This window comes from Sander lucioperca, chromosome 6 (genome assembly GCF_008315115.2).
Source record: "Sander lucioperca isolate FBNREF2018 chromosome 6, SLUC_FBN_1.2, whole genome shotgun sequence".
NCBI classification, from domain to species: domain Eukaryota; kingdom Metazoa; phylum Chordata; class Actinopteri; order Perciformes; family Percidae; genus Sander; species Sander lucioperca.
This window is the reverse complement of record NC_050178.1, coordinates 3,404,502-3,508,705: the sequence shown is the minus strand read 5'-3', so window position 1 is coordinate 3,508,705 and position 104,204 is coordinate 3,404,502. Positions and strand designations below refer to the sequence as shown.

The window sequence follows — 104,204 nt, the reverse complement described above, 5'->3', positions numbered from 1 at the left end:
ATTGAAAAGCACTTACTCTCTGGTCCAATAAAGGCCTTTCCAGAGCAGAGAGGTGGGCAAGGCAGGGTCTAATGGAGGTGACCCCTAGTGGGGTTGTGAATGCAATAATGGCTGGATACCAAGAAAAGTGTACAGGCTTCAGTTAACAGTGCTGACAGAATCAGAACAATAGTTTAAATAGGATGAACAGGTTGAAATGATACCCACAGCCATCTGACTTCGAGGCTTGTAGACATCCAGCCAAACAGCAGGGACACTGAGCCAAACTGGTGATGTAACAACTACTGTCTAAGAAAGTCCTGAAACCCACCACGGAGCTGTAGTTCTCCCTCACATCGGCATCTAACCCCTCATTTTCTTCCTCAACAGTTTCCAGTCAAACAAACAGATATGTGTGACAAGCAGTGGTCAGTCATAATGGGATTCAATCTGTAGCCTAAAGCACAGTGGATGCTGATGGAGGATTCCTTCTCCTACATCAGTGGCATACTCTAAAAAAGAGAAGTAATAGTCAGAATCATGAGATACCAAGACAATGACTACGACAATGAGTCACTTTGTGACTGGACTGTGATCTATGCCATGACTACCGTAATGTAGACAAAAACCACCATCAACACACACAACTGAGAATAAGTCATTGAAACTCATACAGTGTCGACTCAAGCGAGTCCAGAGGTGTAATTTATTAATAGAAAACAGCTGTAACAATAAGTCAATCTGTCAATTAAATGCCAAACATTCCCTGGTTGCAGCTTCTTCAATGTGAGGATTTGATGTTTTCTGTCACATATGACAGTACAGGATTATATTTAAGGTTTCGACTGTTGGTTGAGTAAAACAAGCAACCTGAATACATGACCTTGGGCTGTGGGAATTTATAACAGGCATTTTCACTATTTTGAGTCATTTCCTAGATCAAACATAAAACAAATGCTGAGTAATTAGCCTACTAATAAAAATAATCATTAGTTCCAGCCCTTATTGAAAATTGGACTCTATCAATATGAATTTAGTAATGTGTAGTAACGCTTGTGATTAAACATAGCCCTTTTTTATTTATTTTTACAGCACAAGTAAGACACTGACTTCTATCTGAGCCCATTAACTTGTTTACTATTCTGAGCTGTTATATGTACACAATATTATGCATTTGTGGCTTTCTGGCTAACAGTGAAACACCACACAATAAAAAATATATCCAAATACACTAAATTACTAAAGAGTGAGCGAAGGAGGCATAGTCGATAACAAGTGGTGAACACAACTGCTGAATGTTGAAGTGAATGTGGAAGTGCCTTACTGTAGGATTCAGTTCCTCTAAAATGGTTGTTAAAACTGGCTGCAAGACTGAGTATAATGAATAGAAGGGAAAACCCCAACATCTCTCTTGAAATACAGAAAAGATAATACAGTAAAGTCGTGGGAATTTAAAAAATCATTGGTTTATTAGGACAAAATGCATGTTTTGTGCCGCGTTTGCTTGAATGACAGGTGTCTGAATGTGTCTCTCACATTCAGCTGTGGTGGTCGCTGCTTTTCCCGTCCCAGGTTTACCTTGGCTCTTCCTCCTTCTCTAATTTTGCAATTTCTGGCTCCAATGACAATAACTGAGATCAATGGGTGATGTGAAAGGCTACCATGTTCACACTAAGAAAAAACTCTGTTGGAGTCATAATGAATGTGAAAAGACATTTGGCATAAAGTCATAACATTTTAAGGCTTTTCTGTAGGGGCTTCTTGGTTCTGGAATGGCCTGCCAGAGGCCATTAGACAGTCTATTGATGCTTTTAGACTCACTTTTATTCTCTGGCTTTTTTGTTTTACCCATTTTTGTCCGATTCCCTGGGTTTAGATTGTGTTTAAACTTGCTTCTATTTTTAGTCTTGTTTTATTTCCACAACATCTATGCACATGTCTTTACGCTTGTATACAGTATGTCTGTCTTTCTGAAGCACTTTGGTGCAATACTTGTTTGCATTTTAAAGTTCTATACAAATGAAATAAACTTAAAACTTGATATTAGTTGGGTAAAACCAGTCTTGGGCAGCTGACTGCATGCTTTACTGACCCAAGCCCAGTAACAAATCCCAAAAAGATGTAGGAGAAATCAAGGAAACCACTGTAGCTGTGGGTTACCAAATGTCTCTCCAAAAAGCAGGATACATAATAAGGACATCAGGATAGGGGAGTTATAAAAATACCATGGAGGGATATTATGTTTCTCAAGATTCACTTTAAACTTATGAACAAGTCTGAAACAAGTGTATTTTCTACAACAGCCTGACCCTTCCTGTTACTTTTAAACCCAATAAAGATAAATAATAATTAATAAATAAGAGCAGGTTGGCCACATAGTCATCTAAATTTAACATACTGCTGCAGCTGCAGATGTCTGATTTGTAGGCGTCAACCTTACATACCAAGAAGAGCAAGTACGGGCAAGTGACCAAAAAGTAGCTGTTAATTTATGGTTCTGATTACAGACTGTGGGTCTGAGTGACACGTTCAAATCCGTTGGTAAACAGCTGACCGTTGTTGCACCAAAATCTTAACGTGCTGATATCATATTTGCTTGTTTAAATGCCATGTATTCACATACCGATACAGTTAACATTCGGTTAACGTTACAACTACTCTCGAGTGTCTGGCTGCGTGGCTATGACCTCCGGTTACCTCCTTCAGCTGATCCAGCTCCTGTCGGACCGTCTCGTACTCTGTCTCCAACTCATCAAATCGCTGCTTGAGCTGCTGTTTCTCCTCCAGCACCGCCAGACCATACTCAGCCGCCTGGATTTTCTCATGGGTGGTCTCACGGAGCTCCCTGGTAAGACGCTCGACCTCGACTCGAAGCCACTGCGGGCCGGCCTCTGTCACCAGTACCGCTTCGGGATATTCCTGCTCCTCCATAGACATCTTGGTGAGCCGCCGACTCCCAACTGTAACGGGACCCAACCCTGGCTAGCAGGAGCAGTGCAGAAAACCACCAAGACCAAAAATCACTGCCGTCTTTGTTTGAACCGCATAGTTGGGACTTAAACGGCATTAAGCTCCCTTTGCCTTTTCCCGCCGCAAACTTCAATGATGCTGAACCTAGACGATACTTTTGTCATTCTCGAGGAGTTTCTTCCACCTCTTCATAAAGCGGACAGAGGAAACTTCAGTTGAGATCATAGATTGGAAAAAGCTACTCCTGCACCACATTCAAATCGGTATGAGTGGGAAGGGAAATGTAGTTTTGAATGTGATGTCAGTATCTCAACGACTACGTACTGCAGCTGCTTATTGACTTCAATTACCAGAATGCATTGCGTGGGCTTGTACGTGATGCATTAACTTACTGAAGATTTCAATACAACACTGCCATCTAGAGACTTTATAATAAAACTACATCTAAACCATAGACTATTAACAGTTTATGATCTAAACCCACGAGACAAAGTCCATGTTATTTATTAAAGGCACATATAAACTGCACACGGATAAACTGATTAATTGTGTAGTAGGCTAGTCTATGAAATGTCAGGAAAATGCCCGTCAAAACTACCAGAGCCTAGATGTCTCTTTTTGTCTTTTTGAACCCAATAAATATTCCATTTAAAATGTATATAAATGCATAAAAGCAAGCTGGAACCATAGGCGGACCAAATAGGTAGCATTTTTGCTTAACTACATGCACACTATTTAAAAAACACATATTAATGTGTTTATTTTCTTTGTTTACATCAGTAATGTCTGTACAATGTTTACTAGCATAACTGATGCAATGCCAAAGAAAAATGTTTTTCATCTAGATGTCAATCTCTTTCATTACGTAAATAGGCTACGTGACTGAACAATTGTCGTTTAGCCTCGAACCACCCTGTACTTCAAGACAGACTGTAACAGCATTACAACATAACGTTACAAAACATATTCATACAAATGTGAAAGTAAAACCTTCTCACCTAGGACTTTCCTTCTGTCTGTGCACAATACTTGGCAGAGTAGTTTGACCGGCTTCAGGAAGTTGTCACCTTAGTGTTTGATTATTCTGTTGTTGCTACACCTGCTTGGAGAATTCACCTGCAGCTGAACATAAATTGTGTGTATACCTGTGTTCCTGGGTCTCAGGGTTTTTCACCATGTGGTAATGTTAATCCATTCAACCTATATAGGCATATATGACTATATAGCCTACTATACTATATATATATATTTCTGTCTCTAGCAATAGACCACTTTGTGTTGATCTGTCTCTACCAAGAAATCATGATAATGTTTCTTTTTCAGGAATATGGAAGTGGACTTTTACCAACACTGTATGTAGCCTACATTATAGGGGTGGCATACAACAAATTTATTTAGAAGATATTTCTTAATTTTAATCTATGCTTCTGAACATTTCAGACAAATATTACCATTTTTATTCGATCTGCTTTGGCCTGGGATGTGGAACAGCACTCTATAGGCCCTTTTGTTGTAAGTAGACATAAAGTATAATTTAAGTTCTTAAATGCTACATAATTTAGATCAGGGTTTCTCAAAGTCCGGCCAGTGGTCAATGCCACTTTTTAAAGCTCCACACAGATAGCGTTTGCTGCAATATAATATAATGGCTGTTTTATATTAACGACCGTAAGGGGCCGCAGTGTGGTTACACCATGGGTTATATATATATGTCAGTGGTTACACTCGGTTACACTTCCTCTGAGACAACAGCGTTCTGTATGCCCTGATTTCAGACTGACAGGCTGGAGGTTGAAGGGACGGGTTTGAGAGAGGAGAGGCAGATAGGGAGGGGGGTTATTTTGTGTGGTGTTTAAAATGTTCTAAATAAATAACAAAATGTTAATAGGATAAATAGGTTTTGTCTTATTTTTTTGTTATTACAAAGAGAAAGTAGGCTACCTAAAAAGGTATCAAATTATTGGTTTTGATACTGGTACAAAAGTTGACCAGGAAACCTGATTATGTTATTGCAAGATGCAGACCTTTGAGTAATACGTTTGAGAACCCCTGATTTAGATTTTATTTGTACAATGTATGTACATTTCTAATAATGTAATTTATCAACAAACCTGCCTATTTTAGTTTGGTATATTTCAACTTTATAATTGTCATTGTTTAACAATTTTTGTGTTGCATTTCCAGCACTCATGATTCCATCAGTTCTTGGTGTGTTTTTCACCATAGCGTTTGAGGTTATGGGCATTATATCTGGTAAGCTGAACTTTAGTTAAAAAAACACATTACTTATTCTTGTCATTTATTACCAGAAGGTGATCTTTTGAAACGATTCCATAATTCCAAATGTTGGACAACAATGACAATACCAATGCTAATTTTTTTTTATGTTTCCTGTCAGATCTGCCAGCCCATACTAGGAGATGTAAAGGCCCTCCCTATGTCAGAAGAGGTACAGCAATTTATTGTTAATTTACAAAATATTAATAATAACAATGAATATGTATCCATCACTAACAAATGTGTTCAAAAGAGTTTTAATTATTTGGTTCATTATTATCTAATGGCCTGTAGCTGATTAATAGTGTTATAGTAATTTAAAAAAAAATGTGAATTATCAATAATTACCCAATGGAGTGAGTAATAATATTGCTGGCAATTTCCATCGATACATACTATATGATAAAACAATGGCATCTACTTGTAATTAGGAATCACATTCAGACCTGTTCTTTATAAAAACTAACATTACCTTTTAACTCTCTTTAGATGTTTACTGGGGATTTGGTTTTGCACTTTTCGTGGCCATCCTGAACCTAAACTCATATCATGGTAAAGCTCCATGACTTTACTTTACTTAGTATGGCAAAATATTATTTCTGTGGTTACATGTTGTGATTTATTCCAGCCTACACACTGTCTTATGGATGTGGAATCATAGTGTTTGCTATTCGAGGAGCAAAACGAAAATACAGCTCTCTAAAGTAGGTGGTCTTACAAAAGCTGATTGAATTTTTATACATTGTTTTGATAGATTGACAGCCTTTCTAGCTTTATCACATAATTCAGTGTCTTTAAATGTCTTTGAAAGTTGAAGTGATGGTAATTGTATGATCTTTTGAACAGGATACTGAGAAAGAGAAAGCGCCAACCGTGGTAGAAGGAGTTTACAACCATTTGGTCAAAGAACAGAGTTCAGTTTGATTAAATTAACTTTGGACTCAGAGATGGCGAATTCTACCAGGAAGTCATGCACGTCTCCACAGAAACAGTTTTATGATTAGATCTTTTAAGGTCAAAATATTTATTAGCTATCTCAGGGATGTACGGTAAAGAAGTAATAATGTCTGAAACAAGTTATGCAGATATGTGCTAAGAATTGTGTTATATTGTGTATGTTGTCATTAATCATGGCTTTGTATCTTTTACTTAAAATTGTTAAAAAAAGAACAATCTAGACACGTCGATAAAGAGCAACTATAGGCTGATATCAAACTATAGGCTGATATAAAAAAATTCCATTTTTAAGTAAAATCATTGAAAAAACTTTTTTTTGTCACTAAACAATAGTCGACCACACCACAGCACTGAGACGGCTCTTGTTAAAGTCTGACGTCCACTTAAACACAGATAGTGGCAAAACTACAGTCTTAGTATTACTTGAGCTCAGTGCTGCATTTGTCACTGTCGACCATGACATATTACCAGACCGATTGGAAAACTGGGTTGGCCTTTCAGGCTTAGTACTAAAGTGGTTTGAATCCTATTTAAAGAATACGGACTACTTTGTGTCTATAGGTAATTATGCACCTGAGGATACAAATATGACGTGTGGAGTTCCCCAAGGTTCCATTCTGGGGCTTCTTCTGCTAATATCTACATGCTTCTACTGGCTCAGGTTATGGAAAACAACAAAATAAGTTATCATAGTTATGTGGACGACGCACAAATTTATATAACCTTGTCACCTGGGGACTATAGTCCAATACAAAAACTGCCTAAGTGCATTGAACAAATTAACGACTGGATGTGCCAGAACTTCCTTAAATTAAAAATTAAATAAAAAAACTGAGGTGGTTGTTTTTGGAGCAAAAGAGGAACAATTGGAAGTCAGCGCTCAGCTTCAAACGACAATGTTAAAAACAACAGACAAAGCCAGAAATCTTGGTGTAGTCATGGACTCAGACCTGAATTTGAACAGCCACATTAAAGCAGCCATATTATGCTCATTTTCAGGTTCATAATTGTATTTTAAGGTTGTATCAGAATAGGTTTACATGGTTTAATTTTCAAAAAACACCATATGTTTGTTGTACTGCAGTGCTCTCTCTCACTGCTGCAGATCCTCTTTTCACCTGGTCTCTGTTTTAGCTACAGAGTGAGACCTCTTTTCTTCTTCTTCTTCTGTACTATCTTTGATTGCACTGCACATGCCCAGTAGCTCAGATGTAGATCATGTCAGCTAGCTAGCTCCATAGACAGTAAAAGAAAGGCTGTTTCTACAACTTTGGTCAGTTACAAGGCAGGATTAGCTGGGAGACTTCTAAATGAGGGCGCACATGTAAGTAGTTCTTTGTAGATTATGGTGAACTTGTGTGTGTTGTAGCAGTGCTTTGCTACTGAGAACGAGGTAGCATGCTAGCGTTAGCATGCTAGCGTTAGCATTAGCGTTAGCATGCTAACGCTACGAGCTAATGGTTGCGGTTAGCCTGCTTGTTTCGGCTTGTGACGTCACAAGCCGTGCCGATTTTGAACAGCTCACCCAGAGACTGAAGGCAGGACACATTCAGAAACCGTATCTCACTCTAAACAGCATGGATGGATTTTTTTCAAAGTTTGTATGTGTGTGGAAGCACCAGATACACAACATAACACCCCAAATCCCAGAAAAAGTGATTTTTTCATAATATGGGCACTTTAAGACAATAACAAAGTCTGCCTATTATCACCTCAAGAATATATCAAGGGTTAAAGGACTTATGTGTCAGCAGGATCTGGAAAAACGTGTCCATGCTTTTATCTTTAGTAGACTTGACTATTGTAACAGTGTCTTTACAGGTCTCTCGTCAAAACTAAACAGGGGGAAGCAGCGTTCAGTTTTTATGCTCCACATATCTGGAACAAACTCACAGATAACTGCAGGTTCGCAGCAACTCTTAGTTCTTTTAAATCAAGGCTGAAGACCTTTCTTTTTGACGTTGCCTTTCTTTAATTTATTGTACTGCACTGTGAATTTTATTGTTGTATTTTATCTGTTTTTAATTTTGTATTCATTTCTAACTGCTTTTTAATGTTTTATGTAAATCACTTTGAATTGCCCTGTTACTGAAATGTGCTGTATAAATAAAGCTGACTTGACTTGACTTGACTTAGACACTGCTTGAATTAAAAGTTGAAGTACAGGTTCCTGTATACTGCTTGAACTACACACATCAACACACACATCACAAATATACTTACAGGGAAAAAGAAAAAACTATTGTAAACGCTCAAAGTCAAATGCAGCGGGCTTTATTACATGAAAGTCAGGTACATACAAAATTTCAAGTAACAAAGAAAGTGATGTTTCTTGGGTTTACAAGTCAGATGTAACTCTACCTTCATAGTCACAGCTAGCCATATTCTCCATCAGCACTTAAAGGGCCTTCAGCCCTCCACCTTATGTAAAAAAGATAACACTGACCAAATAATGATTATCTCCACACTGCTGATATGGTCCAATTGTAGCAAATGAACATTGAGGTGCATAGGTTGATGGTAACTTTAAAATCAATAACAACAAAATACAGTGCTGAAGAGAAATTATACAACTTTTAAAACCACATGAGTTTTAATTATCTGAAGATGTGATTTGTGGTTCTGAGTGACTGCTCTTAATGACCTACCTACATTTGTTTGATTTTTTTCTCCACTACTTTCTACAAACAACAACTCAATTACCATGTTTCTGACACTACTGTCATGATAAACTACTTTACTACTATGCCCCACCCAAGAGCTACATAAGAACAATATAAAAACATTTCCAGTTGAAATTCATCAACGAGCATTTTAAAAAAACACATGAGAGCATTACTTAGTACTCCTGTTGAACATTTAATAATGAATTGTTTTGTATGGTGAGCATCCATCAACTACAAAGTCAGTTATGGCCACATTTTGAATACTGGACTAAATCTATGACAGTGCTAAGTTTAAGAGTGAGGATATGTGTGTTTGAATTTGTATATCTCTGTTCTTTTCTGTGACGTGATGGATGCATGAAAGAAAGGTAAATGTGGAACTCTACTTCAAAGTGTACAGCACAAAATCACATTACTTCAGTACACACTTAGGGGCATTCACAGTGAAGGAATTTAAAAAGCTGGGTGTCATGTGAATCAAAAACATACTTGACTGTTTATCATCATCTGCAGGGGTGTGATCAGATAGGTGGGTAGGGCAGAGAGAAAGTTACTTGGCGTTGGTAGAGCTGCTGAGCATTTTGCGGACGGCCTGGGTGATGGCTTCACGGTCAATGCCATAGATCTTGAGCAGCTCGTGTGGTTTGCCACTGCGGGGGATGTGGGACACAGCCAGACGATGCAGATTGAAGCCAGACTCATTGACCATTGCTGAGGACACTGCCTCCCCAAGACCACCTGTGGAACAGCAATTCATCACATGAGAGAGATGTAGAAGGAAGACAGATCCTCCTTGAAGGATGGGGGACACCCAATCACCTCAAATGCTTTGGAGCCTCATTGACAGCAAAAAATGAGGCTGTGTATGAGCAGAATTTCATCACATGTACAGTAAATAGAGAGGACAAGAAAATATTACAAACAAGCTTAATCTAAACATCTCCCCTTGACTACTATACAACATATGGTCCAGATGTAAAATGAATACAACCAGACATCACACTGATGCCAATAATCCTTTGTCTAGTTAAGTCCATGCCTTCACCCATCCCCTTTCTCTTAACAGACACAGGGCATGGCTGTCTGTGTTATCTAGGTCACATAGAGCCCCATGGGCACATGTTCAGTTAAGGAAATCTGACAGCACTCTGCCTCTCTGTCGGCTCTCGCACTTACAAAACTGACGCACCGCAATACCAATACATTGCCTGCAATAAGGGCACACACACAGTCAGCCTCCTCTCAGCCAATAAGCAAATGCCACCACATGGCGTCTCTGTCGCTGAACCAATGGAAACATGCTACCACAACACATCCGAGGATACGAACCAATGACAAGGCCTCAGCTGCATAATGCTGACAAACTTGTGGTCATACAATATGCAGAAGCTCCACAGTATGAGAAACTTTCATGGAAACCGACCTTCATAGTAGTGGTCTTCCACAGTGAGGAGTCGTCCCCTGGTGGCACGTGTGTGGTCCATGATGGTTTTGACATCCAGTGGTTTGATTGTGAAGGGGTCAATAACCCTGACAGAGATCCTCTCTGGAAATTTTGTTGAGGGATATGACATATAACGTGATACTGTTAATGACATCGCTGCAACTGAGACATGCAATTCATATAGTGGTTCTAAGGCCAGGGTGTCCTTGTAAATCCTGGTTTTAATCATTAACTGATGATTAATAACACAACAATGCATGTATAAAATAGCACAGTGACAAAGTTAAAATCACAAATGTATCTACTATAGATATAGAAATGTATCCACTGCAAGCAAGCACTATCTTTGTATGCAAAAGCAGTAAAAAAAAAAGAAAAAAAAAGGGTAGAATGCCCGAATGTAATTTATTCAAACAAACAAATATTCTCGGCTAATTCTGATAAACAATGAATTATCGTCAAATATGGTCATACTATATTTGATTAAAAAGCATGTTCATCTGTTGGATATGTCAGATGCGATGTGGTATACAGTATATCGTATCTTCTTATGATCAAAATAAGTATTTCATGTACTGTACCTTTCTTTAAATGTTCAGCTGCAGCCAGGGCCTCATGCAAAGTAACTCCAGCTGCCACCACAGTCACCTGGTCCTCCTTGCTCTGGTACACCACCTGGCAAAGAGAATGGTATTATTTTCTGTTTCAGGTTAAAGTGTTGACAGTGCTGGGTATTTTCATTTTTTAGCGATAGTTTATTTTATTTTCATAATTATCATAACAGCTATGTGAGGACAAAGACAGTCTCACCTTAGCCTGTCCAACATGGAAGTCCTCGCTGCTGTTATAGATCATGGAACTGTCTTGGCGGCTGGTTCGGATGTAGCAAACACCCTTTTTGAAGGGAAACATGACAGTCAGCTCTGGGACATTTTTGATGACAAATAGGCTGTTTTGCCAATAAATAAATGTGCCACAGATACTGTAGGGAAGCAAGAACACTGCATTTAGGTTGTCTGTACCTTTGTGGTTGCAGCCAGTTCCACAGCCTTCTCTGTAGATACACCGTCACAGGGATAGAAAATAGTCGATGTGGGAAGGGCCCTGAACATAGCCACGTCCTCTAGACCCATCACAGAGGGGCCTTCCTCTCCTGCAATATGTACATTTATAGTTGATTTCATATGTCCAACATTCAGTAAGTCCTCAAAAGTTATTAACAGGTCAGGTGAGCTGATGCATGCAGATCCAGAGACATAAAGCCAGGCTTTGCATGCAGTATACCTGCACTAACAGAGGGACACCTGGTTCCCTGTTGACAGCTTCCAGGGCAGACAGGAAGGGAGAAAAAGGGGAGGGTTGAGTACTAGCTGTAAGGCCAAAGGAGGTAAATACAGCAAGGAAAACACAGGATTAGAGGGAAAGTGAGAAATGATTGAAACAAATGTACACTCACAAACACACAGATCATTGTTTTATACATTTACCACCATTAGGGATACAATATGGTCTGATAAAATGGGTGTTGTGAAATGTCTGGCTTCAGTGTGAGGGGAATAAAGGTGTTTTTTGTGAAGGTGTGAGTGAGGTAGGGGTGTGAGAGGGGTTTTGGTGTGCCTGGCTCATCGGCATCAGTTTACTAACCAGTGGACAGGCCGCAGTGGGAGCCACACAGGTTGATGTTGCTTTCTGAGATGGCTGCTATGCGGAGCTGGTCGTAGGCACGGGTAAAAAAGGAAGCAAGAGTGCTAGCAAACACAACGTTCCTCTCACGGGCAGCACATCCCATGGCAACACTGACCTGGGAAATGAATGTATTGCATCTTAGTACCTATACAACAGCACAAGAGATTCCACAGGTCACATGTGCTTGATCCCCAAAAGATCACCCAGAGGGTCAAATATCTGCAGCACAAACCATATTTGAAAGCCTCTTTCAACAGAAGACCATGTTAAGTCGAGAGTCAATGATAAGAGTTTTCTCCAAAGCTCCGGAGCTTATTTTCCCATATGTGTGGAATCAGTGGCATACCTCCTCTTCCAAATAATTTCCTTTGTCCTGTCTCCAAAACTCTCCTCAATCCCACAACTTATTTCCTTGCTTTGTCAAAAGCAACAACTAAGCATCTGTGAAAGTGCAATTGTGTGTAAGATAAATTCTTAGAGATACAATCAAAGAAAGAAAACCACTTATTTAAGGGTATTTAAGCTAGCAGTTGTTTCATCCAAACCTAGAAAAGGATGCCATTAATAATACAATAAAAGTACATTCAAATCAAGTGTTTCATTAATTGTCATTCATTAAGTGTTTAATATTTGAAATGCAATGGGTTTTCATCTCATTTCTAAAAGCCACAGACGTTTTGCCATTCAACATTTCTCATGCATTCAGCCAGATGGTCCCACCCTCTGCGCTGATTAATATTTTACTTCTGACTACACTTGTCATGACTGCTTATCATCACACACGCCTAACCTACGTTGGAGTTGGCTGCTGCTGGACCCATGACAGCACAAAGAATTAATGTCTGATCGCCTCTCTCCAAATTATTAATTTAATCTCAGATGAAATAATGACAGGGGCAGAAGAAGGGGGTGTCAGCAGCAGCCACATCGGTCATAAGAAGGCAAAATGGTTCGGTCTTTGCCTATCCTTACATTATGGATAGACAAGTCATGTATAATTAAATAACACAGGCTCAGACTCACAGATGTGAGCTATAAGGCCCTACTCATATCCAATCAGAGCTAAATAAGAGCAATTTACTCAGCAAAATAATGCTAATAAGCTTTTAAAAAAATAAAAGAGAGAGCATTGGACCAAAAATACCATACACAGAATATAGATGGCTTTGTTAATAAAATAATGGCTATGTTAATAAATATATACGTCTTAAAAAATATCTTTGTGAAGTATTCTTAATTCTGTAGATTCATGAGGGATCATACCATGTTCTGCTGAGCGATGTAGCACTCCACAAAGCGGTTGGGATGCTCATTCTTGAAGATGTCCGAGTAGGTGAGGTTGTTGGTGTCTCCATCAAGGGCCACCACACGTTCATTGTAGCGGCCTAACTTGGCCAACGCCATCCCATACGCCTTCCGTGTGGCAATCTATAAAGATGGGATACCAAACAAATCAATCATTGACAAAGATTGTTGGCTCATCTTCATAAAGAATTTAATAATTCCCCTCTCTGGTTTCATTAACACTGTGTGAACATACTGTTCCTATATGGAGATGACAAACCTTTTCACCAGTCTTGTAGCTGGGTGCGCTCGGCATCCTGATGTTCCTCAGGCTGACCGGTGGGGAGTCCTCGATAGGAGCAGGAGGGTACAGGTGCTTGCTGCTGTTCATGATGCGGCTCTGCAGATCCTTCATAACCATCTCGGCCATGTCTTTGGGCAGAGGTTTGGCATGCCACCCAAGCTTATCCTCTGCAGCTGAAACCACATACATACAGCATCACATTGGTAGATTTAAACACTGTTTGGTGAAAGGGTTACACACTTAGGTTTGTTATGTAATATGCACAAGAGTGAGAGCAATGCATTTGCACATGAGGAGTGGACAGTGAGAGTTACCTGGAATGCCTTTGCCCTTAATGGTTTTAGCAATGATGGCAGTGGGCTGATGACGTGGTTGGCTCAGAGCCTTGCAAAGTTCCTCCACACTGTGTCCATCCACAATGATGGCGTGCCAGCTACACACACACACACACACACACACACACACACACAGACAAATCAAAGCCACACGTTAGGACACAGATGGCATGGACACACGAGGACAGTGTTAACTAAATGCAATAGTTATGGATAGACATCAGATAATGCTACTTGTATTACCACCACCTTCATCATAATCTTACAACACAGCATAAACATTGACACAATCAGCCTCGACTGCAATATGAAATTTCACTTTTACCCGAAAGCTTCACATCGTTTCTGGTATTTCTCTACGTGATGCTGCAGGGGTGCCGAATCACTTTGGCCCAGACGGTTGATGTCCATGATGGCCACCAGGTTGTCAAGCTGGTAGTAGGAGGCGAACGACATGGCCTCCCAAACAGCACCCTCTGACATCTCACCATCCCCCATCAGGCAGAACACACGATAACTGAGTTGGAGAACAGGGGAAGATTATGCGATTGTGTGTGTTTGTGTGTGTGTGTGTGTGTGTGTGTGTGTGTGTGTGTGTGTGTGTGTGTGTGTGTGTGTGTGTGTGTGTGTGTGTGTGTGTGTGTGTCTGTGTGCGTGGTGTACTTTCAGATGAGGGTGGGGCAGTGCAAATCTCACGAAAATGTTCTCTGACACTTTTCGAGTCAGATTGATTATTTTTCCATTATATGACAGTTAGGTGGGTAACCAGCTGTCACATGATAAAAGCTTCCTGAGGCCAGTTAAGGTGTGGCTGCTGAGTTTCACACCTGCCTCTGAAACATGTCTCCCATCAGAATCCCACAGAGTATTTAAACGGTACAAATTATCATGATTATTTTATAATAAAAATTGGTAATATAAGTAAAGTGTGTCATATGGGTCAAATATTATCAGATGGCTCAACATTTTACTCTATATACAGTAGGTGTTTAATTCAATGTTTTTCTTGCCACCATTACAAGGATAAAACAATGAGAAAACATTTATTCAGTTTGTGATTCTGAAATTAAATCAGCTTGGATGGTAAAAAATAAGTGAGATATGGCTGCTGGGCGTGTGATTATCAGAGCAGAAGAATCGTGAGAGCAGAGCATGTAGCGGCAGCACACGCCCACAAAATTGGAAAATCCTTATCACTGAACATTTGAAAGAATTATGATGCAAATTAAGAAAACCTCAAAATGTTTATAACATCAAAACACGATGTTGAGTCAGTGTTCATTTACACAAGGCAAGGGCTTTTTAAATGCATGCAAGAAATCTAAAATGCAAATTAACAAGAAAAACTAAATGCATTTAAAGTAACTAAAATGGTAAAACCAGAGTAATTTCTTTCTTGTGTGTGTGCGTGTGTGCGTGTGTGTGTGTGTGTGTGTGTGTGTGTGTGTGTGTGTGTGTGAGTGTGTGTGCCCACATGTATGAAAGATTACCTAGACTTGTCAAAGTATTTCCCAGTGTAAGCCATTCCACAGGCCACACCAAGACCCTGCCCCAAGGAGCCAGTGGCTACATCCACAATTTGCTGCTTCTGAAATGCACACAACACACACAGACACAGACTTAAAAACAACTGGTACACTGTTTGAGCTCCATTAGATGATTCCTAAGGTGTGGTAAAGTAAGTGGCAGCTTACAGGGGTTGGGTGGCCCTCTAGGGAAGAGTCAACCTGGCACAAACTGAGCAGTTCGCTGTCCTTTAGGAAGCCCGTTTCAACCCACATGGAGTACAGGGCCGGAGCAGCGTGACCCTGTGGATTAAAAAACAATCACAAACATTATCTTTTGTCAAACGACACTGAAGTAATTCAAGAAAAAGAGAAAAAATATGTACAGCATTTAGACACCTGTTCAGATCAGGAAGACTCTCACCTTGGACAGGATGAAGCGGTCACTGTTGAAGTTCCTTGGGTCTTCAGGGCGGTACTTCATGGTGTGGAAGTAAAGCACAGACATGATTTCTGCCACACTGCAGCATGATGTGGGATGTCTGTACGACAAAGGAGACGGTGCTGTTACCCATATGCCAGGCAGCATGCAGAGTTGTGACTATAGATGCAGCCCAGGTAATCAAGTTGTGAAATTATGTGGGTGGGTTTGTTTGGAATTAGTGACTAAACAAAAGCAAAGTGCAGTTAATAGACCAAATAACTGCTTTTATTTTAAAATGTCACAGAGCCTTGGAAAACCCCAAATAGTTGCATGTTGAACCAGTAACTATATTGGAAATTAATTAAATACACTGTATAAAGACCATTTGTGGTGCTAATAGAGCAAAAGACAGACCCCTAGGGACAGCATGCTGTATACTTCATTCAAAGGCCCTCTGACAGATTAGATAGAGAACTAGTTGTAAATGCAATCATACCATCAACATTAGATTGTTTTGCTTATATTAACAATCATTGCAAAGAGCCATTTTATTAAACCAACCAACACTTAATTACCAAGTGCTCCATCCAGTGCTAGTAGTGCAAGTATTTTGGCGCGTTAATATCAATGGCTGGTTATTGGCCTTTTTTCACATATGAAGGTGGACTATTTCACTCAATAATGTACCAATATAACACACGCAAAAGTTATTTGGCATTTAAATAGCTATTAGTCATCGATACTTATGTGGCTCAGATTATTTTGTCAAATATTATTCAGTGTTTCTCTTTGTTCCCATCAGTTAGATAGTGCAGAACTGTGGAGTGGGGAGTTGGGCTCCAACACAATAACGCTCTTGATTCTTCAAATATGCACACAATGTTGGGCTTCACATAGCTGTTCAAACAGTGAGAATTGCAACAGCAATCATTAACATGCGTAGCTATGACATGATATGCACAATTTCAGTTTATCAATAATACTTCCAAAGCCCTTTTCTTGCAGCAACCATGCAATTCTCAAGTATATCTGCAATTTACAATCTACCCAGCATTGCACATGGTAGTCTAATAGGTGAATATTACCTTTTCAATGTCAGAAATGAAATACAATATTCAGTCTGCAAGCAAAGTAAATATAAGATTTTGAAATTTTGAAAAAGACCAAATACATTTCTGTCCTTCTCCAGAATATGGAAATCCAAACATCAAAACTTCAAGTCAGCTGTGAGGTGTCTTACAGTTGTGTATGTTATACTCTTCGCTCAAAATGATAAATTGATGCATTGACATTTCTGCAACATAGTGCATATTTTATTTAGGAAAAATGTTCTATAAAGCAGAATTGTATAGAAATTGTGTAACATAGAAATTGTGGAATGTACATAGAGATATTTTGAAAGAGATTTTGTTTCATTAATTGAATTCATAAGAGATTGAGAGATTCAAATTGTCAAAAGAAGAGAACAAAGGCAGGACATGCTGTTCCTTTGGCCCTTCACTTGCATGTCTGTGTGTGCATCTGTATATGCACGAGTCTAGTTCAGTAGATGTGACTGTTGGTGCTCATCTATGCATGCAAATAAATATTAAGTTTGAATAATGGTTTACACACACATTTTGCATGTTTACATTGCTTTCATAGTATTAAAGCTCATGTCTGAGAGTCAGTGGAGGTAACTCACCCGCTGCCCGCTGCAGTTGTTGCTTTGATGGAGTTGATTCGGAGGCGATTGGCAATGTTCCTCAGCGCCTGCACTGTCTGCTGGTCAGGTTTGTGGTAATCCTCCATGAAAGCAAAATGTCAAGTTCCTCAGCACCAGAAAAGCGGACTAACTACGATCCTCTGTTGAGTTTGTGTGTTCTGAATGTGAGTGTGTGACAGTAAGGGTTGGCAAAGAACAGCACCTGTGTGTGTGTGTCTCTGTGTCTGTGTGTGTGTGTGAGTGTGAGTGTGAGAGAGAGAATGAGAGACTCAGAGAGAAAGAGAGAGAAAATGGAAGAGAAGCTGGATTTATCCTGTCAGGCGTGCAGACACATAGATGCACAAGAACACACTGCACACAGAGACACACACACACACACACACACACACACACACAGACAGGAGGGAAGGCGGGGAAATCCAGTGATGTGAGCTGGGTGTTACTGCTAAAATCAAATAACCCTCATTTCATTGGCTACTGTGTGACTGGGATGGTGGAGGTGTGTCACAGCTAGATGTGCATTAGTGTGTGTGTGTGTGTGTGTGTGTGTGTGTGTGTGTGTGTGTGTAAGGAGGGGCTGAATGGGGAGGAGTAGGGAGGGCATTTCAGGCATCTCAGCCTGATTCACTTTGGCTTTACCGTCGAAACCAATGATTCAGATCTTGATGGTAGGTGTGAATGTGAGCGTGAATGGTGTCAGCCCTGAGATTGAATGGCCTGTCCAGGGTGTGCCCCACCTCTCGCCCATCATCAGCTGGCATTGGCTCCAGCCCCTGTGACCCCCAAGGATATAAGGGGGTATAGCTAATGGGTGGATAGTTGATTATTCTTTGTTATCTACTCACACCAAACACTCCATTTTTATTGCCAAAGCCTATGTTTGAACAGCACCTAATGTGCTTTTGTTAGAAATTTAACAGAAAATAAAAATGATGGCTGTAAGTGACAAATGAAGAATTCGAAAGAAAGAAAACAGGAAAAGACAGAACAAAAGAAAGAATGTGAGAGACATACTTACATTATATTTATATTCACCTTATATGACTAAAATGTACAGTACAGAGCACTTTACACTATAAGAGCTACTGCCATGAAAATGAAATGAAATATTTTTTCCTTTCTCTAAAATCTAGATGACTTATTTACACAATTTGAGTTTGTAATTGTAGGCCTACAAATAGACAGTGACATCATGCAAATACACAGTACACATTTACCCTTTTCTGCAATTTACCACAATAAATGTTCTTTGCTACAAGCTATATTGTGTGAAATTAAATTTTAATACAATCTCAGGTCTTGTTTTTACTCACACTGTAAAATGAGGTTGAACATTTCCGTTCACCATTAAAAACATTTTGAAAAATAAGTGAATATTCTTTTAGCAGTTTGCTGACATGTTGGTGTTTGGTTTGCAGCCTTTGCTCTAATATGCACATGCACAAAATATCTGACAGGGTTATCAGTATGGAGAGAGTTGGCCTGCCATCTAGAGGATAATCTTTGATGCTACATTTGACCTGTTTCTGTTGGTCAGCTGCTGAGTCTAACATGCCATTTGAAGAGAATTAATAAAATTTGACCCACATGAAAACTGGTTACATTGGGGTTTTTTCCAAGGACCTTTTGGTAAAGTTAAAAATGTGTAAAGAACAAACTGTCCATGAATGACTTGTTTATTTAGAAACAAACGGCCAACATTGCATTGCATAATATCACAAAACAAAGCAAACTTTCATTTTTAACATGCTGCTATTAAAGTGCGTGCATGTGTGTGTGTGTGTGTGTGTGTGTGTGTGTGTGTGTGTGTGCAACCCAGTCTCAAAGCAGTTCGTGAAATGTTCACGTAATTTAATCTATTGATTCGTGTACACGGACACGTTTATCTCGTTTTTTTCGTGATGATCAGCATGTTTTTTAAACTAATGTATTTCAATGGGAAGCATCTTTCGTGATCACAGCACGATTCTTTCTGCCAGTCAGGCTACAGCAGAGAAGCTGTATACAGCTTTGCTATTATTGGTATATTTAGCCATATAACAGCTGTTTTAATCAACATTTATTCATGAGATCTTATCATGGTTTATATGTATTTCTTTTAATGTTATTATTTCGGTGTTATTACCAGGGAAGCTGGATTGCTTTGTTGTTTATTGATATTTAAATATATATTTATCTATCAACATTTATTTAGATGCTATCATGGTATTCATGTCTTTATTTAAATAATATTATTTCAGTCTTATTACCAGTGAAATATTACAGTATGCTGTAAGACAGAACACTACAATATGATCTGAACTGGCAGTTTTGTTCCAGTAAGTTATGCACCGTAATAACGTTTAAAAAAATCTGCGGAATACTCTGGAAGTGACGTGGTAATTACCGCTCGGCGGATAGGAAAGATAAAAATACATAGGCCTAATATTCGTAATATTGATGTTTTTGTTTAACGTTGTATTTGAGGATTTAAACAATAAAGATAACAATAATAATACAATACAGTTTCATGTATTTGTCTCATGTACTGTTTGCTTGGCCAGCCGGCGGGCTGGAATGAATGAAATGGAATGAAGCCCATTCACGATAGACAGCAGAAAAACAGCTGAACAAGTCCACCCACCCCGGAAGAACTACAAGTACACTAGCTTTGTAACAGGTTCTGTGGCGCGTCTCTAGTGGAAGTTGTGGTTTTTAAATATATTGGTATATTTCTCATAAGTAGAAGTTGCCAGTGTAGAATTTTGGATATACCCTGGGGGTTTTTGGGATGGGGAACACACTGGTGTCATCAGTTTTTTAAAACCAAATCGTTAAATAGGTGAAAATAGCTTATTACCATATTTGACAGTGCTTACAGTGGGTACATTTTGGTGACTATATCTACATGACAGCTAAGGTCCAGCGCTTTCTATAACAGCTGGTCCTATGTGTGTAGCACCTTCTGTTGCTAAATGACAAGCCTTCAAACATGTACTGGGTTCAAGGTTCAGAGGTCAATATTTCAAAGCAGGAGTAATGTATCCTCTTCAGACTGACATATGTTACTGTCGAGGTTGAGACCTTTCCAACGATGTGTTTGCTATAGTCCTATGACAACGTTTTAATTTGTACATATCATGGAGACCACTTTGCTGGCAATAGCCTCCTTTATTGTCCCCAGAAGGATATTTGCCTTGAGTTCAAATGTTTCACAGATAACACTTGACATATTGTTTTATTATACAACTGACATATACTTACAATAAAAAACAACATAAACAAAGTGATATGTAGCCAGACTGAAGCACATCACACAGCCACAATCTATTGCAGATCTTTCACAAACAGTGACAAGAGCAACCTAAACACAACCCAATATGCATTATATCATGAAGCTATTGCACAACCCCTGCAGCCTCAAGCAACATTATTTAAAGTTTGAATTGAGGTAGGTCCAAATTAAGCCTATAATTTAGAAACTTTTAGTTGGGCACCTGGGTAGCTCACCTGGTAGAGCAGGCGCCCATATATAGAGGTTTACGCAGCGGCTGCTGGTTAAACTCTGACCTGCGGCCCTTTGCTGCATGTCATTCCCCCTCTCTCTCCTTTTTCATGTCTTCAGCTGTCCTCTATAAATAAAGGCTTAAAATGGCCAAAAAAATAATCTTTAAAAAAAAAAGAAATATTTAGTTTACATTGGGGTACCCTATATCCTCTGCCAGAGGATAAGAGCTCATACTTGGCATGGAGAATAAAGATAGATTAGACCATATTTTCTGTGTTTGCCTGGAGAGACTGGTTTCTATTCCTCTCCACAACCTTCATGACAATGGAAGAAGAAAAAGAACAAAGCAAAACAGCTGTTGGGGCTAAAAATAGAAAAAGAAAGAGGGAAAATTAGATGACATGTCAAGGGATGTGACAGCAGTTAAATAAGTGGATGGTGAAAGGCAACAGGTAGGATTTAAAGTGTGACGTCTGTGCTTGGAGGTCTGTGCTTGGAGGCTCGCAAATATTAATGTTAACAGACTAGCTAGCGTTTGCTAACACTGGGAATGTAGCAGCCAAATGGGGGTTTACAGCTAGCTTAGAATATGCAAAACCGAGGTTGCTGAGCTGAAAACTGGTATATATAAGGTAGCATGTACAATAAGTGACAATAATCTGGAAAACATAACTAATGCAATAACTCTGGTTTACCATGGAATCGTGGATAGATTTGCTACCAAACTTGGTGGCTTGCAAATATTCATGTTAACAGACTGGCTCGTGTTTGCTAACTTAATGCAAACCAATGTTGCTGATAGCTACATTTAGATTTTGGTTAAACCCTATGGTACCAATCCCATGCATGACATATGTCAATTTTTATTAAGGTCAAATAACAACTGGTAAATATAAGGTAGCATGCACAATAAATGACAAGAAGAAAAATAAATAAATATGAAAAAAAAAAAAAAATAATATATATATATATATATATATACATTGTACATTTTTAGTTTTTCACAACATTACAAGTCAAAACAAATGCAAATTAGTCAAAGAAGCCATTAGGCTGTATTTCTAAACACTCAACTGTAGTTTTTTTTATATAGGCCTAGTATTTTTCTGTGACAAGGCAAAACAAAGTGCTTAGCATAAAACACAAATTTTTCATTATTGGTATTTTTATTGTATAAATTCTCACGTACAACGTAGACGGGCTCTGGTTGCACTCCCTTAGGCCGGCTGCACACTGGCTGCGTGGCGTGATCGTGTCAGCTGCATGGCGTGTCCGTTTTTTTTTTTTTTGGCTCCCATCTTAACAGGTTAGAGTGTCCGTGTACACGAATCAATAGGTTAAATTACGTGAACATTTCACGAACTGCCGTGAGACTGGGTTGGTGTGTGTGTGTGTGTGTGTGTGTGTGTGTGTGTGTGTGTGTGTGTGTGTGTGTGTGTGTGTGTGTGCGTGTGCGTGCGTGTGTGCGTTTGTGTGTGTGTGTGTGTGTGTGTGTGTGTGTGTGTGTGTGTGCGCGTGTGTGTGTGTGTGTGTGTGTGTGTGTGTGTGTGTGTGTGCTGTTAAGATATCAGTGTGTTTCCAAGCTTTTGAGAGGAAACTGCTCACCATTAGAGTACATTACAGTCCCGAATCTTCCACTGGACAGAAGAGAGGGGTAGTATCAAAATTATTGTACAATGTTGGGGAGCAGTGAGGAAATCCAAATAATATTAGCACATTTAATGAACAAAATACACACTGTTCAATGTCTTTATTTGATTACAGCTGTAATAGAATCAATTAAACAATAGAAATAACAATCAATTAGTAACCAATTGTAATAGAATCAATTAACAATGTAAACAATAGAATCAATTAAACAATACTTGCTTGTGATAAAAATGTAGACACATCAGCTAGACACAATCCTGCAAGTGTCACATGAATATTTGTTGTGTTTCATTACTCCATTTTGAACAGCCTTTCATTACAGGCCAGTTGTATTCCTAACATTAAACACCAGAGGACACTGTCTCCCCATAAATGTAGGGTTATAGCTTCTATAAATGATAGTTCATAGGATAGTTCCATCCACTTTATTAGCCTTTATAAGAATTTTTTTTATAAGAAATAAAAAAAAAACATTAGAATCATAACATATATTCAAACAGAGAGGACTTTTTAAATTAATTAATTATGAATATGAAATTAACAAATACTGAATCAATACTGAGGTAAAACGGCAATGAGAAATGTATTTTAAACCATCACCTAATACAAAGAAACCAAATGTGGATAGATGTAAAGTTTTTGGTAACAGTATGAAATCTAAGTGTCAGCTGAGCTTATATGATGATGACACATGCTCTCTGAGTGTCATTGCTGCAAATCATCATCATCTCCTGCCCCTCATTCATTTTCCTCTGCACCTCTTCAGCCATGTGATCATCTCTGTGGATTCCTGCCCTTTGCTGTGGCTGGGAGGTCACATCCCAGCATCTCCGCTCTCACAGTCATGGTGATGCCATTTCTTGAGTCCCCCCACTGCTCTCCTGGTTCCACCGACATTGTCCTCCTCCCAGTTTCCAGCAACTCCTCTGGGCTCCTGGGTCCTGTCAGAAAAGCTTTTCTTCACAAAGCCCCACAGGTGCCAGCCAATGGAAGCTTGAGAAGAAGGTGCCACGTGATGGTGTGCAGCCAATGTCCGACGCCCACAACTGCACACTTCCTGGAGGGAAAGTACATTCAGAGAGCATGAATGTTTCTATTTTTAAATCTCTCTGGCAGGAAAAGAGAAGCAAAGCAACCAATTTTGAAACAATGCCTTAATATAACACAGAGCATGTGTGTGATTATTCCAACACAATGCAGAGCTCAGGTAAACAAAAATGTACTCAGCTTTGTTGGGCTTGAATGATTAATGGGATTTAAGAAGCAGCACAAATGCATGTATACATATACAGGCTTTACATATGTGCACATGCACTCAGGCTCGCTGACATGTGCACACGTACACACACAAATAAACTCAGTGATATTCTCACAAGATTCTTACCCACACATCCATGAATCTTGGTACATTGCTTTAATGCCAGTTGGTCCTTCAGGCTTGAGCCTCTTCCACTCTGCTCTTATCACTCCATTTCCTTAAATCGCTCTGCAGTCACCATGATGACATAGTGCTTGCCCTTCTATCTGAGAGCTGTCTGTCACCCAAAGGCCCCACCCCCTAACAGTGCATGAGACAAGAGCATAGGACTTATAATTGAATTAGAGAATTAAGTCATACAGCTGTCCGCAGCTGGACTGGGTGATCATCCTGAAAGTAGGGGTCAGGGTTCAGTTGAAGGCACACGTAGAAATAAAAAAATAAGTGAAAAGGACTAAGACATGGCCATGGTATAGAGATGGAATCAGTGAATAAGTGAGGCAATCAAAGCAAAGTGGATAAAGGAACTATTTGAAGATGAGCGATATAAAAATTCAGATGGCGTGCTTCAGATAAGCAGAGAGGGTGCAAGAGAAGAAAAATAAAGGGAGAAAGGAAGCTTCAGAGAGAAGAGTAGAGTGAGCGAGCAGGGGTTAAGGCTGAGCGTGTGTTGTGGGCTCAGCAGTGAAGTTGACGATGCACTGGGAGAACAGTTGTGCTGCAGGGCTTTCAGGCTCCATCACTACTGCTCTCCTTCAAGCAGCTTCACACACACACACACACACACACACACACTCATAAACATGCAAAAGCACTGATTGTTGCATCAGTGCTTTTGCATCAGTGCCTGTTAACCAGGTTTTATATGCTTGGTAAGGCCAGGAAATCCGACATCAAGTCGCACATGCTAATATTCAAACTTGTTTCAAACATCACAAACCTTCACTACCACTGTATGATTGAAAAAAAGGATTTCAGCAAGTGAAGATACAGAAATGCTGAAAGAGAGTGAGATTAAATGAGAACAGCGCTAGAAAGAAAATAGCCGTTTTGCAGCTTATAAGTGAAGCGCTCATTGCAATCTGATTTTAAAAGAGCTGCTGAAAAAGAGTGAGGGAGGGAGAGGGTGAGGCTGAGGGATAAAGCACATACAGTAAAAGCTAAGTGCATTTACGGAGAGATCTAAAAACATAACAGCTGTTTGAGTGAATTGCATGTGTAAACTAAACACGTTGTGCGTTTTTATTGAGTCAACACATCATAATCTCTTTAGAGGTTGGCCAAACACAACATTTACACAGGACTTTCACCACAGCAGAGCTCAGAGCCAAATATCTGCTTTGTAAAGAATTAAAGGCTATTTGTCTGATGTGCACGGATTACAAGACAAGACATCTTCATAGGGATCTTTAGAAAAACAACTGAAAACACTGAAAATAAATTACTGGGATATTAATATTATAATGTGCCTTTATCTAGTATCGTAAAAGCAAAAAAGTCCAAAACTCGTGTCAAATAGTTCAGGTGCAAAGTGATTTGCCATTACCGTATTTGAATAAAGGTTATTTTGGTTGGGAGAGTTTGGTGGCACAGAGAGTTGAGAAGCAGATCAAATCGGAGGTGGGGGTAAACTGCTGTGCTGAGCCAAATGGCATCTGTGGTCCCTGGGGGCCACTGCACCCTCTGTTTGTGTTTTTACTCCATTTCAGTGAAAATGAGCTGCATTGCGCTTTCCTATATTACAGACTGAGTGTGTTTGAATAGAGGTGCAGAGTTTGAACACAATCTCCCAAATACACAAACACACACAGATGCATGCACATTGGCTATTCCAGGTGAACAAACACGGAAACATAAAACTGTTATTTCCACCATCCTCACTACCATATGGCCATCTTTGTAAGGACATCGTCAGTACAGAGGAAACCAGTTCAAGAATAACAGGAGAAAACAGCATGTGAAAAATAGAAGAAAAAGAACATTTCTCAAGAGTGAGGTTCAGATATATTTCCTAATAAAGTGGAAAGTATGTGCCTTTACAAATTGCACCCCATGTCACATGTTTTCATTGTCTAGTCAATATTTGTCACTTCCTGTTTTATTTTGAAACTCACACTTGTCTCGTTTCAGGTTGCTTCACTCTGGTCTTTGTCTGCTTTCCCGCCTGTGTGATCACCTGCCCCGCCCCAATGTGTTTCACCTGTGTTTAATTGTTTCCCCACCTCCCTTAGTATATATACCCCCCCTCTCACTAGCCTTAGTTGCCAGATCGTTTTGTACCTCCGTGACACTGTCTAGCATTCCTTCCTCGTGTTTCTTGTAAGTTAGGACCCTTGAATGTTTTTTTACTCTGCATTTGTCTCTGCCTGTTTTTGGATAATTCTTATTTGACGATTTGGACACTGTTGCTTTAATTGTACTTTGTACAATAAATCTTATGAACTGAGTTACCTGTTGAGTCGTGCATTTGAGTCCATCTGGCTGAGAGTGGCTGGAATCGATCACCTTTTTGTAGACTCAGTTCACAGATCTGCCTGCTGAATTAGACGCTCTGATTGCCCTGTCTGTAAAGATTAATAAACATCTACTTGGGAGAGAGAAGGAGACATCACGGCCCAGTGTCCCGTCTTTCAGGTTCCAGAGGTTCCTTTGTCGCCCAGAGGTTTCCAGCGTTCCTCCACGTCGACATCGCCTCCACCAGCCAGCTCCAACGCAAGGCTCAAGAGCGGTGGAGGAACCCATGCAGCTGGGACGCACTTGGCTGACCCCGGAGGAGCGTTAGTGACATCCTTTCGGGAGTCTATACTGTGCATAGGCTGGACTCTCCTTGCCGCCTGCCCAGTAGAAGCGAGAGCTCACCAGTGAAGGATAGGGCATTGGTGAGCCGAGCCAGCATTGATACATGTCCCTCATGACCTCTTCTTCCCCAAGCAACTCTGTCTTCTCTCTCTGTTTCTTGTTCACAGGTAGTGTTGGTGGATAATTGCGCCTATGCTAACTTAATGGACGCCAGCCTCGCCAGAGAGCTGGGCCTGGATTTGATCCACCTTGCCAAGCAGCTGGAGTAGGGAGGATACAGCATTGGACGTCACGTCAGTATTTAATAAGGCCTAGGATACATTGTTTCCCCCACATAGACAATATGACTTTGCAATTTACTTGGTCCCTGGCACTTTTCCTCCCAAGGGTAGACTATACTACCTCTCCCAGCCTGAGATGCGGGCTATGAAAGACTACGTGGAAGCATCTTTGGCAGCTGGTATAATCCAACCTTCATCCTCCCCAGCAGGCGCAGGGTTCTTCTAGGACAAGGTAAGGACAAGTCCCTGCGCACCTGCATAGACTATCGAGGGTTGATGACTGTTAAAAATCGTTACCCTCGCCCTCTGATATCCTCAGCTTTTAAATTGTTGCCAGGGGCCAAGGTGTTTACTAAATTGGATTTGAGGAATGCTATCACCTAGTCAGGATTAGGGAGGGGGACAAATGGAAAACTGCTATCAACGCTCCAAGTGGCTGCTATGAATATTTGGTGATGTCGTTCGACCTCACCAATGCAGCGGCAGTTTTTTTCCCAAGCCTTTATTAATGGTGTTCTGAGAGAGATGCTTTATGTATTCGTCTTTGTGTATTTGGACGACATTTCGATTTTTTTCCCGAGATCTGCAGACCCACAAACAGCGTGTTCGCCAGATCCTACAATGCCTGCTTGACCACCAACTCTTCATGAAAGCGGAGGAAGTGGGAATTTCATGTCCCCTCCGTCTTCTCCTTGGGATATATGATCGCTGAGAGGGGAGGTGCAGATGGATCCAGAAAATGTCCAGGCGGTGAAGGACTGGCCTATAAAATGTTTTAAATGTAATTCGATTAATGTTGATTCAACTAAAATGACACTTTTGAGGCCACAGTTTCTTGTAAATCAAATATTCTGCTGTCTTCCAGTCTGTGTTGGTGAGGGGGATAATTATGATCACTGCTCCTTTCTGAAGTATATTTCCTGAGGTGTGACTCATTTGCCCACGCTTAAATTACATTATAAGAAAGTGCCAATTCAATGACCCTTGAAGGAATAAAAACAGGTTATTTTGGTTGAACAAACACATTATAATTGAAACTTAAAACCATTTTGTAATGTAAGCATGCGTTAAAAGTCTCCCTTTTGAAAATCAAATTAAATAAAATGTGTTTTTCAATACTGTAGATAAGCAAATGTACACAGTATGATAACCGTCAATTCTCATACCACGGTATACCGTGAAACGGTAAATCGCTGCAACCCTATTTGACAAACACAGCAACACAATTACCAGCAACACACACACACACACACACACAGACACACACCACCTCATCCATATGTGAATAATTCAAGACGATTCTAGAAGAAACCATTATCCTGGGCAGACAGGTAAGTTGATACGATGAGCCACGTCGCTGCCTCCTCGCCCAGTTGTTCTTCACCTCTCCCCAAACACTGTTGCTGTTCACTCACTGACCAGCCTGCAAGGGAAGTAAATTTATGTTTTCTGCTCTTTGTTGTCAGCTGGGACATGTAGGTGACGCTGAGGGCTCGACACTGTTCTACTCTGGCAGGTAGGTCTTTCACAGCATTGACAATAATAGCTCAGTAGTAGTGAACTGTTGTCACTGCTATTTGAGCAAATTGGGTAGTGGTATTGCGGTAATGAAAAGCATTACGTGGAAAAGGAAATACTTCTTGGGTAAATCCATTAATTTAAATGCTTTAACTTTATATAAAGTCTTGCTGAACATTTGCTGTTTCCTAAGTGCTGGTGTTACCAAAGAGGCTTGATACTAACATAAGAAGTGACTGTAAAGAGTTTTTAAAGGGTCTTCTGTGGGTCAAAGCTATCATTTGGTCATTAGTTTTTCATAGGGGTGGGATTAATGTGTAGCTGTGTGACAGATGTACAAGCATCCTCGTGATGCAGTTGCATTTATCAGACTGCCTTTTAACTTACAAATTCACATTTTTTATGGTAGGACAATGTTAACCATATATTGGCATAAGAGGTGATACCTTGAAACAAAACTTACACGACACAATGAATGACATAATTTTACATCAGAAGTTAATGAGTTGGTCTGATAATTTACTTTTTTACAGAGTTACAGATCTTACCAGTAAAGATAGTGACAATGTATCTTATGGGAAGCATTCTCTAAAATGTAGCAATAGATATTTATAGATATTTAGTTTAATCTCTGTTTGACCCTGGAGCAAAAATAAAAAAAAAACAAATGATTTCAGAATCTAAAATACTTTCAAATTCACCCTGTACATCCCTTTAGATAAAATGTATAGATAAAGAGACAGTATTTATTATTAGATCTTAAAATTTCAGAATCTGCTTGCTCACAAAGAACTAATGTGAGAGATGTATGTGTGTGGGGAAATGTAGTTATTTTGAAAAGGGAACAGTTTAAGGAGGGCAACATAGTGTCAGTGGAAAGGACACATTTTCTTTGACTTTGGCAGGAGAGACATAAACATCATTATAGCAAAAATTTGTCTGGCTACCTAGGTTATCTGACATGTCTCATTATATCAATCATATAGATTTGGTACACAGAATGGATGTTTTTTAAAATGGCTATAATACATTTTTTTGTATTATTATAACAGTGTATCAAATGACAATGTAAAATCAAGGTGACAATTTGAAAGGGGTCACTCGTATGAACCTGTACAGGGCTCTATAGTGGGGTTCAGCTCATTTTTTAGCTGTCCGGCTGCAACTTTACTGTTTTAGTTCACTCTCACCGCTCTCACTGCCTCTTTTCCGTCTGCAGCAGGCAGCTGTTTGCAGAGAAAAGGCTCTAAAAACCCACTTTATAGTACCTGCTCAGCATGCACTAATCGACTGACAGACACAGTTAGAGACTAGGTCGTGAACATAGTGGAGCATTTAGCAGGTAAAGGGCCAGATATTTCCCTTAGGTGTTGGTGGAGACCAAAAACAGAGTTAGTACACTTACATTCATCAGGTGGACAGAAACATGACTCTAAATAAATTATAATGTTGTTCCATAACTGCTGGATTTGCAAATGAGTTCGTCATATCAACCTACAAGGTGATGATAAATAGAAAACCTGTTGTGGTTGGGAGCTGAAGGATTACATATTGCTTTGATGAGACATTGTTAATTGCTGAGGCTCCATTCACATACTCTATGACCACCAGAATCTCCTCTGTCATTTTAGAGCAGACATTGCCAAACATGCCTTACTCTTAGAGTCGCTTTTATAGACCCTTTTATATTTACAGCTCTAATAAATTAGATTAGGTTTATGTCAATAGATCACCATTGTTTGATTTTGGAGGTACTGTAGGCCTATGGGGCATTCTCTGAAGATCATGAGAATTTTGAATATGATAACCTATAAGTAGTTATAATTTCATTGATGCTGATTCCACATATCTTCAACAATTTTGTATAATTTCTCAGAAAACAAATTAAATTAATAATAGGGGTGTCTTGATTCTTCAAATTCACGATTAGATTTGACTTTCGATTTTAAGGTCATGATTTGATTCAATTTTCGATTTAAACTTTTTTTTTCCAGCAATGCCATTGCTATTAGAATATGGCGTCTTGAATCGTAGCAACAAAAAGAAGAGCCACAAAAAGGCACAAGGGTACTTTAACAGCTTGAGTTTCTCAGACTTTAGGAACTGCATCTGAATGCACCATGAAGTCCTGTCAATGCCCACATGGTAAGTCAAAATGTTGCCCCACCAGTTACTTCAGGTTTAGTCTCTGACTCTGGTAGTGGCCATGGTGTCTGGAAATGTGCAGCTGCAGCCTTCCGATAAGCTACGTTATGGCGTGTCTTTAGCTGCATACTAATGTTCCCGGTAAATTTCACTGGGTCTTTAGCTGCATGCTAACGTAAGCAGTAAGCTACACTGTGTCTTTAGCAGGCTAACGTTAATAAGTAAGTTACACTGTAGTAAGCTATGCTTTGTGTCTATTAGGTCAGTGTTGTTGTTTTTTCTTCAGTTGGCAAGTAAACAGAGGTGGAGAACAGAAATACTGGGAGAATCGCTGATCCTGCTTTGCTTTGGGGCTGTGCTGATAACTGTATGAGAAAAAATCTATACGTAACAGTCCTACTTTTGATTTTGACGATCGAAATTCATTAAAATGGGTCTGGGAATTTGGAAGCTGCAAGTCTTTTATTTATATAGTGCAAATTTTGTGAAAGATTTGAACATTTAAACAAAAGTCTGAACATCAAGAGTGGTGTTAATGCCCTGCTGGATTTTATTTAGTCTTTTATAGGATTTCAGCCATATTTGGTACCACATTCTATAAGACACTGTTAATGAAGGGTTTACAGGTTGAACTGAAATTATAAATAATTTACAAATACTTTATAGATCAGTTATAGCCCATTAACAAGAACAACTTTTGGGTTGCCAAGATATGAAAATCCCAGAGAATCCATGTATTGACTACTTATGAACACACAACTGCAGATTTGATGATTAAAGCCCTTTATTAATGACCTATTAACATTTATAACCACTGACTTGATGGCTTATCGGAAAGGGGGGAAGCCATGATAAGCAGTTATTACAGCATTCTTTTCAAATAGAAATGGAAAACAGCTGCCTGAATTTTTCACAACTTTGTAAACAAAAATGAGTTCTTATTAATGACTATTATTATAATTTAAAAGCATTAGTAACCATAACGGATTAATTAGCTACTGATCATGAGCCCTTTATAAAGGGAGCCTTATTAGAAAGTGGTATCCAAGTATGTTTGATATTATTGCTTTTCATCTTTACCACAACTGCAGCCTAACAATAACAGGTGCACACTGATTTGGATCCACTCAGTAGTGACCTTCACGTGATTAATGGATGCTGCATGTGACACCCTGTTTGAAATGTGTCACCTTTATTGAAGAGCAGGTAACACTGCGGACATGCCTGTTTGAGGTGATCAGGGTGTTGTGCAGGAGCAGGAGCAGAAGGAGGAGAGCTCGCTCTCTGATGTAGATCGTTTCACTGTTCACTGGCGCCGTGACGATTAACAGGCAGCGGACGAGGATGCTCTGTTGTCTGGTGCGCACACTCCTGTCTCCAGCTCTCCACGATCACCATGGAAGAGCTTAATTAATGCACAGGCTTTATGTGTCCCCCCTGCTCCCGGAGCTGATGAATTTTAAACCGCCGTTTGAGACTGGACGTTTTTCGCCCTCTGAAGCACTGGACCCTTGTTACCGAGCGGAGGGGACCGCGGCTGAATCATAAAGTCTTCAGAAAAGGTACAGCACGGTGCGGTTTCTGCTCCACAAACTGAAGTTAGCCTCTTTAGCATAGCTGCGTTTTCCTGCATTCAGGCAATGATGATGCCTTTTCGTTACTGTCAGAGGACAGTGTCCTGTCGACGCTGTCATGTTTTGTCGATTTAGATGAAGAGATTTGTCGACTTGTCATGAACGATACATTTAAATAGCCTACATTTTGATAGAGCGTGGTCAGGGCTGATAGGCTAGGCTGGTACATTTTCTACAAACTGAGGTGGGCTCTGGTCATGTGGACTGTCCACTATATTAGCCCTGAGTGAGCATCACTGATTGAGGTTTGTTGTAATAACGTCGCCAGCTGTTTCTGCTGAGCAGCGAGGACCAGCTGTGTGTTGCTCAATTTTCACTATGAGCGCCCGGAGTCAGCCTGTCATTTCACATCATTTTTGGGGGGGATTTCACCATATCCTACCTTGGTGGCGTCCAAGGAGAAATAAGAGGACGCTTTATGGTTATTCTGACACGAATCTTTGAATGGAAATGCCATTGTGTCGTTTTAATCACGGGTACACTGTCGACGTTGTCGATGTAGGAGTGAAATTAATATTTCAAAATAAGCGCATTTGGTACGCATTGTTCATATATTGAGCTTGCACTAGCCTCAGCTACATGAAGGCAGCATCCTAGCACAAAAAAGATCTAAAGCTGGCAGCCTGCATTCACCACAAGATGTGCAGTCTTACATCACAGCAACACATATCACATTTTTCTATGCAATATGAAGATGAATTCTTCTTGGAGCATCACTGCAATGTGACCTTTTCTGTTTCTTCCTCTGCGGGGCCTGCTCAGCAGTTCAAGGACTTACACAACTGATGTGACCAAGTGATGCCTGCGAGTGGCAGCTCTGAATTTACAGCTTAGTTTGCATGTGCATTTTGACATCTGCTTTCATATGTTTCCTCCTAGAATATGTTCAGGTTCAGGAAATGTTTAATTGTTTATTAATTAGACTTTTGATGGCACCGTCAAAATCAGGCCAACCTCCTATATAGCTCATATTTGTGAACAGTCCTCAGCTTCAGTTGCACATTTCATTATTTTCACAGTTTGAGGCACACACCAGGATACATTTCACATTTGATGACATAATGGAATTATCTTATTTGCATGTTTGAGGGGAAACATAAATTGCTTCTTTATCCTTGAAGAGACAAGTGCAGTTCAATAAGCTGTCCAAGACTTATTGGCTTTATTTTGCCATCTTTTTGTAGGTGTGTGTGATCATAATATCATGCATGTCTAAGCTGAAGTCAAATGTTCTCACATGGCCTCATTGTAGGCCGGTTTGTGCTCTATAAACCAATATGAATTACCCCTGCACCTTTTTACTTCACTGAACTCCCATTGCCTTTGAGCCCATTTGGAGCACCTACTGTACCCTGTACACTGTTTACCTGCTCAGTGCACCTGAGAAAGGGGCATTTCACCTTTTTTGACAGAGGATAGTATAGAAATGGGGGAGAGAGTTTACACTGGATTGTGGATTGTAACCCTAACCCTTGGACAAAGAAAACGCATTTGATTAAGACAAGGCAAGCTTTATTTATATAGCATGTTTCATACGCATCTTTACATAAAGTTTATGAAGAAAAGAAAGACAAAGAACAGCAAGAGAGAAGAGGATGATAAATAGAAAAATAAGCATAATAAGAATGTTAATAATACTAACAGGAACACTAAGAGAAGACTCATAGATTATTCAGTTACAACGTATAAAATATATATTGCATTATTACCTTATTGATAATATTTATCATCATTGATAATATCTCAGTTATTCAGGAAGCCTTTCAAGCATCTAGGGCCATGAAATCTAAAGGCAGCTTCACCAGATGTTGAACTGACTCAAGAATGATTGAAAATTTCAGAACCAGATGACCTGAGAGGTCTGAGTAGCTTTTAAGCAGGTCTAACATATACAGTGGCCATTTCGATTTGTATAAAGAAGAACCTGAAAGTCTTGTCTAGTGCATTATGCACGCCAATGTAGTGATTAAAGAACAGATTTAATGAGCTATGCTCTCACTTAAAAGCAATATCAATTATTATTTTATTTTTATAAAAAGTGTAAAATAAACTGATGCCATCTCCTCTCACCTTTTTCTCATTCTCAGAGGCAAATTATGCCAGCAGCACCAGAGTCGCTCCCCCTGGTGACGTGCCAGCTCATTGGTCAGATTACTCGGCCCTTCTCTAGCCACCCCGTCTACCCTGGCAGATCCATGCTGCTGGATGCTCCTCACAGAGCCACGCCCGCACCATGAGCGCCAACGGGCCTGCCCCAGACCCAGCCCCAGAGGCCCCTCCCGCCTCAACCCCTGCCCCTGCTGCGGCCCCAGCCCCAGCCCCTGTTGCACCACCCGCACCTCCTGCCCTGCCTGCTCCAGCGTCTACTACCATCCCGGCAGGTGCGTTGGCACAGAAGAAGCGGCAGCAGTATGCCAAAAGCAAGAAACAGGGCAGTAATGCCAACAGCAGGCCACCGAGGGCTCTGTTCTGCCTCAAACTCAACAACCCCATACGCAGGGCCTGCATCAGCCTGGTGGAGTGGAAGTATCCTTTACAGTGGCTTTATGTGTTGTTGGGTGTATGTCTGAAATCCTGTTTCCTCCTGGTTTTAAAACCCGTCCTGAGTGATCCGATCACAAGTGGACAGCTCTAACGCTGTAAACACACCGCCGGCGAAGCACGTTGAAGCGTAGATTCGTGCCCGATCGCATGTCTGGCTGTTCATACCGGTCGCGCATTTCTCCGTGCTGGTCACAAAGCGATCCTCTCTATTCTCTATTGTGAAGTATTTTTAGGAAATTAAACGTGTCATCCACCGTTTTACAGCCGCTCCTTTGACCACTCAGGCTCGCTGGCTGAGCAACAGCAGAAGTTGCAACGTAAGAACATGAATGTCTGTAGTCTAATATCCCACATATTCGTGAATTCAGGTACATTTAATGAAACTAAAAATAAGGTTATTGTTTTCCAGTGTTCCTCGGGGACCTCCGTGCGGCTGCCATTTCCAGGCTACCACGGGGCACAGAGAACTGGGGATAAAAGCATCCAAAACACACAAGTTACTCTCAGTGGTTTCTGTGACATGAGAAATACTTTGAATGAGTATGTAGTTCTGCTTACAGTTGAGTAGGCGGTCCTTCAACATGGCCCAGGACATTCATGTACACACTGCTATAAGATTGTGGTAATATGTGGCCTAAACCACCTCCGCATGTGGGTTAGGGTTAGGGTTCTGAGGGATCGGTTCTCAGCGCGTCCGCAATGCATCCTGGGTGCGTTCCCACCTGTACCTAGAGCGCTGCGATTGTGATTCGATCACTCGGGACAGATTTTAATACCAGATGGGAATGGGGATTGAGTATATATACCAAAGTTCATTAACTGTTCATAGAGCTGAAACTGTTAGTGGATTAATTGATTAGATTAGAAAACTAATTGGCAACTATTTTGATAATCGATTAATCATTTAAGTAGTTTATCAGAAAAAATCACAACATTCTCTGGTTTCATGTGAGAATGTTTCTCTATTTTCATTTTATATCCGTGTAGATTGAATATCTTTGAAGCTGGGAAACTCTCATGGGCATTTTCCACTATTTTCTGATCTTTAATAGACCAAATGATTAATGGATTAGTCAAGAAAATAATTGCCACATTAATTGATAATGAAAATGATCATTAGTTGCAGCCCTACTTGTTCACAGCTCGTGTATGTATACCTTTGTTGGATCTTAGCTGTGGTATTGCCACAATAGGTGATTTAATGTAGTGCTTTTTACTCAGGCTGCATAAAGGCAACAAAAGAAAGAGAAGAAATACCCATTTCTCTTGGTTTAGACATTGCCTTTTGCTTTTTTGCCCCCACAAGTCAGTGTATTATTTATAGCTGTAATAGATGCAACCTGAAGCATGATGTAAAGTGTTTTCAAGAACCATTATATTGTATAGATGATCACACGGCACAGTAGTTGATATATTTTTTGAGTCCCAGTTAAAAAATAAAGTCAAACTGAGGTGCAGAAACATGTTTTTAGCACAAAAGACAGAGTGAAAGTCACTGAATCCTAAAATACTGGCAGGGTATGTAGATAAAGGGACTCAACACTGGCACAACACAGCTGTGTGACAGTCTGGTGTGCTTGTTGCTTAAGCAGATGCTGTCATCACAAAAGCCATCAGATGTTATAAAGGAGATTGCCTATCATGAATCGTAAAGATACATTTCATAATCCACCTTTGTGTGTTTGTCGAAAAAAGGTCAATAGGGATTTACTACCAGTACACTGGGAAATGCAGCTGTGGCTGTATCAGCAATCCCAAATTGTTCTGCATGGACTGCATGCAACAGTGCAATAGTGTTTGTTTCTGAGATTTTGTGATTGGAGAAGAACAACTCAGAAGAGTATGAAGAATTAACTGAATTTAAGATGGGTTTTTTATAAATGATATAAGTAATGGTACAGTCGCTGTGTCATTGTTACTGTAATGTAGAATGCAGTTGGTTGTTTTAGTGAAACAATCTCTAATTCCTGACATTGTTCATCAGTTTAACATTGAATTGTATTTAGTGTAAATTACAGGATATTGTTTTTAGGATGGCAGATGTTTCTTAGTTTTAATAGTTCAGCATTTGAGTAACATTCTGGTAAATCTGCAGATTGAGATTTAGTTTGAGAAAGTAAGTAACAGAAGAGGCAATGATCATCAATCATCAATGTAGTAAAGTGGTTCCCAACCATTTTGACTTTTGACTCTTCAGAACAAAGCTTTGTCCACATTTGACCCCTCTTCACATGTCTATTGGATTACAACCAAGTCAACCAATTGTGATTATATGCTTTCTCTTAATGTATTCTGGTTGGGAACCACTGATGTACAATAAACAATTACACAGCTCAAATAGCAGCTAAGTTATATAACCCAAATAAAACCATACAGAGCATGTGTGGCATTGTTCTGCCATTTAAAACATTGATCATTGAAAAAGCCATTAAAAACTCAGGATCAGGGAGTTATGATGTCTTAAGTAATTGTCATGTCTAAGTTCTGTGAATAGTTTATAAATTAAAGTAGTGCAGAAGTTTTAATGTCACAGCAGGTAAGTCATTTTTATCCATATGATAAATGATGATATGATAATTATTTTGTCTTGCTATGTTGCATCATTGCTCTTCTGTGTTTTCCTTAACTTCTTTCCACAGGCCATTTGATATATTTATATTAATTGCTATTTTTGCCAACTGTATGGCCTTAGCTGTCTATGTTCCCTTCCCTGCAGATGATTCCAACTCCACAAACCATGACCTGGTGAGTAGTCTTTATATGTCTCTATAATCCATTTGGTGCTTGTTGTATCAGTGCTGCTACTTACAGCCAAAGACAGACCTGCCTACACCTGCCTACACAGAGAAACACTTTGACAACTATCCTCATTGGTGCTTTATCATGTCATAGTTTCCCTGTACAGAGGTTTTATTCAGCTTTCTATTTTTAGAATTTATCGTCATTGCACCACTCTGTACACCTTGTGCATTTATGTCTGTGTGATGAATTATGGGTGATGTAGTGTTGTAAGCATTGTTCCACAGCTGATAATGAGTGCACTCTCCAAAAGCCAGACAAACACACAGAATGTGGCCCTTACATGAGCCGAATTTAGCTGTAGTGTTCAATGATTCATGAGCAGCTTATACAGCGAGTCTGCAGACATTTGAATGTTCTTGAAAGCTTTGTCTGAGAGCAGGAACATGTTAGAGAAAGGTTACCAGCCCGCTGTAAAAGACCGACGGGAGTGTTTCTCTGTCTGTTACGCTGCTGAACCCACGGTTCAAGATAAGCTACAGCTTTGGCTAAAAGTGTGTCTGGTCTACTTAAGAGAAGTAAGATGTACTGCTCTCATTTTGACCTCCTGGAGGGTGACCTCAGGGTGTTTGTTTACACAGCGGTGGTGCATCAGGGGAAAGTGGGCCATGTGGGACATTACAAAGTCTGATACAGTATTATGTACAGTGTGTTGTCAGGGTAAGTTTGGGAGGGAAGTTCGAAAGATTATGATTGTCCTAATATTGTCAACTAGAAGAAAATGTCCAAACTTGCATAAGTATGGAACAAGAATCTGGAAAAGTGTTGAGAGTCTGGTTGGACTCTGAAGAAAGCATTGCTGAAACATCTGTGCATTTTGCTCTCCTGTGTGAATACAAATACAGCAGCAATAGCGTTGAAAGGCTATTCTAATAGATGTCAGCATGCAAACTCTTGCTGAACTGGAGTAGTTACACACACGCCAGCTCTCTTTTTGTCTTTAGTTTACGGATGCAACAATCCGACCCGTTGGTTTGGTATCGGCGTCCACACTGACCTTATTAAGTGAATCAGGCACTGGCCAGACGTGATCATTCCACATTAGTCTAAATATAGTTTTCTTTTTGGTCTTTTTATGTGGTGAGCTAGTTTTGATGCATAAAGTCACTCAATAAATGTGTTTTAATATGAAGGCTTTAATGTGGTAGGCCTTTACTGTGAAGCCAGAGGTGTTAGGGAGTTTACTAATTTTATAATAGGGAACAAAGCTATCATATCAGATCAGTACTTGTTATCAGAATCAGTATCAGGAAAGAAAACGTTGCATTGGTGCGTCTCTACTTTGATTGAGTACAGTGTTTATTTCTTCTACCTTTATATATAAAATGTTGCATTGTACCAAATAAATATTTTACTACACAGCATGAATGTGAGGCTTATTAAAAGAAGCTACTTTCAGCTGAACAGCAGCTCCATTGAGCAAAACAGCTCTCAGCGACAGATGCCACTCACTAATGTGTGTCCCAGCCTCAGACTGATGATGATCTGTGTGCCTAGTGATGACAGGTGCTTATTTCATACTGGTAACTTTTTGTATAGCCTCTAAACCTCAGGTATTTTAACAGATTTACAGCACAATCATTATGGAGCCAAACTGCAATGTTAATAATAAGGATAATAAATTTAGAGCGTTGCCAGAATTTAAGTTCATATGTTCAGAGCTTCACCTTCTCATGTGTTCAGATCCCACCTAAGGACAATGAGAAAGTTCTGGGAGCAATTCAGTATTCACTCTTGTTACGACCAAATGGCATCAAATTAAATAACTACACTCGCTAGGAAATAAGCTACATTCTATGTCTCATCTCAGCCTTTATAATACAAACCAAAGCTCTAAGTGTGAACATAGATAGTTTGATATTGATTAATGAGGCCAGGGCATTGCTGTGTAATATGTGTTACTAGACCCTGTATATGTCTCCTCTAAACACAAGTGTCAGATTGGATTTATGGATGCACCCATTAAGAATTAACCAAGATGCTACATTTTGTGTACTGCCTATCATGAGTGAGCAGCATCATTGATGTGGCTTACATGCTTCATGAACAAGATCATTAAGTAGAGATGAGAGGACATGCTAATGATTGGATATCCAATTATGTATCATTTAGTTGCTTCTTTCGAGTGTCAGGACAAAGCTTAAAGGGGTGATAGAATGATTATATAGGGTATTTCACACGCTTCCCTAAGGTCTCCTAATAGGGTATGTAACATTGGTTGGGCTGAAAATTGCTCGAATGCTATTTTATGGGTCCTTTACTACCCTGTGAATATGGCCCTATTTGTAGCCTAACGAGAGCTTTTCTTCCAAATATGGTATGCTCATGAATATTTAGATGAGCTACGCGCTGATTGGTTGACATAGAGATACATTGGAGACGATAGAGCAGGTGACAGGTCTCATATTTCAGACACTGCAATGTTTCGTTACTAAATTCACTTCTGAGACTGTTTTATGTAAGAAATCAACTATATAAAGCTCAAATATGGGCTGTTTTACGAAAATTGCAAATTTGGTAAGATGTGTCGGATTTCAGTAGGTCCACACAGTCTGACGAGACAGCGGCAGCCCCGCTGCGCTCCATACCCAGGAGAAAGTCACCGTTTCTGGGTTACTGGACAACCGGGGCTCGGGCCTCCGCGGAGCTGGCAGCCGGCATAACTATAGTATATTTACAGTTTGAATTTCATCACGCCACTTATTTAACAGCTACCATAAGGTCTTACAAAGCTAATGCTTGTATCCGATTTCAATTTAATGCATTTTTGTGAATAGGAGGGGTTTCGTTAGCTGCTACTGTCCGTTCAATCCTATGGGTAGCTAAAGATCGAGGCAAGCTAGCTAGCGACACTTTCGGCATACCTATAATATATTTACAGTTTGAATTTCGTCACGTCACTTATAGAACAGCTACCCTAAGGTCTTACAAAGGTAACGCTTGTGTCCGATTTCAATTTAATGCATTTTTGTGAATAGGAGGGGTGTGGGTAAAGATCGCGGCTAGCTGCAGGCCCTGGAGCTCCGTCAGGGCCTCAGCATTTGGTAATCCAGTAACCCAGAAACGGTGACTTTGCGCGGGTATGGAGCGCCACAGGCTTCCCTTCATGACGGAGATCCAGCTAGCTCACAGCGAGCCGGGGTCTATGAAGTAGGACACGCCGGGCGGCGAGGCAGCACCGGCCGCTGTCACGTTAGCCTGCTGAGCTCCTGCTGAGCTCCTGCTGAACTGCGACACACAGTCGGACAAAATTTGCAATCAGCCATCAATATTTGTAAAATGGCCCATATTTGACCTCTACATAGTTGATTCTTGCATAAAAAAGTCTCAGAAGTGAATTTAGTAATTAAATAGCGGACCTCTGGAGATCTGCGTGACCTAGCTAGATTCAGAATACTAGCTGACCTCAGGTCAGTGGTGTAGCCTATGCAAATGTTGGGGCATGACAAAGACTAGGAGTTGAGATGCTTACGTAAGGTTTTAGCTTTGTTGAGATTCGCCCATTTTCAGTGGCAGTTTCAAAATGTGAGATTTGCATAGTAAAGGGGTATCAATGGGATTTTGAGCTTCTATGTTTGTCCTATTTACCCAACGAACTGTCGTTATTCAACTATGACAAGGTAAAATTGGTTTTGCATTCTATCACCCCTTTAACTTTTTGAAAATGCACAACTGACTCTTCTGTGGTTTTATGGATTCTTCTTTAACTGCACTATATACATTTTTGCTGATCCTTATACGGATCCTTGTCCATTGCTTGCACAGACTATGGTTTAATTCTGCAGTGTCAACGTTAACTCAGATACCGGAGGGTGAATAATGCAATCTTTCCCTTTTCAGCAGAGGTTGAACAATAGAATACTTTGTAGGGCAGGTGGGCCAGCTTGGCCTTAGTTGTTCTACAGAACTCACGCTGTAGTCACAGGAGGAGCACTAGAGACAAAAGTGCTGAGCTAGTTTTGCTATCGCAGTCAGCAGGTAAGGCTGTAGTGAAGATTGCCATTTTACACTGCTTTGCTCTGCAGCCTCACAGGTGGACTGAGGACTGATATGAAACCTGAAGTGTGGTGCTGAAAGGCCTGATGTGTAAAGTGAGGATCAAATTATGTCACTAGACTGCCGACTTAAGCAGGTTTTTACTCAGTGATACATTCAAAAGTGGTGTAACTTTCAACACGAAGAGACAATGAAACCTTGCAATGCAGACAAGCTGACTTCTAGGATTGTGGATGTGTAGACAGCTCACTTAGTTCATTCTCAATTAACATTAACTCCTGGAAGGTCCAAATACCGAATCTGTTCGTTTGCTTGTGCTACACTGTCTACACATTGCCTAGATGCTGCAGAGCTCCTCTGGGTTAGAACAGAGCAATGCTGCAAAGTCACAGAGGCCTTAATAGCATGAGTCTGCCTGTCTTGTTAGTAAGGCTTGGTTAAATGCAGCAGCTCATTATAAATAGAAAGCAATTTCCTCCTCGGGTGGAACACAGGGCAAAAGATTGGGGTCCTGCTACCACCAGGAGGCACAAGTGAGTAACAGGACGTAGCGAGCACACACGCACGTAAGATAACAACCTCTGTCAGGACCTCACACTCATTCTTCTCCTGCTGAGCTTTCTCCTTAATTGCTTTTCCTTTGTTTAGTCATCTCACTGCAATAGTAAGACACACAACATATCCTGCACTTGACTGCGTCTCCTTCGCACCCAACTTTTCTAGGGGACAGACAAATAGTCTGCAACCCTCCTGCCTTTGCTTTAAGGTCATTTCTGACTTATCTGAGACTCAACACCCCGGGCAGCTCCTGCTGAAGGTAGCTGAGCAAAACAATGACCTTTTCATGGCGAATATAGTTCATACAGCTCATCTTTCATGAGGCAACATGCAGTGAATGGCGTATGGTATCATGTAGTGTTTGCCCGTACCACTGTTATTGCATAACTGGAGCCGCAGCGCTATTTATTTTACTGGGAACAAAAGGACACATGTAAAGGCTGAAATGTCCATGCACAAACCAATACAGAGGTCATTTGAACACCAGCAGATAACTCACAACTTGAATCAGCTTCACATTCGGATGTGAAGCTGAATGAATTAAGGATCATTTGATTCATCTGATGAATCATTTTGCTGAATATTTTTTAAATATGAATTATTGCTATTGACAGAGGGACTAATGAACACACACACACCCATGCCACACATATACCTGGTTTTATTGAATACCTTATTGAATATCTGGATTTTTTTTCTTTTGATGTTGACATTGTGTCGCAATCATCTCAAGTGGTTTACACAGAAAGAGTTGAGGGGGTCGTGCGGAAGGGAGATAGGCATTGTAAACAACTGTCCCCCTTGTTTAAGATGTGAAGCTTGTTTACAGTAATGACAGTTACATGCTTGTCATCTCCCAGTAATGTAATATTCTTGTGTTTTCTACTGTGCCACACAACCGGACAGCACAGCTTTTCTAATACCATCTTTAATTGAGATGGCAGGCTTTATACAAATGTATGAAACATTAATTTCATTACTTGACATTCTTCCTCTTTTCACAAAATGCTTTCAATCGATTTAACAAACAGAAGCCAAGCACAGCTGTTTTGTTGAGTAGTAAAATTACTTTTTTATCAAGAAGTCATCCACAAGAAGAACCACAGTTTTATCCTCAAGTCACGTACCATATGTTTGTTTTCATAGTGCACCATGAAAGTTATTCCTGTGTTTTAAGACATATTCAAAATTGATTTATACAAACCTTTATGGCACCCTCTTTTATTGAAACGTATACTGGCCATAGTTCCTCAACACCATCTGTAGGTGAGCAGGCAGAAGTTCCTCTTACAGGTTCCAATACACTGCAGTTTAACTAATCACACAGATCTATCATCAGTTACCCCCTAAAGCTCACACTGACTGTAAGTTCACTCATGCACAATTTAACACTGACTTCAATGAACTCTCAGGCCTGTTACACAACAAGACAAAAGCAGTGTTGTTTAATATGTTTTGCATTTGCATGCAACTCTGTTATAGGCATGAAATGCACATACTGCGTACTGGAAAATGAGCAACTACCAACAAAGAAAAAGTCATTTGTGATGTAAATACATACCAACAACCGTCACAGTGCCAAACGTTTGACTCACAGCCATTGCCTGTTGACTAATCAAAGTCACCAAGTGCTTTAGTGCGACAACCAGTCACTGAGAGGCATTCGCCAGATTGCAGTGGTTCTTGTCAAAGATTATTAGAGGCACAATACAGTGGTTTCTTTTTTTGAGCTGACATCTGATAATATTGTCAGTGCTTCTATCATATATTCCATCTTGCTTGTTGCTTGTTGTCTTACCTATTTTGGATGCAGATTATAAATGTGTAAAAGTAGACATTCCTCTGCACTAGATATTTCACCCTAATAATTCTGCTCAGGTTCCCCCCTCATTTCTGTGCAATGTACAGTTTGCCTTTGTTATTCTCTTGCATTAAAGTGTCTTGTGTGATTTGCCAGCTTTATAGTCACTCATAGACAAACCAAGGACACAACAGTAGTAGTAGTGCTCTTCAGGCTCTGTGCCGGTAAACAGTTCAAATTGTACATATGTAGACTAGGAAACAAATGAACAAACATGATTTACAAATATTTAGCCAACATGCACCACAATCTTTCAGGTAATCACCCTTAATTTACTATGTCCTGTCTCTGTATTTACAGTTCAACACTCAACCTGCCATTGTAGTTTTTGAAATACTATTACAGTAAGTTCCTGTTTGCTACAGTCCTTGTTTTAATGTAGTAATCGTAGTCTATGGTTCAAGTCTACACTGGGGGAGTTGATGACATGTTTTGCAATATGAGGAGTGCTTCATGTGCCAGTGTTTTGGCTACGTGTGTGACGGATGAAGTAGTTGGCGGTGTGTGTGTGTGTGTGTGTGTGTGTGTGTGTGTGTGTGTAATGGCTGGCACAAGCAGCAACGTCTGGACTGTGGACTCCTATAGAGATGATGGTAGAAGTATGTGTTTAGTCACTTAACACAACTGCTCATTTGTGGCTCACACTAGCTCTGTCCCTGCTTGTTATCTTGAATGTGTATTTCTGCATGTGTGTGTGTGTGTGTGTGTGCGTGCGCGTGCGTGCCTGCATTTGCGTGCGTGTGTGTTTGTGTGTGTGTGTGTGTGTGTGAGAGAGAGAGAGAGAGAGAGAGAGAGAGTAAAGAGGGAGTCAGAGCTGTGTTAGCTTGGTGTGGATACTGTGGGAAGCATAGAGCATGTGCACAGTGTGTGCGTCAAACAGGCCTTCTTAAAGCGGAACGGCAGACCATTTATGAATGAATGAATTTTTTTCTCAAGCTCTGTAAATAACACATATGATTACTTATGAATACGATGCAATGAATAACAAATACGTGTGACAAAATATTCAGTGATTTGTATGCTTTTTTGTGTAGTTTCATGCTTTGTTGTTTTGCCCTTCTAATATGCTCAATATAGTTACATTTTCAGCAATGCAAATGTTATGTAATGGCATTTTTCAGTTAACATATATGCACATTATGACATATTTGGACTTTACATCAAACCCACACAAGACACTTTGTTATCTCTCTCTAACAACAATATTACAGTTGCAACTCTTCAATCTGTTTTTTAAGTGAGTCAAAAGACAAATTACATTTTAATATAAAATATCATATTACCAAAAAGAAGTACTAACAAAGATAAAAACAGTCAATAATAAATAATGAAAAAATACAACATTCATAGGTTGGTAAATTGTATAAATACATAATAAATGTAAAAGTAGAAGCACCAAAACTTAGTCCATTAGTGGAATGATTGTCATGACTTTGTGTGTGCATGCTTGGGAGACTGAAGTTGACAGAGTGAGAGAGATACATTTATTGCAACATGCGAGACATGATAACTGAGGGTGACACCAAATCATAATAGGAAGAGTTGTTAAAGAGACAATGAAGAGAGGTCGCAAACCCAGACAGAGTGGTGGAGACACCGGTACATTTTTCATACCTTCCTAATCATGTCATGCAGATATAAAAAATCCAATACTTTTTAGTGAAAATATTCGACTTATGTGTCCACTGCCTGTTTTAGCTCAAAAGCTACAAAAGAGGAATTTCAATAAAACTGAAAAGCCAAAATTTGGCTTTTGGGATCTCACTTTAATTTCCTGTGTTCAGCCATTGTTTTGGTTTCCATGACAGTTACTTTATGTCATATGTGCTTTTTTTACATGGACACACATCTGCAAGCATGAATATTTGTTCTTACAGATTTACTGTACAGTAATGGTGCACAAACAACTAACACTCCCAGGTACACTTTGCAAATGATGAACCACAAAGAAAGAAAACCAGAGAGGGAAGAAGGGGTGAATCAGAGGTCTTTACGTGTGTGTGTGTGTGTGTGTGTGTGTGTGTGTGTGTGTGTGTGTGTGCATATTTGTGAGAGAGATAGGGGTGTGTGGGCTTGACTGAAATGGGAACACATGAGAATGCTTTATTCCTCGTGAGATGTTGCAGAATTCAGGTTGCACTATTTCCCTTTTTCTCTACAGTAACAGTCACATGCATACACTGACACAATAAAACAACATCTAACCATACAACATCAACAACATCTTGATTCAATGACTACATCGCTGTTCAATCCTGCGTCGATCATGTAACATGTAATGCAAAACAAAGCAATACATCACCGAGCTTATGCAACAAATGTGATGTTTTCTTTCTTTGTGAAGACATTGGTAGTGTGGGTATACTTAAGATGACCTGCACATGTAGTGTATTCCTTGGCATCCTCACACAACTCTTACCTGCCCCCACAGTGCACACACACACACACACACACACACACACACACACACATATATGTACACATTTGTATACTGTGCGAACAAAAACATGGGCCCACCTATACCGAGTGATGAAGAACAGGGCATTAGAACAGATGTGCCGTTATTTGTATTTTGTAATGTAGTTGCTGGATTTCATTTTAAAGCATTCAAGTAGAAACAATACATTTTGTTGCTACTGTTGGTGTTTTATTGTTGGATTCAGTCAGTAGTTCAGTTTTAAGCACAAGAGCACTTGAACAATTAAAGCAATGCAGAGACATGTGGATGAATTTCTGCAAACACATTCTACTATTTCCTAATGAGAACTAGCAGGAAATTCTGAATAAACTGTGATTAAAAAAAAATCTGGTAATGCAACAGGCCTTATTAAAAGGTACACAAGAATGACACAAACCCCATGCATAACACACATTTGAACAGGCACACTCAAACACACTTATTTACTGTGCAAACCTGCATGAGTAGGTGATGAAGAGGGACTTAATGCTGGCTGCGCCCCGGCATGGCTGGTTGGCACTGACTGATCTATACATACAGGGGAAGGAAAGGGAGTTTGTGGGAGATGGCGAGCGCATGGGGGAGGGAGGTGTAGCCGCCCAGGAGAGTGATGTGGGAAGTCCTACAGAATATATGTCCGCTCATTGTGTGCAGGATCAGATCCAAAATTACATTATAATATTTCTATGACACTAAGGAGAGATCTGCTCTCAAACTGTCCCATGTCTGATAGCTGCAGAGTTTACAGTCATGTATTGACTGCTGTGCTGTTTGGGTGTATGCACTGACTGTGTGTGCTTGTCTCTACTGTACTATGTATGGCTTGCTTTGACATTAGTATTATGTCTTGAAGTTTGTTGCGTTTGCTCTGCTTGTAAGCGCTCCGCTCGCACACATATATCAAACATGCATGATGTCACTCTGACTCATGTGACTGTTGGCTCGCCGCCACACGCTCAAATGTGGCTTTCCATACACGCACATGTAATAACACTCAGGTGGTCATGTAATCAGAAATACATAAGATGCACAGAGAATTCATATTAGAGCTGCAACAGTTAGTTTATTAATCGATCAACAGAAATTGAATCTGCGTTCTTGTTTAAAAAATGCAGATTCAATTTCTGTCGAAATTCTCTGGTTCCAGCTTCTCAAATAAATATTTTGGTTTTCTTAATACTCTGCACTGAAAATCATTGGGTTTGGGACTGTGAGATTGCACTAAACAAGACATCACTTTAGGCTTTGAGAACATTGCAATGGGTAAGGGTTGCATTTTTTTATACGATTAACGATTAATTGAATAATTGAGAAAATATTGGAGAGATTAATCGATAATGAATATAATCTTTAGTTGCAGCCCTAACATATATACTGTTTATGTCACGGTTTCTGGCAGATCGTTTCTATTTGAACAGAATCTTATAACAGTACATTATTACATTTATAGTCAAACAGCAACCTTGAACCGTGCAATTATCAGTAAAAAAAGGAAAATAAACCATAATTTTAGACTTTTTAAAAATCATTCTCTCTTTTCCATTTCACTGCCATGAATCGAATATGGAGATATTTTATGGTCACAGGCCTCCTCCAAATGTCTGCAGTACTTAACATAAAACATTGAGATTTATTACAGATCGTCAGTCAGGTTGCCTGCCCTGCGGCTGCCTGGTTGATTTGTACATTTAATTTATTGGTACATTGCAAACTATGAGACCCTATTTTTTTTATCTGTCTCTGAGGTACAAGCAGAGTAAGCAAACATACTGTACTTCAGTATTGTCTGGTTCCTCTTAATGTAATGCACTGCAGTATTTTACAGTTCAATGGCTCAGTGTCTCATGATAAGTTTAAAAATGATAAAGATGAACCTTGACATTAGATTCAGTAAGGTGCAGCATTTATGCAAGTTTCCTTTATACTTTCATATAATTATCTATTTTTGTTGTTGGTGTAGAAATGTACCAAACAGTCCTACATATTCTAAACTGAAGCATGACTTTTTTCTCTCTTTACACTTAAGCTAAGCTAATGGGCTACAGGCTCTAGCTTTATTTTTAGCATACAGACATTAGGGTGGTATTTTCATCTAGTAACTTAGCAAAAAAGCATATTTCACAAATAGTCAAACTATTCCTTTAAATGCTGTATTCTGTAACTGTTTGTCATCCTGATTGTCTATACTGTAATGTTGGTCTATTCTGTACACACAACATCTATTGCATTTCTGGGTCCAGGGACAGAGGGTGTCGAATGCTGTACGGCTATTAAAGCCCCTTGATGCAAATTTGTGATTTGTGATATTGGGCTATATAATAAGAATTGATCCGACTTAATTAGGGGATGGGATATGGCTGGTTTGGGAGCACTAATAAATATTCAAGCATATTGAATGTATTTGAATATATATATATATATATATATATATATATATATATATATATATATATATATATATATATATATATATATTGAATTGAAAATAGTTTAGGGCTGTCATTAGTTTTTGTATTCCTGGTCTCACTTCAGGATGCTGCAGTTTAAAACTGGCTTTTATTTAGATAATAAAAGATAATGTATGAACAATGGTGCTCTAATTGCAAGACAACCTGTTTCATTGTATTTTTATGACTGCATTTCCGCTCTTTATTATTATGCACAAAATGTAATTGGTGATTTGTGTGTAGTCTGGAGGAAGATAGACGGAGCCTCGTGGGCATTGCGCACAGGCCCATCTGAATTCTTAATAGGTTTACATTACCGCTGTCCACATGGCTCTGTCATATGGCGAGTTATGTAGGAGAATGCATGGTTCAGCGTGTTAGCATCCTTTGTCATATGGTGATCTGAGCTCTGTGAGTATGTGAGATGAACATGAACACTCACCCTGTGGCAGAGGAGGGTCTGTACGGATGTGGAGGTCGAGGAGGAACATGTGTTATGCCGTGTTGTATCCTGTTCTGCATGAGTTTGTGCTGTTAGTGTGCAGTTTAGGACATAAACGTGCCGTGTTTATGTGTGTCTGTGTATCCGTGAGTGCATGATGTATCATATATACCTAACAGAATAGTAGCAAGTGAAGTCAACACATAAACTTATCATATGCACATACTGTATGAGAGAAGGGAACATACTACTGTAAGTCTCTTTAAAACACAAATAAACTAAGATGAGTGAGTCAGAGATATTTATGGTCATCCCCAAAGGCCTCCTTCCTCACTCTCCTTCTCTTTCTGTGTCTCTCCCTCGTTCTATTTCTGCTCGCAGTAAAACGTGCTTATGATTGAATAAATTGCCGGTTAATTGAGAGGGAATGCTTATCATTTGCTATTATATTTTACATGCTTTCACGAACCAGGAAGTGGCAATTTGCATACATTTACTGCGCCTTGGAAGGCTAAAACTGTTCTGACAATGTATTACATGCTGCTTTCCGCATCTTTACAATTATTACTCAATTACTGTTGTAGACCACACAGGAGAAAATCTTATATTATGTTTTTTTATTCTAAATTCACATAGAAAATCTGTCCACATCATGGTACTTTTTTGGCAGGCATACAAAGACAAGCGGAATAAGTTTTGTTTATTTGTACTTATTAAAAAATTTTTCTGACGCTATGGTACTAAAGTATGTGGTAATATTTCACTACCTTAAGTACAAATAAACCAACAGATCATCAAAAAGTACCTCTTTTCACAACTCTTATGTACATCTGACATTGACTGTGTACAACAAAAACATCTAAAAAGACCAGTTTGACATTGAAATACAGTACAGTCATAAACATTACAAGCATAACTTTGGATAGGATTTTCTTCTCTATTGTTAAAATACTTTTTACACTATGCTCATTGTTCATAACTGATAGTCAATGAAACATTTGTGTAATATACTGTATGGTTGTTTTTTTGCCTATTATAGTCCGATGCAAAACTTCACAATCACCACCCTAAGGTGTGAGATTTGTATGCGACCTTGGTGGGACTTGAACCCACACCCTTAGTGTTGGTAACTTACAGTAGTGCTCAAACCATCAGGGCCACAAATAACCACTGCAATGATTACAGTGTGTACAATACAATAGTGAGGATGAGACTTGTGATGACATTACTGCTGACCAATGTCAGGCTTGGATTCGACATTCAAGAAGGTTTTTCCCAAGGTGAACCATGAACTATGAAAACATACATTGTGATGTGGACGAGTACTTATGGCCAAATCTAGAAGACTGAATTGATGCAGATTAGTGTAGTGTGTACTACAGAAAACTTTTACAGTATTTACAGAAAACTATTTTCTTTCAGTTCTGTTACAGTGTTTTTTACAGTATTTGATTAGACAAAACCTTACAGTAATGTTGCAATACAGTAAAAGTGTGTTGCATTGATGATTGGGGAAGATATCTTCATTGATCACACTTCTGATTATGGAATAGGAATTATGGGAAGTTTGTTGTTGAATTTGATGGGTAATGTACAGTTATATTTTTGCCAACTGTAAACAGGGAAGAAAAAAGCTCATTTTTATCACTCCAAAGGGTAATTTGGAAACATGTATCTTACATTGTTTGGTCTTGGACTAACTGATTGTAACAATAACTTAACTGAAAGAATTGCACTATGATATGTTTAGGTGACAAATGTACTTGTTGTATTTCACCAGAAACTTAGTGGTTGAAACATTGGTCTTTCAGTGAAAGATGTTCACAAGCCAAATGAAAGGAGAATCAGTTGCTTTGAATGCAAGATTTAATGATTTACAACAGGGGTCTTCAACGTTTTTTTAAGCCAAGGACCCCTTAACTGAGAGAGAGACTGAGCAAGGATCCCTTATGTATAAAATTAAGTTGCATAATAAACTGGGCCAACAATAACGTGTGGGTGGCCTAACGACTTTATATATACCTTTTTTTGCAAAGAATACTAAGCTCTTAAAATAGCCCACTAATTGTTGGTATTATTTTATAAATCATGTTTTAATGTTGAACATACATGTGGCACAGTGAATCCTTGTAAAATGAACAATAATTTGGAAGCCCCCCCTGCATTGACTCTGAGGACCCCCTAAGGGTCCCAGACCCCCTGTTGAAGATCCCCGATTTATAAGTATGATCAGTTGGGAGTCTTGTACTTAGTTTTGAAACACTGCACTCCATACTATTGATAATAGTACTATAGCGAAGCCTCATTTACACCAACAGATTACTGCAGCAGCAGTTTGCTCTTGGTCCATAAATGCCTCTAAAATTGTTTATCTGTCACTTCACTTCCATCTCGTATGAATCGTTCTGTTCTCTCTGCTCCCTGCGGCACGAGCATGCTCTGTCACAGAGGCAGCAGCCATAAGCTTAACTCAACCTTTTACATCAGTAACAAAGAGGCCCATGTCTCCTATTCTGGGCTAAGTGCTTCTCACAATCTGCAGTAAACTGTTGGGAAAACGAGCCCCGCAGCCCACAGTGCTCTTGCATTTATGGTGTCTGCAGAGAACACAGAGCAAAGGATTAAGGACTCCCTCAGGTGGAGGAGGTTATTATGTATATAATAATATTTATGTGTGTGTGTGTGTGTGTGTGTGTGTGTGTGTGGCTTTTAGCATTTGTCTGTATTGGGTATTATAAGAGCCCAATGGTCATCCCATGTGAAAAGTTAAATGACTTTTGTGTTGACCGACAAATATTATGTATACCAGCCTTTGAGCAGAGTTTACGTTGACCTGCCTCATGCATAAAGGATGAAAGGGCCTCTCTCTGGTTTCATATCTCCAGGGAGGTCCCAGGACTGTCCTCAATAAGCTAAGTCACCCTGTGCTGTCTGCACCTTCTGCCTCTCACACATCGCACTGCACTAACATGAATATACCACCTTTATCTAGCTTTGCTCCCAATCGACCTCAACTTGATGGCTTGATGTTCCTGTGTTCCTCTCTGTCTTTGAAACAACCCAGAGAAAGGTGCAATGCTGAGTTACATCACTGATTCCACATACCTTCTAGAAACAGTATTTTTATTCAGTGTTTTTCCCTTTTTTGGGCGAGAGATCTCTGACTGGTTGTTCAGCCTACTGAATCGGTGTTTTCACCCATTTTGTCCTTATTTGTGTTTTTTCCATTTTTTGCTGAGTTGCAAAGCTGACAACGCCTGTGCACAGCCAAAGAACTTTTTACCTACATATCATGTATTATCAATTAATCTTCTAAATTAATAACAAAGGTTTTTGTTTATTTTCGGATTATGAGTACAGACTATTGACTAGTTATTTCCTGTCATGCAGGCTCAGAAGGTCAGTGGTCAGCTGCCCGCCCACTTTATTCTCTGTTGTGTGTTCACAAGCAAAATGTTCAAACAGTCAGATTGGTTTGGTGTGTAATAAACCGTTAACACGACCAGTTTATTGTCTCTATTTAAATTGAGGTTACATGATACTAAATAAAAACACCATTGTCCCTACCTTTCCTTCCTAGATTGAAATGTTCTTTTGCACCTAGCCAAGGTTTCTCATGTTGTGATGGTTCTCATCGTGGTCTGTGAATAAGTTCTGAGACTTGTTGAAAAGTGTGAGATCACTGTGGATCAGTGGGTAAGCAGGTGCACGTATACTGAGAGGTTTATACCTCAACGCAGAGGTCCAGGGTTCGAATCTGCCTTGTGACGATTTACTGCATGTCTTCCCCCTTTCTCACCTAGCTGTCCTGTCAAATTAAAGGCGGGAAAGCCCAAAAGATAATCTTTAAAAAAAGAAATGTGTTCATGCTCTGTGAATGGCATTTGTGTAACAACATGCACCTCATTATTTTGGTTTGGTTTATTAACAACATTCTAATGTATTTATAAAAATATAACATATCATATTTTGTCATGGATATAACAAATAAATTATGCCTTAGATTATGGCATGCAATGTGCAGTGTAATTCTTTTCAATTCACTGTGTTTTTTGTACTACTTTTTGTACTAGTACAGTATGTACTGATACAACAGGTACCTGTTTAACATTACGGGGTACTAGGTAGCAACAATCTGGCATTTGGGAGGAATTTAAAGAGAACTATTAGTATTTGTTACGGTACTGGAACACAAAAAGTAACACTGTAGATTGAAAAGAATTACACTATATGTTGCAGGCCATAGTCTAAAGCATTACCCAATCAGGTCCTGGAATTTTTTTCATCGTTGTCTCTGGTGTTTCCACAAAAATTAGCTTTGTCTTTACTCCGTTGAGCACATTCATCAATACTACAGAGATGGATTGAAATGGTCACATCAGATTCTTTATCCGTTCGTGTCTGTGTGTGCTTCTGTATTTGTGCTTCAGTGTTTGTACCTGCCTGTGTTATCTAGCCAACACGCTCTATTAATGCCATGCTCATGCTTTTTCATGATAATCCATCATATCTTGTTCCTATCAAAAATATATTGTTTTTCTGTGTCTCTGCAGGAAACCGTTGAGTATGCCTTCCTCATCATTTTCACAATTGAGACCTTTCTGAAGATTATTGCTTACGGCTTGGTGATGCACCAGAATGCGTACGTGAGAAACGGTTGGAACATGCTGGATTTCGTCATTGTCGTCATAGGGTAAGTCCTCAAGTTCAGTTATTTCAGTTAACTTTATTTGTATAATGTGTTGGATTAAACCTATTAACTTTGTCCTTTTGCAGACCAGATCATCAGGTTTTATTATTTCAGTTTGGGGTTTGGATTTGCACTTTGATCTCAGTTTGACAGTTGCAGTTTACAGTTTGACAGTTTCTGAGAGAGGCAGTCAGTGTTAAAGTTAAAGTTGCTTAAGCCTCTGTTCCAAGCGGCCAAGTGTGAATAGAGACCCTCATACACCCACAGTATATGACCCAGAAAAGACAGAGAGAATAAATCAGAGCTTTACCACCACTGGCGTGAGTCACCATCTCTCCATACTTCATCTCTTCTCCAACACTCCTCCCATTTTTCTCTGTCCTCTCACTGTCTTTCGCTCACACTCTTCCATACTGTTCTGCTTTTGTCTGTGCAGCTCTTTCTTTTACTTCCCCTTCCATTTTGATCTTGTACGTTAAGCTTTATACTTCCCCACCTCACTCTGCCCTCATTCCTATCTCCTGCACACTCTCCTCGTGTTATCTTCATCCTTATAGCAGCTTCTCTTTTTTCTCCGCTATCTTCCTTCCTCTCTCTCCTCCCTCTTTCTCTCCTCTCATACACACAGTCCAGTGGGTAGCTGGGTCAGATCTCTGTCTGTTTGCAGCATGCAGGGTTGATCTGCCATGCAGTCAAATGCAAAGACGGCTGCTCCTGCTATGGAGAGTGACTGTTGCTGCTAAATCACTGAAATGACCCACCAAAATAATACTGCCAGTATCAATATATAGATAGGTCAATATGGCTCTAAAACGGCTATATAAATTCATGTTGAAAGGTCAAGGTTCAGCCTACTTCACAGCACACTTCAATATGTTTGTGCGTCTTTGTATTTATAGATTATAGCAGGTCACCTTATGGTTCAACAGAGGTTAACAAAAGGTTGTAGACGCTCGAAGATTCAGCCGTGCTTTAATGTATTTCTTTATTCAATACTGCTCCTCACAGAAAGAAAAGTGTTGAAATGCAAGAAAAATATCTTAGGCCTGTAGGGTATAATGTTACCGTAAAAATCCTTCTTTTTTTGACTGAAAAGTCAAAAACAAGTGGTGGGGGGGAGATTTGTTAAAAACATAATTGTATTACTGTAAAAGGACGTGGGTTTCAGAAATGTAAATTAGCTTTGCAACAAAGATAAAGGTAACAGTAAAAGAACATTTATTGAATTTATCAAAAAAAGAGACATATTCAATGTTGAGGGTACAGTAGTAGAGGTGAGTAATGATGAGATCAGAATTTTTCCTTAAAGGATCATGCCAGTGTGTTTAAGCTCTTAAATTAATATTAATTATTATATTAATATTTTTATATAACAGCAGCAATAGATTTAATGACAACTAGAATTATCACCCTAATCTGCAGTTCCCCCAGCTCTTAGTTGGCAACTAGCTGGTGAACATACGTATTGGAGCATTTAGCAGCTAAAGAGACCAAAACATAAAGACAGTGAATATTGGATTTATATTAACCAAGTGTTGATCATTTTTAAATGCATGTTATACAGTTTTATATATTGGGATGTACAATTTTCCATGCAGCAATTGTTTCCATTTTTTCCTTCACACTGTAAAAATCAATTAGCAATCAACTTTCATACAGATACAGTATATATTGAAACCAGCAGGAGAAAAAAACATTCACACAGTAGCATGGTTTATAACAGTTTTGTAAAGGGATTTGTAGTTAATAGACTAAAACAGTTAAAACCACTTGTATGACTCCTTAAATATCGAGGAGACACATTTAAGTTACGCAGGTTGACCGGTAAAGAAACCTGATGTATCACTTTTATCAAAGCGGTTCTCTTCAGGTACTGTATATGCAGTGAAAAATGTGTCGATATGTTTTCTTTTGAACATGACTGAATGAGTAATGAAACCCTAGTGGCAGGCGGTCAGTCTTACAGCTGTGACTCAGTATAACATAAGTCTGAGCAGACTGTGCTTATAGGCCCTCAGAACTCCTTCCTATCGGCAGCTTCATTCACTGCTCACAGTCCACAGCTTTAATGTGATGATGTGTCGAGATGATTTCCCCTCTTGGCTAGGCAAGGAACGTCTAACTGACTGTAATGAAGTGTCCTTTTTCATGGTGAGGGATTTGTTCACTGCTGATTTCACTTTTTGACCACAGTAAGGAAACAGCTCTTGTACATTTATCTGCTGTTTGTACACTGTAACTGGGCATTGAGACAAAGGGGATGAGATGCTGCTGTACTGCACTCTCAGCATTGCCCCTGGCAAAAGTACAAATACTATGAATATGTGGAAGCTACCACTACAGTGTTTACTAACCAGTTTTTATATAACATATTAACATTAATGGTGCATTGCATTTAATATGTGTAGTACTCTTTTAATCCAACTGTATCCTGGTGATATCAGTATGGTTTGTGGGTGGCTGTAAAGTAGACTTTGGCACATGCTACATTATAGTTTCACAGCTCATGCTTTGAGGGATCAACAACAGTCAAATAAAAATGCTCTCAGCCAGGAAAGAGTTTAAAGGGCAACATGTCAGAAAGCTTTGTGACAGAGCTTGTATCCAGTCAAGGGCATTAATAAAAAGATTATTTGAATCGGGACATTGCAGTCACTGTTAAATGTACTGTTAACAGAATTAAGTAAGTTCAAAATAAGTAAGTACAAAGAGAACATTTACTTGTGAATAATTTATGATGGAAAACTATATAATATGTGATGCTTGATGAAACAGTGCATTCATTCTATGGGTTATGTTCAGTGCTTGGTCTTTGAACCTGTTTATATGTTTTAATATTAGATTATATGTGTATAATACCGGTACAAATCTTATTTGTAATGCTTAACTAATACACGACTCATGATGATTTTATAATGCAGGATGTATCATGAATTCTATTAAAGCCTCTCTGAAAGCAGAACAACCTATTCCCATCAAAAATCAAAGCTATTTTTCCATCAAACTGGTCGTCTGATACGACCCCTCAAAAAGCACACATCTAGTAGCCTATATTGCTTGGGAAAACTTCTCTGTAAAGGAAATGATATTTAGGATTGGAACAATTTTTAATATTGACTATTCTGCTTATTTTTGTGCTTATTTTGTTGATAATATGATTGTCGTTCTTTCTATAAAAAACAATGCCTAGCATAATTTTCCAGAGCCAAAGGTGACATCTGCAAATTGTTTGTTTGGCATTGCCTTTCTTGAAAATGGACTAAAACAATTTATCAAATAACTTAATTTTCTGCCGATCGACTAATTGAATAATCGACTAATCATTTCAGCTCTGCTAACTCAGCTCAGATGCAAACACGTTGTTGTATGTTATACAGAACGTTTTCCTCAGCAGACTAATAGTGTGGGGTTCTGTCTTTGCTCTCTGATAGACTCTTCAGTGTTGTCTTGGAGCTTTTGACCAAAGAAGAGAAGGTAGAAAGCGAAGCAGAAGGAGAAGGTATCCATCCGTCAATGCAAGGACATGGAGGAAAACCAGGTGGATTCGATGTTAAAGCCCTTCGAGCCTTCCGTGTGCTGCGACCCCTGCGGCTGGTCTCAGGAGTACCCAGTAAGTACTGAGCTCCATATACAAACACCATGTTTACCCTGTGTAACCAAATACATAAGATAAGATATACGATTTACCACATATTTTCTGTATACATTGTATAATGATCTTAACCCTTATGAGTCCCAGTAAATTGTAGGCTGAACATCACAAGTCCAGATGGTCTATGTATCATCCCTGAGGACTGTTTTTCAAAAACATATATTCAACATATACATCTCAGCACCCTAGAGGCATGAGCTCTATTATAAAACAAACTCAGAGTAAACACTTCTGACACATTTATGAACTATATGTTGTTCTATATGTACTGAAATGTATAATATACTGAAACTGGTATCATCCATCCATCCATCCATGCATCTGTATCCACTTATCTGGGGTTGGGTCGTGGGGGCAGCAGCTCTTGCAGGGGACCCCAAACTTCCCTTTCCCTAGCCACATTAACCAGCTCTGAATGGGGGATCCCGAGGCGTTCCCATGTCAGGGTGGAGAATTAATCTCTTCACCTCGTCCTGGGTCTCCCCTAGTCTCGCATTCCTCCATAGCGAGGAGAGTCTGGCTAGTCCACACATTCCGGGATGGGAGAAAAACATGCTCTGGTTTATTGTCATTTCTTTAAACCAATCACAATCGGCTTGGGCAGCACTTAGCGTCGGATGGAGCAACGGCGCCTCTGCAAAATAGCCTCGGGAAGGAACTTGTTTTGGGGGAACATGTGTACGTTCAAAAGTTGTTTTAGTCGTGCAACAGAAAACTCAGATTGGACAGATAGTTTAGCTAGCTGTCTGGATTTACCCTGCAGAGATCTGAGGAGCAGTTAACCATAGTCCTCAGAAATCCACTGGAGTTTAAAATTCTTACACAAAGAAAGCGGAAGGTACCGGACATCCGGTCGAAATGAGGGACATCTGGCGGACTTTCCAGTGGCACCGGAGAAATCCCGGAAATGTAATGTCGTCGATATAGACTAGGTCTTCCCCAAGGCCTCCTCCCAGCTGGACGTGTCTGGAACATCTCCCTAGGGAAGCGCCCATGGTCATGGTCAAACTGGTATCAAATTTGAAAAAAAGAAAACACACTTCCTACTTGTGGGGGAAACATACAGTCGTCTACAATATAATCATCCCACACTGCACACATACTGTATGCTCAGATCGCATGTTGATAAACAAAATATTATAAATGTATGTCATTAGCCTGTCATAATGTGAACCATCATTACTTACAAAAGACACAAGTTATTTCGTCGCAATAAGGACAGGGATGGAAACTGGTACCAACTGACGTTTGCAGCTGTGTTTCTTACTGTGCATTCAAAGTACAGCCAAGCTTCATATAATATGTTTATTTTCCTCCTTGCTTAGGTTTACAGGTGGTGTTGAACTCCATCATTAAAGCCATGGTACCTCTCCTTCACATTGCCCTCCTGGTCTTATTTGTCATCATCATCTATGCGATTATCGGCCTGGAGCTTTTCATTGGTAAAATGCACGCAACCTGCTATATTCCTGGCTCAGGTATGCCCTCTTGATTGTCTGTTGTACATATACAATTAAGTCAACTTCCTAGTCTACACATCTAGTATTTTGAATACTGTAACAAGCAATACTTTTATGTTAAATGTAGCCTGACCTACACTGACTTTCAACAAACATCAACATGCATTTCTCCATTATGAAGGTGAAACCTAATGTTTAATCTGACAGCATATGGGCCCTGCTAAAAGGTGTATAAAGGATTCTTTACACAATTCATCAAGTCAGGTTGACATAATAGCTTATGTGCATGCCATATTGCACAAACTGAAGCATAGAAAGTCACAGGCATGCTTTTTCATAAATTTATTTGAATCACTTTGTCTCAAATGGGGAATAAAACATGATCAGTGTTTTTCCAGTTGCAACACTATGACAAAAAGGACACACTATCTACAGTATAGACAGACATATGCACAGTCTAACACTGTTACAGTTTGCTGTGTTACTTTACCTTAATTCTTTTTTTTACAATGTCTATGTGGATGTCTCATGCGGGTGATGACATTTATACACTGACATTGCAAATCTCTTCATTACCTGGTGGATGCACTGGCCAGGTTGTTTCGTCCGAGAGGGCCTGTTAAAACACAGTGTTTGTTTTTCCCTCCCTCCTCTTGTACATCATGCTGCTCTGTATGTTCATTAGAGTAATGCCAAGTGAGAATGTTTTCCTGGAGAACTGCAGCTTTCTCCTCCCACTCCAGATGAGAAGGGAGGCAGTCATGTTACACTTAAAACTATTTGTCCTCGTGTTCAAAGGTTTAGAAAGTGTAAGGTGCTGTTGGTCAAAGCAAGTGTTAATTCCGCAGTTAAGTCTAAATGTGAAATAAAAAGCCATTTTTATTTGCTAATTTTGCAGTCTTGCTAGAAAGTTAAATGATTATAATTACTATACAACAATTACTATAATTAACATGAGAAAAAGTAAAGAAATGTATTTGAAGGCCAGATGTAACAATCAGAGATGCTCACATGCCTCTGAGCCTGAGTCCAAGTCAAGTCTCAAGTCTCTTGTGGTTATAATGAGTGTTAAATCACCTGCTGCATTCCATCCAGGCTGCTTAGAACACTACGCTATATATAAGGAATTCAAAGTATTGCAGCCAGCAGGAAGTAAATGATTACGTAAATCTACTATCACAAGTTTGGCAAACAAACAAATGCTCATTCATCTTTTCATAACATCTAGCGAATGACAGTCGGGGTTAACCTCCCGTAGGTCGTAGCTAAAGAAAGCTAACGTTAGATGGCCAATGCTGAGCTAAACATGTTTGTTAACCTATCAGAATACGTTTTTAGGTGCCTAATACAAATTAGATGTGGTAGAGCCAGAATCCTTTATCATGATACCACATATTTTGCATTCAATGTTACTTTTGTTTGGGCCTAAGTTTTTAAAGCCAAAGCTTCTGATGAATGGCACAGCAGCTGCCGCTGCGGTCGACATGTTTGTTGTACTCTCTCACGTGTAGCCGTCCACAGCAGATACGTTACGTATTACGTGTTACGTAGGTTGGTTGTAGGTTACGCAGGGAGGGGAATAACATTCGGCTCATCAGACGTTTCCTAAAAATAAAGATTGTTCACGAGTCCCGCATCTTGAGTCCAAGTCGAGTCTGAAGTCTTTTGAGGACGAGTCTCAAATTCAGGCTCAAGTCACTTTGTGTGTGCAACTTAAGTGTAATTCGAGTCTGAGTCTCAAACTCGAGTCCCCATCTCTGGTAACAATACATCGTAAACATGGTCAGGGCCTCATAAAACTGTCTGAGGGGGCTTTGGTTTGTGACCACTGTTTAAAATAATCTAATATTTATTTTATATTAACATATTATAATATATATATATATATATATATATATATATATGTAATATATAATACATATACGATTACAATCCTAGTTGTATCCTCTCTTTCTTCAGATGTGATAGCAGAAGAGGAACCAGCTCCATGTGCGATCTCAGGGCATGGGCGCCAATGCCCCATCAATGGCAGCGTGTGCAGGGAAGGCTGGCATGGTCCCAACGGTGGCATCACCAACTTTGACAACTTCCTGTTTGCCATGCTGACAGTGTTTCAGTGTATCACCATGGAGGGCTGGACGGACGTGCTATACTGGGTGAGTCTCTGCTCTCCCAGTTCAATATCCTGTGACTGTCACACGCCTTCAGCTTAAACGTCGACTCAGATCAGACACAACAATAATGTGACTGACGTTCTGAAGATGGAGCTGCTGATAACTTCCTGAGGCAGCTCTTATCGCTCTGATATGATTGATTGACTAAATGATTGGATGCATACAACAACTCACAACAACAATAAGATGCTATCCTGGTACTTTTCCTGCAAGATCTCTATTTTTCTTCATCTGAAGAAAAAGCTACTTTTGACTATCTTTTTTTCTGTTCTTCTTTTCTGACTGTTTCTACATTTAACAGTTTGTTTCACTCTTTTTTGTCCCTCTCTTACCCCTCCACTCCTTCCTCTGTGGTGATGCTTGTTCCTCCAGATGAATGATGCTATGGGCCTTGAGCTTCCATGGGTGTACTTTGTCAGTCTTGTGATCTTCGGCTCCTTTTTCGTTCTTAACCTGGTTTTGGGTGTGTTGAGCGGGTAAGCATCTTCCTCTCTTTGCAGACAGAGACCTTCTGCTTGATTTCAGGCAGCAGGTTCTCTGTTCTTATTTGTGTTTCTGTCTGTTAAACGGCTACTTTTGGCTCCCGTAGGTCAACGACGCCATCGGATGGGAAACACCTTGGATTTACTTTGTTAGCCTGATCATACTGGGATCCTTTTTTGTGTTAAACCTTGTGTTAGGTGTGCTAAGTGGGTAAGAGGAAACTTGTGCAGTGGTTTTCGTTTGCAGTGTGCGAAGCATGTATGTAGTGGTTTGTTATTTGCTTATTATGTAGTGTTAGCCTAGAAATGAGTATAAACTATGCTGCAGTCTTGAGAAGTAAGATCCTGAGAATCTTTATACAAAAAGATTGAGCTATTAAACCCGTGATTGGCTATTCTGTGTTAGGACCACGAGATATATGAATATTCTTTCTCAGACATTGGCGTCAAACTATCACGTTCTTTCCGTAGCAACTGCAAAGTGAGCGTTTTCTCCTCCTCCTCATCCCCCCCCCATCCTCAACCCACCCAACCTCCTGAGAAGGAAATTAATCTTATTCCTCGGCCTTCACTCCCTCTGCGCTACTAAGCTCTCTCAAACCCCAGTTTGCTTTCCCAGCTCTGTGGAGTGGGGGGTGGGGTATTACAGTTGAATTAACTCTGGATAGTTGACCAGCCAGCAAAGCCAGATCTTTTTTAAAAAGCCAACAAGGTTAGCAGAATCATCAACTCAGACACTCCTGCAGTCCTGTTGGCTGCTGTAGATTGGCACAATTTATTACTTGCATAAATTTTCTAAATGCAGTTTTACAAATGCTGCTTTGCTACCCTCTTACCATGAAGTCTCTTTGTTTTTGGCTTTTTCATTATCACAGCTTAAATACGTATTTCTTTCAGTAAAGACAACATCCCACCGTGCACTGAATATATTTATGTACCATCTTCTGAATCCCTACATACTGTAGTTTCCACAGTTGTTGTTCTATAAAATATATGAGTTTAGATGCTGTGCAAATGTTTCGTGCCTCTTGAAACCATCTGTCCACCTAAATTGCCTTTTCTGTATGAATAAGATGCTCGCCTGAAGGATGCGCTACTGTACTGTCGGGCTCTAAATATAGTACTGTGTCTGTCTTTCAAAGGTGTACATCTCCCTCCAGTGGCTAGGGTTCACAAAACACACAAGGCATTGAACGGTTATGATTGAAGTATGTGAATATGTAGAATGTATTTATGCAGTGTAGTGGAAATGTTCAGATTGCTAGAGATTATTTAATATAGGAAGGAAGACTTTATTTTACTCTATTTTGTGTGAAAAAAAACTTGTTTGCTGTGAAAGTAAGTTTCTCTGTGTGTTTTGGGTCATTTATGCACTCCTGTGTGTTTGTATGTGTTTGCATTTTTTGTCCATGTGTGCCTCTGCAAACCCAGAGAGTTCTCCAAGGAGAGAGAGAAGGCTAAAGCCCGTGGAGACTTCCAGAAGCTGCGTGAGAAGCAGCAGCTGGAGGAGGATCTGAAAGGTTACTTGGATTGGATCACTCAGGCCGAAGACATCGACCCCGACAACGAGGATGAGGCCGATGAGGGGACCAAGCGCAACCGTAAGCACCTTCTCCCATTTCTACCAGAGTAATGCTGCGCTGGCATCACAAGATCCCTTCAATACAGCAAACTGATCGAATCTGTTACTGCCACATCAAGACAATATCCAGCAATGTGTATTATTGGTGGCTTGAGAGGGTTTTGAACTATAACTCAGAGTATTTTTATATAAGCAGGAAATGCAAGAGTTGGTCCTCAAGAAATCTATAGTGTATGTGATTTGTAAAAAAAAAAAAAAAGGGAAAAAACTGTATTAGCTAAAAGAATAATATTAATTTCTCTCAGGAGGAGAAATATGTATTATCCCATCATACTGAAAAACAAACAGGGGCTTTTCCTTGCACTCCTGTGTCCATTTGGGTGGAAAGTGCTCTATTTTTCATATTGACCCGGATAACTGGTCAATCATATTAAGACAAATCTAGCATAGATACAGCTGGTATTAATTAGGTAAAAAGAAGCTCCAAGCTAAGACGTGCTCCTAATTTAGCTCCACGATTTTGCATCAACATTTAACAACCAGGCAAGAAGAAAAATCATCAGAGAGAGAATTTTTTACTTTCTCCACCGACAGTAGCATTAATAGTCCATAATGCAATTCATGCAGATCTTTTCTTGGTCTGATTAAGCTTTTCAAAAGTCATTCTGGGAATTGTAGGAAATCACTAACTGAAGTAGAAATAGATGAAGCAGGTTGATTGAACGTGGCCGCAAGTAAAAGATCAGTTGCACTACAGTAATTGCAAATTTGCACGATTAACAGTTTCATAACAATTGATGATGGGATTTTTCCCTTAACGATTAGCAAAAGTATCGACAATATTTGTGCTATAGTCAGTGATACTTTCATTATACACAATGCACACACATAGATGCATACCTACATAACATAGATGCATGTGTTGACAACTGTTTTGTATATGAAAGGTGCTTGAAGCAGAGCTGTACAGATTGTAAATATCATAATGCTCGATCCATGTCACTGATGGAAGTGGAGCACGCCATGAGTACCACTGGAGTTTATCTGAGAAGGGTAAAAGGGGGAAAAAAAGATATTACTTGAGCAGTAGAAAAACTCTTAATCCAAATCCTCTTTATATAAGCAGCAGACATGATGCAGAAATAGAGAAACTGCGACTGATTCACCTTATAGTTTGAGTCTTTATTTTTATACACTCTGTCTGCTCATTACGATCTTCCGTCATTTTGAATGTACTCTGTCCATTTACTGTCGCCTCTCCCACCTGTCTTTTCCTCTAGTCATACCTCATGTATAAAGTTAGATGTTTAGGCTCCAAGTTAAAGCTGTGGAGGTTCTGTGTGACGAGGAGGCAGGTCCATACAGCTTTTCTTCAACATCCATCCTGGCTTTTGGTGTCTGTCGACGATAAATGAGCCCCTGCTAACACGTTAACATGTGAATGCTTTAAGTTGCACTGTAACATGTTAGCAAAGGACCTCGTCACCTGCAGGCGCTTCCAGTGACTAACAGCTCTCCGTGTTGTTCTTCTGCCCTCCTCAGTGTCTGCAGCCCCTGTGACTTCTGCTGCTCTTGTCATTGTTGGATATTGATATTTTGAATACTGTTGTTGTCCTGTGGTGCTTGTCTGCTCTGACCCATTTTGATAGCAGCCCATTCTCGCCCCCCATGTCCCTCTGCTGTGCTGTTGTGTCTGAATGCATGGGCTTGCATGCATTACACATGAAGGGGTGACTCTGGCTGACCTTACTGAGAAGAAGAAAGGAAGGTTTGGGTGGTTCAGCCAGTCGTCCGACACTCATGGTAAATCCTGTGGTTTCCCTCCAGTGTTCTCTTGCTCTTGTGTATGTGTGCGTGGGTGTGTATGTGTTTGATGCTCAAATTAATCTGATACAGAAAAATGTGTCAATAATTAGGTCAAAATCAGATTAGACCTGATTAGATTAGACCTTACAAAGTTGACTTTATTGCCGTTTCCAAAAACTGTTGTTAGGAAGTTGCCTCGGTGAGCTGACAGACAAGACATTCAAACATTCAACACAACATTATAATAAAACATATAGAACAGATTCAAATAGAAAAGATAAGCTCAAAATGAAATACCTTAGAGTGCAGAAGGAAAGGAAACTTAAATAACCTAAACATATTAGAATATGCTAAATATCATAAACAATTGCAAGACAACCATGAACCTAAAATGTCATTTGTTGTTTTTAATCAACATGCTGCTTGCTTGTGTTTCATCTTGTGAGCAAAAAAACACACATAATAACCATTTAAACTTTACTTCCATATATCAGTGAAGAATCATTGATTTTCCCAAATACTCAACTGCATTATTGGTGAACACATCAGGACTTAAAACTAGGTGGTAAGCAGCAGCGGCCTTAAAATCCCATTTGAAGCATCCTGAGTGACAGCTGAGTAAGAGTGTGTGTGTTTGTGTGTTGATGTGCAGCCTAATGTAATACGTCATCACTTTGTGCTTTACTATTGTGTTAAACCCGTTGTGTCCGAGCATCACAGCCTTTTTCAGTTTTTGTTCTCTCCTTTTTTTCCTCCCAGTTTTGTTCTTCTTTAAAGGTCTACTGGTTCTAAATTAAAAAAGCCTATCTTTTACTCATGAAACGAGTCAAATATGAAATAGAAATACAGCTATGTTTGATAGCAGGCACTCCCTGATTCCTTACCATGTCCCATTTTAAAAGCAGCGGCTCAGTGTGAATATATAGGAAACAGGGCTAAACCCAGATCACTACTCCAGCAGTCAGCACTATTTTCAGAGCTGAGAGCTGTCCGACCACTCAGGAATCAAAGCCAACACGTCTACATAAGCTAAGCAGCACACACCACGCTCCCTCATACGAGTTAAAGCACTGAGACGTTTCGCACAGTTAATCATCATCTGTCTGCGCAGACAGTCTTTCCGCAGCGCTGGCAGTACTTTGAGTGTAGTATTTCAGAGACAGCTTTAAGAGCTCTGTCCTCCTCGGCCTGCTCCCCTCTTCCCTCTGCTCCTTCATTGTCTGCATCAGTCAGCCCTCGTAGAGCAGCTGTCCACTCGCCTGTCCCATGTCAGCTCCCTTTCAGCACTTGGTAAATGATACTAATGATGACAGTGATGCACAGCCACAGCGCTTAGCTCTTTCCTTTCTATAAGGTTGAAAGTTTTGTAGCTGCAACGTGGCTTTAGAGATGAAAAATATAATAATTTTGTCACTTCCTTTTTTAAAATCACTATCAAAATATTGTGATGCACTTAGTTTTTGGAGTGTAACTTTTTGTAAATCTTTGCTGATTTGTTAAGTTTGTTCCTTTAGTGTATCTTTTTACTTCCTTCTGAAGAATAGCCTGATGTGATGAAGGCAGTCTCCATTTTATTTCTTTAGACACTTCTTCCCTCTGGGATGTACTGCACTCCAGTCTATCTAAGGGTGTAGAATATTGTGGCACTGTGAAGCACATATGAGTATTCTTTTGTAAATGTCTGCTTCATTTGCTGCTGCAGCGAGCGTTCCACCCAGCGAAACAGAATCTGTGAACACTGAGAATCAAAACGGGGAGGAGGAGAAGACACCATGCTGCGGACCTCTGTGGTGAGAACTTTACACAACAAACCTGTTCAAAAACAAGATTACAGTTATTACTTTGAATTTCTATACATCAGCTTGCTGTCCCTTCTGGTGTGAGTGTTGGTACAGAGATTTAAAAAGCATCAGTCCCTCACGTTACAGGTTCTCGATCCTCTGTGCTACTCTCTTTACTTTTTGATTTCAAATTTTTTTTTAAACGGTCAAATGGTTAAAGCAACTCACTTGCATGTTTATGTTGCCTTTCTACCCTGTAATGCTGCTGACTTTTGCGGTTGGAGACTTTAATGTTGTTATCAATGGACCTCTCCCTACCACTCCATTGCTCCTATCAAACCTTTGCTACAACCTGCATTTGTAAACTTTGACAAATTCTTCTTTCTTTCAGTCAAAAAATTTCAAAGTCAAAGTTCAGGTCAGTATCTTTATGGGTCTGTGTCTCTGCATGGTGCATACAGTACAGCGGTTACCATAGGGGTCTGTGCCCAGCATTAGATTATACAAATGTTTATTTGTAAGTGCTTGGCTTTCATTTTACTGTATTTTAATGAGACTTTACTGCAGATGATAAATCAACAGCTTTTAGAAAGTCAGCATGTACCATAAGGTATTTTTATAGAATAGTCTTACGCAGTATTTTTCAGCTCATTTACTTTACAGTATGACTTGCAAAAAATATATTGATGCAGTTCCGCTGGGACTCCTTCCCCTCACTCCTCTGCATTCTTCTTATTAATAGAAACAAATGTAGTGTTTACCTTAAACTAAGGTGATTTATTTTAGTGTCTAGACACTGTAATCTATGTGACCAGATTCTGTGTTCTTCTAAATCAATTCATTAGCAAAGTGAGTGACACACTCACACACACACACACACACACACACACACACACACACACACACACACACACACACACATCAGCGTTATACTTCATACTGACATTGCTTTCTGCTCCTGCAGTCGGCGCTGGCGCCGTTGGAACAGGTTCTGTCGCAGGAAGTGCCGGTTGGCTGTCAAATCGGTGCCTTTCTATTGGCTGGTCATCATTCTGGTGTTCCTCAACACGCTCACCATATCATCAGAGCATTACAACCAGCCAATGTGGCTCACACAAGTACAGGGTATGAACAGCACTACAGTACACATCAAAATCTTATTTAAAAGACAGAAAGTAAGAAAGAATTTTTTTTTTTATTCATTTTTTGTATTACCTCATTTGTCTATTTTGTTTAGTTCGTTTATCTTACATTTCAATGAAACTAGGTGGAGATTTCAACCATGAGCCAAAGAGAACCAAAATATTAAAGGATTTCTTGATATTGCAAGTCATGATGATGGGATTTTTTAACATTTTAACTATTTTCTCAATTATTTGAATAGAAATCTATACAAATAAAATATTAGTGAAGATTTTATATTTTTTGTGTTATCTATATTTTATTTATTAAAATGCAATGTTTGTGTGTGCAGCTGTTATATTTGTGCAGCCTAGGTTTATGATCTCTAAGTGGTTTAGCAGCAGCAATGATTCTTTGCATCATTCATATCTTCTGTAGCAAAGTAACCACCTACACTATCTCACGTGTCACCCTTAACTCCTTATCTCTCTCTCTTTCTCTCTCTCCATTTATTTGGGTTTTTTGAATATTCTGGGTTACAGATGTGGCCAACAAGGTGCTGCTAGCCCTGTTCACATGTGAAATGTTGGTGAAGATGTACAGTCTCGGGCTACAGGCCTATTTTGTATCACTGTTCAACCGCTTTGACTGCTTTGTGGTGTGTGGAGGAATCACTGAAACCATTCTGGTCGAGCTGGAAGTCATGTCTCCTCTCGGTATCTCTGTGTTCCGCTGCGTCCGCCTGCTGAGGATCTTCAAGGTCACACGGTAAGACTGCTTCCATGCTGTGTGTGTGTGTGTGTGTGTGTGTGTGTGTGTGTGTGTGTGTGTGTGTGTGTGTGTGTGTGCGTGCGTGCGTGCGTGTGTGTGTGTGTGTGGGGTGTTCAGTTAATCACCTGTCTCTTTCTCTCTACTGCTTTATAGTCACTGGCAGTCTTTAAGTAACCTCGTGGCGTCTCTGCTCAACTCCATGAAGTCCATCGCTTCCCTGCTGCTGCTGCTCTTCCTCTTCATCATCATCTTCTCGCTGCTGGGCATGCAGGTGTTCGGTGGAAAGTTCAACTTTGACGAGACCCAGACCAAGAGGAGTACATTTGACAACTTTCCCCAAGCCCTTCTCACTGTGTTTCAGGTATATCCTGTTCAGATTATGACAGAACAGTACACCACAGTCACTCCCATCTAAATAGCAGAACATCCATCATTTGCCCATTGGTGCATTCGGTGGAAAATACATTGAACATGCAGATAAAAATGAAAACAGCTGTTGTACAATTGTTTGCACAAACAGATTTAGAATGAATTATAGTAAGAGGTTTTACAAACTGTCGAAGGCCAAGAGAAGAGAAATAGAGCTAGACCAATAAATGAGTCAGGCTGATATATCACCTGATTGTATAGAGCTACCAAGCTAGGTCTGAGGTCATTGAGATATAGAGTCACTATTATACACTATAACTATTATTATTACTATACATAGTGTGTCCACCAGAGAGCGCTGACAAGTTGATTTTTCACTGTCAAATGCATCGCTTAGGATATATAATATAAGAAACAGGCAGAACTTCTTGACACAAAATACTAAGACAAACTGACACCAAAGGGAGCACACAGACTAAATAAGCAAGGTGCTAATCACAAGAAGAACAGCTGGAGTGGGCAGGGAACTGGAATAAAGAAGGAAATACTGATTGGGTAACAAGACAACGAGGACTGGCAACACAAAGGCAGGCTGACGAAGCTAGACACAACACAGGTGTACAAGGGAAGACATGCTGGGCAGGGCTACAGGGACACATAAGGTACACACAGTGCAACTCAACACAATTAATGAAACAAGGAACATGAAACAGAAAACACAAAACCTCTAGAACTTAAACACAGTATATTAAACAAAAAGTCTACAAGACCACAGAGCAGGACCGTGATAGGATCTGTACCAAGATTGTTGTTTATGTTAAAAAAAATGCTATCTGCCACTTTATCGTTATTGGATCTTTTGAACTCTTTAATATTGATAGCACTATCACAAATCCAGTTTTCGATGGGCTGTAAGTAAGGGTTAATGCCCGACGAGGTGTCCATTATCAGGAATTAATGGACCAGAACCGTCCAACGTGCAGCGTCAATCAGAGTCAAAATGTACAGCCATATTTCAACGTACATATCCATCTGCTGTATCTCTGCCCATTGATAGCAGCTGTCATGGGTTTATTGTGGACTCTCAGCAGGGATTGGGGGATCGTAGCATGTGGAAAAGTGTCGTCAACACATACAGGCCCCGTATAATCGTTAAGCTTGTCACACTACTGTTGATGCATCGCCCACAAAATAAATATGATAATCGATTTTAGATCCTGACCGGAGAAGACTGGAACGCTGTTATGTACGATGGGATCATGGCGTATGGAGGCCCTTCCTCTTCTGGGATGATCGTGTGCTTTTACTTCATCATCCTCTTCATCTGTGGAAACTGTATCCTCTGTCACTGATACAACACACTTGAAACTGCTGAAACAGCGAATACATGAGTAGACCTACATTCATCATTGTATGTGTTTAAAGCAGTGTTAAAGTGCTTTTGCAGAGAGAGCTGTCCTTTACTGAACACTTTGCTCAGATATCCTTCTGAATGTCTTCTTGGCTATCGCTGTGGACAACTTGGCAGATGCAGAGTCTCTCAACACAGACGAAGGAGACAAGAAAGGGTAACAGCTGGATCTCCTACTACTGTATGGCTCTCTGTATAAATATGCTCATATGTACTCTATCATTCATAACAATATCTGTGTTCATTACAGGGACAAAAAGGAGGATGAAAAAGATGACAAGGTATCCTGACTTACTGAATCTAACAGTAACTTATATTTATAGTCTGAGGAGTTATACACACTGACACACTTTTCAAACTTTCTACTCGTCTGTTAGGATGAAGAAGAGGAGATTGATGACACTGCGGCAGAGGAGGAGGATCCAGAAGTTCCATCGGGGCCTCGGCCGGTTATCTCTGACCTAATAAAGAAGGAGAAGATCACTCCTATCCCAGAGGGAAGCGCCTTCTTCATCTTTAGCACCACAAACCCGTACGAAACACTCACACATTATGTTCACACAGGCTTCACACACATGGACACACACACACTCACAGTGCCTCATATCACACTGATGCTTCTTGCTGTGTTGTATTTCCTTTGTCCTCTAGGTTCCGTGTGTTTTGCCACAAACTCATCAACCACCACATATTCACCAACCTCATCCTGGTGTTCATCATGCTCAGCTCCGTGTCACTCGCTGCTGAGGATCCGATCCGAAACTTCTCAGCTCGCAATATTGTAAGTCCACGACCCTTCAATAGGATTGTATTTGTGGATTCTAACAGACTGTGTAGCAGAGATAAGTGGGTCAAGTTACATCATGAAAATAAAACTTTTCTGAGTGTTAAGTTAGTTTAGCATTTTGAGATCTGTTTCATAATTCGTTGACCATACTAGTGGTTTTGCATGTTTTAGCCCATTTGTTATAACTTGCATATGTTACATTACTACTGACCATTTTCCAAAGCATTCACCACCTGAGTTTGTATGTTTATTTCTTTCTTTTGAGGAAACATTCATGCTTATGTTTCAGTGAATTGCAGTTTATTTTCCAAAACAATACATACAATGTAATTACCAGTTTCTATCTCGACGGCCTGTCCAAATTTAATGGTGACGTCTGGTGACTCTGCTCATGCTGGTCTGTTCCAACATTCATGACTTAGGGGTTAAGGTACCTTAACCTTTTAAATCTAAAAGGTTCACATATTTTTTTTGACAATGCCGTTTGTCTCTTGGAATTGTTTTAACAGCAACACAGCTTATATTTGCAAGGTGACTCACACATCACAGATGTCAGAGTGTCCTTTTAAGAAATGTTGCCTGCCTTAATTCATTGAGGACACAATCTGTACAAAACAAAAGAAAGCCAGTGATTATTTCACAGTGATGTACTTCATGTCAAGCTAGTGTCAAGTTTCTGAAATACCTAAATTAAATGAATGTCCCTTGCTATCTGGAAGGTTTGACTGTATGGTACACTTTGGCTGACAATAATGTTAATATAAAAATATGCAATTTATATTTTATAAGCTAAAACAGGCAAAAGCACTGGTACAGTCCTGTAAAGTAAACAGTCAGCCAGGGATCTCTGTTTTTCATTTTCAGTGCAACTGCACTTTGATATTGCATAAGAAATGACAGAGTAGTAAAATCACCTTGCACTTTATGAACTAGTCAGTGAATAATGAAAGTAAAAATGTACTGTGTGATGTTTACTCTATCAAATTCTTTAAAAAAAAAAAAAAAGCTTCAAATGTTTTTATTTATTTTTTCATTCATCTTGTTTACATATGATATATGAAGCTGCACAATGACCTGTCTTTGTTAAACATGTACGTTGCTTTTTGCAGATACTTGGTTACTTTGACTATGCATTCACGGCTATCTTTACTGTTGAGATCGTATTGAAGGTAAATGCCATGTGTCCCCTGTCCGTGCTGTGACTAACCATACCCCAATAACACTCCAAACGTCTCGTTGCCTTCCAGGTCCTAGGCTATGCAGATTATGTCTTCACTAGTATGTTTACATTTGAGATCATATTGAAGGTAACCCCTTAAATGACAACGAGAGCCTTGCTGCATTCTCTCCTTGTGTGTCACCTGCCACTCAGTACAACCTGGCTTGTTTGTTTCCTTTCTCTTATTTACTTTTTTCTTCACGGCACCTCTTTTAAAAAGCAAATATTGGAGCTGTTACTCTGCACACACTTACACAAACACAAGATTTGTTCAAATTACACTAATCAAAGAACTCATGTTGGGGGAAGGAAACATCACATCTACATTACATTACATACTCACATGGGTGTCACGTCATTCGGGCAGTCATCGCTGAAATGATTTTGATGATGCAGATATTTAAAACATGATGCAACCCTTTGTGCGATGCAACACATTTTAGTGAGCTGTTCAGACATTGTTAAGGCATTGGCTGAAGTTGAGTTCGAGGTCATCTTCATGGAGGTGTTCGAAGTCAACTCCAGTCGAAGCGGACTTCATGCCTCTCGTACTGACTGCTCTTCAGTTTACCCATAAAAGAGGGGGCAAAACCAACCATGTTCCTGCCGAGCATGGTTCAGTCTGCTTTCCCTGACTGAGTGCATAGAAATGTGGAGTTGTGTCTGCAGCCATTTGGGCAAAAACCTTTCAAGTCCACCGCTGTTTAACTTCAAATTGCTCCTAGTTAGCACTCCTCTCTCTCTGTCTCTCTGCAAGGCTCCACATTTACATGCACTTGGAAAATTAATCCTTTTATTATTTGAAGCAGAGTTATTTTGGCTGGTTTTTCTTCTCTGCCTGCTGAAATATGAAGTTTTAATTGGGAACTGCTTCCCCTTATTCTGAACTGTTAAAGAACATAATGGAATGTGCTTTAAGATGACGGTCCACATGAATGTGACAGTAAGGCCATTTCTACTTTCCAATCACTATAACTACAGCTCTTGCAGGTAGTAGATATCCCTGACTTCATGGCAACAAAATGCATGTTTTATTGCCTCATCCCATAGTAGATTGTGAAATGAATGACTTACTACTACATTCATGTAGTTAAGGGCTGTGGGGGTGGCGACAGTAGAGCTAGCCTTCTGTTTCACTGCTCTGAGCTCGCCACCCTGAATCAGAGTGATCTAAAAGAGTGTGGAGACGTGTGCGCGTGTGCAAGGTGAAGAGTGATGAATGTGAGCATATGTTTTTCCTATTTAACATGTTCACAATGTACAGTATGTGTGTCTGCGTCTTCTGCAGTGTAACTCTGTATTTGTGTGTGACTAGTGTGCGTTAGATGATATATGTGTTTTTTTCTTGGTTATTTGCTCCTCTAACTTCCTCTGTCGTCTCCTCAGATGACAACATATGGAGCCTTTCTACATAAAGGGGCATTCTGTAGGAATTACTTCAACCTCCTGGACCTGTTGGTGGTGGGAGTTTCCCTTGTCTCCTTTGGCATTCAGTGAGTATAAACAAACACAGACACAATTAGCCCTTTTTGACCAAATAGTTCCAGGAACAATGGAGCCACAGGAGCTAAACTCAAAAGTCCCTTTTTAGTATTCAAGTTTGCATTTCCAACGTTTCTAAAAACAACATGAGAATTAGGCAAATTAGCCAGATAACAGATTAAAGACTGAATGCGGCCCTTAATAAACAACAACACAGTCTGTGTTCGACTCTAATGTTTGAATGGATGTTGTGAATGAATGCAAAGGAGACATGCATAGATGGAAAAGGAGACTGAAAACCCCAGAACCTCTGTTTCCAATGTAGACAATCTGCTGAGTGTTTTATGGTTACGTATTTCTGGTTTAGTAATTACTGTAACAGTTCGCTTTGTTCTCTCGATCGCTGCTGGTTCTCTCTTTCATTCACTCCGCTCGTTTACAAACTCTTTACTTTTTTTATTTTTTAGATTAGTCAGTAAAGCGACAAGAAATGTCCCACTCTTGTCCTCGTATTGATTCTAGTGTCACCCAGTGGTTTCTTATTATAATAAAGCTGTAAAAATATAGCAGTCACAAGTTTTATGTTTGAATAATGAGCAACAGTCAGCCCTGCAGACTCCACTTCAGTAGCTCCAGGGCCATCAAAAGTACAATTTATTTGGCACCAGGAGCAATGACACAAAAAGAATTTAGTTCCTGGTTCCTAGTAAAGTCCCTGAGTTGCTGAAATGGTTCAAGGGCTTCTGGAAAAGTTCCTGCGGTGAAACTTGAACTTGTTATTCTGGAATGTTATTTTTTTTTTTTCGTTCAGGTCCTCGGCCATCTCTGTGGTGAAGATTCTTAGGGTCCTGCGTGTTCTTCGACCCCTTCGGGCCATCAACCGGGCCAAAGGCCTAAAGGTGAGGCCTCAACTCAAAGTTATCCTGCAGCTTGTCAACACCAATAACCACAATCAGTATAGATGCCACAATCTGTAAACATGTTTATGTCTCCGTCTCACAGCACGTGGTGCAGTGCGTGTTTGTGGCCATCAGAACTATCGGTAACATCATGATCGTCACCACTCTGCTCCAGTTCATGTTCGCCTGTATAGGGGTGCAGCTATTTAAGGTCAGCAGCACTTGAGGTTGAAAATAAATCAGTTTTACACATGAAGTCAGAGATTAGTGTATAGTATAATATATATATATATATATATATATATATATACTGTATATAGAATAGTTTAAAAATGTGCATAATTTTCCTCCACAGGGAAAATTCTATCGCTGCACGGATGAAGCCAAGTCCAACTCAGATGAGTGCAAGTTAGTTTTACTTGTCTTGGTTCTTCACAGTTAATTACCTGCAATTATCATCCTAGTTTCAGTATTAAACTTCCACGCAACATGTAATTTTCTCCTAGGGGCACCTACATCCTGTATAAGGAAGGAGATGTGAACCAGCCAACCATCCACAAACGACTGTGGCACAACAGCGACTTCAACTTCGACAACGTCCTCATGGCTATGATGGCTCTGTTCACCGTGTCCACTTTTGAAGGCTGGCCTTCGTAAGATTCTAACTTTTTTTAATCCCGTTGTTAAAGCTTTGATTCAGTATTCTCAACAATGTGTATTTAAAAAAACTGGATCACATGTTCTCTCTGTCTCTCTTCTCTTCTCAGTTTACTGTACAAGGCAATCGACTCCAACAGGGAGAACCTGGGTCCCATTTACAACTACCGTGTGGAGATTTCCATCTTCTTCATCATCTACATCATTATCATTGCTTTCTTCATGATGAACATCTTTGTAGGTTTTGTGATCGTCACATTTCAGGAACAAGGAGAGAAAGAGTACAAAAACTGTGAACTCGACAAGAACCAGGTCAGAGTCAGTATATGGGTGTGTGGAAGCAGCGTGTTTGTTTGTGTTTGGTCAAAATCTAAAGAGAAGTTAAGGAGAACTTAAAATATACTGATTTTAACTTATTCCACAAAAAGCTAATAGTCGGTCTCTTGACTTTGTGGTAATGTGTGAAGAAAAAGCTGAGGTATGATTTTCATAACAATAGGCAATAGTTATTGCAGCTTACAAATATCAAAGTATTAAGTGTGTGTCATTAACTGAGCATTAAAACCAACTTTGTATATTTCTGCGCAGCGTCAGTGTGTGGAGTACGCTCTTAAGGCACGTCCGCTGAGGAGGTACATCCCTAAGAACCCGTACCAGTACAAGTTCTGGTATGTGGTGAACTCCACTGGCTTTGAGTACATCATGTTTGTGCTCATTATGCTCAACACGCTCTGCCTGGCTGTACAGGTAAGAAGTCGCACTGTATTTACACCGCTGAAACCAACTAGCTCTGTGACAAAAAAATAAAAAATAAAAATCTGTTCAAAAGAATGAGATCACACTTGATTGTTAATGTTTATTTAGTTTGAAAGCAGAGGTTGAGAAAAGGTTTGTTGGGCATTTCTGAATGTGTGGTTATTTTGGGTGATATAGTCAATATAAAACTACTTATATACGTTTTATAAATATGTGTTAATCTGCTGTCAAGTTGACATTATAAGATATCAAGCACTGGTCTTGGTGCAATGATGTTCCAAAAATATTTTCATCAGGATAGTTACATTAGTCTCTAAAAACGTTATGTTGTCATCAGTATCTTAACTGCTAGCTTTCTTTCTGCCTGCCTTACTGCAATAATTAGTTTAGCAGTGCAGTTTTTCTTTTTCTTTTCTTTAAAATGTTTGATTTTGGCCCCCTCCAGTGGTATTATCAACAAAGACACTGTGGTAGACACCAATGCAAGCAGACCCAGGGACAAGTAGATACATAGACTGACAGCAAAGCATATATGATCAATTTTCACCCAGATTGTTTAATTTTTCTTCCAACATAAAACTCAACCTTTAGAATAATTTGAAGGATACTGTAATCACATACATAATATACACTTAGTGGCTTTTAAATGTACTATTTTGCATTCTTATCATACAGTTTTGTTGTTTGTTTAGTATCTTTCTGACCAGGGTCTTGTTTTGTCTAAAATAAATTAAGTGCATATCAAAATAATAGCAGCTCCCTTTTCTTCAGTTTTCTTTAACCGTCTCTTCATCTCCTCTCTGCAGCACTACGGACAGTCAGCGCTCTTCAACTATGTAATGGACATTCTTAATATGGTCTTCACTGCTGTCTTCACTGTGGAAATGGTTCTCAAACTCATCGCTTTCAAACCCAGGGTGAGTCAGCCTGCAAACGTCGTCATTGACAACCACTTTCATCGAACTTTTAGCAAGAGAACAAATAAGCGTATTTCCTAAAATGTTGAACTATTGCTTAAATGTTTAAAGAATGGAGCAGTGTACATGCAGTGAATGTTTTTTTCATTTTCCAAACATTTTCCCTGAACTGTCTGGCCAACAGCTCTGTGTTGCGAAAAAGGACAGGATGCTAGTAAGAGACACAGTGTGGGGTGCAGTGCTGACTTTCTTTTTCAATAAAATAGCGCAAACTGTTTGTCAAGTTCTTGGCAGCAGTGTTTCTGCATGTAGTATTAGTATCAGATCTAGTACTCTGCTGCTCAACCACAAGCTGTAGAAATCAATACACTATAATCATTCACCATTCAGCTAAAGAAGCCAACAGGGGTTCCTGTGTGTTTTAAATTACCAGAATAAGTCTATATACATATTAGTATAGAGTAAAGACTTTTTGTTTGTGCTGATCTCACATCCAACTTGCCCACCACTCGCTCCACCTCGCTCAGGGCTATTTTGGGGATGCCTGGAATGTGTTCGACGCCCTGGTTGTGATGGGCAGCATAGTAGACATTGTTCTCAGTGAGATTGATGTAAGTAAAGCTCAGCTACAGCGAGCCCCGCTGCTCTCTGTCCTCTCTCTGTTCGGGCAACCTCGGCCCACACTGCAGGTTTACATGGCAGGACTCTGATTTCTGGCTTTGTATCTGATCAATCTTAATACTTTATTTCCTTTTTCTCTCTCTTTTCGTCCTCCCCTGACCCTGCCATTTCATCAAATTCACTCTTCTGATCATCTGTCCGATTCTGTTACCCTTTCCTTCTCTTCATGGTCTTTCTCTTTCTTTCCCATCTTTACCCTTACATGTAACGCCATGCATTAACAGCACTATTTCGCTGATGCTTGGAACACATTTGATGCCTTAATTGTTGTTGGTAGCGTCGTCGATATTGCTATCACTGAAGTTAATGTAAGTACTACTCTCTTCTGCCTACCAAGTTGAACTGAAGCCTTACACGAAAGCCACATGGCAATTGTCAGAATTCATCTCAACCTCTAGTGCAGTGGATCCCAACCTTTTTGTCTTGAAGACCCTGAAAATGAATTGTCCTCTTGACAAGAGTTGAGAGCAGATCAATCGATGAGTGGGTTTTTCTTCTTTAGCGTGTATAGTTGTAGCCTCCACTTTAAAATTGTTTCTGCTAAACTAAGAGCTTCCATATTTATCATGCTAAACCTTTGCATTGCTATTTGTGGAAAGGTTTTAGTAGTTGTCAAGGTGCCAGTGGCTTATTCTGTAAAGCTTCAGTTTGACCTTCATTTATGTCCTGTTATTAGTGCTACATCTACAGTACAATGAGTTATTCAAAGTCTGTCTCGTTGGAATTTTGCTTCTGCTAAATCCTCTATCGTCAATGTGTTGCAGAACTGTGTGTTGCAGGAATCATGACAAAATGTGTGATGAATGTGTTGATTGTTAACCCTTTGGACACAGCAGTGAAAACACGGGTCAAAAACAGGAGTCTGTCACATTTCTTTGTGAACTGAGGCCTGTATTTGGTTCAGAGCAGAATGATTTATGATGTGGTTGTCTAATTCTTACTCTTGTTCGTTTTGTTTCCATAGAAACTTGTAGAGGCAAGTATGGCAATGAACAAAAATGTTGTGTGTGTGTGTGTGACCTAATGTTTATAACAACTTTATCTGCGTGACCCCTTTACAGTGGATTAAAAACTAGATTGGTCATTGAATGTTTTCTGAACATTCAATGTTTGTAATTTAGAGTAGCACATAGATTTTATTTTATTTGACAGCTTATTTCAGTACTTATCAAAGTCAGTCGCTTTGAAAATTAATGTCAAGGCTCCATAGAATAGTGGATGACTACTTCTCTACATTAACTGACTTCAAAAATACTCTTCTCTTTATGGCTCTTCAAAAAAAACCTTAAAACGAAGACTAAATGTCTGTGATCCACTTTGTTGTGCTTTGAGATTAACTGTTATATACATGGTAAAGATAGTTAGATTTGTAGTCCAAGATACAAACAAACACCAGGAGACTAAAATGAATAGGTATGGTGATGATGGTGCTTGTTAAAGGGGCAGTGTAGCCACTCACTGCTGCACCACTCCTCCCCCCATCCTGAGTGCTCTCACATCTGAGCTGCAGTGCTGTTTTTCTGGAGTTATAGTTCATTTTTTTCTGTGTTTTCTCAGTTTGTGTTCCTAAATGTGTGTCTGCATGAGTGTATAAACAAGCACTAACTTTATTTAAAACATACAGTGGTGGTGGTGTGTGCAGGTTATTATTGTTATGCATGTGTGTTTTACATACATGTTTATACAGTTCTTTAAGGTGTGCTGTATGTATGATCGTATGCGTGTTGTGAATGTTGGGGACATAATGTTGATTTCACAAGGACTTTTAAAGTTGTTCTTGTGAGGCACCTTGCATCCATCATTTACATTTATTTTGTTTGCGTTGCATGTTGTTGTTGCTGTTTGTGTCATACAGCAAACTAACTAGATCAGATATTAAATTCAGCATTTGTAGCTGATCTACAATGGGTTTGCATTTTGATTTATTGATTTTTGCTTACTTGCTTGCCATCTCTGTTATGAGCTGTGTGATTGTTTAGTTTCTAACCTGACGACCCTGACCTTTCCAAATGCATGCTGGGAAGCGTCAGCCATTTACCTCACTCCCTAACATCCTTTCCATGTCCCGCCTCTCACAGATGGCGCTCGGCCAGCAGCTCCATTCCCCTCCGGTCAGTTTTTTCCATAGACCCTTGTGAAGTTTGCCCTTTCTCTCTTGCCATACCCCTCAATCTTTACCTCCAGACAGGATGGCCCTGGAGCTCAGAGCTTGGAAGTATCCATCCTACACAACACTAAGGACAGTTTTAATATAGACTTTGTGAAGCTCAATCCGCTTTTAAAGCGGAAAATTGTGATGAGATTTTTAAGAAATGTCATCTTTTACTTCCCCTAAAATTGTGTAGGCCAATGCAGGATCACATATGTTTGATTTAATGCATCAATATTAGGTAAAACAGATAAGTCATGTCATGAAATGGATATAGATTTTGCAGCAACTAAAACTTAGAATAGGCTTCAGTCACAGTCCTCGAATTAAAGAAAAAAAATTCAGCATCCTTTTTACCATAATGTTATCAGATAAGAATCTGTGAAGAAAAAAATCCTCAGCAGGTCAGAAGACACTGAACTAGTCCGTATTTTTGTACATTTACACTGATGGTGGTTTAATGCAGCTGAGTTTGAGGTTCTTTGATGATCTTGTGTTTGTGTCTCTGTGAGTGATTGTCTCTGTGTTTTGTTCTGTCTTCCTGTAGTGAGCTCTTAAAGCTCAGAATGGAGCTCATGTGTAGCGCAGGTGTGTAGACTCCAGTCAGGTGCATGAACAGTAACTACACTCTCTACTCTTCACAACTCTCTGCCTTTACTCTTCGTCTATTCCAGTATGACTCAATCTGTCTGGTTTTATTTCCTATGCCAGTATTGGTCTCTATCTCTTGTTTTCTCCTTTGCCCTCTCTGTCTTCCTCTCTCCTCTTCTGTTGTTCATTCACCTCTTTTTGCACTTGACTGTGAGAGCGCCCTGCTATGGCGGTTTTGTTGCAGGGCACTACTGACATGCATGAGTTGCTGCATTGCTATGAGTTCACCAAAGGCTCCTTATCATCCAAATGTCTTGCGTGTGCGTGCAGTGCTTCCGCAGCAACGTGGCAATGCTGAACGCATGCTCCATCAAGGCTGTGGCCAGGATTACCTAAAGAACCTCCTCAAGCTATTTCTACATTTTTTGTTATTGTTTCTGCTCATTCTGCACCTCATACTTACGGTTTGTGAAGTATTGTGCTGAGGGATTTGAATGAAGCCATTTCTGTCTGGAGTATCTCTTTATTTCCAGTACTAAGCCTTCTGATATGACTTTTTCCGTGTCAAATTAATCTCATTCTTTTGCACACAAAAAAATCACATTATCAATATACGGGTTCAATCTAACCGCCACCACTATGATTGATTTTACTTTGCACCTGGACATTCACTGTGTATAAAATGCTCGCTGAATACTGCTGATATCCTGTAATTTATAGTTAAGACTAGAATCACAAACAATATCTGTGTATGGGTGTGAATTTGTGTGGGCGATGTGTAGATCAAATTATTTTATTATGCTCAATCTCTTTTTGGTCAGCAAACATTTTCATCTTAGCCACTGAAAAATACTTGGTTTACAAAAGAAAAATTACAACCCAGAGAGATTGCAGCTGTCTTACATGTACTCTAATCATTTTAATGGGTGCCATTAATGATGCACACAATGTATGATTTTTGTCCAGTTAAGTCATATGTTGACGTGCCTGAATCCGCCCAAATGTTGATATACAGGAAAAACTAAGAATTAGCTATGAGTTGAGGCTCTGTAAGAATAGCAGACGGTGCTTTTATCATGACACAAATTCATAACATTTGTTACGTCAATCAGTTACCTTTCATTAACATTTTCTGAAGCTAAGCAAAGACATCTTAACCATAAAATCCATTCAATCCCATCAGTAATGACCATTACACTGGGGGAGTGATAAAGTTGTGTGCAAGTCTTACATGTTACTAAGTTAACAAGTAATTTCATGTTGTTCGTCAGTCTGACATGCAAGCATAGGAATGTTAAGCTGTAAACCTGTGGCAGTCCTTTAAAGTGTTAAAATATGTGTTATGTCTGTCATTATATTACGTTTACAAAGACAGTGATACATGAATGTCTGTCTTTGTCATAGTGAAACAATAAGACAGTTTTGTCCCGTCAATGAGAAGAGTATAGTGACTTTGTTCTGTCTGCGTCTTGACTGACGTGTGCTGACATTGTGTGATAAAGACGTTTCCAATGTAATGTTTACGTGTTTGGTCCAATGTGTGTGAGAGCTGCGGGCTCTGTACAAGTCATTAATACAGGTCTTTGATTTTAAAGCCAACGGAGACTCCTCAGGTGGATGAGCAGGGGGTAAGATGCTCCGTCCCCAACCCCCCAACCCCTCCCCTTTAGGGCCATGCCATGTTTAGATCTGCATTTCTTTGTTTGATATTTTTCAGTTACACCTCCTATGATCTATTGCTTATTTCTATTTCATTTATTTCCTCATGGTATGTTCCCATTCTCTGTATTTCATTCATTTGTTTGGTTTGTTAATTTGCTTCTTTTTTTTTTAAATTAGTTTTTCTTTTTCCTAAATGTTTGGAGTTATTTCTAAGGAGAGTGTGTCACTCAAACGTGACGCTGCGTGTCCTGTTAGATGGGAGTGGTTTGTGCTGCTCCTCGCGTTTGTGCTGTTGACAATACAAAATGGTCTCTGTCACCATTCTTGCGTAGGGTAGTGACCCATGGATGACCCCTGGGGATCAGGTCACCCAGCTCTGACCTGTGAACCTCCCGGCCGACCCATTCGGGTTGGCCCCACTGTGACTCCGCATGCAGTGACTCTGGACTGAGGGTGCCATGCTTTTTCTCCAGCATGCTTGCCTCCTTGCTTCTTACCCTGTAGGTCTGCACAGTCACAGGGCTCCTGACAGTGCTTTGGACGCAGAGTAACAGAAACATATCAGCTGCAGCTACACTGCTTTAGAGACTTGTTGAACTTGTGTTTTGACCAGAAATTGTCTAAAATCTGCAGCTTTGTGTGTGCTGTATAGAATAGCTGCACTATGAACATGTAAAAGATGTTGCCACCACACCAGAAAACTAATCCATGCTCAAAGGCAAAACTAGGTTTGTTCTAAACATGCGCTTTTGCCCATAAGATGCAGTGCTGCTTTCTCAGCCCATATGTATCTGGCTCTGGGGTCTCAGTTCAGACCGCATCATCCCGTAAAGCACTGCCAGGTGCTCTGTGTCCACTACATGCACTGTTGCTCTCCTTTCCTCTCTGACACCGGACTGTTTCTCCACAGAACACGGAGGACAGCGCTCGCATCTCCATCACCTTCTTTCGTCTGTTTCGAGTCATGCGGCTGGTCAAGCTCCTCAGCAGAGGGGAGGGCATTCGCACTCTGCTCTGGACTTTCATCAAATCCTTCCAGGTGAGGCGCAGTACAATTATCTGATCGATGATTGAGGGAAATTTTAAAGTCACTCATATTAATCTTTTTCTCTACTTTTTTCCCCTCTCTTGCCTGAAGGCTCTGCCATATGTTGCTCTTCTGATAGCCATGCTGTTCTTCATCTACGCTGTCATCGGCATGCAGGTTGGTAACTAAATGTGACAGAAAATATTTTTCCTCTGCGTTACCCTAGTTGGTAAGGTTGCAGTTAAATTCATGTTCACAATATTTCTGCGTCAGGTGTTTGGAAAGGTTGCCATGGTGGACGGCACACACATCAACAGAAACAACAACTTCCAGACCTTCCCTCAGGCTGTGCTCCTTCTCTTCAGGTGTGTAGGATTCTGGGTTCAGGGGGTCATCAGTAAAATGAGGCAATGCATTTTTAGTTTTTCTGGGTTACTTAATTGAGTGATTCATTTGTGTCTGTCTTGTCTGTATGTTCCACCAGGTGTGCCACTGGAGAGGCGTGGCAGGAGATCATGTTGGCCTGTATGCCAGGGAAACTGTGTGACCCAGAGTCCGATTACAACCCTGGGGAGGAGATGACGTGTGGCAGCGGATTTGCAATAATTTACTTCATCACCTTTTACATGCTCTGCGCCTTTTTGGTACGTGCAAAAATAAAAGTTGTAATATGAAATTGGCCGTAACTCAATAATAATCTGTGCATCTGTTAAGAGACAGCAACAACCAAGACAGCATCGTCGTAGTTCCTTTCCAATAAAGCACAACATAGTCACAATGTGTGTCTATCGTTTGAATTTAGTTTAACTGATCTAGCTGTAAGACTCATAAAAATACAATGTAACATTCACAGCCCTTTCTAAACCATATGATAGCCAGTATTTACACTTTTATTTTGGAATTTAGATGTATTTAACCTTGATTGCTGTACAGTATAGTTAAAATACAAAATGCAAATATTCAGTGTCTAGTGATAGTGCTTGATGTGATTTGTAATTACGAGCACGTTAAAAGGCTCCACAATGCTAAGCAAATGTATGTAAGTCAATTTGCTTGTGCCCCTCCAGATTATCAATTTGTTTGTGGCCGTCATCATGGACAACTTTGACTATCTCACACGTGATTGGTCCATTCTTGGTCCACACCACCTCGATGAATTCAAGAGAATTTGGTCAGAGTACGACCCGGAAGCTAAGTATGTACTTTATCAGAAAATGTTTCACATTCATGTTTCTGTGCAGTCATTTGCCTCTGTCAGTAAGTACATTGGCAGTTAATGTCTTACTTACATCTGTTTTTGTTCTCATACAGGGGCAGAATTAAACATCTGGATGTTGTGACACTTCTTCGTCGAATCCAGCCTCCTCTCGGCTTCGGCAAACTGTGCCCTCACAGAGTGGCTTGCAAGGTATCTTCTCCTCCCTTATTTTATCACCTCATTTACAAAATACACACAGAAATACTGATCATTTAGCTGGCCTGTTCTACATTGTTAAAGGCCTCTATGTGCTCTCTTCTTTCAGAGGCTGGTAGCCATGAACATGCCTCTGAACAGTGACGGCACAGTCATGTTTAACGCCACTTTGTTTGCACTGGTGCGCACTGCCCTGAAGATCAAAACCGAAGGTATAAGACAAATTGTAATCCCATTACACTGTTCATACAATAATACTCTGCTAGTACTTTCACAGAACGTTCTCTGTTACCTGTAATTACGAGCTTGCATGGATTTAAAATGGCTGTGAGCTGGAGTGCTTGTTTCCCTGTGGTGCAGGTAATCTAGAGCAGGCCAACGAAGAGCTGCGAGCTGTCATCAAGAAAATCTGGAAGAGAACCAGCATGAAGCTTCTGGATCAAGTGGTGCCTCCTGCTGGTGGTTAGTGGAATCTGCCTCTGCCTGTCAATGAAACACACAAAACTCCCTGTCCTGTTATAGTTTGACACACAATCCCAGCTAAAGCTGCTCACACACACACACACACACACACACACACACACACACACACACACACACACACACACACACCATATGCTGTTTGCATAAAATTACAGGAAGCTCCAAACTGCTCTTTCATAACTATGTCCTCAAATAGAAACTTGCTCACACACACAAGTAACGCTGTATTGTGCTGTTTCTGCTCTGCTCATGTTCTCCTGGTTGCCCCCTCAGCAGTGTGTTTCTTATCTATGTGTGTGTTTGATCCACACTCTTTGCTCCTGTCCTGGATTCTAATGGAGGCCACTGACTGTCTGCTGGGCTTTGGGCTTGCATGGCCTTGTAGACCTCTGTGCAAGTGCATGCTCTGTCTTCCTTACTAATATCTCACTCTCTTTTCTTATTTATCTGTCTCTCTATCTCCTCTCTCAATTTCTCTGACTCACTCAGTTGTCTTAATCTCTGTCCTTTTCTCACTGCTTGAGCTTCCACAGCTTATTCTTCTCACACTTTTATATCTCTGTGTCTAAAACGCTGAGGCACTTCAGAATATTCTGAAGCAGTTCTGTTTTAGGGTGGTGGCATGGAACTAGTGTTGCCTCTCTCTCCAATCTCTGTCCCCAGCGTGCTTGTTTAAAGTGATTCAGACCCCTGCTTCAGAATGATTCTCACACACTCTTCAAATAAATCCAATCCAATGGGACAAAATACATGCAAGAACATGCACATACACAGTTTTAACATTCACTGACTAGCACACACCATACAACAAAAAGGCATACATGAGCACAAACAGGTGAATTAACGCAAACATACTGACATGTATGATGCACACTGTACTGTAGATCTGCTTGCTTGCATGTGCTAAATTAGTAAATTAAATGGCAATTTTCTGACATTTAAAAAAGAATGGTTCTTACACCTTCCTGCCTCCCAATAAAAGATATATTTTTTAAATTAACACATTTAAAAAGTGTCTTAAAAAGAAATGAATGGCAGTTGTTTAAGATAAATATTATCTAAATATTTTAAAACCTAAGCTAATTGAAAGCTAATTGAAAAGTAGCAGAATTTTATAATCATACTGTATGTTTATTTGTAGTCTATCTGACCTTGATTCTTCTCATTCTGTCCTCTTCATCAGTAGGGACAGAGAAGTTACATTACATAATACTCACAGCTTCAATGGGTCATATTGATACAATTAAATCCATCCAATTTAAAATCAAACATACATATAATGTAGAAGATCTCTTTTTTATGTATCATCTAAAGCTGTTCATATACACATACACACATGAAGGTTTTGTAGCACATATTTGATTTTCTGTTGTTTTTTTTAAACACAGCGAAGAATCTCATGTGCAGATTGAGGTACAGTATATACACCATCATGATGGATGTATATAATTGGGATATAAATCAATTTTGGTTGATTGGGGGTGGAAGAGCCTCACTTGTCTGCAGTCCTGAGGTGATGGACCCACAATTTTTAGGGGAATGGACGAGAGAGGAGAAGAGTCTCTCCTTCTCTCTCCCAGGGTACTGTGTGAAGTGACCTGCTGACACAGGAAGCATTTGTGTGGTCTGTTCACTCAGATGATGAGGTAACCGTGGGGAAGTTCTATGCCACCTTCCTGATACAGGACTACTTTAGGAAATTCAAGAAACGTAAAGAGGAAGGCCTGGTGGGTGCTCACCCGGCGCAGAACAACACAGCTATCGCATTACAGGTGAGTCTCACAGTGTTTGTGTATTATTTATGGGAGAGAGGAGAGAGATTGTTTGAAATTGGGTGAAAACGTGGATTTATGAGCATTGCAATTCTGTTGTCTGTAAAATGTGTCGTTGTGCATTTCATTCAAATATCATTAAGTGTGCTAATGTTATGGTTTATGATCCAGCAGGACATTCATGATCTTGGTGTACAGTATGAATCTGTTGTTTGTTTTATGTTTCCGATGTGTGAATTTGTTATTCGTGTCTCTGCATCTTTAAATATCATAGATGTTGATGTTAAGCGTGTGACATCATCTCAAACCATCATTTCATGTGTTTTCTCTGCATCACAATTCACTCATCGACTCATGAAATTCACATGCAAAGCTTGTCGCCATTTCTGTTACCTTATAATGTATGATATATGGCTATAATATTCACCCATATATCATTGTAAGACAGTAAACATGACCAACTTTTAATTTATTTATAATTACTTACATGTTTGTGTATATTGTGCTAATTTGGTTTATTACTCCTACAAAGTAAAGGGAAGGGGGGAAAAGTAATTATTAACTCACTGCAGCATATGTGAGACAAAGCACAGCTGGATGCTACACAAGACATTTCAGCAGAGTAATTCTTATTGCAGGTTGCATTCAGGAGAGCACATTTGTCTGTCTGTGTATTCTCATCTCTCGTCAGGTGTTGCATATTCCAGCACAGGTGTGTGTATGCCCAGTATGTGTGGTGGTTGTGACTGTATGATGTCAGATTTCCTTCTGTGAGTTGTAAGATGAAGGTCCCCGCTGTAGCGTTTAGCCCTCTTATTGTCATGGTTACAGGCTGGCCTTCGCACGCTGCATGATATTGGGCCCGAAATTCGCCGAGCGATATCATGTGATCTGCAAGATGACGAGCTAGTAGACTTTATTCCAGAGGAAGACGAGGAAATTTATAGGGTAACTGATTTAATTTTACATGACAGGAGGAATGTTTGTGGCAAAAGTTAAATATTGTGCTTGTAAAGTTACTTATTGGTATTCTGAAATAATCAGCTAACTATGTAGTAGATGTATTGTCTCTAGTTTATATTGCTACTATATGTAGCTTTTACTTAATTTTGGCTTTCTTTGTTTTTCCTCCATTTCAATTCCAACAAACTACAAACAGTGCATTCATTTTTGCTCACGTCATGTGCCATGAAACCAGCTTCTGAACTTCTTTTTGCTCATACAATTTCTGAAAAGAAAATCAGCCCTGAGACTTAACATCAATAACACATTTGTTTTGCTGTTTTGTAAGAAGTACAAGCTCTGGTGGTTTTACTTTGAGCATTCTTTTACAGCGTAATGGTGGACTCTTCGGCAACCATCTCATGAACGGTGGTCATCGGCGATCCAACGGCCACCAGACCAACGCCACACAGCGACCTCTGCAGGTGCAGCCTCCACCTCACTACGCCCACATGGAGCAACCGGTGGGACGCCTGTCTCGAGCCAACGCAATGTCCCACCCCAACCACCATCACCACCACAACCATCATCACCACCGCCACCACAACTCCTACGGAAAGTCGCCCAAATCCACCAACATCAACCTCAACAATGCCAACGTGTCCAGTCTGCCCAACGGAGGACACCATCGTTACTATGAACATGCACCTCCCAATGGCTACCCAGGTCTTCGCAGCTCCTACTACGACTACGACAAGCCCCGGACACCCCAGGGTCAAAGGTATACACACATTGATCATCAGCATTTGATCTGCTGCAGAAATAGTTAAAACAATAGATGTAGAGTCAGCTGAAATATCGGTGTACTCTGTGTCTCTGAGCACATTTTGTGTGGTAGTGTGTAGAAATTCAATTGACAAATTAAAAAAAACTATTGCAGAAGTTTTGAAATTCATCATGTTCCACCGTTCACCTGAGACACTTTCTTAGTCATTTCATGCAGCTATCTGACTGAGCAAATTAAAAAGAAAAAAACATTAGTTTCTATGCATTGTGCTCGCTGAATCGAAAAGGACATTATCTGTTGCAAGTATTTTTTTTCCCACAGGCAGGACCCAGCTTCTTATCAGACCTTCCCTTTTCACAAACCTTTATTTTACTGTAAACCCTTCACTCCATAATGAATCACAAGCCTACTCTCATACTGACAGTTAATTTCATAAGTGATCAATAGTGCACTTATCTCCTGATTTCCCATGCTCAGTTTAGTCAGCCGCTTCAGTATTGGGCAGTATTGTTTTTCTTTAGTACCCAATAATTTTGGGGGACAATTTCATTGCTGCCACTTTACAAAAGAGAAATGATTTTGAGTTTGTTTCTTATCTTAAGAATAGAAAATGGAATTGTCGACATCCGCCGTCACGCTCTCTCCTCCTCATACATATATATGAGAATGCTGTATATGTTTCATATACTGTATGATATATATGTCATGCTTTCTCTGCCCATTTCTCTTTGTTTTCTCCCCCCTTTCTCCTTCCTAACCAAAATGCTTTCTCTCAACCATCCCTCCCTCTGCTTTCTTGGACAGAAGGCGCTACTATGAGACCTATGTTAGGTATGTTGCTTTTCTAGGTTTGGCTCCAGCAGTATATCTCAACAGCAAAAGAAGGAGTTTATTTTCATGTTTGTTTGTTTCATTTTGACTTGGTTTTGGATCGGGGAATGGTTGCATCCTTGCTAAGTCAGTGTTATGTGCTATATGCTGGCCAGTCACTGACTGGTTGTCATCTGCCTTTGTTATGACGCAGTTGTGTCAATGCCTTGAAGTAAAAATAACGTAAATGTTAGTGGCCAGCATATTGCTGAGAGCAGCCCTGCTTTATGCATGAATAAAAGTAACGATAAAGCTTGCTTTGAAAAAGGACCCAGATGCTCGAAAACAAGGTGTATGAGAATGATACCAGTCACCACTAGTTCTGTTTTATGCTCACATTACCAAAAGTGTCCTACATTCACTCCAGACAAGATCTGTGTTTTAATTAATCTAACAAGAACCTCAAAGTGGATGGGATGATTACATGACAGAGTGATGCTCTTCAGCTCGAAATGTCTGCTTGTTGTCTTGGTTTGGCTGTGGTTACTAATTATAAGAGTGGGCAGTTGCATTGCTGCCCCCTGTATGCATGCCAGTGCATGGCCATATTCCAGTTACTTCCCTGCAGCGTGCATGCACACTCTGACCCCTGTACCCTGACTTCTCATCAGGTCCCACGGAGTCGATGGACCCCACCCCACCATCCGCAGGGAGGAGGAGTTTGATGAAGACCGCTTCTCTGGGGAGTATTACAGCGGGGAGGAGTTTTATGAAGACGACAGTATGCTGTCAGGGGACAGGTATTACTCTTTCTGAATTATGTAGAAGTCGTTGTACAGTTGTACCCTGCTCAGAATAGGAAAGAAAGATGCATAACAGCCAGAAACTTTATCCAAATACAAAGGGTTTTGGGATAGTGTGTGCAAAACCATTGCAGTCCAACATGCTCGTTATTCTATATGTTGACAGGTATCCGAACAGTGACACGGAGTATGAGACTCCCAAAGGTTACCATCACCCCGACAGTTACTATGACGATGACGAGCAGCCTCTCTACCGCGACTCACGGAGGTCACCAAAGAGACGGTTGCTTCCTGCCACACCTCAAGGTATCTTACCCCCTGCAGCATGTAAGTTCAACTTATACATTGTAACCTACACATTTTAGATAAAACACAAAAATATCATGCCACATAATATGAGGCATGTAGGATCCAATCATTGCTAGAGTGTAAATCTTGAGCTGACACATGTGTCTTATCCTATATGTATACAGCATCACCAGTAACACAAATAAAATGTAATAGTTATCACTAGATCTAAAATAAATATAATATGCCAAGCGTAGAATAAAATATTATGAGATAAATCAACATATAAATGATAATAATTTAATTGTAACTGTAAAATGTGAATTCGGCACAGATTTACCCACTCACCCAGTTTCATATTCCTTGAGTGTTTGCATGCTGTCAAAGCTTCCTGCATGAGGTCACTCACTGGTCCACTCCTGACTCGTTCAGGTAACAGGAGGCCATCCTTCAACTTTGAGTGTCTGCGCAGACAAGGTAGCCAGGACGAGCTTCCACATCAGCGTACTGCTCTACCACTGCACCTTATGCAGCACCAGGTAACACTGGCACATGTCTCACGGCACAATTTGCTCACTTACACTGTTTTGAACACTGCGTCACGTTTTGGACATGTTTGGAATGTATTATTTCCCTCAGTCTCTAAATTTATTGATATAAAACCCGTATATTTGTTGAAGCAAGGTACATTGTGCACACATCCTCCTGTAATAGCAGTAGTTGTACAACTTACACTGTGCTACAAAGTGTATACAGTTTGTATCTTGTGTCTCTCCTGAACCATAAGGTAATGGCTGTAGCAGGCCTGGACTCCAGCAGAGCCCACCGCCTCTCCCCGACCCGCTCCACCCGCTCCTGGGCCACTCCCCCCGCCACTCCGGCCAGTAAAGACCAGTCACCATACTACACCCCTCTCATCCGTGTGGACCACCCGCACAGGGAGAGTGCTGCTAGCAGCCACGTGTCTCTGCGCAAGAGCTCCTGGTACACAGATGACCCAGAGTTCTCCCAGAGGATGTACTCACCTGTCCACCTGCAGGTGCCACCTGAGTACCACAACCAGTACCACCAGAAGAGAGGCAGCGCCACCAGCCTTGTGGAAGCGGTGAGTTTGAGGCTTGGTCAGGAAGTAGGGAGAGGAGAGGTGTGCGTGACCAAATCATTTGATTGTCAAAACAAAATAATAAGACGAGAAAAACAAGATCTACAGTATCTAAAAAATCTACAGTAACTTATTCTTTCCTCTCATTCTGTCAAGCAGGTGTTGATATCAGAAGGCCTTGGGAGATATGCCAAGGATCCCAAGTTCGTCGCTGCCACAAAGCACGAAATAGCAGATGCATGTGAGATGACAATAGATGAGATGGAGAGTGCAGCCAGCCACCTGCTGAATGGAGGGATGGCCCCGAGCGTCAACGGGGTCAACGTGTTCCCCCTTCTGACTTCAAGGGACTATGAACTGCAGGACACTGCAGCCAGCTACAGCGACGAGGAGCCAGAGACAGAACCGAGAGCTCCTTATGAGGAGGACCTGGCAGACGAGATGATCTGCATCACGACTTTATAGCAGTGGCTGAAGAAATCTGTCAGACTACAATCAGTGAAAATATTAAATAGAAATGCATCTGTTGGCTCGACCAAAAGAAGTGCCTTTTACATTCAAGATAAATAGGCATATAGACAAGAGACACATTAGTCCCGTTCATTTAATTGTTCTCCACCTGCCGGCTAAGGAGGTCACGACACAGAGCCAGATACCATCCCTGCTGAGCACAGAGGGACTGACTGCAAACCTCCTGTCAAAGGCCTTAAGCTGGAGGTGACGTACAAGTTCAGCATGCAGCCAGTCAGAGATGAGGACATTGATGCCAGTAAAAGATGGACCAATTGGCAAAAGTGTGAGATACTCTCTAGGGTGGGTCTCTAAGGGTGATGACAATCAGATGTACGATGTCATTACCTCGGTCATTTTATTAAGGTTTGGCATATCATGCAAGTTTTCAATGCAAGCATAGAAAGGCATATCTCCTCCCGTATTTGTTAGTATGACTTGATCCCTTTGTTGTTAGAGCAGACCGTTTAATGATCGCTACAGCTGAGTCAAAAAGTGAAGTACACCAGTAGAGTTGTACCAGATTATGCAGGAACTAACTGTCCTACTTATAGCATCATTCAACTTGAGATATGTACTTTTGAAGCGACAAACGCATTTGTGATGAATGCACTAGCAGGCAGGTTATTTTAAAATTTTAGAATATCCTGATTAATATTTCATAGTTGATATGCTGTAAATTGTATTATATAACAAAAGAAACTTTGTAAAGAGATATTCTATATTTTGTAATTATGTATCATTTAAAAGATCAGCAATATGGACCCTTGTGACGCCTGGTATGCTATAAAAGCAGACTTGTATTATTTTATTAGGTACAATATTCTGATTTGCCTTTTGTTTCTTTTTTGCTAATATGCACCATTTAGTTTGCCTATGAAAACAGCATTTTTAAGAGGTTCTGCTTATGACAACACTACTGCACAAGATATGCAAATGGCTTTGATTTCTTAGCTTAGAGTACACGTGTTACTTCATTAAACCAACACCAGTTGCATAAGGTTAAGCCCCCTTTAAAGGAGCATTTTTAGGATCCAGCGCTAACATTTTATACAGATGTGATGAACACATTTGTTTGCATATTTTGTGCAGGGCATGCACAGGAATTTAAAATGCATAGTGCATTAACAATGCTGCTTTTTTAGTTGGTTTCAGAGTAAAACCTAGGTTTTGTCAGCCCCTACTGAAATGCCTTTTTGCTGTTGAAAGAACGAAAAATGATATGATGGTAATAACAGGGATAAATTAATATTTCTCATAGCTTGTGCTGGGATCTTCCATGACATACTCTTTGTTGATGGTGTAATAATTCAATTAAACCTTTGTACTGAATCTTGGCAATCACATCTTAGCCTTCATGTAGTGTGTGAGGCCTCACAGCCTGTGGTGGCAGGAGACACATGCACACATCCAAAGGTCAAAAACAGTCCAACATGTGTTGCAGGTGGAAGGACAGAGGGTGTCCTGGTGTCAGGATGCTGGAGAGAGGCTAAGCAATACTAACCCCCCGCCCCTTTCTCTCTCAGCCTGCCTGGTTCCTGCATACACTATACCTCGTTAGGCAACGGTGACAACATATCATTCTCATCTTACCTGTCAGTCACAGTGTCCCACAGTGGAGTCTTTGAAAGAGATTGAACCTGGTCTTTGTGTTTTTTTTCCCTAAGCATATGTATTAATGAGAACAGTAGGGGAAAACTCACGCTGGATGCATAAAATGAGCAACTGAAGCCCACAAGTTGGAACACATGACAAAACAGAATATCTCTTAGTTTTTATCAATTATCATCTACTGATCTATTACAAAACAGATACTGAACTAAATAAACTGAAGTGGGCTTTTTCAGGCATTACCATGGAGAGTTTGAATTAGCACCAAGGATATTTAGGGTAAATGTGTCGTTCATGAGTGTTTGATTTGTAGGTGAGTGCGTACTGTATTCTAATTCAACCGAATACTGTCATGAAAATGTAGGTTTTACATTTTGTGTGCACATTGAAAGGGCTCTTTGAATTGTTTGTGAGTAAAAAAAAAAAAAAAAGTGTTCTAGTCCTTTTGTTGACAACTGTCATATAAAAGGACCAATGCACATAACAGGCACATTGTACTATTCGTAGCAATTACAGTACTGATGAACTGAAGATATGCATTATTTTGTAAACACTTTTAAAAGTTGTGTTAAACTAAAGATGAAAAGAACTTACTTTTACCTCATGTCAGGGATTCCTGAAAAAAGAAAATAATGATTTGGTTTAGTCTATACCAATGGTATTTAAATATTAGCACATAGCTGTTTGTCTTTGCACAAGTAACTGTATAGTGCTTTTGTTTCTCCTTTTTCTAAACAGATTTATGTATTAAGGTGAGACAATTTTGTACTTTTTGTGACTGTGTGTATGGTTTAGTGGAATCTATATTTGTCATTTACACCTCACCTTACAATGCTGGGAATGAAAGAGTATTCAAAAATATTTTCAAGGTGCACTGCTTCTCTGTTCGCAGGTAGGGAAAAAATAAAATGGTAAAGTACCAGTTTACAGAGAAACACATATTGATTTGAACGTTTCTATTAGTTTTCCTCATATTGTTATGATTATAATTACTATTACAACTATTAATGTTCTGAAAGCTGTATTAAAATAGAAGATAATGTAAAATATGTACAAAAGTATGGAAAGACCCATGGTAATGTTCTCTACTTTAAAGTCTTGATATTTGCTCCTTAATGTTTTTATTCCGTAAACATTATTTATCTTAGTAGCAAATGCTTTACCATAACCTTCTAGGTTTTTTATCAATACATTTTTTGTATTTTTCATTTTATTTTGGCCTTGACTTTATTGAATCAATACTGATATTTTATTTTCTATTGATCATCATTGAATAAACTTATGCTGAATTACTGTTCTCATTTATTTTTATTCTGCCCTTTTTAGAGAACACTGTTTTCATCACAACCAAGTTTGTACAAAAAAAATCTTCATACCTACTATAAAATCACAGTTAATCACAGTTTAAAATCTGAAGTTGAATAAGATTTATTGCCAAATTAAGTTTGTACAATAAACATATTAGAAGGGAATAAACAATAAAGCAAAGTGTTAAATGAAATTCGCTGGAGTTGTATCCCTGGTGTTTTTGAGCTCATCTCTAATCAAAGAGCTCAGGTACCGAAGCCAAAAAAACTGAATTAACAAAATAAAAAATAAAAACACAAAACAATGCACAGCAAAACACCCAAACACAAACATTCAAACACGGTAGTCATGGTTCCACTATGTGTGTGTAGCAGGTGACCAAAAGGATGTGTAAACTGTGTTTTAAACATTTAAACCAAAAACATTTTAATAGATAGTTGTAGGTGTGTGTAATTTCAGGTGGGAGACACTTTGCTGGTTGAAATCTCGACAGTCGTTGCCCCCTCTGAATTATCATCGTCCATCGAGGGCTCTCTCCCACACAGTAGGAAGGGCACTGTGTATTTACGAAACTATAGAAAACAAAATGAGTCATAAAAAGTTAAGCCAAAAAGATGCATACTGTCTTTTTTTTATGTACATTCAACATTCAGCAGCTAGTACAAGATGCAGTTTTGTGCATACAGTACAAACATCAATCCAAATCATATACATGATATACAGTATGCTATGTAATAACATGTAACTAATATTCAACAATAGTGTTAAATATACAATAACTTCAAAAACAGTAACACTTTTCTTTAACTCCCCTTATTTAGCATTTATAGGCAGTATATAAACATTTGATAAATAGTTCATAACGCAACATAATGTGGTTGTGATCAGAAATAAGTGTTTTTTTATTAATATAAAAATAAGTCTTTATAAGAGAAGTTATAATTGTTGACACAAACAGTATAATAATAAACACTTAAAATGTCCTTACATCTGCTTACAACTACATTATAGTGTGTTATACACCATTTATTAACTGTGTATATAGTGTTTATGAATGCTAAATAGGGGGAATAAAAGAAAGGTGTTCAGGGGACTTTTTCATAATACAATAATGTTTTATGATACAATAATATCCATAAGCTCTTTGTTTGTTTTTAGGAATGAAGAAATTCTATTAAAAAAGGCACTGAAAAGAAATCTTGATTTTTATATGTGGAATTTATGAAATGCACCCATTAAAATGATAATATTTAGAATAAAACAGAAAGAGTTATTACATTAAATGTAGTTATGTAGTTATGTCCCCCAATATCCAAAGACAAGGTATACTGTCCATCAATACCACCAGATGGTGCTGACGTAAAGTATTTGAGAGGTGATTCACAGTAAGCTTTTCCCCTACATTTTGTCCATCACATTTGGCTAAATTCAATTAGTATTCGTTTGTGGTGTTACATTACCTGTTTGTTGAGGTAGATGTAGATGATAGGATTGTACACAGTGCTGCTCTTGGCCAAGTAAACAGGCACTGTGCCTACCAGCGGGTGAATCTCCACATCAGGGTTGTAGACCACCAGCATGGCCAGGCTGGCATAAGGCAACCAACTGATCAGGAATGTCAGGACCATCAGAACCACCATGTACGCCACCTTCATCTCTCCTTTAGCTACTGCACCGCCTTCCAAACAGGTCATCTTTGATACCTGTAACACAGAATATTGTTTAAAATAGTTAGGGGTCCATGATAATGACAGGGCGCCACTGCTGCATGTCACAATACACCTAGTCTATATCCACAACGTTCCACTTCTGGGATTGCGGTAATTCCGCTGGATGTCCCTCTTTTCGGCCGGATGTCTGTTACCTTGGGCTTTCTTTGTGTTGCCATTTTAAACTCCGGTGGATTTATGAGGACTATGGTTAACTGCTCCTCAGATCTCTGCAGGGTAAATCCAGACAGCTAGCTAGACTATCTGTCCAATCTGAGTTTTGTTCTACTAAAACAGGGGTGGCCAACCTGTGGCTCTTGAGCCGTATGCGGCTCTTTGCCTGCTCCTGTGAGGCTCTTACTGTGTGGCTGGGGGCTGTGTCATTAGTTGATTGTTGTTTTTAACTTTTCTGAAACATACAGTATTTCAGAAAAGTAAAAAAAAAAACACATTTGAATGCATCTGCCAATACATTTGCCAATTATTTTAAAATGGAAAATAATGCAGCAGAGTTTTGAGGACAGATTCTGCAACCTGAGGAAAAACAGCGGCCACAGATCACCTTCCTCGTTAACCCTTTCACTACTGAATCTGATTGTTTGAAAGCCCCTTTAGTGACAAATGAGTGAGAGAGTTGCTTCGAGTGGCCACAACCGAGTTCAAGCAAGACCTGAAAAGGATTGTGGATAACAAAGACTGTCAGGTTTCCCACTGAGTCAATCTAAGTGAGAAAAAAAAAATATGAAAACTGCTATGTATTATGTCATTAGATCTGGAAGACACTGTTGCTGTTGTAGTGTGGACGTGCATGTGTTGTGTGGCTTTTTGCTATGATGCGTTTTTTTTTGTGGCTCTTTATACCTAACTGGTTGGCCACCCCTGTACTAAAACAAGTTCCTTTCGCGGAGCACTAACTCGAATCTCAGCATTTTATTATTCATACAGTGCGTTGTGTTATTTCTGATTCTACCTCACTACCTAGACAAATATTTGCGGTATAATGATATATTGACTCTTTACTATATTCTGCATTTAGACAAACTGACTGTTCATATTCACTGTGTTATTACTGACCCACATCACTAACTAAATTACATCTTGCACTATCTGTATATTGACTTCACTACTTCGCATTCATATAGACTATCTATTTATATATACTGCGTTATAACCACAATTTAATTTGCACTAACTCTATTCTGACTCTACTACATCTCAGCAATGTTATAGACTGTCTATTCATGTATATTATGTTATTACTTTTCCACCTTCGCATTTACATCGACGTACTTACTTACACCTCACTTTGCGCCGGCTTTGAACTGCCTACTTAATCTTTACCTTTGTAGCCTATTGCACTCTGTTTTCTTGTACTATATTGAATGTGAAACTGTATGTTGTCTTGTACGCTTACGCTTTTCTTGGCCAGGTCGCCGTTGCAAATAAGAACCTGTTCTCAATGGCCTACCTGGTTAAATAAAGGTTAAATAAAAACGGCGGGTGATGGCTTGTTAGCATCAAAATGGCGCCATAGGAGGTACGGGTTGTGGAGAGAGACTTACCCCCTTGAATATTTACCTAGCAGGCTAGGCTAATGTTGTTGCACTAACCTTAGCAAATGTCAGCGTAGTGTTAGCTAGCTGTCTAAACTTGCGAAAAGCCGAACAACGTCCAAGCTGTGTTTCACTTTCCCTTCAGTATTATTATAAACATAATAAAGACACCTGGACTCGGTCAAGACCAAAAGCCATATTTGGCAAGACCATGCAGTGGCAGAGACCGAGACAAGTCCAAGTCCAAATACCAGCGAGTCCGAGACCATAGAAAAACAGTCCGGTACTACAGCCCTGAACGTTATCGCGCTAGCAATAATAACTTAGTAGTAACAGAGGCAAAGTTATGTATTAATAATATTTGGTGATCTAAATCAACATAAATGAAATGCCTGCGTGGTCACAGTATATTACATCTGACTAACTTAAATTCAAGTCATGACTATGGCAAGATCACAAGCATTTAGGTACATGGAGTGCTAGCGAAAAAGCTAACGCTAGCATAAGGCATGGCTAACTTCAAACTTCATTCATTTCTAAAGCAGTGTTAGAACTTTTTTGACAGCATGGTACACATTAATGATGGTATTACTATATTTTCCTATGTAATTTGTTATCATAAATCGAAGAGAGAAATTTACATTTACCTCACACAATAATGAGTAGTCATTTGCCCTCCAGTTTGCTCTTTTCACCTTCAGCTCCCATACTTTTTTCCTTTTTGGTTCACGGGGGAACTTGTGAAATCTTTTGCCGCTTCCCGGTCTTTCATTGCAGCCAAATGCGCAACAGTTGGGCATTTTTTCAGTGATTTATGTCATTTTTTAAATAATTTATTAAATGTTTCCACTATTCCCTGCCTGTCAATGGGAATTAGATGAATGTTGGTATCCAACATGGAGTCCAGAACATGCAGAACATTTGATTCCCTAGTTGGCCAAACTCTCTCTAATATATGGCTCTGTTTGTACCAGATTATGCAAGAACTAACTGTCCTAATTATAGCATCATTCAACTTGAGATATGTACTTTGAAGTGACAAACGCATTTGTGAGAAATGCACTAGCATGCAGGTTATTTTAAGATGTTAGAATATCCTGATTAATATTGTATAGTTATATTACATGACGAAAGAATATTCGTAAAGAGATATTCTATATGTTGTCACAAAATGTTATTAGGTACAAGATTCTGATATTTATTTGCCTTTTGTCTCTTTTTTGCTAATATGCATCTTTTAGTTTGCCTATGAAAACAGCATTTTAAGAGGTTCTGCTTGTGACAACCTAACACTGGTTAGTCCAGTGCTTCCCAACCTAGAGTTTTGGCCCTCTCCAAAGGGTCACAAGATAGATAAAATGGTTTGGGGGGGGGGCTGGTTAACAAGGGGCATGCATTTTGGACATTTAGCTAACTTAAAATCACCTACTGAGTGTGGAAATATGGAAATATTTAAATAATGTATCTCAAAATCTACAAAAATATTTACAATACTTAGCCAGACAAATGTATAAATGCTCACCTGGTGTAATGTCCACATCAGCTTCCCATAGGATGTCAAGATAATGGCAAAGGGAACTGCAAAGCACACCGCAAAGTAAGCCAGGATGTAGGAGAAATTTTTAGGGTCTCGGTTGTGCCAGTCTGGTGCACAGGACGTCCCAACGCCCTCCAGCTCATACCTGCCCCAGCCAAACAGGGGTGGCAAGTTCCAAGTCAGGGACCACAGCCAGGACAAGGCAATACCTCCAAAGGCATGCTTTTTTTGGAAGGCCATATGCCCCAATGGCTTACATACAACAAACATCCTCTCCACTGCAATCAGAGCAACTGTGCACAGAGATGTAATGCCTGCGGACAAGTGAGGCAAAGCAAAGTCATGGGGAACACAAGCAGGGAAGGGCCTGCTTATTACTTAAATCGAGAATACATATTGTAAAGGTGTAAACACAGGGATGAAATGATTGTGCCATCCTTGTGTGTTGAACTAAATGTTTGTTAAGAGAGGCTGCATGTTGCACTATAATAAATATAAACTGTGAGTGTTAATGTGTAATAAACTGTGCTCCTCTTTTCACTCACCAAACAAGGACACTGCAAAGCCCTCCATCACACACCCTGTTCTTCCCAGGGAGAAGTACCCCTGGGCGTTGTTGACCACAGACAGCACCCCTCCGGTCATGGCTGTGCCCAGGTCAGCCACAGCCATGTTCACCAGAGCGAAGTTGAGCGGCTGCCTCAGCTGCTTGTGCATGAGAGATACAATGATCACTGTAGCGTTGAGTATGATGGCCGGACCGGTGAAAATAGCCATAATGATGGAGAGAATGATGAATCCAATGCGTGACAGAGGGGGTTCCCCATGTGGGCCCACATAGGAAGCATTTTGGAAAAAACCAGATGGTTCCATGGATGCAATGCTAAAGAAGTGGTCAGGTAGTTTCTTCTTGTCACGGTGCTTCTAGATGTTCAATATCTCACTGCTTGAGTGTGACAGCTGAGATTAGATGCCCACAGTCTAAGCATAAGTCCTCCAGATCTGGGCTTAACAAAGAGTAATTCCTCTAAATGATGATCCTTGATCGCTCACCTTTTGCTGGATTGTGAAAGCACTTAACGCTCTGAGGTCTAAGCCATTTTTTCTAATAATGCTTGTGTAACCTAAACCCTGTTATGCACAATCAATAGACATATTTTTTTTCAGAACAACCTGTGCAATCAGGATATGTATGCTGCAGCGATGTCACATTAATGTGTAAATTGTTACATGACTATGAAGACAAAAGAAAAAAATTGAATGGAAATTGAATCTGACAGAAATGTATTGAAATCACACAGAGAACAATAATAAACAAGACTTTTGGCTTTTGAAAATTGTTCTCCCAAGTCTTGGCAATCAGAGGGAAAAAAATAAACACTAACACAAATATAAAACTATTTTGATTTTTTTTTTTTACTAGAAACGTCCATACTTTCTTATTATAAAAGCTAGTTGTTTATATCCAATACACCTCCTACAATACTATCCAAATGCACAAATGAGAATCTACACATTATTAATTACATTTATGCTGTTATATTAATATTTTGGCTCATTTGTTTTATGTTTGGAATATGTAGCAGCAAAGTAACACAGACAGGAAAGTGGCAGCATCTACACCATTGCAGTTGCTGCTGCCATAAAACGCCAAAGAAGAAGAAAATAGTCAGAAAGATAGCCTCTGATTTGTCAACACTTTCAGCCCACTGAATTCAGGAAGTGAAAATGGCCGTCGTTAACAGTAAATCAATCTTTTCATTCGAATAGATGACTAAATAATCATTCAGTTGTGGATTTCTTGTTTTGGAATTATTATGCAAAGTCGCCGAAAAGACACTGAAGTTCCAAGCTAGATTACTAAGCTTCTAGAAGGGCTACGATCACACGGAAGCCCTCTTTGGAATTGCCCAGATGTTAGCCTTCATAAGAAACGGAACGATGCTTACTTGATACGCTGCGGAAATATCGGAGATAGCGTAACGTGATTTATAGATTCATCATTATGGATTTATTTTACAAAGATACTGTAGTTCCAGGCTGGATGAAGATTTCTAAAAAGGCCTACTTTGTTTAATTCTTTGCACTGCACTGTACTGTGAATTTTATTCTTTTATTCCTGTATTTAATCTGTTTTCGATTAATTGTTTTTAATTTTGTATTAACTATTTTTTAATTTTGTATTCATTTGTATTAATTTTAACTGTGTTTTAATGTTTTATGTAAAGCACTTTGAATTGCACCGCTGCTGAAATGTGCTATACAAATAAAATTGCCTTGCCTTACGATCGCATGAAAGTCCTCATTGAAAATGGTGCATTTCTCTTCTTATAATCAAAAAAGTAATCTCTAAGTTACACTGTATTGATCTGGAGATATTAAATATGACATAAAACTAAATTTGTTGTCATATACAGCGTTGACCTCAGGTTAACAGGATGACTCTGCAGTGCTCTTCACCAGAATCATCTTTAGGATCATCATCCTTGCAAGGCCAACAACAAGAAAGAAATGCTCAGGTATAGTGTAAATATTGATGAGGGCTGATGATCTCTTTTTGATTCTTTTTCTCACTTTCTACATCTCTCTCTCTCACTTTCTCTGTCTCTCTCTCTCTCTCTCTCTCTCTCTCACTCTCACTCTCACTCTCCTCACACAAATCAGGGGTCAGAGAAAGTTTAATCAGCATCAAGTCAGGTCAAGTTATTTATAGAGCACATGTAAGAAGGACAATAGATGTTGACCAAAGTTCTTTACAGAATCATTTGAGTACATTTACACTATTAAAGTAGGCTACTTGTTGCAAACAAAATAAAAGGGATCATGTAGTTATGTGGTCTCCCTTCTTGGTAGCAGTGAGAAGTCTTGCTGCTGCATTGTGGACAAGGTGACTGACTATCACATAAAGAGAGTGTCATCAAGATACGAAGAGATGAGAACATGTAAAACGTGTAAAAAAAACAAACAAAAAAAAAAACATGGGGAATGGCTGACAAATTGAAATTTAAACCTGCTGTAATACATCATTGCACAGTGGACTGCACAAATCAATGACAAGTATAAAACATAATATATGCAGCTATAGGACAAACTTAGTTTGGCACAGGGTGGTGTCAAACTGATCAATATTCAATAATTGATATACTTGAATCTATTTTGGTGGACTCGTATTTTCTTCACTATTACTGAAGCATTTCAATTTTTTTTTTTTATTCTTAGCTTTAGGATGAGAGTAGCTAGACGGGGGAAAGAGAATTTTTAAAACATCATAGTAATAAAGAATGATATGCAATCAAGTGTATTTTCACAATAGACCTATGTAAAAAAAAAAGCTACAAATTAGTTTGTCAGATTTAGTCAGATGCCTTGATTATTTTTGTTTGTGTGAATAAATCAGTGTGTGGGAAAGACTTACTTTGTCGTACAGCCTAAAGGCATCTTTACAAACTTGTATCTGATCTTAAAAACGTCATCCTGATGTACCACATAACTAGATACCATGTTTTAGTCGATAATGGTTTGGTTTGGTTTGGTATGGTAGCCCAGGGATTAAAATTATGGAAACATATATCAAACCCAGCATACAGCCTGTACACCTGACTATTAATAGACCAACATTGCAGCATTCAGTAAGTAATCTACTAAACAACAATGTAATCTAATATGTTTCATGTAAAATCAATAACTCTGATGTATCTCTGCAAAAGAATGAACATTATATGAACTTCACCAAATTGGTATTGATAGCCTAATTATTGTGAGGTGTTTTGGTCATGTTGTCCATCTCCTGCAGTGTTATACACATCTGCATTGAATATGAATGAAAACATTAAATATGATTTAACTCCAAATGTGAATGGACGGTCTTCCCTTTTCTATTTATGTCCTACAAATGACAACGAGATCCAATTTAACCCCACTGGTATTCTCACAATGGTGAAGTAACTGGTTAAGCTCTTTTTTACTTACACAATGGAGAGTCTAGACTCAGGATCACTGGGATGTGAACACTTAGTCAGATTGATGCTGAGTTAC

General features: G+C 39.7%; 4 protein-coding genes and 1 long non-coding RNA gene across 17 annotated transcripts in view; 2 read left to right on the top strand and 3 right to left on the bottom strand.

Moving 5' to 3' along the window:
- The window catches only part of LOC116041558 (protein bicaudal D homolog 2-like), a 16,898-nt gene extending 13,681 nt beyond the window's left edge, over positions 1–3,217 (bottom strand). The window contains exon 1 of the mRNA XM_031287501.2: positions 2,677–3,217. Within this exon, the coding sequence (XP_031143361.1) occupies positions 2,677–2,916 (240 nt within the window). The 5' untranslated portion in view covers positions 2,917–3,217. The remainder of the gene's footprint in view (positions 1–2,676) is intronic.
- Positions 3,218–8,441: 5,224 nt separating this feature from the next.
- On the bottom strand, positions 8,442–17,909 carry LOC116041570 (transketolase-like). The gene is made up of 14 exons (XM_031287519.2): positions 17,516–17,909; positions 15,832–15,949; positions 15,597–15,710; positions 15,393–15,490; positions 14,228–14,419; positions 13,882–14,000; positions 13,544–13,740; positions 13,243–13,407; positions 11,938–12,094; positions 11,316–11,446; positions 11,104–11,187; positions 10,875–10,968; positions 10,273–10,395; positions 8,442–9,587 (listed from the first exon to the last, which is right to left on the bottom strand). Exons 1-14 carry the CDS (start codon positions 17,620–17,622, stop codon positions 9,400–9,402), a joined length of 1,887 nt encoding a protein of 628 aa, XP_031143379.1. The 5' UTR covers positions 17,623–17,909; the 3' UTR covers positions 8,442–9,399.
- Positions 17,910–27,132: 9,223 nt separating this feature from the next.
- On the top strand, positions 27,133–27,834 carry LOC116041654. Its single transcript, XR_004102998.2, has 2 exons — positions 27,133–27,243; positions 27,593–27,834. It is a non-coding gene; the product is annotated as an uncharacterized LOC116041654 (long non-coding RNA).
- Positions 27,835–31,831: 3,997 nt separating this feature from the next.
- cacna1da (calcium channel, voltage-dependent, L type, alpha 1D subunit, a) lies at positions 31,832–94,989 on the top strand. Of its 13 annotated transcripts, none has more exons than XM_031287461.2 (49): positions 31,832–32,236; positions 34,396–34,834; positions 37,492–37,597; positions 53,967–54,106; positions 57,535–57,713; positions 59,081–59,233; positions 61,175–61,371; positions 61,762–61,865; positions 63,303–63,472; positions 65,182–65,256; positions 66,962–67,049; positions 67,432–67,458; positions 68,005–68,165; positions 68,705–68,930; positions 69,087–69,294; positions 70,517–70,637; positions 70,783–70,870; positions 70,964–70,994; positions 71,091–71,245; positions 71,365–71,494; positions 72,748–72,807; positions 74,106–74,212; positions 75,013–75,100; positions 75,204–75,311; positions 75,456–75,508; positions 75,607–75,753; positions 75,868–76,069; positions 76,346–76,504; positions 77,320–77,430; positions 78,336–78,419; positions 79,076–79,087; positions 82,447–82,479; positions 83,424–83,552; positions 83,652–83,717; positions 83,814–83,905; positions 84,025–84,184; positions 84,608–84,735; positions 84,852–84,948; positions 85,064–85,166; positions 85,315–85,416; positions 87,076–87,209; positions 88,041–88,157; positions 88,544–88,932; positions 89,743–89,769; positions 90,420–90,548; positions 90,718–90,878; positions 91,272–91,378; positions 91,627–91,944; positions 92,101–94,989. In XM_031287461.2, the coding sequence occupies exons 2-49, from the start codon at positions 34,542–34,544 to the stop codon at positions 92,404–92,406; spliced, it is 6,381 nt and encodes a 2,126-aa protein (XP_031143321.1). In that variant the 5' UTR covers positions 31,832–32,236; positions 34,396–34,541; the 3' UTR covers positions 92,407–94,989. The 13 variants fall into 13 exon arrangements, with proteins under 13 accessions (XP_031143321.1, XP_031143322.1, XP_031143323.1 ...); XM_031287462.2 differs by lacking the exon at positions 72,748–72,807 and adding an exon at positions 72,610–72,669; XM_031287463.2 differs by lacking the exon at positions 79,076–79,087 and having other exon boundaries at positions 90,718–90,857.
- A 476-nt stretch (positions 94,990–95,465) lies between these two features.
- On the bottom strand, positions 95,466–101,250 carry LOC116041601 (parapinopsin-like). Its single transcript, XM_031287578.2, has 4 exons — positions 100,715–101,250; positions 100,155–100,483; positions 96,831–97,073; positions 95,466–95,942 (listed from the first exon to the last, which is right to left on the bottom strand). The coding sequence occupies exons 1-4, from the start codon at positions 101,040–101,042 to the stop codon at positions 95,826–95,828; spliced, it is 1,017 nt and encodes a 338-aa protein (XP_031143438.1). The 5' UTR covers positions 101,043–101,250; the 3' UTR covers positions 95,466–95,825.
- Positions 101,251–104,204: the final 2,954 nt, after the last annotated feature.

Bases quoted from the DNA above. Each gene is read 5' to 3' on its own strand.
- LOC116041601 (XM_031287578.2), bottom strand. From the start codon at position 101,042: ATGGAACCATCTGGTTTTTTCCAAAATGCTTCCTATGTGGGCCCACAT. The intron at 100,484-100,714 runs GTGAGTGAAAAG...ACTTGTCCGCAG, and splicing joins CTTTGCAGTGTCCTTGTTTG to GCATTACATCTCTGTGCACA. The intron at 95,943-96,830 runs GTAATGTAACAC...TGTTTTCTATAG, and splicing joins ACATCTACCTCAACAAACAG to TTTCGTAAATACACAGTGCC.
- cacna1da (XM_031287461.2), top strand. From the start codon at position 34,542: ATGAGCGCCAACGGGCCTGCCCCAGACCCAGCCCCAGAGGCCCCTCCC. The intron at 67,459-68,004 runs GTCAGTATCTTT...CTGCTCCTGCAG, and splicing joins ATTTCAAAGTCAAAGTTCAG to TCGGCGCTGGCGCCGTTGGA. The intron at 83,906-84,024 runs GTGTGTAGGATT...ATGTTCCACCAG, and splicing joins GCTGTGCTCCTTCTCTTCAG to GTGTGCCACTGGAGAGGCGT.
- LOC116041570 (XM_031287519.2), bottom strand. From the start codon at position 17,622: ATGGAGGATTACCACAAACCTGACCAGCAGACAGTGCAGGCGCTGAGG. The intron at 15,711-15,831 runs GTGAGAGTCTTC...TTTAATCCACAG, and splicing joins ACCGCTTCATCCTGTCCAAG to GGTCACGCTGCTCCGGCCCT. The intron at 14,420-15,392 runs GTAATCTTTCAT...TCTCCAACTCAG, and splicing joins AAATACTTTGACAAGTCTAG to TTATCGTGTGTTCTGCCTGA.